This window comes from Callorhinus ursinus, unplaced genomic scaffold, assembly GCF_003265705.2.
Source record: "Callorhinus ursinus isolate GAN/ISIS: 27379988/994484 unplaced genomic scaffold, GSC_fseal_2.0 scaffold36, whole genome shotgun sequence".
Classification (NCBI taxonomy): domain Eukaryota; kingdom Metazoa; phylum Chordata; class Mammalia; order Carnivora; family Otariidae; genus Callorhinus; species Callorhinus ursinus.
In genome coordinates this window covers 2,311,566-2,455,133 of record NW_027397098.1, presented here as the reverse complement: position 1 = coordinate 2,455,133, position 143,568 = coordinate 2,311,566, and the positions used below count along the sequence as shown (strand labels likewise).

Sequence of the window (143,568 nt, the reverse complement as noted above, 5' to 3'; positions counted from 1 at the left end):
AGGCCCGCTTCTCAGCCCTGCAAATTAACAGATACAGAAACACGGCCTTTAAACATATGGTGCATTCTAAAACATTCTGAATCTCCAGCATGGGTAGGACTAGATGGCAGTGACCACACCTCAGTTTAGATGAATCAGACCAATCCTAATTATTCGAATTACCACACACACACACACACACACACACACACTTGCACGCGCGCCCTCAACTTACCCGTGGTAATCCTTTCTTAACTTCAGAGAAAACAAGGCAGTCACCACATCCCCCGCGGCAGACCGTGACCAGACATGTGCCTGCCCCCTCAGAGGGTAAATCTCCTCAGATCACTCCTGATCCAGGCTTGTAGGGCCTACGGGGGCATCCCTGGGCAGGGCTTCCGGTTGGGATTTCCAAAGAATTTGCGCCACGGCAAAAAAAGAGGCTAAATCAGGACCCGGCTCTATGCTCCCAAACTAAATCAGCAGGCAGCACTCTGTGGCTGCTTTAATCAAGACGGCCCAGGACCCCAGCCCCCTCCAAGACTGCCAGCCAAAAAGAACGTGGGTCAGTTTACTTGGTGCTGCGAGGACTGCACCCAGAGTCTCCTTCCCAGGGCCTTTTTCCTTTTGCTGAACCAGATTAGGTCACTGTAAATTGTCCCCTAAAGGGGTCTTCTCCAACCCTGGGCCACTCTCTCAGGCCATGGGTCTCCTCTTGTCCTCCAGGCCTTACTGATGCTTAGCAGAGCCTGCCCTGAGCAGAGCCCGGGATTCCAGATGGTCCATAAACAGGACTGAGTGGGCCATGGAATGAGATGTTCTATCAAAATGTGATGTTAATGCATTTATGTGATTTTTTTCTACCAAAAGAGTCCAGAGATCATGTCAGATATTCTGTATCAGTTGGTTCAGACTGACATAAAATACCACAGACAAGGTGGCTTAAACCACAAAATTTCTTACAGTTCTGGAGGCTAAATTCCAAGATCAAGGTGCCAGGGTTGGTTTCTGGTGAGACTTCTCCTCCTGGCTTGCAGACGGCCCTTCTTCAGTGTGTGTGGAGAGAGAAAAATCTCTATTCCTCTTTTTATAAGGCCATCAATCCTAACGAGTTAGGACCATGCCCTTATAAGCTCATTTAAATTTTGCCTCCTAAAAACCCAATCACCAAATACAGTCAATAGAGGGTTTGAGCTTCGACATATAAATGGGGGGGGGGGGGACAATTCAGTCCACAAGTCCACAGCACATCAAAGAAATACGTTTCTCACAGGTTAAAAACTACCAGTAAGCAGTGTGGGAAATTTCTGAAAGCAGAAGTTGAGTTCTTGCCCTTGATGAGTTTATATTCTGGTTGAGTAAACACTCACATATCATGAGAGAACAGGAACAGTTACTATAAACTGCTCAACAATAGGGAGTCAGTTTCTTGCTTAACTTAACAAACTAACGATCATGATTTCAGATTCCTTTAGACGGAATCCTTCTCCAAACTCACTACTTGTAAACATAAAGGGCAAGCCCCTACGCCACACTTCCAATCATGGCTAGCAAATTTTGAGTTCTGAAACTCCAGTGAGGCTCAAGACAAAAGGTAAAACAGAGGTAGCCTCGCCCAAGAGGAGATTCACAATGAAAAAACATTCTGGAGACTAAGTAGAAAGACCCCCAAAGAGGCTCACAGTGCTATTTAGCAAATCGAGAAAGTCCAGATTTATCCTCATTAATGAGAGGAAATTCGTAGGTCACAGCAAAAAAGCAGAGGCATTTCCCAAAAGCAGGAACTTCGGCGTACCAGATGTTACGCATGGCCAACGGTTGCAAAATGAGTGCTCCTCCAGCTCTGGAGATTGGCTAGAACGTTTTAGAGACCCTCCAGCCTCAGCTGGAGCCTCTAGCCTCCAGGCCTTATCATCAGGGCCTAATCCCTAACTGTGCGCAGCTGCGAAATCTTAGTATTCTGGTTGCCTCACCTTCAACTAAACTTTAACACTGGATGTGGGCAGAACACCTAAGAGGAGGGGGAGCTTGCACTTCACAGAGCTTTCAGACAGGATGTTTGAGTGTGTGTGCATGCGCCTGCTTGATAATAAATGTTGGGGTGGTGGGGTAGGGTGGAATTTCATCTGAAACTTGCCTTCTTTGGAACATGGAAGCGAAGATGTGGAGGAAGAAATAAGTAACAATCCTCGCTGACCTCTGACTATTCGCAGCTAGGCGAGCTACCAAGAGAACCTTAAGTTACGCCTGGTCAAACTGGCCCGGGTGGTTGCGCCAAGTTTCGGTTCCGTCCCGACGTACAGAAGAAATAAAGCTTCAGAGACGCTGAAGAGCCAGGCTGAGACAAGGTGCACCTGCTAGTCTCGGCCCCGGCCTCCCGAAGCCTGCTCGAGCCGCTCGAGCCCCCCGGGCGGCTTCCCCGCGGGGTCAGAACCCGCGCCGCCCGCGTCCCTGGGGCGGGCGGCGCGCCGCGTCCACTCACCCTTGTGGCAGTGGGACAGGAAGTAGGCGCGGGCTTTCAGGTTCTCCCTGTCGAAGCGGTCTATGGAGATGGTCGGGTACTCGGCCATCTGCCCCATGAAGGAACTCATAGCGCCGGCACAGCTCGGCCGACCGGTCCACACGCCGCGGGCGGAAGCTAAGGTCTTCCCTTCGCCCCGCCGCCACTTCCGGGAACCTGTCGCCCCCGCGCCATTGGCCCGCCGGGCGCAGCCATGTCCAATCAGAGGAGCCCTGCGGCTGCGGGGCGGTGCCGAGGAACGTCCGGGGAGAGTCCGCGGCCGGCGAACCTCGCGGTTAATTTGTCCGAACGGCGGGATGCTGGGTTGGGGCAGCCGGCTAGGATCTGGGATGTGGCGCGACGAGGGTGCCTCCTGCCGGCAACCTTGACTCAGCACGGGTGGCGTTCTCGTGCAGAGTGCCCGCGTCTGTGCAGGAACTACCTCGCGAAGGGAAACTGAACACCCGTAGCAGGTGCTCCACCCAAGAATGCAAAGAAGGGAAGGGGGACGCAAAGCTTTGCTTTGAAATCAGACTGCGTTCCACCTCCTGCTTGTCTACTGAGAGCTTGAAAGCCGAGCTCAGTTTCCCTTCTTTCCTTTTCTTCCCAGTTTCTACCTTAGGGAATAACCATGAGGATTGTATGAGAAAAAAAATTGTGTGTGACTCATGGTAGATTCAATAACTGTTAGTTCCCGCTTCCATTTTTCATTCATTTATTTATTTTAAAAGATTTTTTTTTATTTATTTGACAGCGAGCACAAGCAGGGGGAACAGCAGGCAGGGGGGAAAAAGCAGGCTCCCAGCCGGCTGAGCAAGAAGCCCGCTGTGGGACTGGATCCCAGGACCCGGGGATCATGACCTGAGCTGAAGGGAGACCCTTAACAGACTGAGCCACCCAGGTGTCCCTCACTGGAGGGTATTTATTGGACCCCTTCCCAGCAAGTCTCCTTAAACACCACAGTATTAATAATCAGAAACAACTCAAACACTCTTGAGGTGTTGCTTTGCGCATACCATTATAATAAGCCTTGTAGTTATTACATAGATGACTAAGATGTGCCTTCAGGTAGGTTTTCAATCCATTTGGAGACAAACACATCTGCAGAATATGGTAAACAAATGTTTCCACAAAGACACAAAATAATGTGGGGGGGAAAAATCCAAGAACAATGACTTTCAAGTGATGGAATCAAGAATCAGAGTGCCACCCTCACCGAACATCAGCATTTTCCTGCAGCCACGGTACTCAGAATTCTATTCAAATACAGATTTCTCATAAGGTGAAGAAAAAGCAAGGGAGGAAGACGAGGCAGAGTGGGAGCGGTATAGACATCATAATCTTTAGAGCATTCTGCCAGTATACTATTGCCAACAGCTTTGATTTGGTATAAGATGGTTTGTCTTAGAATAAAGGAGGGCTAAGCTGTCTATACCCAACAACAAATTCTGCAGCGAGACTGGGATCTGGAGAATCTGGTGTGTCTACCTCTGACAAGATTTGGAACTCCTGGCAAGGCAGGTCAAGGTAATATTCATATGCTTATCCATCCACTTATTTATCCTCTCTTCTTTCCACAATGGATACAGTATGACAGAGTAAAGAGAAATAGGGTAAGGGATAAAAGATAGGTCAGAAAACAGCGAAGACGGGCAAGCACAGCCCACAGATGTGCACACGCTGTTGAAAGACGTGAGCCAGTTATCTGGCTTTTCTAGAGGAAGCCACAATCCCTTACTAGCCTTACGCATCCAAAAGACACAAATAGACCAGATTTTCAGGAGAAGTCAAATTTTCTGGATACTGAATCCCAAGAGAAATTCCTCCTGTGGCTGCTAATAAAGAAAATGGAAATGTAGTCAACAACATCAGCTACGATCTGCTTCCTCATCGCGCACTTGGGAATCTTTCTGCAATTCTAAGCTCTTCGGACTTGCTAAGTCCCTGATGTGTTCAGTCTCAAAGGCACTGAAAACTGCTACCAAGTGTATGTTAAATACCAAAAAATTCGTTATTGAGGTAGGTATAAGTCTGTTGGGAAATCACTACAGGATATATTTTTCTTCACTTATAAACTGTTGTCAATCTAAATTATGTTATAAATTTACTATATTCTATGCTATTCCTTCAGAATAATGGACATAAAATGTCACATGAGGAAATATACAAGGAGATAACATATGTTTTTTAAAAGTGTATTGTTTGCACCACAGACTGGGTGACTTACACAACAGAAATTTAATTGTCTCAGAGTTCTGGAAGCTGGAAGTCTGAAATTATATTGTATGATTCCACTTATACAAAATTATGGAAAGTGTGGGGCGCCTGGGTGGCTCAGTCGTTAAGAGTCTGCCTTCGGGTCAGGTCATGATCCCAGGGTCCTGGGATCGAGTCCCACATCGGGCTCCCTGCTCAGCGGGGAGTCTGCTTCTCCCTCTCCCACTCCCCCTGCTTGTGTTCCCTCTCTCACTGTGTCTCTCTCTGTCAAAGAAATAAATAAAAATTTTAAAAAAATTATGGAAAGTGGGAACTGATCCAAAGTGACAGAAAGCAAGTCAGTAGTTGGTTGGGGAAACAGGGAACAAGTTCATTAACTTGATTGTGGTGATGATTTCACAGGTATATGCATATGTCAAAACTTATCAAATTATAGGCTGTTGGGGCGGCTGGGTGGCTCAGCCATTAACTTTATGCCGTCAGCTCAGGTTATGATCCCAGGGTCCTGGGATCAAGCCCCACATCGGGCTCCCTGCTGGGCGGGAAGCCCGCTTCTCCCTCTCACACTCTCCCTGCTTGTGTTCCTGCTCTTGCTCTCTCTCTGTCAAATAAATAAATAAATAAAATCTTCAAAAAAAATTATAGGCTGTTAAGTATGTGCTAGTTATTGCATTTCAATTATCGCTCAATGGATTTGTTTTCAAAATGTTTGGAGAGGGTATGGGAGAATGTGGACAAAGTGAACAAGATTGGCAAGGATATCCCTTCTCTAGAGGAGTAAAGAAGACACTGCATGGCTAACTCACATAACAGAAGCTGGCTTTGAAAAATCAAAATGTATGTTTATTTTGCGTTAGTTTCATATACATCTCCATCACCAATATCTCTTCTTCACACCTCCTACCCTCAACCCTCTGATGGATTAAAGTGTTATTATTCAACTAAGAAAAACTAAAGTCTACCCAAAGTCCCAGAAAACGGTAAGTGTTCAATACATATTAGCTTTTATTATTATTTACTGGGCATCCACTAAGTGCCAGACCCTGTGCTTGAACTCAGATATACATAAAGGAATCAGCCTTGGCACAAGACCTACAGTCTGGCAGAAGTAGAAACTCGTGCAAATAAATGCAAGATGTTTTACAGTGCTTTATTGGAAGCCTGCTCAGAATGCAGTGTGGAGACCAAGAAGAAGAGCTCAATTCTGCAAGGAGAAAGAAAAACTTAGCAGAGAAGGTAAACTCAAGTTCAGCTTCTGGGCCCAGGAACAGCTGCCGTCCCAGGAATGAGCTTTTATTCAGTCTGCACACTGCAAATAGTTCCTTTTAACCAAAGCACTGCGATCAAAAGGAATGAAATAATAGGGACTTACCAGGGGAAGTCAAGGCTAAACCAGCTAAGGGACCAGACCACGAGGGCCTTACACACCAAGCCAAATAGTTCAAACGTTAACTTGAGTGACAGCGAGAAGCCTGGGTGGTTTGAAACAAAAGAGTGACAAGTGAGATCAGAATAGTGTTTCTCAATGTGTGGGCCCTGGAAGAGCATCACTAACAGTATTTGGGAACCTGTTAGAAATGCAAAATCTCTCCTGCAGCCCAGACCTACTAAATCAGAACTCTCCAGCAATCTGTTTTAACACACTCTCCAGGGGACTCTGATTGATGCTTAAGTTTGCAAGCCCCTGGATTGAAGTTTGAAAGAGCACTTAGGCAGTTCTGAGGCAGGACGTCTGGATAGGAAGCTGCCACAGTATTCCAAAAAATGTGATGGTGTGGATTCATTTATTCACTCAACAAATAGTCCCTGACCATCCACTATGTGCTGCACATTGTTCTAGACATTAAAGATACATCAGCGAGCAAAGCAGAGAAAAACCTATGTGGCAATGGAGTGTACATTCTAGTGGAAATCATGTCTATCATTTATACAGTTCTAGGTGCTCTCCTATATGGTTTCTATTTGTTATTTCATCCTCACAACTACCCCAACAGATAGGTACACTTTTTGTCTTTATAGTTAAGGAAAGTGAGGTTCAGTAATTTGCACGAAGTCATGTGACAACTAAGTAGTAGAAACCAGATCCAAATGCAAGGTCATGCTTTAGACGCGATGCTATACTGCTTCCTAGTGGCCATGGTGGCGAAAGATATTCATTCGAAATACATTGCTTTGGCACCTACTGTGTGCTAGGTACTGTTCTAGAAATTTGGTCAACAAAACCTGTCTTTATGGAAATTATGTTCTTGCAGAAGAGAAACAATAAAATTAAGAAGGAAGCTATTTAAGTAGTATAATAGGTGATGATAAGGGCTGTGGACAGAAAACACTAGAACGTAGTAAGGGGGATAGAGAGCATGATGCAGTAGCCAGAACGAAGGCCTCAATGTGGAAGCTGGGCCAGGAACAGCCAGGAGATCAGTGTGGCTGGAGCAGAGTGATCCAGGGCACCAGAGCAAGGGAAGAAGAATTGTATGCAACCCTTGTAAGGTTTTGCTGGTTTTTTACTCTGTAAGACGGGGAGCCATTGCAAGACTGTGAGCAGAGAAATGATACAGTCTAAGTTATGTTTTATTTTTTTTAAGATTTATTTATTTGAGAGAGAGAGAATGGAAGATAGCGCGAGAGGGAAGAGGGTCAGAGGGAGAAGCAGACTCCCCGCTGAGCAGGGAGCCCGATGTGGGACTCGATCCTGGGACTCCAGGATCATGACCTGAGCCGAAGGCAGTCGCCCAACCAACTGAGCCACCCACGCGCCCCAGTCTAAGTTATGTTTTAAACGGATTGCACAGATTGTTGTGTTGAGAATAGACGAGGGGGGAACCAGAGAGACCTGTTGGGGATTATTGCAATAACCAGAGTCGGGTAAAATGACGGTGGCTTGACCTCGCTGGGAACAGAAAAGCCAACAGTGACGGATAAGGAGGGCAAGACAAAGAGTGGACGCTAGGAGCCATTTACTGACGGGGGAAGATTGTGAAAGGGGCAGGCTGGGGAGGGGACGTTTGGAAGGGGGTTGTTTGAGACAACTAGGTGGATGTTGAATATAGGTTGCATATACAAGTCTGGAATTCAGAGAGAGATCTGAGCTGAGGAAAGAAATTTGGGAGTTATAAGTAAATCGATAGTATTTTAAATATACGGATAAAGGTAATGATAGAGAAAGGTCATTTAAGTTATGGAGGTTGTTTATTGTAGGTTCACTAATTGTCAGGCACTAAGCTCTAACCTGTGAATTGACCGGTTCATTTAATTTCAACAAAATGAGAAATGGGGTGGGACAGATAGGAGGTACCCTCTCCCAGGAACCAAAATCGCCAACGGAATTCTGTCTGGTACTGAAGAAGCAAATAACACATTCTGCCCGATTCCTCTGCTTAATGGTCAGCCCCTGCGAGCTTCCCATCCCGGCTTCGGCTTTGAAGCTCCAAACTGGGCAGGCCGCCCAGCCCAGCCCTCGCACCTGCGCACAAGGGCCCGCTCGCAGGGGGCGGGGCCGGAGCTGGGCGCTCCGCGGCGCCGTGCGTTGCTAGGAGACGCGAGGGTCGCCGAGGCGCGACACTTGGCCTCTCGCTGCCCAGCCCACGGATTCCTGAGTGGAGAACTCGAGCACCGCCGCGCTCTCCTGCGAGCTCCCGGGCGGGGTGCCTCGGCCTCTCCAGATCGGCCATTGAGGGTAACCACGGAGAGCTGGACCGAAGGGGGGCGGTGGGTGGACACGTCCCGAAGGGCCTTGAACGGTCGGTCCGCCCCCTCCCCTGAGCCAGCCCGGGCCGGCCCCGGAAGCCTCGGCTCCGCCCCTTCCGCTCCGGCATGCCTTTGTGATTTCTGAAATTTGATTTTTTCTTTTTTTTTTTTAAGATTTTATTTATTTGAGAGAGAGAGAATGAGAGATAGCATGAGAGCAGGGAGGGTCAGAGGGAGAAGCAGACTCCCTGCTGAGCAGGGAGCCCGATGTGGGACTCGATCCCGGGACTCCAGGATCATGACCTGAGCCGAAGGCAGTCGCTTAACCAACTGAGCCACCCAGGCGCCCGATTTGATTTTCTTGCTTATTTATTTTCTGGATTAGCTACGGTCTTTATTTGCTACCCCCTGAGTTTCAGAATCTGATTTTCCAGTAGCTTCCAGGCTGAGCCCCGCCCCCTGAGGCTTGATGTATTCTGGGGTCTCCTTTCAGAGTTCTCCTGCGGACCAGTCATTTGACCCCCCGTTTTCAAAATGCTTTGTCCGGCTCAGCCTTATGTGGCAGATTTTACCTCACATACAGAATTGGTGATTTCTGTAAGAAGAAAGGCTTGAGGGACTGGAGAAGGCATGGAGTGGCTTTACGCTGCACAGATGCAGATTAGCACACCCAGACCATGGACTACAAAGGCATATTTGGGAAACCAGTTTTGTTTTTCAGCTGACCCCCCAAAAACTTTGGGAAGGGAAGTGTGCGGACGAAAAAGACCTTAACTGCTCGGGAAACAAGCCCAGGGATGTTAACTGATTGGCTCCTTTGCCATATCCTGATGCGTCTAGGAACAGTAAAATAGGTACAGAAATGGAAGGAATACTAATGCTCTTGGGGTTTTAATACAACTAAAGGTACAAAGCACTTTTCAGAGCGAACAAGGAAGTGAAAAGGACCTTTGCATAGAAGGGAGTTTGAGATGACTGGTACATCAAAGGCTTCTACTGTCAGATTAAAACCTTAGATCGTCAAGGGTTTGATACTGCTGGGTTTAAAATACCTATATAAACCTAATACTGTTTAATAAAATTAGATTTTCACAAAACTAGAAAGTCAGGCCATTGCCATTTCCTGTTTCTGTAGCTATAACTTAGTATTATAAAAATCAGACGTGTTTTATAGTACTTATTTTTTGCCACAACTCTCAGCAAAGTAAACCACTAAATTTCAAAGTGCTGAATGTTACTAGCGGGATTAATATTGCCACTGAATTTCCCAGGATTACTGAAATATTTAATAGAAAAATTGTAAGTTGATCTTTCCCAATTTTAGTCTCATTCTGTTTTTAATAAGTAGAAAGTAAGTTAAAAGAGAGACAAAAAAGTTGGGGGGGTGGGATTTGCAACACTGCTATATAGTGTAGTTACAGTAACCACAGGGCTTCCTATTATGATGAAAATGCATTTATGTTCCCTTTAGCTATTGTGGGAAAACAAAGTTTTGAAATGCGTAATATGTCTAGAGGATACATATTTCTACTGAGTAAAAAAATATTTTTTTTTCTCCAATAGCTTAACTCGTCTGTTGAACAGTTCTTCTGTTGAAAGCATTTTTAATTTTTTTTAAAAGATTTTATTTATTTGAGAGAGAGAGAGAGCACGAGGCAGGGAGGGACAAAGGGAGAGGGAGAAGCAGACTCCCCCCTTAGCGGGGAGCCCGACACAGGACTCAGTCCCAGGACCCATGAGGTCATGACCTGAGCTGAAGGCAGATGCTTAACCAACTGAGCCTCCTAGGCACCCTTGTTGAAAGCATTTTTATATTTATAGTTGACATGATTGTTTTGTTTAAAAGTGGCAAAAGGTTACATAGACGACCTTCAGGAAAGTACTTTTTGAATGAATACGAGTATATAAAAGTATTCTGTTATGTATCAAAAAGCAAAAATGGGTAAAACAAAAAGTATGATTGTGCCACTACTTTTAGAAAATGTGCTTCATCTATAAAAGCAATATAATACAGCCAAAATTCATATAACAAGCATAACTAATTCTGAAAGTCTTTTTATACAGCAAATTTGCACCTTTTTTCCTCTCATGTTTCTTAGTGTCATTTTTCTATGAAAAAATAGGTTATATATAGTTGTATATGTTAATGGATTGTCAGGCTGTACCACATATGTCCAACTCACTGTTGGTCCTATCTAGTGTGCAGCAACAAAGCAGTGAACCTCCCATTGAAATGAATGGAAATGAAATAGAAACCAAAAGAATAGTAGAATAAATCAATAAAACTAGGAGCTCGTTCTTTGAAAGAATTAATAAGATCAATAAACCCCTGGCCAGACTTATCAAAAAGAAGAGAAAGGACCCAAATAAATGAAATCATGAATGAAAGAGGAGAGCTCACAACCAACTCCAAAGAAATACAAACAATTATAAGAACATACTATTAGCAACTATATGCCAACAAATTAGGCAATCTGGAAGAAATGGTTGCATTCCTAGAGATGTATAAACTACCAAAACTGAAACAGGAAGAAATAAAAAACTTGGAACAGACCCATAACCAGCAAGGAAATTGAATTAGTAATCAAAAATCTTCCAACAAACAAGAGTCCAAGGCTGGATGGCTTCCCAGGGGAACTCTACCAAATGTTTAAAGAATTAATACCTCTTCCTCTGAAGCTGTTTCAAAAAATAGAAATGGAAGGAAAACTTCCAAACTCTTTCTATGAGGCCAGCATTACCTTGATCCTAAAACCAGACAAAGACTCCACCAAAAAAGAATTACAGATGAATATCCCTGATGAACATGGATGCCAAAATTCTCACCAAGATACTAGCCAATAGGATCCAACAGTACATTAAAAGGATTATTCACCATGACCAAGTGGGATTTATTCCTGGGCTGTACGAGTGATTCAACATCCACAAATCAAGCAATGTGATACACTACATCAATAAAAGAAAGGACAAGAACCATATGATCCTCTCAACAGATGCAGAAAAAGCATTTGACAAACTACATTATCCTTTCTTGATTAAAACTCTTCACAGTGTAGAGAAACAGGGAACGTACCTCACTATCATAAGAGTCATATTCACAAAGCCCACAGGGAATATCATTCTCAATGGGGAAAAACTGAGAGCTTTTCCCCTGAGGTCAAGAACACAACAGGGATGTCCACTCTCACCACTGTTGTTCAACATAGTACTGCATGCAAGCCCTAGCCTCAGCAATCAGACATCAAAAAGAAAGAAAAGGCAAAGAAGTTGAATTGGCAAAGAAGTCAAACTCTCACTCTTTACAGATATTATACTCTATGTTGAAAACCCAAAAGAATCCACCCCAAATTGCTAGAACTCATACAGGAATTCAGCACCATGGCAGATTATAAAATCAATGCACAGAAATCAGTTGCATTTCTATACACTAAGGAGACAGAAGAAAGAGAAATTAGGGAGTCAATCCTATTTACAATTGCACCCAAAATCATAAGACACCTAAGAATAAACCTAACCAAAGAGGCAAAGGATCTGTTCTCAGAAAACTATAGAACACTCATGAAAGAAATTGAGGACGACATAAAGAAATGGAAAAATGTTCCATGCTCATGGATTGGAAAAAAAAAATGTTGTTAAAACGTCTATGCTACCTAGAGCAATCTACACATTCAAAATATCATCAACTTTTTTCACAGAGCTGGAACAAATAATCCTAAAATTTGTATGGAACCAGAAAAGACCTTGAATAGCCAAAGAAATATAGAAAAAGAAAACCAAAGTTGATGGCATCACAATTCTGGACTTCAAGCTATATTACAAAGCTGTAATCATCAAGACAGTATGGTACTGGCACAAAAACAGACACATAGATCAATGGAACAGAATAGAGAACCCAGAAATGGACCCTCAACTCTATGGTCAACTAATCTTCGACAAAGCAGGAAAGCTATCTAATGGAAAAAAGTCTCTTCAACAAATGATGTTGGGAAAATTGGACAGCCAACATGCAGAAGAATGAAACTGGACCATTTTCTTACACCACACACAAAAATAGACTCAAAATGGTTGAAAGACCTAAATGTGAGACAGGAATCCATCAAAATCCTAGAGAGAACATAGGCAGCAATCTCTTCAACCTAGGCCACAGCAACTTCTTGCTAGACACATCTCGAAAGGCAATGGAAACAAAGGCAAAAATGAACTATTGGGACTTCATCAAGATAAAAAGTTTTGGGGGCGCCTGGGTGGCTCAGTCCTTAAGCGTCTGCCTTTGGCTCGGGTCATGATCCCAGGGTCCTGGGATCGAGCCCCACATCGGGCTCCCCCCTCAGTGGGAAGCCTGCTTCTCCCTCTCCCACTCCCCCTGCTTGTGTTCCCTCTCTCGCTGTGTTTCTCTCTGTCAAATAAATAAATAAATAAGATCTTAAAAAAAAGGCAAAAAGTTTTTGCACAGCAAAGGAAACAGTTGACAAAACCAAAAGACAACCTACAGAATGGGAGAAGATATTTGTAAATGTCTTATCAGATAAAGGGCTAGTATCCAAAATCTATAAAGAATTTATCAAACTCAACACTCAAAGAACAAATAATCCCGTCAAGAAATGGGCAGAAGACATGAATAGACATTTTTCCAAAGAAGACATCCCAATGACCAACAGACACATGAAAAAATGCTCAACATCACTTGGCATCAGGGAAATACAAATTAAAACCACAATGAGATACCACCTCACATGGGTCAGAATGGCTAAAATTAACAAGTCAGGAAATGACAGATGTTGGCAAGGATGTAGAGAAAGGGAAGCCCTCCTACACTGTTGGTGGGAATGCAAGCTGGTGCAGCCACTCTGGAAAACAGTATGGAGGTTCCTCAAAAAGTTGAAAATAGGGGCTCCTGGGTGGCTCAGATGGTTAAGCATCTGCCTTCGGCTCAGGTCATGGTCCCAGGGTCCTGGGATCAAGCCCCACATCAGGCTCCCTGCTCCACGGGACGCCTGCTTCTCCCCCTCCCTCTGCCACTCCCCTTGCTTGTGTTCCCTCTCTCGCTGTGTCTCTGTCAAATAAATAAAATAAAATCTTTTTTAAAAAAAAGTTGAAAATAGAGCTACCCTATGACCCAGCAATTGCACTACTAGGGATTTACCCCAAAGATACAAATGTAGTGACCCAAGGGACACCCACACCCCAATGTTTACAGCAGCAATGTCTACAATAGCCAAACTATGGAAAGAACCCACGTGTTCATCAACAGATGAACAGATAAAGAAAATGTGGTGTGTGTATATACAATGGAATATTACTCAGCCATCTAAAAAAAAAGAAATCTTGCCATTTGCCATGACATGGATGGAACTAGAGGGTATAATGCTAAGTGAAATAAGTCAATCAGAGAAAGACAATTACCATATGATTTCATCATATGTGAAATTTATGAAACAAAACAAAGGATCATAGGGGAAGGGAGGGAAAAATAAAACAAGACGAAATCAGAGAGGGAGACAAACCACAAGAAACTCTTAATCATGGGAAACAAACTGAGGGGTGCTGGGAAGGAGTGTGGGGGAACGGGGTAGCTGGGTGACAGACATTAAGGAGTGTACATGATGTAATGAGCACTGGATGTTATATAAGACTGATGAATCACTGAACTCTACCTCTGAAACTAATTATACACTATATGTTAATTCATTGTATTTAAAACTAAAAAAAAGAAACTATAAATAAATAAATATTTTAAAATAACAAAAAATAAAAATAAATAAAATGAATGGAAATGAAGGGCAAGGGTTTCACTGAAATATGGCTCACTTATTGTTTTGTCGGGTAATCCAAATTTTACATAAATTTGTACAATAACATAACAACATATTGCCTTAAAATACAACATGAGTCTAAACCTAAATTAATAAATAAAGGTCAAAAGTTTTTAAAAAGTCAAATATTAACAATACCTTAATTTTCTTTGGTCTAGTCAATATACATATTGGTATGCACGATGAAAAAAATGCAAACAATAGTAATGATATATCCATTTGGGTAGCTGCTACTTTCATCAGAGTGAACTGTGTAACTCAAATGGCTTCATTTTAATTCCTTTAAATCTGGAGCTAAACCCAAACAACTGTGAGAATTTTGGTTTCAGGACGGAATGTAAATACCACAACCTTTAGAATGTTAAGTAAGAATGTGACAAAAATATACAGGAGGTAGGGGGAAGCACAGAACCAATTCCCTTATTTTTCATAGAAGAGCCGATTGGTACTTGTACAGGACTGATAACATAAAATTCAAACAAATGACTCTTAGCCTCCTAACAGTCTCCATTAATCTATTTTTATTAAGTATGAGGGAAATTTTAGGCCACATTTTTCACATTGAAGAAATATTTATCTGAAATTTAGCAATTCCATCAATTTTATTTCCATTTCCTACCTCCCACCCTGTTAAATCCAGGCTGAGATAAATTTGTTATACTCGTGAAAGCATTTATTGTAAGATTCCTTTTTATAAAACTTTTAGGATGATATTCACCTGATGTTAAGGATTGATACTTCTAATTGGTGTGATGATTATTTTGACTTTTCTTTTTTTGTACTTTAATGTATGACCTTTTCAACACACATTAATTCCCCCTTATCCATGGGGGATACATTCCAAGACCCCCCCACTGGATGCCTCAAACCACGGATAGTACCAAACCCTATATATTCTATGTTTTTTTCCTATATACATGTCTATGATAAAGTTTAAAACAATAATAAAATAGAACAATTATAACAATATATTTTGAAGTTATGTGAATGTGGCCTGTCCAAATATATTTTCCTGCACTATTTTTGTGATAATGTAGGATAAAATGCCTGTATGAGGAGATGAAGTGAGGTGAACGACATAGGCATTGGGATGTAGCGTTAGGCTACCACTGACCTTCTGAGAATAGGTCAGAATGAGGAACATCTGCTTCCAGACTGCAGCAGAGGTAGAAAGTGAAAGTGCAGGTAAGGGGGTGGTACTGTAATGAGTATTTGTCATTGTAATTGAAAAAAATTTAAAAACAAGAAGTCATTTATAAGACCTACTCATGAGCTCTGTATTTAATGTATTTCAGCCAATAGAAACATATTTTAAAAGAAGAATGGATGCAAGGGGGCACCTGGGTGGCTCAGTCGTTAAGCATCTGCCTTCAGCTCAGATCATGATCCCAGGGTCCTGGGATCAAGCCCCGCATCGGGTTCCCTGCTCCGCGGGAAGCCTGCTTCTCCCTCTCCCTCTGCCCCTGCTTGTGTTCCCTCTCTCGCTGTGTTTCTCTCTCTGTCAAATAAATAAATAAAAATCTTAAAAAAAAAAAAAAAGAATGGATTCAAGGAATCATGGTGAAAATTCTGGGCATGTTATTTCAGTTAACTGATATATATTTTGGTAATAAAATGACTCTGAGAAAACAACTGTAAGATATGTCTTTGAAAAACTGACTCTAGAAGTTTGGTGAATAGACAATTACGTGTACTTCAGTTGAATATTTGAACTTCGAAAGCTACTGGTGACTGCTTACATTGTTTTAAAATCAATGATCTCAGTGTCATACAGTCTTACAGCTTTCATGGACTTTGTGTTCGTCTGTCTTTTCACATGGGGCTGTCACAGGAGCAGGGTCCCAGTGACCTCCTGAGTGAATGAACTGCAGTGATTGGATGCCTCCAAGTAGTTAAGATATGGAAAGAGAGGAAACATTGCTCCTCAGCAAGAAGAATAAGAAGACAGTGAGAAGACTGACCTTACATTCCCTTTTTAGGAAAAAAAAAAGTGGGGGATGCAGTTTTGAATATAATCAAATGGAATGGTGGTGAGCTATTTTGACAATCTACTGAGTAGTTAAAAATAAGAGTGTGACTTCAGAAATGTGTATACTATTGCCTAGGACACCAGAATTAGGACATCACTCTCTGAATACAATTTTATTTGATGAAGAAATAAACAGTTCCCTATGTATCTTTCAGGTTTTATTTTATTTTATTTCCAAAGTAGAGCATGAATCCTTCTCAATCTTGAAATTGAATGTTTAAAATTTAATATACATAACAGGATTCTCAACTCTCTAAGTTTTTAAAAATTCCACTTGTGTTCATTTTTAAAGGGACTTTCAAAATTGTCACTCTTATGCTATCTATTAATGTTGTTTTAACATCTTTCAGAAATATTTGGCAATAAGACCTCTGTAGCCATGGCTAGTTCTGAGGTGAAACCAAAATCAATAAGTCGTGCCAAAAAATGGTCAGAAGAGATAGAAAATCTGTACAGATTTCAGCAAGCAGGATATCGGGATGAAATTGAATATAAACAAGTGAAACAAGTTGCTATGGTAAGATGTCTCTACAAACCTGAACTCAAAATATTCAGTGAAAAGTATCAAAATCAAACAAAGAACCAGAGAATAACTAAAAGGAAGCTCTACTCCAATTCTCTTATTTTACTGATGAGGAGACTGAGGCCCAGAGGTGTGGTTTTCAGGTAGACTGGAAGGAGAGGTGGTCCCTCAGCATGGAAAGGTTAAGAACTTTCTAGCTTTTATTGAACAACCATGCTCTGCCAGATAAAGCTTTGATGATAACCACAAAAGCAGAGTCTTTTTCCCTTACCCGGGTAATTCTATTGCCAGATATTCAGTTTATTGTGTAACTATTACTTCTTTCCAGTTTCTTTTTTTTTATCCCGAATTATCAAGGGGTTAGATTCTGTTTATTATGGAGATTATAAGTGACAGAAAACTATTAGAGAGCAACTCCTGACTTTATTTGTGCATTACACTCCCATGCCCAATAATGTGATTGAGATAAAATCAGATTTAAGAAAACACAAAGATCCTCCTTGAAGGGGAAGTCCCACAAAGTGAGAGGAGTGTGTGTGTGTGATGTAGGGAAGAACAAGCCTATTCACTGTATGACTTGGCAATTTTGAAGAGGTCTTGCATTTCACTTCAGTATAACTAACTGGATATAAACTGTTGGGAAGGAGAAAATTTCTCCTGTTCTTTTGGCTGGTCTAATAATGAAATTGACCCACGACAGATTAACAGGAGAAAAGACAAATTTCATCTAATTTCATATATACAGGGGCCCCAAAGATATGAGACCCAAGAAGTGACCAAAGCAGGCCATTTATATACCTTTTAGACAAAGAAATGATAAATGTATGAAGAACTGACAAGACAAAGTAACTTGGGCTTGAGTACTAATTAGTGGGGGGAAATGAAGCAGAATTTATTTACACAGTCCACTTGGCTCTGAATTCTCTGTCTGTGGTTATAAGGATGTCTGTCTACCTCCAGGTGCAGGGAGGGTGCCTTTCACATGGGAGAAAGGAGGGTCAGTGTCCTTCATGTAACGGTTTCTCAAGTAACTCTAACTTGAAACCATCAGTATGCCAAAATGGCGTATTCTGGGGCAGCATGCCCTCAACCCTGTCACTACCATATGCAAATTTCTGTGCCAAGTGCTTCAGGAGATAAAAATATGAGTACCTGACCTCAAGAAATGGATTGGGTCAGTAGGAAGAGAACCATATTTGGAATCTATCCAGGGTCTGCATCCTGGCTCCTCTCTCTCATTTTTTTTTTTAAAGGGATGGTGAGAAGTGACACCCTCACCTTGTTCTTTTTTTTTTTTTTTAAGATTTATTTATTTATTTTAAGGGCGGGGAGGAGAGCGAGCAAGCAGGGGGCGGGACATAGGGAGAGAGGGAGAGAATTTTTTTTTTTAATTAAGATTTTTTATTTTATTTATTTTTTAACAGAGAGAGAGACAGCAAGAGAGGGAACACAGGCAAGGAGCGTGGGAGAGGGAGAAGCAGTCTTCCCGCTGAGTAGGGAGCCTGATGTGGGACTCGATCCCAGGACCCTGGGATCATGACCTGAGCCGGAGGCAGATGCTTAATGACTGAGCCACCCAGGCTGAGCAATCCTGAACAGTGCTCTTAACTTGGCTGAGCTCAACAGTTGAATTGTGATGGCAGTGTCTGCTTTAGAAAATAGTTACAGGAATTAAATGAAATCACGTGTTTGAAGTGCCTGACATTGTAGTGCTTAATGATTTGTTGAGTGAATGAAAGATAAGTGTTTAATCATTGATAGCTTTTATTATTCTTATTATCTTGAAGTAGAAGATTAATAATGACATGAACAGTAAAAACTTATGCAAGTCAAAATATGTGTGCCTTTAAAAAAGATGCAGGAATTTAGAGGAAGACAAAATCGCTTCCTTTGGGGGACAATCCTCCAAAAGGGCTTCATGCCCGCAGAGACATTTGCAGAGGGCCTTGAAGGTTGGCCAGGATGGTAACCAAATGCTTACCTTGATTGGTATGTCTCTACCAGTGTACAGAGGTGGGGAGGGTTTGAGCAAACTTCTCTTTCCTCACCTGAAGCATATGTCCTTTTGGGACACATAAACTATTAGAGCTTACTGACCTCACTAGTTGCTCTTAACAACCATACAACTCCACTCTGTTCTACTCAAAGGTGTGAAGCTTTCTTCCATCGACTGGGAGTCCTCAAGTGAAAGGCCAAGAAGAAAAAATTATAAAATACAAGGGATATTTAAAATGACTAAGGGTTGATGAGCACAGAACAAATACAGCTGCTTGGAGGCTCATCCCATATACAGAGGCTATTTCTTCACTGGATGAGATGCTTTTTAGGACCCTAGTAAACGAAAGAGAGCCTGCTCCTGGCCCCAAGAGGAAGAGAGTTATAATGGTGTCTTGAGAACACCCTCCTTTCTCTGCTGGGGGCAATGGAAGCTATGAAAGGCAAGCTTGACCTAAGTGATAGGAAGCATTGATTTTTTCCCTATACTGTAAATGTCAGAAAGCCTGCCAAGGTTCATCCAATATGTTGCTACCTATTTTCATTAATTCTTAAATAAAGGAGACAACACAAGAAAAAGAAAATGTGCTGTTAGAAAACAAAGGCCATGCATTCCTTTGTATTCATGAGGTATTCCTATCCCAGTGGCAAGTTATGATTTATGGATGGTGCATATGAGAAGTGACAAGGTGCCTGGAGAGATGGTGGTGAAGAGCGTTCGATTATCTAGACCATGACACCTGAGTGATCAGGTTTTGACAATGATAGAGTAAATCTTAAAAAATCCAGAAGAAATATACCAAACAACAAGAGAAATGTATTGACCTGATCATGATCCAGAAAGTAAAACATGAATTTGGAGAGGACGGGGAGAAAAATGTCCAAACTAGGTCAAGCCAAATAATAGAGTAAGCAAACCAATATGACATATGAGAAAGAATAGTGGGGAGAAGGTAAGAAAAGATAGTGGAGGATTAAATTCATGACCTCAAATTTCTATTAAAAATTGGGTTTCAAGGGGCACCTGGCTGGCTCAGTTGGTGGATCATGAGGCTCTTGATCTCAGGGTTATAAGGTCCAGCTCCACACTGGGTGTGGAGATTTTTTTAAAAAAATAAAATAAAATCTTGGGGCGCCTGGGTGGCTGTCGTTAAGCGTCTGCCTTTGGCTCAGGTCATGATCCCAGGGTCCTGGGATCGAGCCCCGCATCGGGCTCCCTGCTCAGCAGGGAGCCTGCTTCTCCCTCTCCCTCTGCCTGATGCTCCCCCTGCTTGTGCTCTCTCTTCCTCTCAAATATAAATAAATAAATAAATAAATAAATAAATAAATAAAATCCTTTAAAAAATTGGTTTTTCAAGCTGAACTTGTGATATGGATTTGAGGAATGCATATGCACCTTCAGGTGTCTTGAGTCTAGCTGGTTCCATTTGTCACTGGTGTGACATCAACGCTCAGCAGCCAAGTGCTTTCAGAGTGGGGCCTGAGCCTAATTTCCTCCTCGGGCATTACTTTTAGAAATTAAGAAGTAATAATGTTTGAAATAATTTGTAAACGTAAGACAAAGTTTTGAGTGTTTTGAATGTTTCCCCTATCTTGGCCACTGAGTAGAAATTTAAATCTAGAAATTGGGATCTAGAGACAAGCACCAAATTAGCTATTTTGCAGTATAAGGATACAACTTAGGGTGTGTTTGAGGTGTGTATAATACTCTCTTGAGAGCTCAAGTATTTTTAGATTTAATTTTATGCTTCAATTTTTGGATGTGAGATATACTGTTAACTATTTGTTAGTAAATTATTATATAAAAATAAAACCAGCATCATAGTATTTGTATTCCGGTTTCTGATGTGCAGGTAGATCGTTGGCCAGAGACGGGGTACGTGAAGAAACTCCAGAGAAGGGACAATACTTTCTATTACTACAACAAACAGAGGGAGTGTGATGACAAGGAAGTCCACAAAGTAAAAATTTATGCTTACTAGCCTTTGTTCTTTGTGTTATTTGTCATTACTTAGAACTTCATTGCTTCATTCTACATCATGTAAATGTCATTTTACAAAATAATTCAAAACGCAGACTTCAGCTGAATGCTATGAAACACAAAAGCCATGAAACCATGAAACCATCCTGTTCTGTTCTAAAATATAATTGCAGAAGCATTAAAGTTGTATCCATCTTGGTCCTGTTCTTCTGATTATTTTAAATGAGGTAGACTAACCATGATGCACAGAAAGAGACAACCCCATCTGAAACCATTCCTGTGGTGAGGCTAGTTATGTATAGGTTAGTGCTCCATACTCCCTACCCCCACCCCCAGACTTTACCACTTTCTAAGACCACCATTCTGAACTGTCAGATCTGCCTCTTGTGGCCTGAGGGCTTTCTCTTGTCTCTGGAGTCCTTGGCCTCTTGCTGGGTAGATTGGAAATGCCAAGGGCTTCTGGCCCTTGGGAGCAGCCCTCAACGAATAACTGATGGGGAGGAGGTGTTCAAAAGCTCCAGCTGCCTGGTACCTCAGAGGAATCCATCAGAGGTGTGTGCTTTACACTGGCACCCAGTTTCCCAGCAGAATGAAGCTTCAGTCCCCTGCAGCGGTGTCTGGCTGGATCACAGAGTCTATTGGCTGTCTCCCTCCATTGCCACTCCCCCCCACTCCCTGCCAGGGATTCCCTTCATCCCGAATCAGCTCCTTGTATGTGGAGCCTTGTCCCAGGATTGGCTTCTGGGTTCCCAATCTAGACAATTCCTGTTCCAGTCCTGCTTGGAGTCACTGCAGAAACAGCCCGAGTGCTAATGAGCTAGGCAATAATTAACCTGTAAGACATAGGAGGTCCCCAAAATTCATGAGTCTTGAGCGCTTTGAGGTTAAATAGATGAAAGACACCCTTTCTATTTTAACTATGTTTTCACTAGATTTTTTTGTCACCATTCGTAAGCCCTGACCTTTAAATAGATTTTTGGATATGGGGATCATAACCATCAATTCATCCAACTTCAGCTCCCGTTTTCCAGAACTATCTGTACCCGTGAAGCTCCATTAGTTTTCCTAAATCAATGTTGTGCTTCTTCAGCATTTTTTCTTTTTGAGCAAAAACATCACAGGAAGGAAAGATTGGCAAACTTTTTTTATGCCTTTCCCAGCGTTGCTTGAGATCATCTCACCACTTTGAAGCCATTTATCTGAACCCCTCTGCTCATGCTTTTTATCATCCTCTTTCAGATTTGGCAAACGCCTCAGTACTGATCATAAGGGATCTTCTGAATCTGATAATGCTTTTTTTTTTTTAACCTACTGTGATAGAAGACATCCCCTGACATCCGCATTGCCTCCAAATACACCCTTATCCCTGAAACCTGTGCTTATGGTACCTTACACAGCAAAAGACAGTTTGCAGATGTGATTAAGTTAAAGATCTTGAGATGGGAAATTATCCTAGAATATCTGGGTGGGCCCAAAGTATCACTCGGGTCCTTAGGGCAGCAGGCTGGTCAGAGTTAGAGAAAGAGGTGTGACAATGGAAGCAGAGGTCTGAAGGGATGCAAGGAAGGAACCAAAGTCCAATGAATGCAGAAAGCCTCTAGAAGCTGGAAAAAGCCAGTAAATGGCTAGTCTCCAGAAGAAACACAATCTTGCCAACACCTTGGTTTTTTTTTTAAGATTTTATTTATTTATTTAAGAGAGAGAGAATGAGAGATAGAGAGCACGAGAGGGAAGAGGGTCAGAGGGAGAAGCAGACTCCCCGCTGAGCAGGGAGCCCGATGCGGGACTCGATCCCGGGACTCCAGGATCATGACCTGAGCCGAAGGCAGTCGCTTAACCAACTGAGCCCCCAGGCGCCCCCCCCAAAAGATCTTAACTTGTGCTTACATTCATATGAAGTCTTGCATATTATGAGTGTCCTCTCAATTATTTTATCATGAAAAACAAAGTCCTTTTTAGAGAATATGTTACCCTAAAAGGCTCTCAATCAGTGATAGTTTGGTTGGTTATAGAGATCTGTTACAAAACTAACACCGAAAAAAAGCAAAAAAAGGGGCAAATAATCATGACTCTAGGGTTGATGACCTCACATTGGCAAAGACTATATGTCTTTGTAAACAACTTCATGATCAATTTGAAAACCTCATAGGAAGAGTTTAAATTGTGGAGAATACAAATCCAAATACAGAAGTTGAACTTTTTAAAAAAGAAATGATCCTCATACTCAGTGGATGGATATTAGAAGTGGAGGAGGGACCGTAAAGTATCTCCCAAACTGAGAAGGCACTTTGAGACCAAAAACCGAGGTAGCCCCCTCCATACAGTTTACACAGAATTGTATGCAAGGTAACTTGCTGACAGGGCATCAGCTGGGTGACAATCCATGGTAGCCGCACAGCTATTCTTTGCAAAATCCAGACCTTAGTCCAGCGATTTTTATAGAATGAGATGTGCAGTAGGGCACTGTCATGAGATCAAAGGGTTCATATGCACCTCCAAGGGCTTGCATGCCCCTAATTGGCAGTAAACCTTTAATTAGCTCTTGGTCATCAACCGTGCATCAGGAAGGAGAAAGACTATGTTACCTCTAACAGATTCCTGGCCAAAAGAAGCCTCCCCTAATCCCAGCCGTGGTGGGCATTTCTAAGGTATGTATCAGTCTCTAAGGGGCCTAGAACACACAGCCCTAAGAGAGGTCACTGAGCAAACATGAACACGATGGAGGGCCAAAGATGGAGTCGGTATTGTCTGCAAGCCTACAATGGATGCTTGGATATTGGGGGAAATTTTCCAATGACAACATTATATGCAAATGAAAAGCTGTATTTAAGACTCGGAGTGAAAACTGTGTGCTCTAGAAAACTTGCAAATGACGTCAACAGTGGCTCCAGTAATCATGAAGACACTGAGACAGAAGCTGCCGTAAACTATTGTTTGAAGATTTTATTTATTTGAGAGAGTGAGAGTGTGTGTGTGTGTGTGTGAGAGAGTGTGTGTGAGTGTGTGTGAGTGTGTGTGTGTGTGTGTGTGTGTGTGTGTGTGTGGAGTTGGGGGGAGGAGCAGAGGGAGAGGGACAAGCCAACTCTGCACTGAGCACAGAGTCCAACATGGGACTTGATCCCATGATTCTGAGATCATAACTAGAGCCGAAATCAAGAGTCAGGTGCTCAACCGACTGAGCCACCCAGGTGCCCCCATAAACTGTTTAGATAAAAATATTCCCTGAATTGTGAAAAAAGGTGATTTCTAAATTACATTTATATCACTTTAAATGTGCCTATGATTTAAATGTACTTACTAAATGTTATAGATTATTTCATTTACATCCCTAAAATTTTATATATTCAAATTGTCAAAATCAAGCCCATGAAAATCTTTTTTGGCCTTTCTTTTTGGAAAAATTGCCACTCACTTTACTTTTTTTTAAAGATTTTTATTTATTTACTTGATCCCAGGACCCTGGGATCATGACCTGAGCCAAAGGCAGATGCTTCACAACTGAGCCACCCAGGCATCCTGCCACTCACTTTATACTTGAACATATTTTCCATATAATTAATGAAGATTTCCATTAAAACATACTTAATTCAGGGGCGCCTGGGTGGCTCAGTTGGTTAAGCGACTGCCTTCAGCTCAGGTCATGACCCTGGAGTCCCGGGATCGAGTCCCGCATCGGGCTCCCTGCTCAGCGGGGAGTCTGCTTCTCCCTCTGACCCTCACCCCTCTCATGCTCTCTGTCATTCTCTCTCTCTCAAAAATAAATAAAATTTTTTTAAAAAGTACTTACTTCAGTTCAGACAGGTTAATTGATTTATGTAATGTTAAATACATTTGAATTTTCTCCCTAGTAATGAAAAAGTTGTGAACTACTTATACCAGAACCCTGATGCAATTTTTATACTGATTTGTTTTCCCTGGGCTGCAGGTAGCTCCCTTTGTTTTACCAAATGGGGCCAAAAGAGTCATGATTTACTGGAAGGTATTCCAATAAAGTGCTTAGGAATTTTCATCACCATCTAAGTGATTTATAAGATCAAATGTCATGGGACACCTGGGTGGCTCAGTTGTGAAGCGTCTGCCTTCGGCTCAGGTCATGATCCCAGGGTCCTGGGATCGAGCCCCGCATCAGGCTCCCTGCTCGGCAGGAGGCCTGCTTCTCCCTCTCCCACTCCCCCTGCTTGTGTTCCTGCTCTCGCTATCTCTCTCTCTGTCAAATAAACAAATAAAATCTTTAAAAAAAAAAAAAAAAGAATTTCCTTACTGATAGATAATTAATAATAGGCATTCAAGATTGCTCTTCAATAAGTGATTTTTATATTTCTAAAGTAAGAAATTCTGTTACCTTTCTTTTGTTATTTTCACTAGAGCTAGAAGGACTTTTCAGAAGTTGACATTCTAACCCCTCCGCCACTTGTTTTTAATGTAATGGTTGATGTCCTTAAATTGAATCTACCATCTTGCAATTGTTTCAGTTTGTCCCATCTGTGATTTGTTCCATTTTGCCTGTTTTCTCCCTTTTGAATTAATAGACTATGTTAAAAAATATCCTGTGTATTGGGTGCCTGGGTGGCTCAGTCGTTAAGCATCTGCCTTTGACTCAGGTCGTGATCCCAGGGTCCTGGGATCAAGTCCCACATCAGTCTCCCTCTTTGGGGGGAAGCCTGCTTCTCCCTCTCCCACTCCCGCTGCTTGTGTTCCCTCTCTCACTGTCTCTGTCTGTCAAATAAATAAAATCTTTAAAAAAAAAAATCCTGTGTATCTCCACTATTGCCTTATTAGCCAAATGTGGGTTTTTTGTTTTGTTTTTAGAGAGGGAGGGGAGGGGCAGAGGGAGAGAGAGAATCTTAAGCAGGCTCCATGCCCAGCACAGAGCCCGATGTGGGGCTTGATCCCACAACCCTGAGATCATGACCTGAGCTGACATCAAGAGTCAGATGCTTAACTGACTGAGCCCCCCAGGCGCCCCCAGCCATATGTCTTTGTTTTATTGTTTTAGTGGATGCTTTAGAATTTACGATATGCATTTTTAACTTATTACAGTCTATCTTCAAATATTATTCTTGGTTAAGTTTATTCCTAAGCAATTTATTGTTTCTGATTCTATTGTAAATGGGTTTTTTTTTTTTTTAGTTTCTTTTTCAGATAGTATGTTGCTAGTATATAGAAACACAACTGATTTTTACATGTTGACTTTGTGTCCTGCAGCTTTTCTGAGTTCATATATTAGTTCCAACAGTTTTTTGGTGGAGTCTTTAGGGTATTCTGTATATAAGATCATGTCATCTGAAAACAGAGACACTTTTACTTCCTCCTTTCCAATTTAAATGTCTTTTATCTCTTTTCCCTGCCTAGCAGCTCTGGCTAGGACCCTAGAACTATGCTGAATAGAGTTACAGGAGTGGGCATTCTTGTCTTGTTCGACCTTAGAGGAAAATCTTTCAGCTTTTCACCGTAAGTATGATGTTAGCTGTGGGCTTGTCATATACAGCCTTTATTTTTTTTTAAGATTTTATTTATTTATTTGAGAGAGAGCATGAGAGTGGGATGAGGCGCAAAGGGAGAGGAAGGAACAGACTTCCCGCTGAGCATGGAGCCCGATACGGGGCTCGATCCCAGGACTCCAGGATCATGACCCAAGCAGAAGACAGACGACCAACCGACTGAGCCACCCAGATGCCCATATATGGATTTTATTATGTTGAGATATGCTCCCTTCTATACCTAATATGTTCAGAGTCTTTATTATGAAAGGTGTCAAATGCTTTTTATGCATCTATTGAAACGATCACTTGATTTGTCCTTCATTCTGTTAATGTGGTATATCACACTGACTGATCTCCATACACTGGACCACCACTGTATCCCAGGGATAAATCCCCCTTGATCATACTATACAATCCTTTTAATGTGCTGTTCAATTCTAGGTAAAATTTAAGAACCTTACAGTAGCATACTTCCATTTCCTCCTTCTGACTTTTGCTACTGTCTCTTGTATACAGCATAGAGTTTCGTTTTGATTTGCACAGCAATCTAAAGATCTTTTTCTTTGAATGGGTGAATTAAGCCCATTTACATTTATTGTTAAGACAATATGTTTGGTCTCTGCTCGGTCATATTTATGACCTATATATAGAAGCAGACTTCTATGTCATATTTATCGTGCGTCTTTCACTATGTGGTAGAATCGCTTTCTCTCTTTAAATTTTTTACACTTTTTGTTATTTAAGAATATTTGTAATTTTGTTTGGTGGTAATATTTGTAATTTTGCAGTTACCTTCATACTTTATATAATTTCCTCGGCCTTCTTATTCCTTCATTAGGCTTCTACTCTTTGCTTTGTCAAGTTTAATATCCTTAGACATACACCTACTATCTGTATGAAATCAATGAACTTAATTCTATTTTCCCTTTTCTTCCTTCTCCCATTTAAAAACAAGTTGTATTATTTCTACTTTATCAGAACATTCATTTAGATATCGATCTTCCACCCTCCCCCCTCCCTTTTTGTAGTCTTAGAACCACAATTAAAAATATTCTAAGCTCCCTACCAGTCTGCCAAATTTTCCCCAATCATCTCTTGATTGGATGAACTTCAGCTTCTAGGACAGGAACTGGAAACCTGTGAAGGGCCAGAAAGCAAATATTTGCAGTTTTGTGGGCCATACATCCTTGTAACAATTCAACTTTGCTGCTCTTGCACACACGCAGCCAGACACCACACATGCAAGCTGAGTATGGCTGTGTTCCAAGAAAACCCGATTTACAAAAACAAGTGGCAGTGGTTTGACCAGTGGGCTACTGTTTGTTGGCTCCTGATTAATAAATTCCTTAGGCAAGGCTCATGATTACCGCATTTTGTCAGTTCTTGCCTCTGAAGGACTGCTTTGATACAGGAGATAAATTTTTGTTATATCTGGGGCGCCTGGGTGGCTCGGTCCTTAAGCGTCTGCCTTCGGCTCAGGTCATGGTCCCAGGGTCCTGGGATCGAGCCCCGCATCGGGCTCCCTGCTCAGCGGGAAGCCTGCTTCTCCTCTCCCTCTCCCCCTGCTTGTGTTCCCTCTCTCATTGTCTCTCTCTGTCAAATAAATAAATAAAATCTCTAAAAAAAAAAGTCTAATATCATGCTGATTTATTTTCCCAATCAGATGACTTGTTAATTTGTCTGCAGGTCCAGAGGGTTTAAAATTTTTTTTAATCTTCAAATTCTAATAGTATGGGTCATATGATAGATTCTTTCGATAGTTTCGTATTTTATTTCAGTGAAATTTGCATAGATAATAATTTCAAGTCATAGTTCTTTTTGAGTGTTTTGTTTAGCTTTCTTGAAGGTCTCCATTTATCCTTGTGTTGGAGCGTTCTCTGCCTTTTACAATGATTATTTTCCTTGGGGGTCTTTTCCCTCTTTGTGTTTCTTTTCTTAGCTCTTGCATTCCTGTTCTTTCTATCCATTTAAATACCTTGTATTTATTATATCAGAGACAACTTTCTTTTAGTCGTTTTTGAAATAATTCTTGTCTTTTGATTCAATTTCTTTCCAGTATTCTGCCAGCTCTTTTTGCAACTGTCTATTTCTGTTCAGAATTTTACATTTGTGAGGTACAGTGTTCTTGCATTTCTAGAATTTGTTGGATTAAACTTAATTCATGTTGGACTGTTATATTAAGTCACCTTCTGCTTTGTGAGTTTAAATAATATTTTCATTAGCTGAAAAGTTTGATTTATAGGGGCGCCTGGGTGGCTCAGTTGTTAAGCATCTGCCTTTGGCTCAGGTCATGATCCCAGGGTCCTGGGATCGAGCCCCGCTTCGGGCTCCCTACTCGGCGGGAAGCCTGCTTCTCCCTCTGCCTGATGCTCCCCCTGCTTGTGCTCTCTCTCTGACGAAGAAATAAAATCTTAAAAAAAAGTTTGATTTATGCTTTCTGTATTTTGTTATGTTTATTCCTGTTTATGATACAGTGTGTTGGCTTTTCCTGACCAGCAATAACAGATGCAGGTCATCCTATCTGAACCAACGTGTTTAGTTGCTTACTCTGTTTCTTGGTTTAAGAGTGCCCTTTTCTGGGCAGTTTTCAAAAAAATGGCACTTTGTTTGAATGGCTGGGGATTCTGTATTCTTCTGCATCTTTGCTATTACCATGTTGCTTATCTTCAGCCCCTTCCTTCTTATTTTTATCATCAGACTTCCAAGAGACCCTTCTCCTTTCCCAGGTGCCTTTCCCTCCCCATGGAAACACTGCCTTCCCAACATTAAAACTCTCTGTTCCCTCACGTCTTCCAAGACCATTTCTTTTACTCACCAGCCATGACTCTGATACCAAAAAACAACAACAAAATCCATTAACTGGAAGAGAGCCCTGTTATTAATGTATATTTTTTAATTATTGAAAGTATTTTCGTATGAGGTTTTTCATCAACAGCTGATGGTTCAGTATAATTAAAAGCTGCTCTTTTAAACACATTCTAAATAGGTAATATACACAAATGAATAAAGAATAATACCACAAACTTAACCATGCCCACTGGCCCCCTTAAAGAGTAAGATATTATAAGTGCAGTCTGCAGGTACTCCCTCTCCAATTGTATCTATTCTCTCCCTGCTTTTGGCCTCTTCAAATACTGACCTAAGCAAGATGCCGTATCATTTCACATATTTCTAACTTTATATATGTGTATCACATTGTAAACATTTCTCTAAAACTGGTTTTTCTCAATTTACTTTTTTGAGATTCATCATGTCGTTATAAGTATCTCTATAAGTATCTCTACTTCATTGATTTTTAACTCTTGTATAGTATTCCATCATGTGACTCTAACACAATTTATGTGTTATAGTTCTTCTTTTTATAGGCATTAAGGTCATTTTCATTGTTTTGCTATTGTTAATAATGTCTCTATGAGCAGTCTTGTATATGTCTTCTCACATATGTGTATAAGAGGGTCTATGTCTAGGAGTGGAACTTCTGGATGGTAGGATGTGAATGTCTTCAACTATATAAAATATTGCCAAATTGTTCTCCAAAGGAATAGTAAGGATTTACACTGCCAAAGCAGTATATGAAAATTCTTACTGCTCTATATCTTTGACAATATTTTCAAATTTTTATGGTTTTTTTGCCAGTCTGTGCATGAAATTATTCTGATTTTATTTTTTTCTAGTTTTACTGAGATGTAATTGACATGTAACATTGTGTAAGTTTCAGGTGAACAACATAATGGTTTATGTATATGTGCAAAATGGTTACACGTTTAGTTAACATCCATCACCTCACATAATTAAAATTTTTTTCTGTGACAATTTTTAAGATCTACTCTCTTAGCAACTTTCAAGTATACATAAAGTATTCTTAACTGTAGTCACCTTGCTTTACCTTACAGCCTCAGAAATTTGTAGTAATCAAAACAGTATGGTATTGTCATAAAAACAGACACATAGGGACACCTGCGTGGCTCAGTCAGTTAAGCACCTGCCTTCAGCTCAGGTCATGATCCCGGGGTCCTGGGATGGAGTCACGCATTGGGTTCCTTGCTTGGTGGGGAGCCTGCTTCTCCCTCTGCCACTCCCCCTGCTTGTGTGCTCTCTCTGTGTCAAATAAATAAAATCTTTTTTTAAAAAAAGACATATAAAACAACAGAACATAATCAAGAGCCAGAAATAAGCCTGTGTATATGTGGTCAACTAATATTTGACAAGGGAGCCAGAACATTCAATGGAGAAAAGACAGTCTCTTAAATAAATGCTGCTGGGAAAATTGGATATCCACATGCAAAAGAATCAAAGTAGATCCCTATCTTACAGCACTCATAAAAATTAACTCAAAATAGATTGAAGAGTTAAATATAGGACCTGCAATCATAAATATCCTACAAGAAAAGAGAGAAAAAGCTTCTTGACATTGGTCTTGGTGATGATTTTTTTTTTATATGACACCTAAAGCAAAGCACAAACAACAGAAGCAAAATAAAACGAACTTTGTTTGACTTCATCAAACAAAAAAGCTTCTGCCCAACAAAGGAAAAAATCAACAAAATGAAAAGGCAACCTACTGAACAGGATAAAATATTTGCAAACCACACATCCAATAGGGGTTAATATCCAAACTATATAAGGAACCCATACAACTAAATAGCAAAAAAGTAAAACAAAGAACATTAAAAAAATCCGATTTCAAAAAATAGGCAAAAGCAAAAACAAACAAATCCACTTTAAACTTGGGTGGAGGACCTAAAATGACATTTTTTCAAAGCAGACATCCAAATGCCCAAAAGACACATGGAAAGATGCTCAACATCACTCATCATCAAAGAAATACAAATCAAAACCACAATAAGATATCACTTTACATCTGTTGGAATGGTTATTCTCAAAAGACAAGAAATAACAAGTGTTGGTGAGGATGTGGAGAAAAGGGGACCCTTTGTATTCAATCTTTTCCCGGTATTCTGTCGGCTCTTTTTACAGCTGTTTATTTCTATTTAGAATTTTAAATTTGTAAGTTACAGCGTTCTTGCATTTCTATAATTTATTTGACTAAATTCATGTTTGAGTGTTATATTAAGTTTTCTTCTGCTTTGTAGTTTGTTTTGCTTTTTTTTTACATTTTATTTTTTCCCCTAAATTTTTTTATTTCCAAGTTTTTATTTAAATTCCAGTTAATACACAGTGTAGTATTCGTTTCAGGTGTAGAATTTAAATACTCAACACCTAGTGTTCATTACAAGTGCCCTCATTAATGCCCATCACCTATTTCACCCATCCCCCCACTGACCACCCCCTGGTAACCTGCAATTTGTTCTCTATAATTAAGAGCCTGTTTCTTGGTTTGCCTCTCTTTCCCCCCACGCCATGTACATTTGTTTTGTTTCTTAAATTCCACATATGAGTGAAATCATATGGTATTTGTCTCTTTCTGACTGACTTATTTCACTTAGCATAATACTCTAGTTCCATCCACGTTGTTGCAAATGGCAAGATTTCATTCTTTTTTATGTCTGAGTAATATTCCATTATATATATATATATACCACAACTTCTTTATCTATTCATCAGTTAATGGACATTTGGGTTCTTTCCATAATTTAGCTATTGTTGATAATGCTGCTATACATATCTCAGTGCTTGTATCCCTTCGAGTTAGTATTTTTATATCTCCTTGGGTAAATACCTTCAGCGTAACTACTGGGTTATAGGGTGGTTCTATTTTTAACTTTCTGAGGAACCTCCATAGTGTTTTCCAGAGTGGCTGCACCAGTTTGTATTCCCACCAACAGTGCAAGAGGATTCCCCTTTCTCCGCATCCTCACCAACAACTGTTGTTTCCTGTCTTGTTAACTTTAGCCATTTTGACTTGTGTGGGGTGGTATCTCATTGCAGTTTTGATTTGTATCTCCATGCTGAGCAACGTTGAGCATCTTGTTATGTGTCTGTTAGCGATCTGTACGTTTCCTTTTGGAAAATGTCTATTCATGTCTTCTGCCCACTTTTTAACTGGATTATTTGTCTTAGGGATGTTGAATTTTCTAAGTTCTTTATATATTTTGGACACTAACCCTTCTTTTATTATTTTTAAGTAGTCTCCATCAATGTGGGACCCGAACTCATGACCCTGAGATCAAGACCTGAGCTGAGATCGAGTTGGATGCTTAACCAACTGAGCCACACCAGCACCCTGGATACTATCCCTTTTCATTGATTTATTTTTTTTTTAAGATTTTATTTATTTGACAGAGAGAGACACAGCCAGAGAGGGAACACAAGCATTGGGAGTGGGAGAGGGAGAAGCAGGCTTCCCGCTGAGCAGGGAGCCCAATGCAGGGCTCGATCCCAGGACCCTGGGATCATGACCTGAGCTGAAGGCAGACGCTTAACGACTGAGCCACCCAGGCGCCCCTATCCCTTTTTCAGATAAGTCATTGAAAATATCTTCTCCCGGGCACCTGGGTGGCTCAGTTGGTTGAGCGACTGCCTTCGGCTCAGGTCATGATCCTGGAGTCCCGGGATAGAGTCCCGCATTGGGCTCCCTGCTCAGCGGGGAGTCTGCCTCTCCCTCTGACCCTCTTCCCTCTCGTGCTCTCTCTCTCTAATAAACAAATAAAATCTTAAAAAAAAAAAAAAAGAAAATATCTTCTCCCATTCTGTAGGTTGCCTTTTAGTTTTGTGGATTGTTTCCTTCACTGTGCAGAGCCTTTTTATTTTGATGTAGTTGCAGTAGCTTATTTTTGCTTTTGGGAAATTTCCCTTGCCTCAGGAGACATATCTAGAAAAATGTAGCTATGGCTGATGTCAAAGAGGTTACTGCTGTGTCCGCCTTTGGAATTTGAATGGTTTCCTGTCTCACATTTAGGTCTTTCACCTATTTTGAATTTATTTCTGTGTATGTGTAAGAAAGTGGTCCAGTTTTTCCCAACACCATTTGTTGCAGAGACTGTCTTTTTTTCTATTGGATATTCTTTCCTGTTTGTCAAAGATTAATTGACCATATAGTTGTGGGTTCATTTCTGGGTTTTCTATTCTTTTCTATTGATCTGTGTCTATTTTGTACCAATAGTATACTGTCCTGATCACTACAGCTTTGTAATATAACTTGAAGTCTGGAATTGTGACACCCCCAAATTTGCTTTTCTTTTTCAAGATTACTTTGGCTAGTTGAGGTCTTTTGTGGTTCTATACAAATTTTAGGATTATTTATTCTAGCTTTGTGAAAAATGCTGGTAGTATTTTGGTAAGGATTGCATTGAATGTGTAGATTGCTTTGGGTAGTATAGACATTTTAACAATATTTGTTCTTCCATTCCGTGAGCATCGAATGTCTTTCCATTTCTTTGTGACATCTTCAATTTCTTTCATCAGTGTTCTATAGTTTTCAGAGTACAGATCTTTTACCTCCTTGGTTAGGTTTATTCCTAGGTATCTTGTGGGTTTTGGTGCAATTGTAAATGGGATCAATTCCTTGATTTCTCTTTCTGCTGCTTCTTTATTGGTGTATAGAAATGCAACAGATTTCTGTATGTTGATTTTGTATCCTGTGACTTTACTGGATTCATGTATCAGTTGTAGCAGTTTAGTGAAGTCTTTGGGTTTTCTATATAGAGTATCATGTCGTCTGCAAATAGTGAACGTTTGATTTCTTCCTCGCTGATTTGGATGCCTTTTATTTCTTTTTGTTGTTTGACTGCTGAGACTAGGACTTCCAGTGCTCTGTTGAACAACAGTGATGAGAATGGACATCCCTGTCTTGTTCCTGACTTTAGGGGAAAGCTCTCAGTTTTTCCCCATTGAGAATGATATTTGCTGTGGGTTTTTTGTATATGGCCTTTATGATGTTGAGGTATATTCCCTCTAACCCAGATAAAGTGTCCACTAAAAGAGAGAACTACAGGCCAGTATCTCTGATGAACATGAATGCAAAAATTCTAAATAAAATACTAGCAAATTGAATCCAACAGTACATTAAAAAAATCATTCACCACAATCAAGTGGGACTTATTCCTGGACTGCAAGGGATTCAATATTCACAAATCGATTAACGTGATACTATACCACATTAATAAAAGAAAAGAACCATATGATCCTTTCAATAGTTGCAGAAAAAGCAATCTGACAAAGTACAACATCCATTCATGCTTTGTTTTTTTTACAAAGCATTTTCATCAGCTCAGAAAGTTAGATTTAGGGGCGCCTGGGTGGCTCAATCATCAAGTGTCTGCCTTCAGCTCAGGTCATGATGCCAGGGTCCTGGGATCGAGCCCCACATGGAGCTCCCTGCTCAGCGGGAAGCCTGCTTCTCCCTCTCCCACTCCCCCTGCTTGTGTTCCCTCTCTTGCTGTCTCTCTCTGTGTCAAATAAATAAATAAAATCTTTTTTAAAAAACTTAAGATTTATACTTCTTGGTGTTCTTTTTAAGATTTTATTTACGTATTTGTCGGAGAGAGAGAGAGAGTGAGTGAGCACAAACAGGGGGAGTGGCAGGCAGAGGGAGAGGGAGAAGCAGACCCCCCACTAAGCAGGGAGCCCGATGCGGGGCTTGATCCCAGGACCCTGGGATCATGACCTGAACCGAAGGCAGATGCTCAACTGACTGAGCCACCCAAGTGTCCTAATTGATACTCTCTGTATCCCATTTCTAATATTTCTGTTTATGATGAGGTGTGTTGGCTTTTCCTGACCAGCAGCAACAGACTCAAGAAACTGTACAAGAGGGACCATAACCATGTTATGGTCTGCCAGGTGGTATGATTAACTGAAATCTTTAAGGAGTGTATCGATCCCGGCCTCCTCTGGGCATTTTCTCTTTAGAAAATAGCTTTAATACTTGTAAAAAGCATTGAGGAACTCAAAGAGCTTTTGTTCACACGTGATTTATCTGTCAATATAGAAATTAAAATGAAGACATTTTAAAGATATTTAACCTCTGGTAACATGAATACACCCATTATATGTCGACATACATAGTATCTTTTTATGTAAAAGACTATATTTCCCCCCCAAAAAAGTAGTGAGAAGAGCGGCATTGTTTTACAGTTTTATAAATCTGTTGCATGTCTGTCTTCATAGGAGACAGCTAGATTCTCATTTCTGCTGTCTTCAGACTGTCACAGTGCCCCAGGTCACGTAGCCTCTGGAAAACTCAACTATGCACACATGGGCGAATGAGAGTTAAAAAGGCAAATGATATTTTAGTATTTAGTATTTAGTATATATAAATGGCTTTAACCACCTGAAAAGGTCTCAGGAATTCCCGGGGATTCCCCAGATCATACTTTGAGAACTGCTTTTCCTGCTGTCCCCATACTGCCCAGAGATCCATCCGGAACTGGGAGTGCCATTTTGGTGGCAGGATGACACTGGAATTACTAGTCAACTTTCTTCTCCCCACTTTTACAAAGAGATATGTCTCCCTGAAACTTGTAGAGGAAGAAATCCACTGCCAAGCCTTGATCTAAAGACTTTTCCCTGCAGGTGCAGTTTTCAGTTTCTGAACTCGTGTGTCAGAGGAAGTATCAGGCCTACACTGTTCATGTTTCAAGTCAAAGGCCCAGCCTTAGATTCCTCAGATAAAGAATTGTTGGAAGAACAAACAGGCTGTCTCCTTGTGGATTTTGGAGGCTCTCCCAAGGATTTTGCTGACAACAAATTTTGCAAGAATGTATTCCCAAACCGATGGCAGGTATACCCACTGTTAGTAATTACATGTGAGACAAGTGGGTTTTTTAAAAATATATATAATTATGTATAGAAAACTGTAGGTTGGCAGTTCTCAAGGCTGCTGATACAGGAAGACGACATTCTAAGAGTTTGATTTCATCTCCTTTGGGGCCACCTGCGATCTTTTTATTGGCTTGCAGTGGAGCCTGGGCCCAGAAATTGTATCTATAAAATATTTTTTAAATAAAAATAGGCTCTATTCAAGCTTTTATAGATACAATTTCTGTGCCCAGGAGCCACTGTAAGCCAGTAAAATATACAAATAGTTCAACATGCATGTTTCATCACTTCACAATTACGTGTTGAATAAATTAATGCTGGATCATTCTCATCTTCCTTAGACAGGTCAGCAGAAGCAGGTCCCTGCTTATGAAGTGTGGAGGTGTTCCAGGAGACAGAAGTAGTTTGCCTTCTTGTGAATTTTGTTCCAGAGCTCATTCAGCTCCAAGGCCCAGGTCCATGCCTTTGTCTCTGGAGACGTGTATACAGACGCTTGATTCTTCCAAGAGGATTGAGTGTGAACATTCTGCAAAACCTTCCCCAATAATCCAAGCCTACAAATGGCCTTCCTGTTCTAACTTTCCAGGGCAGTGACTGAGGGGCCAGCATCTGGCCCATTGTTACCATTGTACTCTGTCATGCTTTTCTCCTATCTCGCCTGGGTTTCCTTCCTTCAGTGAAGTTTCTAGAAGGCAGATGCTTGACAGATGCTTCTTTTATTTTCTCCACAAAGCCTGGAGCTGGGTGTAGGATCACTGTGGCCAGTGCTGGGGACTAGAAGTTTAAGCAAGTAGCTACAGGAAGTGGCCCAGACTTGCCGCACCTTGAGAATAGGGACAATTCTGCCCATTCTCATGTCCCCGCATTCATTGCCCACCTCCGATCGGCGGGAAAGACCACCACCCGCCTTCTTGGGGGCTCCCTGGGTGGACCCATCTCTCTCCATTTCCGCCCACCGCCTCCTCCCAAGTGGGATCCTCCCAGGGGCAGGGGTTTGTGTGGCTCGCTTAGCACAGAGTCAGAATCAAACAACCCCCAGTCTGACACCACCCCCTAGAAATGGAAAAGTAATCCAAATCACTGTGCACACTCAATGCAATAATGTATGCAGAGCTGGGCTTTAATACTCAAGCCCTGCACAAATGTCGACGGCGTCATCGGCAGACCCCACTTAGCAGGATGGAAACCCTCTGCCTAGGGCCTTTGGACTGTGAGACTCAAGCTGGGGCTCACCTGTCAGGGGAAGGGAGCAGAGTAACCCCAGGTGTTGTGGGGAGAATTAAACGAGGCCATGCTTAGCTGACAGTTCGGCACAAAACCACAAGCAAGTTTTAAAAACAAAACACACACACACAGAATTCACTACCAAAGGCTCTTGTGAGTTTTGTTAAATTAACATTTCTCAAGGAGAGCCCCAGCTGTGGTGTAGTGAGCTGGGGTTCCACAACAGACACCAGAGAAATTGGAACGGAGAAGTTTACTACTTGAGGGTCCTGGAGGAGGTCCACAGCATGCCTGGGGTTGCCACGCGGGGGTCAAGGCCAGGTGCAGAGCGAGCCGCAGGACCGATAGCACAGGCCTCCGTTAGGGCGAGCAGGTGGAGGGAGTTGGCCGTCCCAGGCTAAGGCCTGATTGGTCAATTCAAACAACGAAAAAGTGGGGTTTGGGTGAGGTTCACGGGGGTCTCAGCTAAGGGGCGCACAAGGGGAAGCCTCCGGGAGGCTGGTGGGGGCTCGTATGGAACTTACCCTCACCTGTGACGTCCAGGGCACGAGCTCATGCTCACGGGGAGGCTGGTGTCTGTTCAAGGGCTGCAGGCTGCTGACCCCACAGTGTGGCTGCCGAGGCACTATTATAGAGGGGCTTAGCTAAATCCTCCACAGCTCTCAGAAAGAAACCTCCCCAAAGCCAAAAACAAAAGATAATCCACTCTCTGGGATATTCCACCCATAGAGTACAAAAAACCTCCCTAACATCCTCACCCTCCCTCCAGTGAATCCAATCACCATAGCTATGCACCTGTCTGCAAATCACTAACACGCCCCAGACGCTGCTGCCCGGATTCTGCTCCTCCCTCCACTCCTTCTCCGTCCCCAGCAGGCTCTCAGCTTTTTCCAAAGCCGCCATCAGGCTGATAAAGCCCCTCCCTGGCCTCCTCCTCCCCACCACCTACCGGCGAGGCCTGAGCCTGGTGGCCAAATGGAAATGTGTCACGGCTGGGAAAGCCAGCCGCCTGGACAAGTGTGCTGTTCCCACCTCTTTACACACATCAGGCCGTGTGACAGTGTCCCCTGGCTCTCGGATGTTCTGTCTTTTTATTATTATTATTATTATTCTTTTTTTCCCTTTGTGTTTCAGTTGGGATCATTTCTATTGTAAGCACCTTCAGGTTCCCGGAATATGTTCTCAGCCGTGCCGGGTCTCCTGATGTTGAGGGGATTTCTCATTGTCAGTGCCCCTTGTGCCTAGAATTTTCATTTGACCCTTCGGCTCTCATCTGAGTCTGATGCTGTTTATTGCTTTGCTCTCGACAATGGAGTTATTTCCTGCTTTCCCGTGGGTCTGACAATTTTTTATTTTGAAAGCCAGGTATCACGCATAAAAAAACAGAGATGGAAGTAAATAATTTTACCCCTGGGTTTGTGCGCATCTCTTCTGCTGGGCCCTGGGCGGGGCTGAGCCCATCTAGACTGGACAGGGCGGTCACTGAGAGTGCTCCAGGGCCACACCAGCAACCAAGTCCCTGGTGTCACGGTGCGCCCAGCAGGGAGTCCAGGCTGCTAGAGCATTTTCTCAATTTTCCAGTCTTTCTAGTGTCTCACGGAACAGGCCCCACTGCCAGGCCGCTATTGCTGGTCACCGATGTCCGTGTTAGCCTCTGGGGTACCATGGGGAGTTCTTGGATGTCCCAGACAGGGGTGAGCTTTGATCCTGGGCACGCCCTTCGCGCCTGGGCCTTCTCATTTCTGGGGTTGGTCTCGGGCGGAAGTTCCCTGCCCCTTCCCAGAAGTAGTGTTGGTATCCTTGGGGGTCCAAGCCCTCTCTCCACTCCTTCCTCGAGGGTAGAAGGTTAATGCTTCGCCCCTCTGCAGCCGTGTGTCTTTGCCTGCACCTAGGGAGAAAGGACTGGGTGCCTCTCCTCCAGCAAGTTGTGGCTTTTGCCTGTGGGAGGGAAGGGCCTGGGCAGGGGCGGGGTCAGCACCCATCTCAAGGTCACAGCCCATTTCCTGCTGCCGGCCTTCACAGACCACACGGAGCTCCTTCTGGCCCCCTGCCTCGCTCCCAGTCTTTCTCGTGAACTCCTCCTGGAGGCTGCAAGTTGCTGTGAGTCCATGTGACACACTGCCCCTCACTTGATCTCCAGCGCTTGAACATTTTAGCTGATTTCTTCTGGAATGTATAGCACACGGCCCTTCCTCCCGTGCTTTGCCTCCATGAGCCAGCATACACATTCCACTTCTCCCTTTAGGGGCCTGCCCCTCCTTGGCATTTGGTTTCTAGTTTGCCTTGCAAACTCAGCTAAGTTCAAGGAAAGTTAGGATTTTGTGGTTTGTCGGGCTTTTTTCTCCTCATTGGTAGGGACGGAGTAGCATTCCTCCATCCCAGGCAGAGGCAGGAATCCCCTCTTAGATGCTCTGTCCCCCTCCACTCCAACCCCCACACTACCCAGAGGGATAAAAGTCAAGTCTGGTCATGACACTTCTCGCCTTCAATCCTTTTGGTGGCTTCCTGTCCCTCTTAGGACGGCCAAAATCCCTTAGGAGGCCTACACGTGACCCCTGCCTACCCCCTCCACTTGAATTTGTCCCAATTCCCTCTTCGCTCTCTGAACAGAAGCTGTTAGCCTGTGCTCGTTCTTTTCCCCCTTCCCCTGCTGCCTCTCTCCCTTTGCCAGCCTTGTCCCTATTCATTTGGATCTCAGAGCCCACTCCATTTCCCCAGGGAGACCTTGCTTGCCCCCCGACCCCCGCCATCATGCTCACAGATCACCCTGACCCTGGCAGCACTTGGCGTCTCTAGTCGCCTCCCAGCCAAATGCCTAAGTTACAGAAGTAATGAGATTATTTATCCGCATGTCCCCAGTGTTGAACCCAACACCCAGCACCCAGTTCAGTGAATGCTAATTTCTGTTGCTGTGACCACTGAGAACCGGGCGGAACCAACCCAGGGCCCTGCTTGCGAGAACCTGCTTTTGCTCTGCCCCTGACAACCGTCTGCTGACTGTGGAGAGCTGGGAAATAGGTCGTTTCTGGGGAATGACAGTGCAAGGTACCGGCCTCACCCTGAGTTGCAATTGGGTACCCAGCCGCCATTGTGCTGCCACCTGCATTGTTCTAGAAGTCAGATGACCTCAGAAAATGACCTGGCCCACAGCGAGTCTCAGACAGGTACTGACAGGTGCAGGTACCACTAGTAAAAAAAAAAAAAAAAAAGGTCTGTATTGCTGGAAATAGCAAAAGGGAAAGCAGTGGGGATGCACCACATTTCCTTTAAGTGAAGTTATTAACCGGGAGAGGCTCCGAGATGTTGCATATGGAAAGTTACTCACCGGCTCTTTTCAGTTTACTGCTTTGATATGCCATCTGAGGCTGTTCCTTCTTGCGATTCAACATGTTTTGTTGGATCTAAAAATGTAGCAATGGTGAAATTGTTTTGATGGTTTGGGGTATTTTGAGAGATTTGTTTGATGATTTTCAGCTAATATCGACTAGCCGTTACTGTAACAAGTGGAAATTTGGCCCAGGTTTTAGTGTAAATGGAGAGAGGTCAGTCGTGTGGGAAGTGAGAGAATGCACCTAAGACCGTTGTGTCCTGATGGATCTTGGAGAAATTAAAAATACAGGACGTACAGAACATGAGACCTTAGAAGTAATTCTACCACCAGTGTCAGCTTTAGAAAAGCAGTATCTGGAAGTAAATCTTTTTGTTGGCGGTGGTAAGCATCATTTGTTCTTAAATGTAATTTTATTTTTAGCCTGGAAAGATGTAACTGGTGGAAGTTTTGATGTTCATGCACTCCCAGAAAATCACTTTTATCTTATGGAAATTTCTGATGAGACCTTCATCAAGAACTACCTAACCATGTGTCTAGAACTACTGATACTTGCCTATTTTTAGAGATTTTTCCTTTCAGTTTGAGGAGGGTCCAAAGTGATTATATCATACTCTTTTTAATTTTTTAGTAGTTCATTAGGTTTTTTTTTTTTTTTAGAGGTTGGGAAATTATTCATTTGCTACTACCAGGCTGATGTGTGACACATAAATGTATTTCTTCACAGAGCGCTTATGGATCCAGAGACAGAAGATGACAAAGGGGTAAAGAATACTTCCGGCAGGGTCCTTTATCTTCTATCAGAATCTCATTTGAGTCTTATCTGTGGGAAGTTTGTCAACAAAACTTCTGCTTAGTAAATTACCCATTTTTTCCCTTATTTTAACCGAAATGAGAGACAGGGAAAATGCTAGAAAACAAATTGCTCCATCAGCACACGGTGGTTCAAAGCTTGATCCAATCTTTTGAAATTAGGGTCATCCCATTTAATGAGAAAATATAACCTACTGCTTTATTAAAATAAGATAGTCCTGAGCCATCATTGGTGCCTTGACTGAGTGGGCAAGTCCTCACAATGCCCGTAAGCCCGGGCCCCCTCCTCACGGGCTTCTCCAACACTGAGGGCCCGCTGGCTCTGTGGGTGCTGTTCCTGTCCCCCGACCCTGGCAGTGACTGACTAGGGCCAACGAGAGTCCTCCCATGGACAGCCAGTCTGGTGTCTGGCCCCTGGTGTGTGGAGCGGCCCAGCACAAATGCCATGCCCGACAGGATGCCTCAGCCTTGCTCTGTGACAGTTTGGGTTTGACATAAGGAGAAAGCGAACAGTTGGAAAAAACAGGAGCTAAAAGGGGAAAAAGCAGAAGTTGGGAAAATTCGCTGAGTCCAAATAAGGCAGAACACTACAAATGGGATTCACAGTCGCGGGTTGATAGGAATGAAGGGGCACCGCCCCCTTGGAGCTGCATGGCTCCTGCAATCTCTGGTGAGTCCCAAATTGTGTTTGTCTCTTGGAATCCTGGCGCTGATTTCCTATGTCCCGTGGGATCTTCACAATAAACTCCACTACTTGGTGTCACTGATGTATCTTCCTTAAGGCTTAAAGTACTTAACACAGCAATATATATTAAGGTTAAATTTTAAAGCATCTATTTGTTTATGATCACATAAGATAGGTTCATGTTTGTGTTAAGATTTTAAAATCCTATACATAGAATCTTAATAAATAAGATTGAGCAAAATGCATACAGGACACATTTTACAGAATTTATCATTCATTTCTAACAAAGGGCAAATCATATGAAAAATTCATTGTGGGAGGAGTTAGAATTCATGCAATCAACTTGGGCTAAAAATAGGCTGAAGCAAATTATGATACATGTTTAGTACCTGCTGTGCTTTACCCTTTGGTGTGACACCATTTCCAGGGCTTCCTTATGAAAGCATTGGCACAAAAGTAATTTGACTTGTGATTATTCATTTGAAAAGTTTTTAGTTAATATGGTCCACAATGGGAATCACATGGTATAGCCAATGCCAGACTTTTGGGGTGGGCCTTCTCACCTGCCTCTCCACCTGGTAGAGGTGAAGTCCACGTGGAAAGAGCTCTGAGAGCTTCCAAGCTCTCCATTGGAAGGAGCAGCCCTGTCGTTGCTGACGTCTCCCTTTTCTTGCATTTGGCTGTTGACTTCGTCATGGCAGACTCCCGACAATCTTCAGGTAAGACTTAGTAGAGATGAGAACCATCTTTACGTTCTAAAATTTTCCAGAATAGGAATCAAGCTAGATTCGTTTTTCATGAAACTTTTTATTTGGAGATAACTGTAGATTCACATAATACAGAACTACCCAGTTCCCCCAAATGGTAACATGTGCAAAACTCCAGTGTAATGTTACAGCTAGCCATTCACAGTGATACAGCCAAGGGACAGAACATTCCATCCACACAGGATCCCTCCTGCTGCTCTTTCAAGCCACACCTACCTCCCTCTTCTGTGCTCTGTGGCAGTCACTGTTCTGTTCTCTATGTCTGTAACTTTCCCATTTCAAGAAAGTTACGTAAATGGAATCATACCCTGTGTAACGTTTTGGGACTGGCTTTTTTTCACTCAGAATAATTCCTTGGAAATTCATCTAGTCTATCTAGATTTTTTTTTTTAAAGTCACATGAAATCAATCTATCCCTCCTTGGTCATAGTATACCAAACCCAAACCCTTATCCAGGGAATAGAAGTACACTGTTTTTTCAATCTCAAACAGATTTTAGAAGTGCTAAAACAAGACTATCTTCTTTCAGGGAACCTGTGTGCGGCAAGAAAGACTGAGGATTAGGCCACTATTATATTCCAGACTCTGCATTTTCACTCTGATAAAAATGAATGTAAGAGGCACAGTAGTTGTACATTTTATTATCACTAGATACTACATTTAATTTTTTTGTCTTAAATGTAAAAATTTAAAGAAAAATAATTGAAAGATGGCTTTTTTCTTTCTTTGAATAGTCATGGACTCGTAAGTTTATTTTTAAAAACTTTATTTGTTAGGCTTTATATAATGTGTGCTTTAAATTGAAGGTAGGATAATTAGAGTTACCTCAATTATCAATTCTCAATTATCTGAAGAATCATTCAATTCTTACAACCCTGTGAGACTGATTTTCCCCCTCTACTCTATAGTTGAGGCTTAGCAAGGTTAAGTAATTTGTCTCAGGTCACCTAGTAAAAAATTACAGAGTATGGACTGGAACCAGGTATGTTTATGATTTCCAAGATCCCAAGCCAGTGAGAATCCCAAAGTTACATAGTGTAATAAAGGCAGAACCTTGTTATTGGTTCTTAATAAACTGTTTTGATCATATACCAATAATACTAACTCACTGTAGAAAAACAGATAAGCCAAAAAAAAAAATTGTTAATGTTTTGTGACATACTACCAGAGCAATACTTTTTTTAAAAATCCCCTGGTTTTAGCAAGTAAAATGTCATTAAATAGTTTCAGCATACCTCTAATTAAGGATTACAATTCATGTTAACAGCAAACATACTCGTGACATGAAAAGAGTTAACAGTGCATTTCTTCCTTAGATGTTAAGAAATGATACCATTATGAAGGCTTCAAAAGAAAAACTTTCTCATAGATGAACTTTAAATTCCATATTTTTCTATCAGCTCTTTTGCTTTAGAAATATAGGCACTCATGGCATCTTCCTTCAACCGCCCTAGAAAGACAGAATCAGAGTATCTCACTGACTGATGTATTGGAAAATTAAGAAAGTTTATTTTACTTATTTAAGAATTAACAACCTTTTTGGAGGTTCCATGCTTCCCATTTAGCCTTGCCTTTTAAATCTAACATTCCTGGACACTCTGCCAAAAGAAGGATAGTTATATTTTCAAGTTTACTTTTTACTCAATGCTTTTATAAACATTGTTCAGATGAAATGTATTTTAAAAAATATATGATTTTAAAAATATTAACATATTAATAATATGTATTACATTTTAATATATATACACATACGCGCGTGTGCGCGCGCACACACACACACACACACACACACACAATACCAATATTAATGTCTCCAACTACAGATTGTTTGTAGAGCCCATAGAGTTCTTTCAGTTCTTCATCATCTGGTCTTGTTTTCAGCTTCCTCACATCTTCTGCAATCCTATCAAAATCAGCCTAGAACAAAAGGAAGAAAAGGCAAATGGTGCATTCACTAACTTTCAACAGGCCCATCTAATTTGGGGGTATTTACCACCAAACAGTGGGAACGCAAAAAGAAAGGGGAAGGTTTCAAACAGAACTATTACTGGACTGATTCTACCAGAGTTATCCTAATTTCTTTTAATTTATGGATACCTCTCCTGGTACTTACCTGATATTCAGACAAGATGTGGAGAACTACATAAAACTGTTATAAGTGAAAATTCCTTTTTTTTTTTTAGTAGGCTCCACACCCAGCATGGAGCCCAATGTAGGGCTTAAACCCACGACCCTGAGATCAAGACCTGGGCTGAGATCAAGAGACGGATGCTTAACTGACTGAGCCACCCAGGCACCCCAATACTGAAATTTCTCAATACTGAAAATTTTAAAACTTTTAAAATTTTTGAAAATTTTAAAAACTGAAAAAGACATAAATAAATGGAAGATATTCTATGCTCATTAATTGGAAGAAATATTATTGTTTAAATGTCCATACTACCTAAAGCTATCTACAGATTCATTGCAATCAATTCTTATCAATGTTCTAATGGCATATTTTACATAAGTAGAAAAAACAACCTTAAAGTTTGTATAGAACCACAAAAGACCCTGAACAGCCAAAACAATCTTGAGAAAGAATAACAAAGCTGGAGTCATGCTGTGTCCCGATTTCCAACTATATCACAAAGTTATACTAATCAAAACGGTATGTTATTGGCCTAAAAACAAACAGATCAATGAAACAGAATAGAGAGCCCAGAAATAAAAGCATGCATATATGGTCGATTAATTAATGACAAAGGAGCCAAGAACGTAGAATGGGGAAAGGTGAGTCATTAAACAAATGGTGCTGGGACAACCTGACAGCTACAGACAAAAGACTGAAACTGGACCACAAGGTGACACTATGCACAAAAACCAGCTCAAAGGATTTAATGTAAGGTCAAGTAAGACCTTTTGTTTAGATCTTGAATGTAAGACCTAAGACCACAAAACTCCTCGATAGAAAACAGAGGGGATAAGCTCCTGGACACTGGTCTCAGCTCTGACTGTTTGGATCTGACACCAAGTTCAAAGGTAACACAAACAAAAATAAAGAAGTGAGACTCCATTGAACTAGAAAGCTTCTGCACAGTAAAGAAAACCATCAACAAAATGAAAAGGAAACCTATGGAATGGGAGAAAATATTTGTAAATCATATATCTTTAAAGTGGTTAATATCCAAAATATATAAAGAACTTATACCACTCAAGAGCAAAAAGAAAAAAAAATCAATTAAAAAATGGACAATGGAACTAAATAGACATTTTCCCAAAGACATACAAATGGAGGCGGTTTGATGCTGCCTGGGCCATGGTGCAGCTCCAGCCTCGTACCTCCCACACCCCTGCATCAGTGATGGTGGAGGAGGGCCAGCAGGCCTGGGGGAGGGGAGAAGGAGGAACTTGGGGAGGGGTAGGCAGAGCACCACCGGGAGGGGGAAGAGTGCCACCTGGGGGGAGGAGGAGGGGGAATGTCTTGCCTAGGTGGGGTTGAGGGGGTGGGGAGGAGAAGGCAGAGCACTGCCTATTGGTCCGGCAGCCCAGCAATGCCTGTCAGGGAGGAGCTGACTGGCCAGCACCCAGGACGAAGCACAAAGGGGAGCAGCTGGTTGGGGATAAAGCACTCTTGAAGAAGACGAGCTGTCCATCCAACAAAGAAAACTCCTTCCAGATTACATTCCGGAGAAGTTAACTGCAGTTGGACAGACTAATGTAATGACATCATCAAAAAAGTTGAAAGAAGAAAGCAGAAGAAAAATGAAGAATGTGAAAAAGGAAGTGATTCCAAGAAAGCTGAAATAGGTACAAAAAGTAGAGTCTATGGACCAGAATAAAAGCCACTTGGCTCTCAGGCTAGAAGATCAAGATCTCAGAGATTCAAGGCACTAAGCACTGAAAGCCTTTAGAGAGAATTCTTTATATGGTTCCAGAATCAATAGAACTACTGTAAATAAGTTCCTATGTCTTGAAAATAAGAGGTTACCAGGGAAAAGGGCAGCCACCCAGTTTCTGAATAATGCTTGGGGAGCTCAGAAAAAAAATGCCAAGAGGTTTAAAAGACAGTGGCTGGTCAGAAACATGAAAACTTCTAAGAAGTAAATCAAAGCTAAATGAAAAATGAGAACTTGTATGTATAGAGCTTATTCAGTTTAAAGAATTAGTTTTTTCTGAAAAAATCCAATAAATCATTTATAAATTAAAATAAATAAAGAGGGCGCCTGGGTGGCTCAGTTGGTTAAGCGACTGCCTTCGGCTCAGGTCATGACCCTGGAGTCCCAGGATCGAGTCCCGCATCGGGCTCCCTGCTCAGCAGGGAGTCTGCTTCTCCCTCTGACCCTCCCTGCTCTCATGCTCTCTCTCTCATTCTCTCTCTCAAATAAATAAATAAAATCTTTAAAAATAAATAAATAAATAAAGACATACAAATGCCATGTGATTCAGCAATCCCACCTGTGGGTATATATCCAAAGGAAGCAAAGTCCCTACCTCACAGTGATGCTGGCACCCCCATATTCACTGCATCATTCTTTACAACAGTTAAGACATGGAAATTACAACCTAAGTGCCCGATGATGGAAGGATAAAGAAAATATGGTATATATAGACATGCACACACATAATGGAATATTGTTCAGCCATAAAAAGGAAGGAGATCCTGCCATTTGCAGCAACATGGATGGAACTTGAGAGCATTATGTGAGGTGAAGTAAGTCACACAGAGACAAATACTGTAGGACCTCACTTACATGTGGAATCTAAAAATAACTAAACTTAGAAAGGACAGACTGGCAGTTGCCAGAGGGGGGTGAAGGGTGGGGGAAATGGGTGAATGTGGTCAAAAGGTGGGGGGAAAATTTATCAAGAGAAATTTTAATACATATTTCTTTTTTTTTTAAAGATTTATTGATTTATTTGAGGCGGGGCAGAGGGGAAGAGAGAGAGGGAGAGAATCCCAAGCAGACTCCCGGCTGAGCGTGGAGCCCGACGAGGGGCTGGAACCCACAACCTGGAGATCACAACCTGAGCAGAAACCAACAGTCAGATGCTCAACTGACTGAGTCATCCAGGTGCCCCTACACATTTCTTTTTATAAGTTAAAAGCATATAAATTCCACAAATTGGAATATTCCACACAAAGGAATGTCTATGTGCTCCCAGTACTTTTTTTTAAGATTTTATTTATTTATTTGAGTTATCTCTACCCCCAATGTGGGGTTCAATCGCAGAATCCTGAGATCAAGAGTTGTATGCTCCACTAAGCCAGCCCCCTGTGTGCTCCTAGCTTTATCCCTTCTCTTTTAACCTCTTTGTTTACCTAAAAAGGGCTTTGGTGACTACTTCCTTAATATAATTTTTCTATTCTTTTTTTAAAAAATACACTGTATTTTACCTTGTGTTATTTAAATCAGGGATAAGCAGGAAATGTCACCAGCCTGGGTATCAAACAAGAGAAGCTCAGGGAGGCATTCTACCCCCACCCTCCATTTTCTTTCTCCAGTGCATAGCTCCCTTTGATCCAAAGATCCAAAGTGTTAGTAGAGAAAGTGGATAGCCTTGCTGTCATGTCAGAACCCCAGAGACTGGGTTCTCCAACCTAAATAACCTTGAAAAAGGCCCAGGGGTCTAAGAAGCATGGGTGCATGTGATAAGGGTCACACACCATGCCTCACCTTTCTGAGTGTGTTTCTAGGAAGTTGTCAACTGCTTCAAACAATGTCAGGGTTAAGAACACAGGTTCTAGGGGCGCCTGGGTGGCTCAGTCAGTTGAGCGTCTGCCTTCGGCTCAGGTCATGATCCCAGGGTCCTGGGATCGAGCCCCGCATTGGGCTCCCTGCTCTGTGGGAAGCCTGCTTCTCCCTCTCCCACTCCCCCTGCTTGTGTTCCCTCTCTCGCTGTCTCTCTGTCAAATAAATAAATAAAATCTTAAAAAAAAAAAAAAGAACACAGGTTCTAGGGGCGCCTGGGTGGCTCAATCAGTTGAGCATCCCACTTGATTTTGCCTCAGGTCATGATCTCAGGGGGGTGAGATGGAGCCCCACATCAGACTCAGGGCGGAGTCTGCTTGAGATTCTCTCTCTCTCTCTCTCTCTCTGCCTTTCCCTCTGCTCGTGTGTGTGCGCGCTCTCTCTCTAAATTAAAAAAAAGAGAAAAAAAAGAAAAAAAGAACACAGGCTCTACAGCCAGACTGCCTTGGGGCGCCTGGGTGGCTCAGTTGGTTGGGCGACTGCCTTCGGCTCAGGGAATGATCCTGGAGTCCCGGGATCGAGTCCCACATCGGGCTCCCTGCTCAGTGGGGAGTCTGCTTCTCCCTCTGACCCTCCCCCCCTCATGTGCTTGCTCTCTCTCTCAAATAAATAAATAAAATCTTAAAAAAAAAATAAAATAGAGCCAGACTGCCTTGATTATAATCTCAGCTTCATCACTTAAGAGCTGCGTATCCTTGGGCAAGTTATTTAACTTGTGTCTGTTTTCTCGGCCAGAATATAGGACAATAATACCACCTATCCGCCAGGTTGTAAAGAAGATTTAAATAGGTTAACACACGTCAAATATTTAAAATAGTGCCTGGGACATGGTGAATGTTTAATAAAGGTTACCATTACTATTTTAAGTCTTTTTGGAAAAAAAAACTAATTCTAGAAAAAACTGGAAGAAAGTACTCATAATGACACAAAAAACACTTTAACTTAACAAATACAAAATTGTTTTTATACACAGTTTTGTAAGTTACATAGAAAAAATAAAGACTAGCAAGAAATATACTAAAATATGAAAACAATAGTTGCCTCTGATTATTGGTAACTTCTCTGGGTTTTTCACGCTTTCTGTACTCTCCAACTGTTCTATAGTGTGCCTGTGATAAGGATAAAATGAAAATGCTCTATACGTGCCCAGGGCTTCCTAAGGGCAGGGCTCTTCAGAGAGGTGTAGGGATCGTCCCCTTGAGATTTACCAGCGTCTCAGGTCGTCCGCTTGCTGTGAGGTCTTGCACCCTTCTCCAGTGACAGTAACTCAATTCCTCTTGGCAAGCCATGCCTCGAGGAGAATTCTAAGGCTTCTCAATAACCATACTAGGTCCCTGCCTTCCAGAAGGAATTTCTGGGAAATTGTTCTTCATATACGGGGTGGGGGTGGAGAGTGGGGCATGGAACCCTGTGACAACCTAATGAAAGTCTTGGACCCTCTCCACAAGAGGTCAGGCCCTGACAGGGTTTCACACACAACTTCAGGGATCCCTGTTCTTTCTCCCTTCCAGGGTACAGAAGCCTGTTCCAGAGCAGGGGCCAAGATCATTCTTTCCATCCAGCATGCCCTTTTGTAGTGCCACAACTTGATACATTCCTGCTCCATGCTGTGCTTCCAGTGTACCCTCCTCTATGGGGCCTTTCCCAGTTCAACCACGATGAGCTCTAGGGGAAAGAACACTGGCCTCACATCAGGATCTTGGGTTTGAATTCTAGCTTTGAGACACAATACCATGGGATTTTATGCAAGCAACAAAACTCCTTTGAGATTCAGCCTCAGGCAAAAAAATGATACTATCAACTTCCGTGAAAAGGTGTTAAGATTAAATCCCACTAAGAACAGATATATTCTTGATTTCGTTCTGTTGACTCTGCCCACCCAGAGCTCATCACTTGACTCACACTACTTAACAGATGTATTGAACACCTGTGGTGCACCAGGCCTTTGCTAGGCAGACAGGGATGAACAGGGCAGCCAGCGCTCAAGGAGCTCAGGCTCTGGGGGGAGATGAGCAGGTCAACAATGATCATGTGATACTAGCTCCAGTGGAGGAGCTGTGGGCCCTCTGGGGATGCAGAGGCAGGAGTGTCAGCAGGTGGGGAAGAAGCTTTCCCAGCAGAGATGGCACTTAGCTAAGCCCGAGGGGACAGCACCTGTTGGATGGACAGGAGCATGGAAGGGTGTTCCAGGTGGCATGGACAGCATGTATGAGGGCTCAACAGGAAAGCTGAGTGGGACTGGATTTTTTTCCCCCATATATGCATAACAGAGGGCAGGCGTAAGTATTCATGCCTTACAGAGAGCACTGGTAGGCAGTACCAGCCCCTCTGAGTCCTTGGTGAATAAATCAATGAGTGAGTGGATATTAGGTGGGTCTGAAAACTATCAGAGTTGAGAAACAGCTTGAAATGTACAGTTGTTTACACTTAATTCCAAAGCATTCTGGGTCAAAGGGGGAGTTCAGTAATGTCCCTGTGCCACTGTGGAGCTGGGCTCATTGCTTTTGGTGAGGAATTTCAGCCTTTGCTGAGCTCATTCTTCTAGTGCTGGGGCCTCGGTGTCCCGCTTGAATGCATGTGTACATCATTTCCCTCAGAAGGCCTCTCCCCAGACTCTCTCCTGTTCATGTTTTCATAAGGCCCTCTGACCACACCTGGTGTAGTAGTGACCCCAGTGTCCCCACCAGCACTCACAGGGGGTGCATCCTGCTTTCCCGGAGCTGGAACCCTCTACCCTCTTACCACCTAGGAGTATTGACCACCCTGGCCTCTGGGTAAGTTTCCTTTCCAATTTCATCACAGCTGAAAATAGCCTCTGAAGGTGACTCTCACCTAATCTAGTTCTACCTTCTGCAGCCAAAGAACATGGTCATCCCACAATACGAGGTTGACAAAACCTTTTTTTTTTTTTAAGATTTATTTATTTATTTTAGAGAGAGAGAGTGTGTGAGTGGGGTGAGGGGTTGAAGGAGAGAGGGAGAGAGAACCTCAAGCCGACGCTGCGGTGAGTGCAGAGCCCAATGTGAGGCTTGATCTCACAATCCTGAGATCATGACCGGAGCTGAAACCAAGAGTCGGATGCTCAACCAACTGAGCCACCCAGGCACGCTGACAACCTTTTTGAGCAATCATTTCCCATTGAGGAGCTGAATTAGGAAGATCATAAATTCTCACACTGCATGGTTCTTAAGTCATACAAACATGCATGGAGGGAAAGGGGTTAATGATTTGCCCATTGTAAAATCATGAACCCCCAAGACTCAAAAAGATGTAGCTTCTTGAAGAAGCAGTCCGCCTTTGAGCATCAACTTCTAAAAAAGAAATACATCCAGTTTACCTGGCTCTCAGCTTTGCTAAAAGTTTTGCTACTGAAGTAAACCTACTGTAAGTTTAAAATAAAGTTTGGAGATTATAGCTGAATTAGAAATCCCATTTGTTTGCCAAACAAAACAAAATACTAAGCTAAAAAGGAATACAGTTTTGATATTGAAAGGTTTGATTATTTTGAGGAAAGCTCAATATGAATTATTTGTCCTACATAAGTGAAAACTATCTAAGTGTTCAAGGACACACTTTCCTTATTGGGTACTTACCACACGGCAGGCACTGTTTTACTTGCTCTATACATGTAGCTCATTTAATCTTGACAGTCTCTCTCCTCCATTTTTGGATGAGGAAATCGGCACAGAGAGGTTAAGCAACTACATCACGGACTAAGAAGGGGTGAGGTTTGGATTTGAACCTGGCCGACTCTGGAGTATGTGCCTTTAGTCACCATAACATACTGCTTAAAGAATCCTTAAGGGGGGGCATCTGGGTGGCTCAGTGGGTTAAGACGCCCAACTCGTGATTTTGGCTCAGGTAGTGATCTCAGGGTCCTGGTATCGAGCCCCCACGTGGGGCTCTGCACTGGGCGTAGAGCCTGCTTGAGGATTCTCTCTCTGCCCCTCCCTCCCTCCCCCCAAAATTAAAAAAAATCTAAAAAAAAAAAAGGAATCTTTAAAGAAGTGAGCCATGCTCATTCTGTGAAATTGTATGCAGGTATTTTTTCAAATTTTATTTTAGAAGAATATTTAATGATGAAAAATGCTCCTAATATAGTGATAGGTACAGGAACAAAACTGTATATACTTAAGAGTCTAATCGAATCAGTGTGTGTATATACACACATGCACATGCATGTACATATGCATGCACATGCATGTGCAAGCACACACAGGCACAAATATACACACACATTTTTCACACATACAAGAATGTAATCCCTCATGTTAGCAGTGGTTATCACCTGGGTGAAGGAATTCCTAATGGTTTTTACTTACTTTATATTTGTTCTCTTTCCCCCGAAGTTCCCACCCTGAACATAAATTTTTTCGCATACCAGCAAAACTATTTTGTAGTTTTACAGATCTCTGCTGTTCAGAAAAACACTTGCCTTACCAAGGAGCGAGGGGGCGCGGGTGGCACCCCAGCCGCCGTCGCCTCCCTCTCCCGGATGGAAAGAGCGGGCGGAGCAGGGCCGCCCGGTGTCCGCCCTCCCCGGGGCCAGCGCTTACTTTGCGAGTAACCAATCCCCGGGGCTCACAAGTGTTGCCATAGGGAGCCCCGGCTCGCCGTCAACAGATGGCACCGGTGCGGTCCCCACTGCAATAAGCGGGCGCTCGCGATGGGGGTGGGAGGGTCCGCGGGGTCACTCCGGACAATTCCGGGTGGGGGGGAAACCCAGGGAGCGAAGACTGCAGGACTCGAGTTCCGAGTCGCCCGCCACCCGGGGGCGTCACGCCTGCCCCACGCCTCACTCGAGCGCTTCCCTCTGAGGAGGAAGCCCTCTTGGGCTGCCTCCGCACCCTTCGACTCACCTGCAAAGAAGACATGGTGACAGCACTCAGCTACCGCCGCACTCCTGAGGCGCCGGTCCCTGGAGCCCGTGCGGCGGGCCTCCTTAAATGGAGGCGCGCCTCCGCCCGCCGGCTCCCATTGGCTGTGCTATGGACCCAGCCGGTTCCCATTGGCGCCCAGTACTAGGGGGCGGGGCTGAACAGTGAGTAGCATCTGCCCTGACCTCGGCGCCCGCCCGCGTCCCAAGCGGCGCGCCAGTGTTCTGAGCAGCCAGCGCGACGGCAACTGGAAAGGCGAGGAGCAGGGAATTTAAATGAGTTTCTCTCCGCTCTTGGCTTGCTCCCCAATTCTTTCTCAAGAGGTTGTTTGCCGGAAATCCAGAGAAATCCCCACGGACCTCAGTGGGGATTCCTTTTGGTATATGTCTCCCTCTGTCCTCTCGTAATTCCTAGAAACCTGGATGGCAGTTTTTTGAGATCTCTCAAGCCTCCTCTCGTATCTCTAGGAACAATTCATCAGGAATGAAAAAGGCGTCTTTAAAAAGCAAAAACACATTCTGAACACGGGCTGCAACCACCCTAACTAGCTCTCGGTTATTGTAAAGGCACAGAAGCACGCATCTATTCAGTTTGACCCCATTCTCCAGGGCAACAAAACCAATGTCACTGCAAGTCTGCAGACACACAGAATGGGGTTGTGATTCACATTTGATTAAGTTTTCAAAGAACTGGAACAGCATTTCCTGGTCATAGGAGGAGTTCATTTCCGACTCTTTTAAGAAGAAACCTTCTGGAGCGAAGTGACTGGAAGAACTGACAAATTCAGGGGTCAGAGAGTTATCGATCTGAAACGTCTAACATAACAATGCAAGCGGTGGAGACGAAAGGCCCCAAAACATTTTAGCTTGTTTTTGCATAAAACTACATTTAAAAAATATTGCTTGGGGCGCCTGGGTCGCTCAGTGGGCTAAGGTCGGCTCAGGTCATGATCCCAGGGTCCTGGGATGGAGCCCCACGTAGGGGAGGGGTGGGGAGGAAATCCCTGCTCAGCAGGGAGTCTGTTTCTCCCTCTCCCTCTCTCCCCCTGCTTGTGTTCTCTCTGTCTCTCTCTCTCTCTCTCAAGTAAATAAATAAAATCTTTTAAAAAATTTGCTTTACCTTTTCATGTAAATCCCTTGGTTTTTAAATCTCCTCAAAAATACTTTCACGGTATAATCAATGAATTTTTAAGTAAAAGATAAAAAGCAAATGTTAGCAAAATCTACCGCCAGGATTTTTTAGTTTTCAAATTTGCAGGTGATGGGAGATACACTGTGGGGTACAAAGGCAAATAGCAACTTCAGAACAGTGAGTGCTTTCTCTGCTGAGGAAGCCCTAACAGTGTTTCAGTAGGCCAGATACAGATAGTTTCAGTTGCCAGATACTGGCAAACGCCAGTATCGAGGTGTATTTAGAAGCTGAGACATTTGGGCATTACAGTCATTATAAGAAATCAGGAAAGGGGGGAGGGGAAGGTACACTGTGCTCTGTTTTATTCTCTAAGTCTAGAATGTTCTTCTAAGAACTCTTTTCAAAGCATGTTCTTCTCTTGAGTTGCCCTCCCATAAACAGAGGCTAGAGCCATGGTGTCTCGTTCTGCAGAACGAGAGAGAAAAGACAATGGAAATATTGATGTCTTCTGCCCAGTGATAATAATATACTAGGTACAGTAAAAACTCAGCTTTCCTTCGGGAGTGAGTCAATTTGGACAATCAAGTTCCTTTTTTTTTTTTTTACTATTTATTAAATATTGATTACAAACCAATATACATATATCGATATATATGTAAAATTCTAAAAATAAAGGGCACATTCATGAACCTACCACCAGTTTAAGAAATAGAACATTACCTTTACCTTTGTGACTCTCCTGATTCCATTCCATCCTGTCTTCCTTATTCATTCTTTCATTCATTCAAATAGTTATTGAGTGCCTAATATGAGCAAGGCACTGCTCTAGGTTCTTGAAAAACATTAGTCAACAGAACAAACAAGATCCTTATCCTTGCATTACATTCTGGTAGGGGGTTACAGACAATCACACATATAATAAGCAGATTATATAGTCTATCAAAAGATAGGAGGTAATAAGTGTTATTATTTTTTTAAAGATTGTATTTATTTATTTGACAGAGAGAGACACAGCGAGAGAGGGAACACAAGCAGGGGGAGTGGGAGAGGGAGAAGCAGGCTTCCCACTGAGCAGGGAAGCCCCATGCGGGGCTCCATCCCAGGACCCCGGGACCATGACCTGAGCCAAAGGTAGACGCTCAACGACTGAGCCACCCAGGCGCCCCATGTGGATTTATTTCTAAGTAACTTTATAATTTTTTATTATGTTAGATTAAATGTTTTTAAAAATTTCATTGTTAGTTCTTTTGTAACTGCTACAGAGAAAGGGAATTGATTTTTGTATGCTGACTCTTTATCCAGCAGTCTTGATAAATCTTTTAATTATTTTTCAGTAAATTATTTTGGGTTTCCTATTTAGCAAACAATAGTCTATGAATAATGACAGTTTCATTTTGTCATTTCCAATCCTCAGATCTTTCTTTTCTTTGCTTTTCTGCAGTAGCCAGGAACTGAGTATAATAATGAATAGGACAAGTAGTATATAATTCCTTAAAGGTAATGCTTCCAGAGTTTCACCATCAAATGTGGTATGTTCACTGCAGCTGGCTTATTTCAGTGGATATATATGTTTAGTATGTTTCTTCCTATTTGTAGTTTGGCAAAATTTGTTTTCACGAATGGATGTAGGATTTCATCAAAAACTTTTTTTAAACATCTATTGGGATGATCATATGTGTCTTTAATCTTGTATTTTAATTTTTTTAGATTTTATTTATTTGAGAGAGAGAGAGCACGAGCAAGCAAGAGAAAGCATGAGCAGGGGGGAGGGATAGAGGTAGAGGGAGAAGCAGACTTCTCTGCTTCTCTGCTTCCCTGCTGAGCAGGGAGCCTGACACGGGGTTCGATCCCAGGATCCTAGGACTACAACCTGAGCTGAAGGCAGACACCCAACTGATGAGCCACCCAGGTACCCCTTGAATTGTTTTTTTTTTAAGATTGATTTATTTATTTTGGAGAGGGAGAGCAAGCACACAAGCAGGAGGGGCAGAGGGAGAGAGAGAATCTTAAGCAGATTCTGTGCTGAGCACAGAGGCTGATGCAGGGCTTGATCTCGCAACCCCGAGATAATGACCCTGAGATCACGACTTAAGCCAAAACTGAGAGTTGGATGCTTAACTGACTGCCACCCAGGTGCCCCACTTTGAGTTAATTTTTGTATGGGATACAAGTAAGGGTTCAACTTCATTCATATGCATGTGGATATCCAGTTTTCCCAGCACCATTTGTTGGGAAAAAAACCTCCTTCCCCATTAAATTGTCTTGGTCCCCTTGTCAAAAATTAATTGACCATATATGTGAGAGTTTATTTCTGGGCTCTCTACTCCACTGTCTTTATGCCAATACCACACTGTTTTGATTATTATAGATTTGTAGTAAGTTTTTAATATCAGAAAGTGTGAGTCCTCCAATTTTGTTCTTCATTTCCAAGATTGTTTTGGCTATTCAGGGGGTTCCTTGAGATACAGTATGAATTTTAGGGTGGGTCTTTCTAATTCAACAAAAACACCCATTGGGATTTTAATAGGGATTGCATTGAATCTTTTTTCCCACAGTGCTTTTCATCACCTAATATACTATATATTTTACTTTCTTTGTTTTATTGTCTGTCTCCTCCATTAGAACTTTGGTTCACTGCTTTATCCCTAACTTAGAATTCAATAAATACTGTTAATCTGTTGACAAAAGGAAGGAAGGAAACATTCTTAGGTATATAGCATCTGGCACATTGCTTGACATAAAAGATGCTCAATAAAAACCGGTGAATAAAGTAAAATGCTATTTATACTTTTCACCTAATACATACTTATAGACATATATACATATTTCTACATTAAAAGTGCTTCTCAATCATTTGTTCTCATATTGCTTCAGAAAGAATTCTGTGATAATTTAATTAATATAAATTTCTATACTTTAATTCTAAAATTATAGGTTTATGTTTATGTATACGTATGGCATATTTTGAATAGTTACTTGCAGCTAACTTTATATCATATAGACACTTTATTTCCAAAATTACTGTTGCTGGCTCTTCAGGACCTATGGAAAATCTAAAGGCTAGCATCATACCACATTAGGCTTTTGCCTGTAAAAATAAAACAAAACTCTAATAAATAGTCTACTTTAAAAAAAAGGAGGGGGGACGCCTGGGTGGCTCAGATGGTTAAGCATCTGCCTTCAGCTCAGGTCATGATCTCAGGGTCCTGGGATCGAGTCCCACATCGGGCTCCCTGCTCAGTGGGGAGTCTGCTTCTCCCTCTGCCTCTGCCTCTTGCCCTGCTTGTGCTCTCTGTCTCAAATGAATAAATAAAATCTTAAAAAAAAAAAAATCCCAGCTTTGTGACCATTTGATGTAAGGTCTTTCAAATCTCTCCTTTATAATAGAAGGCTCTCTGCCAAGGCCCCTGACAACCTTGCATGTAGCCATGTAGGCAAGGCCTGACTGCAGTCTGAGTCTTGGCAGAATGCCTGGGATTCTTCCTGGAGCAAGGTGGCAATCTTTTTTGTTTGTTTTAGAGAGAGAGAGAGAGGGAGTGGTGCCCGGGCGGGGGGGGGGGGCGGGGAGGGAGAGAGAGAATCTCATGACCCTGAGATCATGACCTGAGCCAAAATCAAGAGCTGGATGCTTAACCGACGGAGCCACCCAAGCGCCCCTAGGTCCCTATCTTGTGGGAAACTCCCACAAGGATGTTTCTCTTCCATTTCTCTAGTTTTAGTGGAGACTAATGCTTTTCATGTTGCCCTCCCCTTCCCCCCATCACCTTGCCACCTTAGGGTACAGCTGTGGGCTTCTGTGTAAGTCTATGAAACTGCTCAGCTGAAGTGTAAAGTTGATTTGTTAATGCAGAGTGACGCATCACTCATGACACCTATGGTTATTGATCTCTGGGACTAGGGATATTGTCCCATGGGCGTTAAGATCCTGCTGATCTTGCTTTTGCTGTCTTCTAAGTATAATAAATGGTCTAAATCCAATTAGAATCTTTTTCTCCTTACTGACTTTATCTACAGATGTGTGGCACTGCCACCAGCTGTTACTTAGAGATCCCTTAACTGCTTGAAACACCTCACATTTACATTGCCTCTAATGACATGATTTATCACCAGGTCCCTTAAGCCACTCTTACATCATGACAAGCATATAAATCTAACAATAGTCCAATTCTAGAGTTAATATAAAAAGAAAACTTTATTACTCAAAAACAAAATTGAGGTTTTACAGGGTAAAATAATTGAAACATCTGTCATTAAATGTTATATATATGTATATATACACATACAACACATATATGAATTAAAGTGATAACTTGAAGACTGGGAAACATCCAAAAGTGTTATATGGGAAGAAAATCAGAACACAAATTTTAATCTTGTGTTATTATTTCACAATTTAATTGCATGTATAAGTGTGAAACAAATTACAAGGGAACACAGAAAGGAAATATGTTTCGAGGCAATTGGGTCATGGGAGGATTGTTTACTTTTTCTCTTGCAAAGTTTGTACGATCCAAATGAGAGAAGTTACCTTTAAAATGTAGTCATGTTAGCAAAATTCTTGGGGAAACTACATTGGTGGTCTCAAAATAAAACACAAGCACTCAAGTCATAGAGGCCACTGTTAATTTTTATTAACTCCTCATTCAGGTTGTCACTAGATTCATCACAGAATTATCAAGCACTTTCTGCATGCCAGGGACTGTGCTAATCATCTTACATAGATTATTTCTTCTAATAAGCACAACAGGTACTATTTTTATCACCTCAAGGGTTAATTAGCTTGCTTTAGGGGTCACATGCCTCGCCAGAGATGAAGTTAGGATTTCCGGTAGGCAAACTGGCTCCGGAGCTGTGGGATGTAAGGGTAGGTAATCTTCATAGAGCGAATGTAAATTTAGATGGATGCTATTAAATCTAACTCTACACTCTGGAACCTTAGGGGGACAAACACTTGTGCACAATTCCTTCCCATTATTCTAGCATTTCAAGTAGATATGTGTGTCAGCGTTTCTCTTACAGCTTGAAAGCTAGATCTAAGACTACTTAAGCTAGATCTAAGAATGGATGTTTGCAGTTTATCATAATGACTCAGTAAGATTCATTTTACGAAACAAAAGCTTCAAACTCGTTGTAACTTCATTCTTTTTGTGATTTAAAAAAAAAATCACATTGTACTTTAACCCTGTGTAACCTGCAGAAATCTTTGACCAAAAGGAACACGGTTTTTTGTTTTGTTTTCTGTTATGGCCATTTAGATACTACGTAGGTGATAAGAACTGAAAATGGAGAAAACAGATTAAAAAATGTAAAACCAAACGAGTAGTGAAGAGATTGAGAAGGGAAAAGTTCTGAGAAATATGGAGAGAGGAAAAGTAAGGGGCGCTAAGTTAGGCTAGAAAAGAGAAAGGACTGGGGTGGTGAGGGAGGAGGCTCTTTAGGTCAGAAGCAACCTACTTTCTTTTAAGTTCCCGCCACGGGTAAAACAAGATCCAGATGCTCGACCTTGCAAATGTCCTTCAGCTGATTTATTGCAGTTGTCCATAACTTCCCAGCGACTCCATTCGTACCTTTAGTTCCCACCGGTCGGAGTAGCTACAGCAGACATTTGGAGTTTTCAGAGCTGCTGTCGCAGAACGCAAAGAAGCCTTTACTCTCCTCTTTCAGGGGGCTCAAGAGGGCCTACACTGTTGCCCGTAGACACGTTTTTTTTAATCTCAAACCACCCCTGATCCCCCCGTTTATCTTCCTGGTGCCGGAGAGTCGCCGGAGATGGGGACACTGGACGGGAACTAGGGTTTTGCGTCCCCTTAGGCAAGCCAAATACAGAAAAGAGAGACGAGAGAGCCAAGACTATCAGGCGCCGAAAGGGAGAAACTAGAAGGGAGAGAGCGACACAGGAGACAACCAGCCTTCCCGCGGCTGCCGGCGTTCGAACAGCCCCCAGACCACGCTGTGCAGCCTGTGAGCCGCGGGTTACCACGGCAACCGTGAGGTCTCGCGAGACCGGCGTTGCGCCTGCGCATTGCCGCTGTAGGGCTGCGCCCTGAGCCTCCCAGCCACATTCCCAAACTCACGGCTTTTATAGCTGGGGCCTCGCGAAGCTGTGGGCCGGCTCTCTCCTTTGTGAGTGACGAGGTGAGATGATGGGGTGCGAAGCTCTCTGAGCATTTGGAAGGCGGGGCCAGGGAGGGCGAGGGCTCTGCGCACGCGCGTCGCACGTGGAGGTGGTGCGGTTGCCATCGTGAGTGGGAACGGGGTGCGGAGGACGTAAGGGGACCGGAGGGTCGCGCCCCGGCTGGGATCCGGCCTGGGAGGCGGCATAGTGCGGAGGGCGGCGGGCACGCGAGGTCCCGAGGTCTTCCCCGAGACCCGTCTCTCGGGCCGCCCCCGCGTGAACGGGCGTCCTTTCCTAGGCCTTGGTTTACTCTCCTCTTTCTGGAGTTGAGCATCTGTAGGGTACGGGAAATAGTAAGATAAAGCCCACCCTGGTCCTTCAGTGCTCCACAGACGAGAACCGGGGACGGACCACAAAATAACTAGAGTTTGCGAATCTAAATAGTGAAGAATGAGGCACTAGACACAGGGCAGCATGCACAGGGAGAGGGACTCAGACAGGAATGTAGCCAGCGGGGACTGGGGCTGTCCTCCCCTCCGCTACCGGGTCTAGAGACCGGAGTCCTCCCTCTGCTTTACTCCCGGGTGATAGCACCAAGCCTGGTAGATTCTCCCTCTTAACTATTTCAACTTTGTGTGTTTCTGTCCCATCCCCTCTGCGGCGACTCTAGAGCAGGCCACCGTCCTGCCTACTCTGGGAACCTCTTTGCTCCTTCCACTCTTGGCAAAGGACGCTTCCAGGCCCGGAACCCGCAAAGATCTTTTTGCAGTGCCTTTCAAATCACGGCACTCTTGTTTTAAACGTTACAGTTGCTCCCCATTTATAAGGTTTGCAAGGACCTTCACCCTCTCGTCCTTCCTTCCTTTCCCTAATTACCTCACCCTCTTTAGCATCTCTGCCCCAGCGATGTTGAACTTAATTCGTGTCCTTAATGTTGTTCCCTGGGATACTCTGTTTCATACTCCCTTTCATACTCCCTTTGGCAGGCATTCTTCAGATGTAGGTTAAAAGGTCACTTTCTCCAGGACCTCTTTTCCGACTCCTTAAGCTAAGTTAGCTTCTGCTGTTTCCTTAGTATTCTGTAGTTCCCGGACTTGAACGTGCACATCTTATTATGTTATTACCTGCTGATAGGTCTTCTTCAGGGATTCTAAGCACGGTGAGGCTAGTAACTTTTTACTTTAATACTTTATGGCTTGGTGCATTGTGGATAATCCAGAAATACTTGCTGAAGAAAGGTGGTTGTGGGAGCTGAAGGTGGAAGGGAAGAATGTGTATGAGGATGTGGAGGTCAGAAACTGGTGGCCTCCTTCAACAGTAAGTGGTTCAGTGGCGGGGTGTAATTGTGCATGGTGGAAGAGGCTGGTGGAAGATGAGGGCCAGAGTGTGGAGGGCCTTGTAGGTCACCTTAAAGGGTTTGCGCTTGATCCTGTATGTAGTGAATGCCTCCAAGACCTAGCTCAAAAGGCACCTCAGCAAAGCCTTCCTGTTTTTCTCCTCCAAAACCATTACTTCTTCTCATCAATCAGTACTTTGTCTTTGGATTATATGGTGTAAGAGTCTGCATATCTGAACTACTTGGCCCTTGTCTCCCCTCGCTAGATTCTGAAGATGGGAGTTTGTGCCTAGCTGACTCTCCCTCCAGAGCATACAGCTCTTTGCAGTATTTACTTAAGGATTTCCGCATTCTGTGCTGTTTGAATGCTGAGGCCCATGAGCTGACTTGCAGTTTGGCAAGAGCTCTGTTACATCGTATTTGTCTTGTCTTCCTGACCACCTTCAACCTGATGCCAGTCCTCTACCAAGGATTTGGCTGAGCTACTTCCTGACTCCCTGAGCTGGAGGGGAACATGAAGAAAATGGGGGACGAGGAGGGCTGTGCAGAGGGGCAGGTATGGAGGAAGCGGCTTGTGCAGCAGGTACCAAGGCTCTGGCAGCACTGGTATGACCGAAGTCTGACCCTGCCCGGAGGAGCTGAATTTTAGATTTCTGTTAGAAGGTGACTTAGGAGGTGCACTGGAGACCAGTGGAGGTCAGGAAGCCATTTCTCACGGCTGTTCAGGGTCAAGAGGCAGCCTGTCCTGCTCCAGCTGTTCTAACTCTGTTCTGGATCGGACTCACCTGGACAGTTTTTTTTTTTTTTTTTTTTTTTTTTTTTTTTACAAATACAGGTGTCCTGGGTCCTATCCCCAGGGGCTCCAATTCAGTACATCCAGGGTAAGGACCAACCATGTGTATGTTTTAGAAGGCAACAGGTTATTTTTGAGGTGCAGCCAGGATTGAAAAAGCATAAAGTTTGGGTTTGGAAAACCAGTTGTGACTTTGGGCAAGGCATTTAACCCGTTTCTTCACCCACACGTTGGGCAATTCTATAGGAATTTTGTGAGCATCAAGTAATACATGGAGAAAATGCCTTCTAAGTTCTGACACACTCCACAAAGACACCTGCTCTTTACCATCAGTAGCCAGCCCGGTGAGTGGAAGTTCAGTTGGAGAGGACTTAATTCTTAATTGTGCATGGGGCATTTCGGGGAAGGCAAGCCTCAGTGGGATAAATGGCTACCTGGAATGAGGGACTGTCTGGAGGGAGAAAATCTGGTCATCTGAAAATAGGGACAGTTCCAGATGTCAGACTTCTCGTGGGCTGGCTCATGTAACTTCCTTCAGTTTTGCCATGTAGGTCACTATGGTTCTTAGCTGAGCACCAGGAAGAAGCGAGGGAAGACAAATGCACTTGCTCTGGGAAGGAGAGCCAAGATATGCTCCCTACATCAGTGGTTTATAACATTTTCCCAGGAAGGATCCTTCTTATTTTTCTTTAACGGATTAGTATTTTTAAGTTTCATCACAAAATTTCCCTAGTTTTCATCAAGTTGCCAGCTGCAGAAGCAGTCAGCTTGGAATAACTGTCCAGAAGGGGGAATGTATACCTGTGTATGTGGGAGATGTTTAAGGAAGGATATACAAGAAGCCTAGAGTTCAGGGAGGGAGGGAGGGAGACTTACAAAAGGGCATAGAATGAAAGTATTATTTGAATTTGTAAGCGTGTACATAGATTACTCTCCTGGTTCTTAAAAACCGACACCTGGTTGATTATGAACAGCAGAGGCTTCTGGGCCCACACAGCTTGGGGGCTCCATGCAGGTGGACTTGTTCGCTGCCTGCACACGGGGGGTGCTCAGGGAGTCTTTGTGGGATGGAGGCCTAACTGGAGAGCAACTCAGAAAATGGTAACAGATTTGTAAGATTAATACCACACGGTCATTAAAAAAGATAATCATGAACAGGTAAGAAACATGGAACATTTTTAATAAACGAAATAGGATATCACTGTGATTGCAGTAATGCAAAACATTTATATATTACCTGTATAAGAATAAAGACAAAGTCATGAAAAAATGGGGAACATAAAATTCCTTAATCTTAAAAGAGGTTTAGTGTATGGTCATGTCATTGGTTCTGTGTAGTCAGGCTTGCTGTAGCCTGTCAGGAATCAGAAAGAGTGCAAACAAGATATTCTTCTGACATGCACGGCTCGTAACACTAATTTACTTTGTCGTCTGCTTCTTAGGAAAGATTTTCAGAATGGCTGCAGCCCCTCAAGCACCAGGGAGGGGCTCTGTTCGGAAGACAAGACCTTTAACGGTAAAGACAGCGCTGAACAACCCATACGCTATCTGCTGGAGTGCACTAGAGAGAGAAGACATGCACTTTATATTACACACCCTTGAAGACAGATTTAAATCGCTTGGGCTTCAGAAGACTGAGGATAAGAAGAAAAAGAAAAAACAGTTTTTAAAAAAACAAAGCCCAGACAAATGTAGCACAGAAGTTGATACGAGTGAGGGTCATAAGGAGACACCACCAGGAGATAATGGGCAAGGGTCAGGGTGGTCTCCTGCCCACATCAGGAAGCAGCTGACCATTGGCGTTAATGAGGTTACCAGAGCTCTGGAAAGGAACGGGCTAGTGCTGGTCCTGGTGTGTAAGTCAGCCAAGCCCGCGCTCATCACCTCACACCTGATTCAGTTAAGTTTGAGCAGATCCGTTCCGGCTTGTCAGGTTCCCCGTCTCAGTGAGACACTCGCACCTGTCGTTGGCTTAAAATGTGTCCTGGCCTTGGGGTTCAGAAAGGACAGCACTGCCTTTGTTGATGAAGTCAAGGCCATAATTCCCAGAGTACCGCGTTTACACGTGCCATGGCTTCAAGGCAGGCCGGAAGACTCCAGGGAAAAATTAGACACTGAATCTTTGGAAAGCCAAGACAAAGAGATTTTGGAAACTTCCTTTGAAGACCTCTCTAAACATAAAAGGAAGCTTGTTGAAGGTCAGCCGGCTGTTGTGTTACAGCCCCTTAAAATAAAAAAAGTGATTCCAAACCCCAATAAGATAAGGAAGCCACCCAAAGGTAAAAAAACGACTTCAAAGTAATCTTCTATAAACTTGTCATTTCGCACAGCTGTAAAACACTTCGTAAAGAAGCCTTGAAACTAATAAAATGTGTTATTTTTACATATATTCTTGGGATGCTTTTAGTAACATTCCTTTCATAGGTGTAAGACTTTGTATAAATAGGCTGACACTTAAAAACACTTAAGTGCAGAAAATATTCAAAAGTATGAATATCAAAACAAAAGTTTATTGAAACTAATGTCCATGCTTGTATAAATTCATTTTTTAAAAGGCTGGTACAATGCTTGTAAGCAAGAAATTCTGTATCCTACAACACTTGACATCTTTCTAATCAAACTTGGAAAATGTGCCACAGTAAACAGGTTCTCGTTAGTAATGCAGATGAAACTGGATTGGAGATCAATCAGTTTTAAAAGAAAGATACTAAACACCAAGCAATACATTGTCTTCAGAAACCTATCAGGAGAAAAAAAATTTTTTTTACCTCCTGTTGATTTGACTTTCTTTGTAGTAGGCATATGCATGAGCTAATAGGAAAAAGCCAGATGCGGTATTTTGAATGGTTGAAATTCACCTCTTTACATGGTTAACTTATTTCCTTGGAAAATTAACATGGGTAAAAAGTATGCTGGTAATTAGGTCAAATGAGGCAGGAAGAGAAATGAAGTGAGGAGCTTGAGGTCTCAGAGATGGGTTTGCGCAATTACTGGGGTTCTTCATGTTGGAAAATGGAGCATAATCAGTCCTCCATGTCTGTGTTCAAGTGTCTGCCATTTGCAATGTGTGTTTGGAAAAGGTCCTTTTGTAATTTAGGGGGAAGGTACTGGATTGCTAAAGTATATTTTCAGCCTAAATTCTGGTTGACTCTTGGATTATGCCACCGCTGTTCTTTTAAATTTTACTAAATGCCATCTTGGCAAAAAAAAAGGGGGGGGATGGGGAGGGAAAGACACCTCATGGCATAGAGCATTTCCATTGTTGTCAAAGATGAAGGACAAGGTTTTTTTGAATCTTTAAGACACTGTATAATGCAGTGAAATTTAATTCTAGTAACTATTTTATAAACACAAGTAGTTTTATCAATTTTCAATTTTGAAATGTTCATTGGTAATCTAAATTATAAAGAGGAAAATATGCTATTAATTACTGTATTAAAAGCATCTGAATTCTATAACAACTGGAATTATGTAAACAAATAAAGGAAAAGTGCCAGTTTTATCACGACGTGAGCTTGTGATAGAATTACTGACTGGCAATTCTGCAATCTGAAAACCTGTATCATATAAGGCTGTGCCTTAAAAATGAATGGAACACAGTTCCCAACTAGAGACTTGACTCCAGATTAAAACCCCATTTACTTAATTCTTGGTGTTTTGGTGGACTGGTTCAGTTTTGCTTCCGAAGCCACCCTCCTGTTAAGAAAGAATGGTAATGCAGTGGAGTCGGAATCGTCCTATATGCTAAGTCTTCTCTAAGCCTTCAAAATGGTAAACCCCGCCGGCCCGACTGCACTACTGTGCGGTCCCCGAGCGCCCTCTAGTGGTAGTCACAGCTGCGGGTTTGTCTTTAGGACGATGGTAGGAAGGTGTAGAGTGGCTTTCAGCTCTAGTGTGAGTCGGGGACGACAATTTTTTTTTTTCTCCCGTTAAGGGCCAGAGAGTAAATATTTTAGGACTTTTGGGCCATACAGTTCTGTTAGAATAACTCAACTCTGCCTTTGTAGCGTGAAGCAGCCACAGGCGATACATAAGCAAATGAGTGTGGCTGTGTTCCAGTAAAACTTTATGGATGCCGAGATTTGAGTGTCCTATTATTTTCACATGTCACAAAATGTTATTCCTTTGATTCTCCCCTCCCCGTATTCCCCCCCCCCCCCCGCCCGCCGCCCCATCCCAGCAACCATTCAAAAATGTGAAAACCATTCTTAGCTCATAGGCTCTACAAAAACAAGGGACAGGCTGGATCTAGCTCATGGGCCAGAGTTTGCTGGCTCCTACCTGATCTAAGAGATGACTGCTTTCATTTGACCACTTAGAACATAAAGGAAAGGCTGTCATGTTGTCTAAAATTAAATTTTTCTGGACTGAAGAGCCTAGGCACTGGCCCAGTAAAGGCAGGAAGAAGGATCTACTCTGTCTGAGTCAAAGCCCGTGCTTTGTGGCCTCGTTCGGCATATTCCTCCCCCGCCTTGGACTACTGGCGATGTATACATGTATATGTACACTGCAAAAACTGGGTTTTCAAATTCTAGATAAAAACACCATCAGTAACAAAATTATGAATACTTATTTACATAATAAGATATTTTCCATTAGCATGACAGCTTTCATGATAAATTAAAGTCAGCGTAAAGGAATATGTGCAATTTTGCATAAGTAATAAAAAACATTCAAACTATCTATGTCCTGATAGCACTAATAAATTCCACTGAGCATTTCTTGTGACTTCAGAGCTTTTATTTTCTTTGCCTGACATCTCTTGCTGCTGCTGAGAAGACACGAGTTTGTGCGGCAGCAGCGAAGTCTAGTCACTCATGGATGTAGACTCTCAGCACGTGTTTGCACAAAACTTTGCTTTTGAACCAATCCACTGACTGCTGGAGATCAAAGTACACATCTGTGTGTTTATTTGGCAACTCTGCTTCTGGAGAAATAAATGTACTTCCCAGTCCCCAGTACATTTTTATCTCCCTCTATACTTGAACACCCACCTACTCCGTAACCGAGTTACAGAAGGTGCTGATTCCCTAAATGCTCCCAGCGATACTGTGTAAGGTGACGGGAGCACACATTTTCCACATGGATCCTTCGTTCTGTTACACGGACAGACAGACCAACACTTAATAAAGAGAAATGCAGCAGTTTTATCTCCACACAATAGCAAAGATTTTCTTACACAGTTCTGTGATTCCCTTCAGTCCATAGAAAAACAGTCCCTTTTCTACAGAGTGGAAAAATACCTTCTCTTCATCAAGAGACAGCCCAAAGTCTGAAGATTAGAGGAATGTGCTCTCTGTACCCTTTCATCCCTCCTACAAATGGGTAAACAGTGAGAAAAAAGAATGTTAACATTCTAGCTAGAAATATGTACTATTGGTCACATATGGGTGTTTTTTTTTTTCCATCTTTTCTGATTGTTACTACATCGATTTCAGTTAAGTTGTGCTTTTATTCTTCTTTGGAATGGCAGTTCCAGGAATCATTAAATAGAATATTAACAAATGATGATGTCAGAGCTCTAGAAATAGAAATATCCATCTATTGTAATACTAGTCCAACCTAAAGGGAGGGAAGAAACAGAATGGTAAGAACAGGTAAGCGAGAAAAAATAAATTATAGTACAATAGCTCTGTATTTTTTAAAAGCTACTAAAAAAACGCCTTAATCCTAAGGGCAGCGAGTATGGGATTTCCTAAGGACATTTATTAGGTTTATAAAGGGTGTAGCTACTGCACTTACCTTTTCAGAATCTGTTCCTGGACATCTCCAGTTATACAAGTAATACTGCAAATTGCCATCTCCTATGCCAAATTTGAGTTTTTCCAAGAAGGTCTTATTTTCCATCAAATCTAGTGCATTGAATACATCAAATCCTTTCTGCCAATGTAAAAAGGATTTCAGATTTTAAACATCAAAGGACTAGAGTGTTTTCTATTATGTACTGCAGTGTACATAATAAAGTAATAAAGTCTAATAGCTCGAATATGCATTTATAACAAGGTTTAATGTCTACGTTCTATGTATAGGTTAAGAACTCAGTTCAAAACTGTCTTAGGATATTTTTAGAAGGAACATTTGCCCAGGGGGCTCCATCTCCAGAGCTGTTAGTTATGGGCCTTTTGAAGTTCTGACTGCGCGAAAGCTTTAAAGACTTTAAATGTGTACTTGGTCTTGGGCTGATGCTGGGAAATAAATTTAGTAAAATTTTAGTAGTAAAAATTGTATTTCTTGAAAATGTTAGGTAAAAATATGCAAAATGTGGTATAGATTTCTATTTCTCAGGGGTTTTACCTTAATTTATTATTGGCCTTTTTTGGGGGGAAGTAGTTGCAAAAAAGCAATAGGATCAGAGAATCATAGGGTAATGCTGATTTGGAGATGCAGGAGTACTATGTTAAAAAAATGTTTTCAGTTTATCAAAGAAGACACTTTATCAAAGAAGACACTTTTGACATGTTCTCAGTTTTTCATGAATAATATTTTCTCATGTCCAGTAATTACACTGAAATAACCGTCAGCTAATTTTAACTTTTTAAAAAAAATGTTTATTTGTAGCAAGAATTTAACAATTATCCTAACTACCACACTAAGGAAATAGAAAAATATTGCAAATATAGTAGAGCACATTTTGAATTTAATTCCTTTCATTTTAAATGCCTTTCTTTTCAATACTAAACTCCTTAATTTTAAAAATAAAGTTCCTTTAATTTTAAAATTCAGACTATTTAGTTGAGTTCAGAAAAGTTTCCTGTTGCTAATTAAGCACTGCAACACGAACATGTATATTCCTTTTATCAAGATACCATGTATTTTTCCCATATTCCTTGTATTATGGGTTTTATGCGTTCTTCTGTAAGGGTTAAGAGTTTCTAATTTGCACAAAATACCTTTTAGGCTAAGCTGCAATAGAATCAACGATACAAACAGCCTCTGAAGTTTTAAAAGAAAACTCTTACCAAAATTCTCCCTTTGACGGATGGTCAACAGTAACAAGTATCTCAAATGAATGGCACCCGTGCAAAAGGAACTCTAGTAAGAGGTTTTACATACTTTGGCACACATAATTGGAGAAACACACAGGACAAAAAGGGAGGGAGCTGCTTACCAATTTGGCTATAATGAGCGCATCACTCATGAGGTCCAGCAGGGGCGTCTCCGTGTGAATGTTGTAGAAGGAGTAGGCGGCCTTGAGGCTCTTGTGCGCAGGGTGGTGCATGACTGTGGAGGGGAGTGTGTAGAAGCTCAGGAAGTCAGTTAGTTTACCACTGGAGTTCTAAAGGACAAAGGTAACGTCAGGTAAATACCTCCTTGAACATGCTGCATCCACACATTTAAGCTCACTTTTTGATTTTTGACGTGTGCCGTAACTTTCTGCTAGAACAAAAAGCAACAACTCCTACTACCTCTCTCTCAGCCGTCTGTTTGGGGGCCCCAAGGGTGGGCTGGGTAGAGCCTGAGAAGAACACGGTGTTGCACCTTTCTTAGCCTACTGGTAGCTGGCTGCCTGCATAATGTTCTTAAGAAGCAGAATGTTCTTTTATTTATTTTTTAAAAGATTTTATTTATTTATGTGACAGAGAGAGACAGAGAGAGAGAACACAAGCAGGGCGTGCAGGAGAGGGAGAAGCAGGCTTCCCGCGGAGCAAGGAGCCCGATGTGGGGCTCGATCCTAGGACCCTGGGATCATGACCTGAGCCGAAGGCAGACACAACGACTGAGCCACCCAGGCGCCCCAGAAGGAGAATGTTCTAAAAGGAAAGTTTCCTCTAGCTCAACTCCTGAGTCTCCCTAGACCTAGGGAACAGGGATGAAAGTAGATTCACTGTTTTTGTAGAAACAAAAGCTCCAGGGATTGGAAGGCTGCCTTTTCCAACTCAAAGATACCGTATCATACTAACATCTTCTTGGCGCAAAGCAAGAATTGTATCAGCATAAAGTGAAGGTGGAGAGAGTCTGGAAGCTGTTTTGAGAAACTTGTGAAAGGCATTAGTACCACACCCGAACATGCACCCGTGAATCTGAAGCCACCAAAAATCAAAAGGGATGCAAACAATGGTCTTGGTTTCATCATCACTGGGATACCTGTTAATATAAGAAATGAGCCAGTACTGTTCACGTTGCTTTAATTAGCTGTGGTGCCCTAGACAGTTAACATTCAACTCAAACTATGCTATGCCTGAATTACACAGCTGAACAGGCTACACCACATGTATGCTCTTGCCAGTATTTCTTTCACCTGGAAAGAAAATTCTATATGGATGCATTATCTGGCTTTTGAACGCTTCTGATTTATGAAACCATTTTTCAGACACTAAGAAATTAAAGACATCTCGCTAAAGTGATTCTCTACTGCTCTGTATTAGCAGCTCAGTATTCGTGATGAATTGAAGACCTAAACTTTCAGCTTCAATAAGGATTTTCAGCTCAAAACATTGAAACTGAAAACCAAAATTTACTGGATGGGCTCGGTAGTGGAGTAGAGATGGCAGAGGACACAACTTGAAGAATTCAGTAGAATTTACCCAGTCTGAACAAGAGAGAGAAAATAGACTGAAAAAAAAAAATGAATTAAGTCTCGGGCATCTCTGGGACAGTAACAAAAGATCCGACATTCCTATCACTGGAGTCCCAGAAGAGAAAGAAAAATGTGGGGGCTGTGGAAAAAAATGGGTGAAAGCTTCCCAGATTTGGCAAAACACACACAACAGAATCAAGAAGCTGAGTGAAGCTTAACAGGAAAGACCCAAAGAAATCTACTCCAGGATGCATCCTAATTAAATTTCTGAAAACTAAAGACAAAAGCCTTGAAAGTAGTCACAGAGAAAAGGCATTACCTACAAGAGAATACCACTTTATATGACAGCAGATTTCTCATCTGAAACCACAGAGGCCAGAAGGAAGTGGAACATTTTTTGTTTGTTTTTTTAAGTAGGCTGCATGCCCAGTGTGGAGCCCTGTGCTGGGCTTGAACTCAGGATCCTGAGATCAAGACCCCAGCTGAGATCGAATTGGACACTTAAACTGACTGAGCCACCCAGGCACCCCAGTGGCACATTTTAAAAAAATTTATTTGAGAGAGAGCGTGTGCAAGCACACACGAGTCGGTGGAGGAAGAGAGGGAGAGAGAGAATCTTGAGCACACTCTGCGCTGAGTGTGGAGCCCCATGTGCGGCTCAATCTCACGACCCTGAGATCATGACCTGAACTGAACCTTGACTGACTATGCCCCCTAGGGACCCCCCAGTGGCACAACATTTTTAAGGGCTGAAAGAAAAGAATGATCAGCCATGAATTCTGCATCTGGTGAAACTATTCTTCAGGAATGAAGGAGAAATAAGGACATTCTCAGACAAATGAAAACTAAAAGACTTTGTTGCTAGCAGACATACTTTTAAGACTGGCCAAAGGACATTCTCCAAACAGAAATGCAATAATAACAGAAGAAATCTTAGAGTGTCAGGAAGAAGGAACAACAGAGCAGAACTCATTACATGCTGTAAACTATGCTTCTCCTCATGAGTTTTCTAAATCTACTTGACGACTGAAACACAAGTTGTAACACCATCTGATACTCAAGACAATAAAAAGTCAAGAAGATAAAGGGATCTGGTGGAAGTAAGGTCACTTGACATGATAAAATGTTGACACCTGTCCACTGTGATAAGTCACATGTTCCTATATATAGGAATACTCAGAGTAACCATCATACAAACCACACGAATACACTCAAACGCACCATAAAGACATCAAGACAGAATCCTAAAAAAATATTCAAGTGACCCCCAGGAAGGCAAGGAAAAAGAAACAAGAGGAAAAAGAACCAGAGGAAACAAATAGAAAACAAATAATAAAATGGCAGACTTAAGCTCTAGCCTATCAGTAATTATCAAATATAAAGGGCCTAAATACAACAATCAAAAGAAAGACTGGCAGAGTGGATAAAGAAATACGGTTCAACTACAAGCTGTTTATAAGAAACTTTCAGTTTAAAGACGTAGATAAGCTGAAAGTAAAAGGGCTGTAAGAGATATACCGTGCACTACTTTAATCTTAAAGTAGTAGGAATGATGGGGGCGCCTGGGTGGTGCAGCTGGTTAAGCATCTCCAACTCTTGATTTTGGCTCAGGTTGTGACCTCAGGGTTGTGAGACAGCCCCATGTTGGGCACCACGCTCAGGGCCGAGTCTGCTTAAGTTTCATTCTCCCTCTCCCTCTGCCCCTCCCCACCGTGCATGCTCTCTCTCTCAAATAAATCTTTAAAACAGTAGGAGTGACTATATTTATATCCAACAAAGTAGAGTTCACAGCAAAGAAAATTACTAGAGACAAAGAGGGGTATTACATGCTGATAAAAAAACTGATCCCCTGAGAAGACATAAAGGTCCTATATGTATTAAGTACTAAATAGGACCCTCAAAATACATCAAAAAAAAAAAAACCTGATAGACGTGGAAGGAGAAATAGACAAGTCCAAAGTTATAGCTGGGGACTTGCACACCCTCTCACCAACTGACAGAGCTGCTAGAAAGAAAATCATCGAGGTAGAAAATCTGAATAATATAATAGGATCTAAATGACATACATAGAACACTCCACCTAAAAAGAGCAGAATACACACTTCACACACATTCACCAAGATAGACCATTTGGGCCTAAAATAAGCCTCAAGAACCTTAACAGAGCCGAAATCATACAGAGTGTCTTCTCCAACATAATGGAATGAAACTAGAAATCAAGAGGAAATCTCTCAGAAGTCAAAGTTGAACAACAGAATTCTAAATAATCCAAGGCTCAAAGAGGAAGTTTCAAAATAAATTAAAAAAAATACAGGGCCACCTGGGTGGCCCGTTTGGTTAAGCATCTGCTTTCGGCTCAGGTCATGATCTCAGCGTCCTGGGATGGAGCCCTGCATCGGGCTCCCTGCTCCGCGGGAAGCCTGCTTCTCCCTCTCTCTCTGCCCCTCCCCCCCGCTCGTGTGCACTCTCTGTCTCTCAAATAAATAAAATCTTTAAAAATAAACAAATACATTTATACATAGAACCAAATGAAAATGAAAATATGACATACCAAAATATGTAGGATGAAGCTAGAGCAGTGCAGGGAGGGACATTTATAGAACTACATGCTTACACTACAACAGGGAAAGGTCTCAATGATCTAAATCCCTCCCTCAAGGGACAAGAAAAGGAAGAGCAAAAGAAGCCCAAGGCAAGCAGAAGGAAGGAAATAATAAACATAAGATCAGAAATCAATGACACTGAAAACAGGAAAACAGAGAAAATCAATAAAACAAAAGCCTCGTTCTTTGGGGGGGGAATCAATTAAAATTGATTGGATACAACACTAACAAGACTGACAAACATAAAAAGAGAAAAAATACAAATCATCAATATCAGGAATGAAATAAACATTATCACCATAAATCCTTTGGCCAAACAGACACATGAAGAAGTGCTCAACATCGCTCGGCATCAGGGAGATCCAAATCAGAACCTCAATGAGATACCACCTCACACCAGTCAGAATGGCTAAAATTAACAAGTCAGGAAACGACAGATGTTGGCGGGGATGCGGAGAAAGGGGAACCCTCCTACACTGTTGGTGGGAATGCAAGCTGGTGCAACCACTCTGGAAAACAGTATGGAGGTTCCTCAAAAAGTTGAAGATAGAACTACCCTACAACCCAGCTATTGCACTACTGCGTATTTACCCCAAAGATACAAATGTAGTAATCCAAAGGGGCACCTGCACTCCAATGTTTATAGCAGCAATGTCCAGAATAGCCAAACTATGGAAAGAGCCCAGATATCCATCAACAGATGAGTGGATAAAGAAGATGTGGTATATATTTACAATGGAATATTATGCAGCCATCAAAAAAAAAATGAAATCTTGCCATTTGCAACAATGTGGAACTAGAGGGTATTATGCTAAGTGAAATAAGTCAACCAGAGAAAGATAAGTATCATATGATCTCACTGATATGAGGATTTTGAGAAACAAGATAGAGGATCATAGGTGAAGGGAGGGAAAAATGAAACAAGACCAAACCAGAGAGGGAGACAAACCATAAGAGACTCTTCATCTCAAGAAACAAACTGAGGGTTGCTGGAGTGGGGGTGGGGGTGGGAGGGATGGGGTGGCTGGGTGAGGGACATTGGGGAGGGTATGTGCTATGGTGAGCGCTGTGAATTGTGTAAGACTGTTGATTCACAGACCTGTACCCCTGAAACAAATAATACATTACATGTTAATAAAAAAATTTAAAAAAATCCTTTGGCCAGTAAAAGGACAAAAGAATAATTAAGCAACTTTACTCTTATAAATTTGACAATCTAGAAGAAATGGACCAATTCCCCAAGAACCACAGTCTATTAAAATGCAATCAAGATGAAACAGATCACTTGAATAGTCCTATCCCATTAAAGAACTGGAACTTACTTTAACAAAAAAGAATTCTCTAAGGTCAGACGGTGTCAAGTGGAGAATTCTAGCAAATATTTAAAGTATTATCACCAATTCTATACAATCTCTTCTAGAAGAAAGGGGAGGGGACACTTCCTAACTCATTTTATGAGGCCGGAATTATCCTGATACCAAAACCAGACAAAAGCAGTATAAAAAAAAAAGGAGAAACTGCAGACCAGTATCTGTGTTGAACTCAACAAATACTCAAAATAGCAATCCAAATCCAACAATGTATAAAAAAATTTATACACCATAACCAAATGGGTTTTTTCTAGGAATGCCAAGAGTAGTCAAACATTTGAAAATCAACCAATGTAGTATATACCGTATCAACAGACTAAAGAAGAAAAATCACACAATCATATCAATTGAAGCAGAAATAGCAATGGACAAAATCCAACACCTATTCATGATAAGAACTCAGCAAGTTAGGAATCGGGGAAATTCTCTCAAATTGATAAGAAGCATCTACAAAAATCCTCCAGCTAGTATCATGCCTCATGGCAGAAGACTGAATGCTTTTCCACTAATACCAGTAACAAGGATGTCGACCTTTACCACTCTTATTCAACAAAGTCCTGGAAGATCTAGCCCCTGCAATAAGGCAAGAAGAAGAAATAAAAGGAATGCAGATGGGAAGGGAAGAAATGTAATTGTCCCTATCTGCAGGTGACAGGACTGTCTATGTAGAAATCCCAAGAAATCTACACATAAACTCCTGGACTGTTAAGTGATTTCAGCAAGGATGCAGGACACAAGATCAACACAGAAAAAGCAACTGTACTTCTAAGCACTCACAATGAACATGCAGAAACCAAAATTAAAGACATAATACTATTTATAACTGCTCTAAGGAAAATCACATATGTAAGGTATACACTTAAGAAAACATGTACAGGATCTGGATGCTGAAAATTATTAAATGCTGATAAAACTCAAAAGTTCTAAATAAACAGAGACATATCGTGTTCATGGACTGGAAGACTCATGGATTCTCCCCAAATTAATCTATAGATTTAATGTCATTCTTATCAAAATCCCAGCAAGGTACTTCATAGACAAAAACAAGCTTATTTTGAAATTTATACGGAAGGGTGAAAGAAATAGATTAAAACAATCTTAACAGAAAGAATGAAGTGGGATGAATCACTCTACCTATCAAGACTTATATAGAACTATAGTAATCCAGACAGTGTGGTGTTGGTGGGGGGACAGACACCAGAGATCAGTGGAACAGAAGAGAGAACCCAGAAACAGAGCCCAATACAAATATTAGCATTCAACATATTGAAAAACCTTTAGAAACCAAGAAGATTACATGTAAAAAGAGACAAAGTATATGACCGGCATAAAAATGGCTAGCACATTTATGAGATGATGTTCAAATTCATTAGTAATAAGAACATGCAAATTAAAAACAAGATATCCCTTGATACCCGTCAGACTGGCCTAAATTTAAAGTCTGGTAATAACCAAATGTGCGTGAGGATCTGTGTAAACAAGACCTCTCCAACACGGCCAGGAGATACTCTGCTGAGCTGTATGACAATATAGCTCGGCCTCTGAGTATATACCCGAGGGCAGCAGTTCTCAAAATGTGGTCTGTGAACCCCTGTGGGTACCCGAGACCCTTCCAGAAGTCCGAGGAATCAAAACGATTTTCCTAACAGCACTACGGAGTTATCTGCCTCGTTCACTGTGTGGACATCTGCACCAAAAATGCAGGAGTGATGGGTGCCACCACCATCCGGGCCTCGGCACCAAACCGTGCCGGTGGTCTTTTTACTCTTCACCACCACACCCTCACGGTTAAAAAAAAAAAAAAAAAAAGGTTTCACTGAAGCATGTCCTCGAATAAGAATTCTTAACTGTATTAACTCCCGATGCTTAACAACTCATCCTTTCCCATCCTGTGTGATGGCACGGGACGAAGCACACAAGGCAGTTCTGTTGCCTACTGAAAGGGCAGTCTTTTTATTTTTCTAGGAAAACTCTCATTTTCCATGAGTTTACTGTCTCAAAGAGAAGCCCGTAGGCGACGGAGCTGTGAGCTGATCTAGCCACTTTTTTCATGGAACACCACTCAAAAAGAGGACTAACAAAATCAATGATGCGATCCTATCACTTCAAGGAAAATATTGGTGGGATTTGTTGCCAGTGATAAAATTTGAGCTTTCAGGGTACAACTTTATGTCTGGAAAAACCTGTATCCTCCACCATGAACTATATTATGTACTTTTCTGATGACAATGGTGGGGATATCAATGAATGAGGCTTTTTGATATTATATAATGAACTGTTAGTATCTAGAAGATCTTTTTAACTCAGTGAATCGGTATTTTCCAAATGATCAATATATGACGTTACAAACTCATACACTGGTAAAGGACAACAGACAAGGCAGACCAATGGATTTTAATCAGAGTATGCAAAGTTCATTAATATGCTTTCAGGTAGAGAATATTCAAAACGATCGGAATAGGCTACTAAAATATTCATTCTTTTCCATATCGTCAATACTTCATGTGAAGGATTTTTTTTCACACACGTCAGCGAAAATAATTTATCACAATAGATAGAATGCAGAAGTAGATATGAGAGCCCAGCTGTCTTCTAGTAAATCAGACATTAAAGAGATATGCAAAAATATAAAACATACCATTCTTAATTTTGTCGCTTTGGGAAACAGTTATTTTTCATAAAAAATATGTTATTTAGGTAACATGTTTATTATTGTTATTAAATGAAATAATATATATTTTTTCAATTATTTCTTCTTTTATTTTTAAAGATTTTATTTATTTATTTGACAGAGAGAGACACAGCGAGAGAGGGAACACAAGCAGGGGGAGTGGGAGAGGGAGAAGCGGGCTTCCCGCTGAGCAGGGAGCCCGATGCAGGGCTCGATGCGGGGCTCATCATGACCTGAGCCGAAGGCAGCCGCTTAACGACTGAGCCACCCAGGCGCCCCTAAAACCTCAATGAGATACCCCCTCACACCAGTCAGAATGGCTAAAATGAACAAGTCAGGAAACCACAGATGTTGGTTAGGATGCAGAGAAAGGGGAGCCCTCCTACACTGTTGGTGGGAATGCAAGCTGGTGCAGCCACTCTGGAAAACAGTATGGAGGTTCCTCAAAAAGTTGAAAATAGAGCTACCCTATGACCCAGCAATTGCACTACTGGGTATTTACCCCAAAGATACAAATGTAGTGATCCAAAGGGGCACCTGCACCCCAATGTTTATAGCAGCAATGTCCACAATAGCCAAACCGTGGAAGGAGCCCAGATGTCCATCGACAGATGAATGGATAAAGAAGGCGTGGTTCATATATACAAGGGAATATTACTCAACCATCAAAAAATTGAAATGTTGCCATTTGCAATGACATGGATGGAACTAGAGGGTATTATGCTAAGTGAAATAAGTCAGTCAGAGAAAGACAAGCACCATATGATCTCACTCATATGTGGAATTTAAGAAACAAAACAGGATCACAGGGTGAAGGGAGGGAAAAATAAAACAAGATGAAATCAGAGAGGGAGACAAACCATAAGAGACTCTGAATCATAAGAAACAAACTGAGGGTTGCTGGAGGGGAGGTGGGTAGGGGGGATGGGGTAACTGGGTGAGGGGCATTAAAATGGAGGGCACATGATGTACTGAACAATGGGTGTTATATGCAACTGATGAATCACTGAACTCTACCTCTGAAACTGATAATACGCTCTATGTTAATTAACTGAATTTAAATTAAAAGAGATTTGTGCTTAAAAATGTGCACTCTAGCATTGTTCTAGAAATAAGAGCTTAAAAACAAAAGACTGCTCGGTTGTTCTCCAGGATTGTCCTTTGAATTCACCCTGTTTCTACCATTTCTGCTCTCTCTCGGCTGTCATCCTACATCCAGATGGATGCCTGACAATGTTGAAAAGACAACCCCAGCTCAGTGCTCACACCTGAATGGTGAATGGGCTATTGTCGGAACTTCTACCTGGCCTCCTTAGTCTTTCCCTCCTCCAGGTACTTACCAGCTTAAATCTCAACTTTTGAACCCAATCCCACTTCAAGCGAAAGAGCTTCTATGCAAAACATCATCTGAACAACAAATTCCAAGCTTTTTTTTTTCTTTTTTCTAAAAAAAGGTTTAAAAAGCACTATGTTAAATTCATCCAATCAATAATCAGAAAATCTAGATTGTTACTTTTCCTTCCTTCCCTTGAACAAGAGTTAAGTGGCTGAGTTATGCCATCTCAACTGAAAGCAGTTCAGGTCAAACCAGGTTCGCAAAACCCAAAGACACTAAACTTTGGAAAATACCTCAGATAAGGCCATCCAAGTTGACTTGATTTCAAGACTGAATTAAGCAATTAATCACACAGGTATCAAAAGAAACGTATCCTGACTTCCCATTAATCACTAGCAAAAATGTGCTCTTCTCTAGGAACGGAAACTGTAAGAATAAATTCTGGTTCTATCGGGGGGAGAAGAAATCTGGTTTGGAAGCAGTGAGTCCCGGAGAAAGAGGAGAGAGAGGGGCACTCTTCGATCCCTCCGGAAAACAGACTCCGCTGTGTGGTGTTTTCATACTTGTCTGTAGTGTCTTAACCCCCTTATGTTTACCTCCACTACAAACGTATCAATAATGTGCTCCTGGGGGAGGAACCAGTGAGCTACTTCCTCTTCATCCATCACCGGGGCGAGATGAAACTGCTTCAGGTAAGTGTTGGTCAAGTCTCGAACGGCCCGGATATCTCTCGGTTCCATCGGTCTCAGGCCTGACGTCTTGGTAGCCTTGTTGCAGTGAACACAAAACAAAGTGGGAAGTTGAACTGTAAGAGGAACGGAAGGCCGGGTACGTCAGCGTCACCTGGGAGCCTGTCAGAGCTGCCGAATCGTGGCTCCCCCTCAGCCCTACAGAATCTGCCATTTACCGAGACTCCCCAGTGATCAGTCTACACACAAAAGCCTGAAAAGCACCGAGTTAGGCTATACGTTAGACAATGTGCTGTACCTTCTATCTGTGGGCCCGGTCTGCCAGTGCTGCCCCAACGAAGCCAGAGGGGACACCAATCTATGTGCCAAAGCCAAGCATGTTAACGGCCTCCACCCCAGGGCAGAGCAATCTGAGCATGTGTTCTGGAAGGATGTGCTTTAGAGACTGCCCTGTCTGACATGTTGAGGTGAAGACAGCTCAGAAACTGATTTTATTGAATGGCCCACGAAGAAGCTGTAGCTCTTTTGTTCTTGTGAGCAACAAAAATGAAATAAAAGTAGATCATATTGGTCAGAAGGGGAAGGGCAAGCATTTGAACAGCCAAGTATTTTCTAAAGGTGCATGGCTAGCTGCCAAGTACCAGGCCTGGCTTCCCCTGCGCTCTTTTGATTAAAAAAGGTGATTAGAACAGGCATTTGGATTCATCATTCCAGAGCATCACGATTTATACGGTATTCTACTAGGAACAGAATTAACCTAACGGTCAGGACAGGTCCCCATTTGGATTTTGTTCCACTGTAACCTCAGAAGAGCTCCAGACATCACTTAGCTCCCTGGGAACTGCCCAAACACCAGAACACTTGAGCCAAGAAGTGAGAAAACCTACCACAAGTGCTTGTTTGTACAAAATACTAAAAACTTAGCAAGACAATTTCAGTTTGTGAACTGAACAAGTTCAGTTCTAACTTTCCAGTTAGCTTGATTTTTTTCCTTTTTCCTAGAAACAGTGGATACGTTTTGAGCAATAAGTAACCTGTATATAAATACTTCTATTCTACCTTTCTAAGTTATTTTTAAATGCTTTAAAATTAAATACTGCCTTTAAAAATAGATCATGACAACTCCCGCGTGCCCCCAGACTCGAAGCATAGCAGAGAAGCCTAAGGTCGAAAATAGGTCTCATGCTGAGTGCTGGCTCTGATTCATCTTAGCGGCTGTGCCGAGGTCTCTTGGGGTCCGCGACAATGCTGACTGACCGCTGACCGGTGGGGGCTAGCAGGGGGGCTGAGAGATCTGTTCTTTGTATTTACAGACCCAAATGTCCTTTCTGTTATGACTTATGTAATCTGTAAAGATGTAGTAATGCAGCTAAAATACAGTTTACTAGTCCACATCGAGAGAAGATAAGCCCTGAACATTTAATAGAGAACTCGTACTTCTAGCCTTTCTGTGGATCACAAAGCCAAAGCACGAGAAATCTCCAGGCCCTGGCTTCCATCCAAGGCCTAACCCTTCAAGCAAGCAAGAAGGGTAATAACAGCCCGAATATGTGCCGAATGAATGAAATGAATGAATGAAATGAATGAATGAATGAATGAATGAATGCCTATGTTTCGAACCACATTTACACAGTAAGGTACGGTGAAGGCTGCAGACAGGGAAAAGAGTCACTGTCAGTTCTTCAAAGATGACACTTCTTGGGCCTGGCACGTTTATGTAAGCCAGGCAAAAATTCTTTTTTTCCTTTCCCCCGAGCCAAGTTTAGTGTTTGGTAGCATTTCTATACTGCAAATTCATGGCAAGATGGAACCTAGGTGATTTCCAAATACTGGAAAAGGTAACAAACATACATTTCTAAATGCTAACAGGAAAAACCAAACTACATATACAGAAAGAATGTATTTAAAAAGTCATTTACAAAGATGGTTTTCTGCTACGCAGATGACCTCGATAAAGTCTTAAGTAGCCTTGCTCAATAGTAAACCGTTTTTTCTTTTGTTACTAGTTCAGGAACAATGATATCGAGCAATTAGATTCATTAGTGCAAGCAACAGGATACTGCATATGTTAGACGGACATTCAGAAAGGAAGAACAAGCCTGCCAACTTCTTTCTAGACCAAAACACTCCTCTGCAGCAATATTCTCCCTCAGTGAGTATTTATCCTGCAAAATCACTAAAATCAACATCTTTTGCCCAGCAGACACCCTTAAGGCAGCAGTTCCGGAATATTTTTGTCTAAGACACCTTTCCCCTCTTAAATACGGAGTATTCCCAGCGAGTTCTGCGAAGGTGGGTTATATCCACCCGCACGTATCGTATTAGAAATTAAAACCAAGAAAATCTTAAAACAAAAAAAATGCACGAGCACACATTCCAGAAGGCCTCTCGTAGACGTCACAGTTCATCTGTAAGGTAATTAAAGCGAAAAATGCATTTTATGTCTCACTGTTATAAAAATAGTGTTGATGTCACAGACCCTGCTCCCCTGGAATGGACTTGACTCCAGGACTTCTCAGGGGTCCCAGGACCAACTTTGAGAACTGCTGTGTCAGGTCTCCGAAAGTCAGAATAAAGGGTAGTCGAAGTGGGAGACAGAAAACTCCGTGAAACAGTACGTTTGGGTGAACAGGCAGAAAGTATATGCACTGGGCAATTTATAAGCCCTAGAAGTGCTTTTTTACAGAAGCTTTTTTTTTTTTTTTTAAAAGAGAACATAAGACTGTATCAGCTATAAAAAAAATGCAAGATCCCAGAAAACAGGAGAAGAATGTTTACTTTTGCTGACTCACAATGTGTCTCAGGGCCTAAATGTGCTTCTTTCTAATATCATGAAGTCTCATACTCTCAAAAACAAAAAAAAATTAACAGAAGCACAAGATACATTTTAAAATATAAAATACACCCTCCAATTACAACTGTGGTCTTCAGAAAGAGGTGGAGAAATGTTAAGCCTAGATTTAAAAAATGGTAAGTTTTGGCATAACCCAAAAAAGAAAGGTGGCTTCCAGAGAATTCCAAAAACACAAGAAGACATTTCCAGTGACTGAGACAGCCTTACATTTCATATGCAAACTCTTATTATCTCAGCCAGACTCACTTTCCCAGGGTCCAGCTAGCAGGCGTGACTCGTTGGGACTCTCTGTACATTGAAATATGTGTAAAATCTGCTTATCAGTGCAGATGGGGAAAAGGCTCAGAGGTCTATTAAAAAACAGAAGCCGTTTTGTTCTGTCAAACTATGTGGTGTAAACTGTCTTAGAGCGAAGATTCCAGAGTAGAGACGTAAGCAATGATTATGGGGATTTGATTTAAAAAGCAGCCGTAGGAAGCTAATCACTAAAAAAAGCATCTACTGCAACTAAATGTTGCACGTCTTGACAAGCACGTCCTTCCTGCAACACCATGGAAGGACCCCAGGAGATGAACCTGACTCTGTTTTTTGCTGACTTTAAATTCCTTCACCTTTAAGAGCACTGACAAAAAAAAAAAATTCCAACTTTGAAAATGCTCAAAAGTGGGGCGCCTGGGTGGCTCAGGCGGTTAAGGGTCTGCCTTCGGCTCAGGTCATGATCTCAAGGTCCTGGGATCCATGGGGGCCCCGCGTGGGGCTCTCTGCTCAGCGGGGAGTGTGCTTCTCCCTCTGCCTCTGCCCTCCCCTCCCTGTTCATTCTCTCTCTCTCTCTCTCTCTCTCTCTCTCTCGAATAAAATCTTAAAAAGAAAAAAAACAAGAAGAAAATGCTCAACAGCAAGCTAAAACAAACCAATGTTTACAAGGTAGGGGAGGGCACGACTCTCGGGGAGACCTGAGCATTGCAGAGAGCAGAGGCAGGGGGTGTGGGCCCTGGGTGGTTCTCTCCTAACAAGAAGATGACGATTCTGGGCAGAGCAATTTCACTGCTCTCCTCCATAAAATGGGGAGAATGCCCTGCCCTCCTAGGACTGTTCTGAATAATAGCTGAGATTATGGATGTTCAGTGTCTAGCACAATGCTGTTCATAATAATGTTAACGCTTTAGATTCAGAAGTCCACAAACAAGACCTAAAGCAGGCACAGTATGCAGAAACACTAATGATGGATCAGATGAGACTGATCCAGAGAGCAAAAGTTGTACGCAGTAAGATTCTTTACGCTTAAGGGTACAAAATGTTCTTAAATCACATGACTGGGCCCCTCTACAGGCAGGCCATTGTTGAGTACATGCTACGTCGTCCAGCTTTTTTTTTTAAGATTTTATTTTTAAGTAATCTCTACACCCACCACGAGGCTCGAACTCACAACCCGGAGATCAAGGGTCGCACGAAGAGTTGCACACTCTACTGACTGAGCCGGCCAGGCGCCCCTGCGCCGTCCAGCTTCTAACTCAAACGGCACACTCCCAGGTGGCTCGGTGGGTGCCTTCTGGATTTTCTAATACCTGTACTCTCATCTCTTCTACCCTCTCTTTTCCTCATTGTTTTACTCTTCATTTTGCTCTCCTTCCCCAGGACTTAAAGGCAGGGAGGCAGACTGGAACACGCCAACGAGCGCTATTTGGCCCCTGATGATCATGCTTTCCTGTGTTCACCTCCACTCTAGTGACCGTGTGGCGAGACATCTGGTGGGACCGGGCCACGCTGCCCCCCGGGGCTGTGCGAGAGGTGACAGCAGGAGCAAAGGGATCTAACAGGCGGAACGTGGATGTTCGGGGCGTGCATCCCGAGTCCCCCACTTATTAGTGACAGGCCCGTGTCTAAGTGTCAAACTGCGTAAGCCCCGATCTCTTCATCTGCAAAATGCAGACAGGCCACACCAGCTTCGAAAGGTTGTCGTGAGAGCAACATGAATATATATACACATGTGAGAGCACTTTGTAAACTTCACTTTATTGGGGGGAAAAAACTCCCAATGCCGGACCAGTGATTTATTACCAACTTGTTAACATTGTTACCTGAGTTGATCGATTTTTGTGTAAAAACATAAAGGATGAGGGACAAAAGTCAAAAATACTCTTAGCTCAAAATCTGATCACCCTGAATAAACCCATGACAGATACTAAAACTCCTCCTTCATCCCATTTTAGGAAACCTACGTGGAAGTGGGCGCCTTCCTTACACACAAGCTGGATGGTTTCAGGCTCAAGAAACTGAAATTCGGGGAGACCACAGAAGAGCGTTAGCCCCTAGTGAAAAAAGCGGGCACGCCTGAAGTTTTTTAATTTCCGCTCCTGGACGGCCAAGTCTCCAACCGCAAGGAGGCCGCTGAGAACGGACAGGCCTGCAGGGGGCACGTTTCGCCGTAGCCGTGTCCTGTGCCTCTGTGTGCCTGTCCCTCTCGGGTCACTCTGGGTCTTGGCCCCTAGCGTCACAAAAGCCCTGGCCAGTCAGTATTCAGTGTCACATTGCTAGTGTGACTTCTCTGAACGTCTTCTGTGCACACATCTCCACACGCCTACCTTCCCTTCTGCGCTCCAGCATGAGGGGCCGGCACCCCCTCCCCAGGTCCTGTGGACCCTCCTCTGTCATGCTGTCTGCGGTGTTTATTTTCTTCTCTCCTGGTCTACATTTCCCCTCCCTCCTTGGCCTCAGAGGCGGTGGGTTCATTAGTCTGAGCCCCACTGTCTGCAACAAGGGAAGATGAGGCCTTCCGATCCTTCTGCCAGGTGACAAAGCTCCAGAATGATGGTCCTGATCTCTCCCACATCTGGTTTCCCTCGCCTCCACTTTTCTCCTCATGAAATTCTGCCTAAGGTCAGAAATCAGTTGATTCCTGTCTGCCACTGGAAAGAAATACATCCGTTCAGGTAGCTACTCACATGTACTTGGTAAACACACAACTGGCCGAAAGACGAAAGGAGGTAGTGGAGTCCACCGCGCCGAGAAAGGCCACTGCAGGTGAAGCCCTCCCCGTGTTCGAGAGGAACATGGTGACATTCCACGGGAATCCCTCAGTCAAGTTAAAATAGTCATGAAACTACTTTTTAACAACCCAAGAGAAAGAATAGCTCTGGCGAAATCAAAACTTCAAATGAAAGATCTCATCTGAGGCAGACGGATTCTAAGATGGCCCCCGGTAATGCCACCTCCTGGTGCTCACAGCCTTGCGCTCCTCCTGAGTGTGGAACCTGGGACTTGCTTCTAACCAGTGACATACACAGCAATGGTGACTGGATGTCACTTGCAAGCACTGATTACATAAGGTTCTTAACTTCCACCTTGCTAGCCGGCTCTCTCTGTAGACTCACTCCCTCACTGGCTTTGATGAAGCAAGCCTCCATGTTGTCATGTCACAGCAATTAGCTGCTGCCCTATGGGGAATCTCACCTGGCGAAGACCTGAGGTAGGCCTCAGGCCGACGGCCAGCAAGGAATTAAAACTCTCGGTCCAACTGCCAGCAAAAACTCCGGCCTGCTAACAGCCATGTGAGTTGGAGGTGGACCCACCCCCAGTCAAGTGTTCAGATGAGACCCAGCCCCAGTGGATACCTTGATGGCAACTTCATGAGAGACCCTGGGGCAGAGGCCCCAGGCAAACTGGGCTTTGACTCCTGACCCACAGAACCTGGGAGAAAACAAATGTGTGTTTTAAACTGCTAAATTTGTGGGAATCTATCCCAACAGCAAGAGATAACTAACACACCATCCAAGCCTCAAATAAAGGCAACACTGGTAAGCACATGTAATTTTTCCTCTATTAAGAGACAACTTGTCATGTTGGGAATTTGTTAGCTTAAAAAGATATTTTTTTGAGGGGGCGCCTGGGTAGCTCAGTCAGTTAAGTGTCTGCCTTCAGCTCTGGTCATGATCTCAGGGTCCTGGGATGGAGCCCTGCGTTGGGGGCGGCGGGTCCCTGCTCAGCAGGGAGGCTGCTTTGCACTCTCTCTCTGCCCCTCCCCTCTGCTCATGCTTTCTCTCCCAATCTCTCTAATAAATAAATAAAATCTTTCAAAAATATATATATTTTTAAGATTTATTTATTTATTTAAGAGAGGGGGTGGGGAGGCTTAGGGAGAATCTTTCAAGCAGACTCCCCACTGAGCACAGAGCCCAACGCAGGGCTTGATCCCACAACGCTGCGATCATGACCTGAGCTGAAACCAAGAGTCAGATGCTTAACCAACTGAGCCACCCAGGTGACCCTAAAAAGATGGTAATTTAATGAAACATTATTTCCTCTCCTCAGTCTCTCCTCTAAGCCTTATTCCTTAGGTCCTTTGTGTTAAAATATCATCAGAAGCCCCAAGTTTTCTTCCTTCTTATGTAACAAACGGTAAATACTCGAAATTTCAAAACTTACATATCTTGAGTTCAATCCCATCCAACCATAAACTAAAGACTTAAAAAGTCTTAAAAAACAAAAAACAAAAAAAACTGCTGTTTCCAAATGAGCTCCCCTATTTTTCCTAGCCTAGAGTTCCAAAAAGCTACACATTCACATTCTCAAACACATGAGCTGGTTTTTTAAGACTCCTGCAAATAACTCTTTTCTACACTAAAAGCTTTAGTTAAGGTCACAGCTTTGAAAAACTGCAGAAAATTCTTACTTACATCCGGAAGTCTGTAGAGCTTCATTGTTCTCTGCAAAGTCATATTTCTACTCAAGTGAGAAAATTTCACTTCTACCAGTTTTCTGGGGTTTAGTGATCGATGCCAGTATCTGGAATACAATAAAGGTTTTAAAACCTGATTGGTTTCTAACCCTACCAGTTTTTACTCTTTGTCCCAGCTCAGATGTTCTAGAAGCATTTAATGAACACTAGTGATGCCCCCGGTGCAATGCTGGATGCTAGCCCTCTTCTTGCATAATTATTTTATCAGCTGGTTTTTACATCTAAAATACATCCTTGCTTTCCTTGTTATGTTCCTTTGTAGTCTGTAACCTTTCATCTCTTTCAGTAAAGAGCAATCATAAAATTGTAAATAAAGTTAAAAAATGCCCAGTCTGCAAGTATTCAATGACCACTGCTGATTCTACAGAAAGCAGACCAAAAAGTTTAAAAACATGAAAACATCCCCCCCTAAATTAGTAGGTGCCGCTTTTATATAACACCCACCAAAGAAAACAACTTTTTGAGAAACTACCTTGAATTTCTTCAGTGATTCCAGTTTAGGTACTAGGATGATTTGTATTAAAACATACCTGCGAAGTCTTATTTGTTCAGGTTATTTACGAATAATTTAATAGGAGAGAGTCGTTTTACAGTTTACCTTTCATACTACATTTAGCGAAAGTTTCGTCTTATTTGAGGCAAAAATAGTCAAGAGAGATAAACCCTGAGGCTTTACAACAGATTAGTCCAGGTACAAATCTGCCCTGGATTAACCTTTGAAAGCTTGGTAAGAACAGATGAAGTCATAAAAAACAGAGCTTAAGCCTTTTCTTACTCTAAGCAAACAGGTTTGTTTGGGCTTCTCAATTGGTGTTTATCAGGCATTTGGGACAGTTCCCTGACAGCCAGGGCAGAGCCTGGTATAAACCTGAGTGGTTGGAAGGAAAGAAAATGCTAGCAGGCTGGATGTTTCAAGATCTCAATGCCCCGAGTGCCCCAAGGGAGAGGCAGTGCTGGTCTCTCCAAAGGAAGGCACACAGGAATACAGAACCAGCATCATTAGCAGGAAAATGTTAAAAAGTAGAGTCCCCCCAACCCCCTGGCTTTTTTTTTTTTTTTTTTTTTTTTTTTTACTCTCGAAGTGGTTCTATGGCAAAACGGAAAGAACAATGGACACAGTGGTTCTTGGGTCTGGTCTCCCCCCCTCTGCCACCAAACTATGTAATAACAGGTAAGCCCAAATCCCTGAGTTACACGTGAGAATAACTGGGAGCAACAGAGCAAGGGGGCAAGAGGTGAGCGTGTGGTGTTGTTACCTGCAAGTGGCTACCGGCTTAGGAAGAACCACTCCAGCGGTGTAGACGGCCTGAAAAATCCCTTCCAGGTTCACTCTTCTGGTTATTTCTCGAATTAACACTGGAGCTACCCGTTTTGATCTCAATTTCTTATGAACACAAAGAAAGTTGATTTCTACCATCTTTTTCACACTAAGAAAGAGAAAGATGTCAAAAATCGGAGGGAACGTAAGACGAAAACATTTAGAAGAATAAGACAACACCCATGACGTTTCAAAGAATAGGAAACCGAAAGATTCCCCCTCCTTCAACACAATATTTAAGTATTCAGATGGGATCGAGCCCCGCGTCGGGCTCCCTGCTCAGCGGGGAGTCTGCCTCTCCCTCTCCTCCCCACTCATGCTCTCTCTCAATATCTCTGTCTGTCTGTCTCTCTCTCTCTCAAATAAAATAGATAAAATCCTTAAAAAAAATAAAAGAAATAAAAATGGGTAAGATGTGCCTCAAAGTTTCTACAACTGTTTTTTTCTGTCATGTATGCAATTAGGACAATAACCGGGTCACGCAGCTGCACAATCTGGTAAGATGTTGCTTTGGAGTATAATGCAATCCCTAGGATCCTGAAAGGTGCCTTGACCAGACGAGAGCTGGTGTTTTTCTGAGCCACAGTAAACCTTCCAGAGCTTCAAAGTTTGTTCCCCACTCTGGTTCTATATATGCTGCCATTCCATGTGGCACAGACTCCTTGACATCAAATGCCTTTTAGTAGCAAAGGAACTAACCAATACACTGAAAAGTACCCGGTCCTACTCCGCACAAGACCTCTCTGACTTCCTGGGCTAGAGACCCGGAGCAAAAATGCAACATAGTTATCCTATGGATAAAAAGATTTTTTAAAAATCTCTCTCTCCTAAAATCTTTTACGGTAATTTTTTTCTCCAGAAATAAATCTGAAATACCCATTTACAGTTTTTTTATTCCGATGCATACAGATAATACAAGAATACGTCCGCATTTGTGTGTGCACTGACGAAACTGAGAGAGCTGTCCTTTTTTTGCTGTTTGCAGGCCAATTTTTTTTTTTTTTTTATTAAATCAACTTTAGTTTTCCACCGGTCCGTGTTTCTGAATCAACTTTATTTTTAAGAGTTTTAGATTTAGCAAAACTGAGCAGAGAGTAGAGTTCCTTCCCGTAGACCCCTGCCCCTGCCCACCCACAACCTCCCCTAAGATCAACGACCCGCATAAGCGATTTTTCAAAGCCCACTGTAACTGCAGTTCTTGGAAAAATAACACATCAAAGCCAGCATGGACAAGCTTTAATAGGTACCTGTCATAAATCCGAATGTTTGCTGGGATGGCACTTATGAACCCTACTAGCTTTTTGTTCGAAGACACTCGGACCCCACAGTGCCACTGAAGGAGCCAGCCCGGGGGACGCAGCGCCCTGAAGTGGATGTAGGCAAGGAAAACAGGCGCCGGTTAGTGTCCCGGAACCCAGGGAGAGACCGAGGCACGCCGGCCCGGCTGCCCACGCCTGGGGCGCCCCCCAGCGGCCGGCCAGACTCACCACAGCAGGAACTCGGGCGAGTAGTCGAAACGGAACACGCTCTCCTCATCTTCCACGTAATTCTCATTTAACAGCGTGTACAGCTCCTTGAGCTACAAGACCAAGCAAGTGTCCTGTCTGGGGTGCTCGCAACCGGCCCCCCCCCCCGGCCCACGCAACGTGTGCGAAGGCAGGTGTTGAACCCAGGAGTGTTACTCACCACATCGGCGTTACCCAAGTCCAGGGTGTCCCACATAAAACCCTGCGGCAGGGAATAGGGCTCCTGACGCACGTTGTCTTTATCCGCTTCAATGGCCCCGTGAGAGGTTATGACTTCATCTGGGGAGGGGCAGAGGAGAAAGAAGACAGAATATTCAAGGACAAAGCATTCTGAGGATCCAAAATGGTCTGTCACAGAAAACGAAATCACTGCTAGGGGCCTTGGCTTTCATATCATCTCTGAAAATATGCTATGTCTCAGCTACTTCTGGAGCGAGACAAGGTAGTCAGGTGGTGGAGAAGAGCCGCTTTCTCACCAATTAAATAGAAGGAGCAATCCTTTCTCATGCAATGACAAGGTGTGTATTAGGACGTGACAGTGACTTCTCAGCCTCAACCCCTACGTGACAGATCCATTGCACTAGACCACAGTGGACAGCTTAGGTCCGATGATGGCCTGGAGAAGACGTCTCTTCTTATTCTGCATTTCAAACACCTGGGCTGGTGGCGGGGGGGGAGGGCTAGGGTGACCTCTGACCCCTCCCAGCAACACCCACAAGTCATTTCCAGACTGCTGACAATGCAGCTGAAGTCATCCATGTCTCCAGGGATCTCCACAAAGGTGCCCTTTTCCCGTTCCTTCTCCACAGCTTCCCAGTGCGACTGGGATAGAACCCAGTCTCCCGCGTGTGGCTCATGCCCACCCGGCCGCCCACCTGGCCTTTCTCTCCAGCTTCATCCACACTGACCCCCCTCAGGCCGGCCCCAGCTCACGGCGTCTGGGGTTTCCCTCTGCTCTCACAGCCCTTCCCCTGCTCTCCGTAGGCGAGCCGCTTGAGTGTTTGCGGATATGAGCTTACACATCACTTTCCCACAGCATCTTTCCCTGACTAAAGCTGTTTCCTCCCTGGAGGATGCCCTCCCTCCATCCCCACCTGGCCACCATTTTTATCCTACTTTCCCTTCACGGTTTCCCCACCATGTTCCCCAGCGCCTGGCACTGAACAATACACACTCACCATTGATCTGCTATTACTCAGCCATAAAAAAGAATGAAATCTTGCCATTGGTGACCTTGAAGGCATTATGTGAAGTGAGTTATGTCAGAGAGAGAAAGACAAATACTGTATGATTTCACTTATATGTGGCATCTAAAAAAAACCAAAAATTCTGAATTCCTAGACACAGAGAACTGTCTGGCGGTTGGCAGGGATGGGAGTGTGAAATGGGTGAAGAGGGTCAAAAGGCACAAACTTCCAGTTATAAAGCAAGTAAGTTCGGGGGACAAAATACACCACATGGTGATTACAGTTAATAATACTGCATTGCATATTTGCAAGTTGCTAAGACAGCAGATCTTAAAAGTCCTTATTACAAGAAAAAAATTCTGGGGACGCCTGGGTGGCTCAGTCGGTTAAGTGTCTGCCTTTGGCTCAGGTCATGATCTCCAGGTCCTGGGATCGAGTCCCGCATCGGGCTCCCTGCTCAGTGGTGAGTCTGCGTCTCCCTTTCCCTCTGCCTCTCCTCTCCACTTGTGCTCTCTCTCTCTCTCAAATGAATAATGAATAAATAAAATCTTTAAAAAAGAAAAAATTCTGTAAGTCGGTGAGGTGAGGGATGGTATCTAGACCTACTGTGGGGGTCATCTCACAAGGTACACAAACATCCTATCGTTATGTTCGACACCTGAAACTAATATAGTGCTGTATGTCAGTTACACCTCAAAGAAGAAATAAATAAATAAACAGAAGCAGAAGGAAAACAAGCAGAAGGAAAAAAAAGAAACAGGTATCTGCTGAATAAATGACCATCAGGTACAGGTTCTGGCCTCACCTTTTTACAGGTGGAAGCCACAGGGTCTCGACCAGCTCCAAGGGGTCTTGTTTCTCGTTCTTTCTAGCTCCTGACTTTGTCGGTTGCTACTGCTGCACCAGCCCACCCCCCTATAATACCTTAGGCTTCGTCAAGTCAGCCTGGGTGGCCAGATTCTCAGCTGCTCCCTGAGAGTCCCTTCGGGACGACTGCCTAGAGCTTGGCTACCCACCCAACACTGGGACAGCCTCAGGCCGCCTCTGCCACCCACAACTAACCTTGCTGCTGCCTTAACTCAGGTGCAAACTGGGTGTTCAAGGAGCTGGGGGAATCCTGCAGGGATTTAGGGGAGGGGCCCAAATGTGGCGCACCCCGGCTATCTTCCCAAAGACGTGTGCTGGCGTTAGGAGGCGGCCCAAGGCGGCTTGCTTGTCCCCGGGGCTGTGAGCTGAAAGCTACCAACAGCCTGCCAAGCAGCATTCAGCTAAACCCACTATATCCGGACCAACAGACTCACATCCCTTTCTCTAATGGCCACTCAATTCAACGGCATTTAAAATCCTGTAAGTTCATTCTAGAGAGTCTTCCTCCACATGACCAAACACATGTATTTCTAGAGCCTGAACGGAAAAAGAAGTGAGGAGAATCGCTTTCCTCGATCTTTCACATTCCCAAGCCCGTGCTTCTTCCAGGTACATGGGGTGGATATGGCGGGGAGAGGAGTGGGAACTTCAAAAAGGTTGAAAACCATTATTTGAGGGCACAGATAAGGGCTGTTCCCAGATTTTTATGCGATAAAGCAGATAATTTGTACATAACTGGACTATTAAGAGATCTGGATGACAATCCTTTATCTTACACAGATTCTGGAACTCGAACGATCAAGAAAGAAGAACAGAGAAAGTAATTATAATCTATCTGCATAGGAGGATAAGAGAAAGCAGCAGGCTTAGCTTTTAATGCAGTCATAATCATTTTTAGTGCATTTATATATCATCACCTTTTCTACTGTGGAAAGGGGAAGAGTTGAATGATGTTTATGGAAACTTATGAGGCGAAAGTCTGAGTGGAATGTGAGGGAGCAGGCCCAGCGCTGAGGGGAGAGGCCTGCTGCCGGGATGCGCATGCACCCCAGGTGTCCTCGTAGCGCTCCCAAGGCGCCCGAGTCCCTTACTGCGCCGCTAGTACCTCACGCGGGCGCTGAGTGTGCAGGATCCTATTGCTAAGCGGCACAAAACCTTCCATTTCAAGAAGATCTAGTAGGGCAAATATCCTGTGTCTTTTGGAGTAAGTGAGATGGGAGACTGCTAAAAATTTACGTAGAGGAAAAACAATTCCATGAAGCTCAGGACCAAAAAAGTGCCTGAGACTGTCTTTTACATCTATTTTTAATACACTAAGGTTTCAAGTGGGAGAAGTTGGGATTTTTTTTTTATCGGAAGAGGAATTAGACTCTAAAACTGTGTCTATTGAAAAGCCAGTGTCACTACCCAATATTTCTATTTTAAGAAGAAAAACAGGACTTTTGTGTACATTGCTAATCTGTGATAAAAAAAAAAAAACAAATTACGGAAATTATGGAAGTTTCTTTTGTTTGTTGTTAACCCAGCTGTTTTTGTGAGTGGGGGCGGGGGGAGAAAGAAAGGCAGAAAAGCTTACTTAATTTGGGCACCGGCTGTGTGTCCCAAAACTGGTATCTGTGTTTGGCAGCCTCATCGATGCTCCTGGCGGGGCCCTGACACACGGACAACAGCTCCATTGCTCTCTGGATATCCTGCAACTTCTGCATTGGAATGGTGGGATTCTAGAACAGCAAAGACACAGACACAAAAATGAGGAAGCTGCCACCGCTCCCAAACCTGGGGCAGACACACAGGCCATCTGCCTTGGAGCCTACACCACCAAAAACTGACCATCTTCCTCTAAGCCTGGTCAGGGATCGGGCTCAAGGATGCTAAGGTATTAAAATAGAAGCAAACACATTATGTTAAAGGTAACGATGGCTCGGTAGTTTTAACGGCGCTTCGATAGTTTTGGGAAATCTGAAGTAAAGCCGACCACCCCCGGCTTCAGGGTCCCCCCTATCTGCAGAGGGTCATCACCCGCACTCATCCGGGCAGAGCGGCAGAAAGGAGGGGCACGCACGAATGCGTTACTACGATGAGACAGCCGGTCAGGCATACCCCTCGGTTTCACTGTTGGAGTTCGCGCCCTGCAGCAGCAAAGTGTGGGGCCAAAGGAAGTAACTGCTAGAATGGAAACCAGGCAGATGAGGGAAAATTTTAGTTCATTAAAAAAAAAAGAAGAAGAAGAAAGAGAAAGGAATAGGAAAGGGAAAGGGGAAAGGGAAAGAAAAGAAAAACGAAAAGGAAAAGGAAAGAGAATTGAGTGCTGAGCTGGGAAGGAAGTTAATCAAGAAAGGGAATCTCTAAGTGTGCCTTCCACCGGGACCACACCCTGCCCTCTCCTGGCTCCGATGCTCCTCCAGAGACAAACCTTCCAACGAGAACAGTTTCTTCTGCGAGTTTAGGTCTTTGGCAACCACAGCCTGTTTTCCCCAACCCAAGTGTTGGAAACTAACCTTTTTAAGTAAAACATATTCTCAGTCTGGAAAATTGACACTACCTTTCCAATCTCAAGTTCCTTCCTCGAAGCCAATATTCTCTTATCTCTGAAGATTCCCCAGCTCTTTTTTTGGAAAGTCCCTCAGATAATGTAATCCCACATGGAAAGCGAGCCTATATTTTCCACTTAGGGCTGAACAGGAAAATCACGGGGTTTTTTTCAGTACGTAAAATTATTAATTTTAGAATTCTGATGCCACACAAAGAATGCTCTTCGCTGTAGTTCAGAAGTGGTTAACAAGACGTTCGGAGCCCTTTGGTCTTCCTGTGTGCCAACAAACCGGGGGCACCAAGGAGAGCTACCATCGACCCTGGCTGGTTTATTAATAGTAGCTCTGGACTTCTGGTCAACCTTGAATCTAACATCTGTGGTCTGGAGCCAATCCTTTAACCTGGGAAGCTTTACCCATGTGACACACTACAGAACAGAGTTTATTTAATATAGGCCTCCCTGTGTTTGCTTAAGACTCTTGCTCTGAACCTCCAACACAGAGTAACTGATTTCCAGCAAAATGAAATTTACATCCATTTGAACCCCTCAACAAGGCAATCTACTAGAAGACCTACAACTTAAACAGAAGTCGGAGCACAGCATATTTCAACTAATAATGCTTGAACACGGACCCATTTATCCTTAAAAAGGCAAATTTGAACCTACAAAGCCTGCACTGAATTTGTCATGGGAATTTTTCTTCCCTAATTCTGGAGTGAAATTCTTGATCACAAATATACCAAACTCTACCTAGTTTGCAGCAAACATGAATCAGCATCTTTGTTCCAAAGGAGCCAAGGATATCCCAACTCTGTGAAGACAGACCTCAGAGTGGTTTCAACCCTACCTAACTAGCCTCATCAGGTTGACTAGCAATCTTTACATAAAACGACCATTCATGAAATATTTATATCTGAATGATCACTATTTTAAGTGCTTTCTTAAAGTGGAGAGAAGCAAGCACTATTTTCAAATCCATGGTGACAAAGCAGCAAGGAAAATTCAGCTATGAGACATTCTTAAACCTATCCATTTACTTTCCACAGCAGCACCGCCCGGGGAGAAACAAATTCATGTTAGGGAAGGTGAGAACATGGATCAACCCCACGTTAGCTTCCCACTACCATACCCCTAAGTCAGGCACACCTCTTTTCCTCCGTGGACTACTAAGCTCCAACTGTACGTAACTTCACCCTTTACTTTCTAAATTTAGTATCTTGGAAAGATGTCCAAGTCCTCCACAATTAAGAAGTCTAAAGAATCCAGACAAAGGTCCTCTTATTCTGGTTCTTGAGGGCAGAAGAGAGTATTTTCTACACACAATCCACTGTAATTTACAGTGTTATTTAGAGCTAGCATCTTGTGTAAGGGAAAGAAGCTCCAGTTTAAAAAAATGCAATGGACAAAGGCCCACATTAACACAATTCTTATTTATTCTCAATTAAAAAAGAAAACAACTTCTCTACGCAAATGCTAGCTGTTCCGCCTGCCTTGGCTAGCTCTAGTTTCTCGTAAGTGACCGGAAGTAAGGGAAGGGCTCAACGTCACTGGGGGTGCGGCGAGGGGTACAAGCTGATGGTGGTGGTAGAAGCAATACGGAGGGGCAGAGCTGCATATAAGTGGCACCACATTTATCCAATGAAGCGACATTGAGAAATGGGAAAAATGTCTTGCAAGTAGATGGTGTACCTTATATGAGTGACCTCAGGAAGTAGGTACAGTGGTTAGAGTATTTATTACCTGAGAAATGAGCTGAAAAGCAAGGGGGGAACATCCCATTTTCTTCTCACCCCACACAGGCAGTCAGGGAAAATTGGGCAAAGTAAGTATCCTCTCAGTGACCCCTGGTCTTACGTATAAAACAGTAACAACAACAAAATCTGCCTGCAAGACCCACTTCCCACAATACAGTGTCAACTGTGTGCAAGAAAAAGAATTTCAACCCCGTGAAACTTGCCATATATAACAGTGCTTCAGACTATAAAGACCACTTAACAGACAGGATCTAACACTGTAGCCTCCTAACAGTCCTGTGAGCTGGGGCAGAAGGCATCACCCCCACCTCACAGATGGGCAAACAGGCTCGTGGAGCGCGGCACCCACACAGCTCATGAGCTACGGGGCCAGGACCGAGCCCCTCGGCCACACCACGACCCACCGGGACAACTGACGTGGAGCTGCAACCATCAGGATCATCTGGGCTTCGTCATACTTCTAACGCCCCCCCCCCTTTGCCCTGTGAGTTTCCTGTGTGGAGAGGGCCCTGTGGTCCCCCGTGGCCCGCACACAAGGCCTGTGTTCCCAGCCAGGGTGACCGGGGTCGGCCCCCAGGAAGGCGGGGGGGGGGGCCTGCCGTCAGCACCACCAGAACCCCGCGCGGCCGGCCATCCGCCCACCACAACTGCTGGCTGGGTCTCGGAGGGGTGTTTCTCCAGCGGGAACATCAGGAGCTATGGCCCACCCTTGGCAATGGGATGTTAAGAATGGCCGAGAAGCCAACTGGTCGGATTCAAAGTCATAAGACTTACCCGTGGCTGCTCCCGTGGGAATCTCCTGCCAGATCGTGTGGTGCTATTCAGGTAATTCGACAGATACCCAGAAAAATTAAAATGTGAATATCTTCTGAACTAAAAGTAATGAAATATTAAGCGTAACTTCAAAACAACAACAACAACAACACACACCTAACAAGCTCACGCAGAGACTGACTTCTATCACTACAATCTACATACTAATGCGCTCTTTGAGAAAAAGGAAAAATGCAGGTCGTATCCATGTACACACAAAAACGCAGTCTGTACCTCTTGGTTATTTAGGTATGAACATCAGCATCAGGAAGGCTGTAATGCCCGCCGGGGACGAGCGCTTTCCAGCACATGGTCCTGGCAAAACCCTAAGTACACCTCCGCTCCCTCGGGGACGCTGAGCCCTACGATCCGACTCTCACATGCAGGAGGAACCACAGAGGCTAAAGTAAAACAGGAGTCTCACTTTGGAAGGCTGCTGGATTTTAATCTCCTGCGAATCAGAGGCCGAGTCTGACTTGGTGCCTCCGGAGTTCGGTTTCTCCTTTTTTCTCTTCTGTTTCTTCTTTTTCTTTTTGGCACCCAAATCCCCTCCAGGACTTCTGTTAGGAAATTCACAGAGGGTAAAACAAGAACAAAAAAAATCATTATATAAAATTAATCACTGAGAAGAACGCAAATTATACCCAGGAAGAAAAAAAAAAGCGCTAGGTTAGGATGCCTGATACTGTGATTTGTAAGAAACGTATATATTTGATCATTCAGATGACCTAATATATAGCTCTCATACATATTTCCTAAGTGACAAGAGCTTAAAAATGTCTGTTGTGTTAATGAGGTTGACTTCTGGAAAGTGCCTAAGGACGGGGGTTGGTTGCCAGTGGTGCCAACCCTGTGATCAGGGGGTTAGAACTTATATTCCCAGCCCCCAACTTCCAGGGGGGAGGGGAGGGCAGCAAGGTGGCCAGTGATTTGATCAGTCGTGCCTATGTAATGAAGACTCTACAAAACCCTCGAAAAACAGGATTTTCCTTGTAGAGATTCGGGGAGAGTGGAGCATGGATGCTCCGCGCCCTTTCCCAGCACCTGGCCCTGGGCATCTCTTCCACCTGGCCGTTCCCCATTCCTAGCCTTTTATGATAAACCAGTCATACAGTGAAGAAAATGTTTCTAGTACTTCTGTGAGCTGCTCCAGCAAATCAATCGAATCTGAGCAAAGGGTCTTGGGAACCTCTGATACACACCTGGCTGGTCAGTAGTACAAGGGACAGCTTGGGTTTGCAACTGGCGTCTGAAGTGGTGGGCAGTGTGGGGTGGGGAGCAGTCCTGTAGGACTGAACCCCTGCCCTGGGCAGTCTGATGCTACCTCCGGGAGGACCGTAGCAGAATGGAGTTAAATGAGAATTCTGCTGGTGTCGCGTGGGAAGCCCGCCCTCCACACACACATGATGAGATTAGATCCAGAAACTCAAAATGGCATGTAAAGCGGGGAAGGAAGTTGAGATGAGAAGTTAACAGGACAAGGAACTCGGAAGACTTATTAGTCTACACGAAGTCACACTGTAGGTGCTTAGATAGCATTCGAGCAGGAAAACTGGAGCTAGAAACCATATTTTATAATGGAAGTCAAGTAGCTTTCACACTTAACCACGGCTCCGCTAACCTACTTTTTAGGCAGCCTTTTAAAGGAGAGATACGTGTTGTAAAAAATTCCATTATAAACATCTCTTGGGTACAACAAACCACAAATCTCAACACAACAGAACCAAAGAAACCGCTTCTCTGCAGAAGGGGAAATTTTCCTTCGTAAATCATTTAACAAGAAGAATTAACAATAAAAAATTCTATGGGAAAAAAAATGTTCACTGGTAAAACATTTGTCTGGAACTCTTGTCATCTTATGGCTGTCATGCCCTGTGAAAGAGCGAAAGAGACACCAGGAGATTTGCAATTTCCAGTTACTTGGGTCTACGCTACCACAGTATTCCCAGAAGGGAAGTTAAAATTCAGAGATTGTTACTGCATTACTGCCTGGATATAGGGAAAAGTGATGGGAACAATCAGTTCCATCCTGTTGCCCTCAATGAACTGTATCTGCTGCTACCTACTTTCTCTCTTGACTAGTTATCAGATATGTATGCATCATACGAAAAATGTCACTGATATATAACATATATATATATTAACAGCCTCATAACATTGTCCCTCAGAGGGGGTTTTTCTGGTACGTATTCTTCCAAAATTCTCTTTCTTCTCTAAGCATGCCTTCATTTTCACTGTGGGTAAGTTTTAAACAAAAACTGAATCTTAAACATACCATTTACCAACTTGCTTTTTTTCTCCTTCCACTTACTTAATGTGTCTTAGACTTCTTCCCATGTCAGGATATACTGAGCTACCTCATTTCTTTTTAGCAGCTACAGAGCATTCCACTGTGTAAATATATCATATTTAACCATCCCTATATTAAAAAATGCTACTGCAGGGGCACCTGGGTGCCTTCCGGTTAAGCATCTGCCTTCGGCTCAGGTGATGATCCCGGGGTGCTGGGATCGAGTCTCATGTCCAGCTCCCTGCTCACTGGGGAGTCTACTTCTCTCCCATCCCACCCCCCACTCATACTCTCTCTCTCAAATAAATCTTTTTTTAAAAAATGCTTACATCTTTATGCATTCATGCCAGTATGTCCAAAGGTTGAAATGCTAGATCAAAGGGCACAAACGTTTTTACTTTTAGTAGATAATTAAGATTGCTGCACTAAATACTGTACCAATATCCATTCCACCAACAATAAATCAGTTTCCGGTCAACAATTCCTCTCAGATTCATGGGAAAGGCAAGGAAGGACCCAGGACAAACTAAGACTGGCCCCAAGACTGGCCAGACAGGTGAATACAGGGCGTTGCAGCTTCCTGGAGAAAAGCCTCAGGAATGCAAACCTCCACAGCAGCGGTGCTCAGGTAAGAAAACCAGAGTCGTGACTGCCCAATGCTGGGGCCTGTGTGTGGACCAGGGGGATCCAGTCCCAGGGGAATCCCACACTTTTGTGAGTTTTACCTCCAGGAGCAGTCAGGTTCCCAGAACAAACAGCAGACAAAAATCCCCCCATGCTTCCAGCAGTGGGAGGGGAAGAGGGACCCTTCTGAAATGAGCCAGAGCATTCTGTTCTCAACAAGGCCTGCCCCCAGAAGAAATTAGTTGACCAGAGCCTAACTGACATGGGGAAACAGCCAAACGCAGCCCACAGTAGCATCCTGTCCCACATGACGGGGGAAAAGAAAACGGAGGAAACAGGAGCAAGTTCAGAGCCCAGAGGCACAGGCTCACCAAGGGCTGGGAGGGGCCCAAGTGCAGGACGGCAGAACCCCCACGCCCTCACCTCTCACCACCACGCTGCTGAAGGCTGGCCTATAGCAGTCCCTCTTACCTGGTACCTCACGTCTGGCTATCCAGAAAAAGTTGTAAGGTGTACTGAGAGGCCAAAAACACAGCTGGAAAAAAGACCAAGCACCAGAATTGGACAGGGCAGGGATGCTGGAATTATCAGACCAAGAATTCAAAACAGCTAAGATTAATATGCTAAGGTCTCAAAGGAACCAAGTAGACAGCATGAAAAGGCAGACAACATTAACAGAGAGACAGAAAACCTAAGAAAGAACCAGAAAGAAATGCTAGAAATAAAAGACACTGTAAGAGAAATGAAGAGTACCTTAGATGGGCTTATTAGAGGACTGGACAGAGCTGAGGAAAGAATCTCTGAGCTTGAAGATGTTGCAACAAAAACCTTAACAGAAACCTCCAGAAGTGGGGCGCCTGGGCAGCTCAGTCAGTTAAGCGTCTGTCTCTTGATTTCAGGTTCAGGTCATGATCTCAGAGTTGTGGGATCAAGCTCCACGCTGGGCTCCCCCCAACCCCACTCTCGTATGCAAGCACACACTCTCTCAAAAACAAAAACAAAAATACAACAACAAAAGAAATCTCCGAAAGTGAAAAGGTAAGAGAACAATGACCGACGAACAGAACAGAATACCCAAAGGCCGTGGGACACCTACAAAAGGTGTAACACATACGTAATGGGAATACCAGAAGGCAAAGGAGGAACCTAACGAATATTTGAAATGATCACGACCGAGAATTTCCCCCAGTGAATGTCAGACACCAAACCACAGATCCAGGAAGCTCAGAGAACACCAAGCAGGATACATCCCAAGAAACACTACGCCTCAGCACTGGCATATCCTTTTCAAACTACAGAAAATCAAAGATTAAAAAAAAGAAAATCCTGAAAGAAGCCAGAAGCAAAATATGCTTCTCCTATAAAGGAACAAAGAACAGTAAGTCAATGAGAATGTCAATTTCCCAACTTCTCTGCCAATGCTGAAATATTAACATTCTTTTTCATCTTGGACAGTCTTTTTTTAAATTTTTTTATTATTTTTTTAAAGATTTTATTTATTTATTTGACAGAGACACAGCGAGAGAGGGAACACAAGCAGGGGGAGTGGGAGAGGGAGAAGCAGGTTTCCTGTGGAGCAGGGAGCCCGATGTGGGGCTCGATCCCAGGACCCTGGGATCATGACCTAAGCCGACGGCAGATACTTAACAACTGAGCCACCCAGGCGCACCCCCCCTTTTTAAAAGATTTTATCTATTTATTTGAGCGAGAGAGCGACAGAGAGAGCGCATGCACAATCATGGGGCAGGGCGGGGGAGAGGCAGAAGCAGATTCCCTGCTGAGCAGGGAGCCCAATGCAGGGCTTGACCCCAGGACCCTGAGATCATGACCTGAGACGAAGGCAGACGCTTAACCGACTGAGCTGGGCCCCCAGGTTCCCGTCATCTTTGACACACTTATAGGTAGAAAAGTCTTATTGGAAATTTAATTATTCTTTATTTAATCAGGAGCAAGCTTATATATCTTTCCATATGTTTACTGACCATTTATATTTTTCTATGAATTGCTCATTCATATCTTTTTCTGTTACCAATCTCTTAAAAAAATTGATTTGTTGGTGGCCTTTATACAAGCATGGATGGAACCTACCAGTTGTTAAGTATTTTCACTTTGGGTACTTGCATTTCATTCAATCCTGGCAACAGCTCTATGACATACTACTCTATGGCTGTAGTACCTTGCCTAGGCTGTTGTGTATTACTTAGATTGCAAATACTTTACCTGGTTTATTTTTTTATGCTATCTTTTCCTATACAGACATTTAAAATCTTGGTGGAGTCTAATATTTAAGAAACTTCCCTTGTGGCTTCTGGGCTTTTAAATCTTGCTTAGAAAGACCTTCCCTACCGTAAAACTACATTAACATCCTTCTATGTTTCTCCTCTACTGTGTGACTTTTGGAAAATAATATTTCGCTTTCTAATTCACTTGGAATAAAAGATGTACAATGTGAAGTGCCCATGCCTCTACTCTTCAAAAATACATACTAAATACAAGAAGTAACATCACTTGTTATTACTGGGGTCACACTGTAGCGCTCAAAGACTGATAAGCAAATTTTATAAGAGAGGCAGATCTGCCTACTAATTGGATGCAATCACATAGTGAGGTTCTCTTGCTGCCGGATACTGTTCCAGGTGCAAGCAGTATCAAAACACATCTGAAAAGTCTCTCTTTTTTAAAAAGATTTTATTTATTTATTTGACACAGAGAGAGAGAGCACAAGCAAGGGGAACTACAGGCAGAGGGGGAAGCAGGCTCACCCTGAGCAGGGAGCCCGATGTGGGACTCTATCCCAGGATCCTGGGATTATGACCTGAGCTGAAGGCAGATGCTTAATGACTGAGCCACCCAGGCGCCCCTGAAACTCCTTTGATACTTCTCTCAACAAGAGGTGAGGTCTATTCCCCTCCGCGTGAATCTGGGCAGGCTTGTCACCTGCTCTTTGTGCAGAAGTGACCCCATGTGATTCGGGAGGCTCGGACACAAAAGGCCATGTAGTTTCCAACCTGGCTTCCTCAGGGCGCTCATTCTGGGGGCAGCCCGGAGCCACGGATGAGGCCTGAGTGCCCTGAGACCTCCGGGCCAGCAGACGGCACACCTAACTCCACAGCAGCACCAGGCAGGGCCGTGGGAGGGTGCCCAGGTGGACGACCAGCCCCGTGGAGCCTGCACCTGCACAAGAGGCCCTAAGGGAGTACCTGCCTTTCCAACTTCCTACCCACACAATCTGCAAGCATTAACAAAGTGACCACTGTTTTAGGTCACCAGCTCTGTGATGACTTGTTACAGAGCAATAAAAACTGGATCAGAAATTGGGTGCCTGAAAATGGAGGGCCAACTCTAATAAAACCCTAAAACACAAGCAACCACTCCAAGTCCAGGCGAAAAGGCCGGTAGGGGTGGTGGGGGCTCCAAGAAAAACAGACACAATGTTTCACATAATGATTATTTCGCTGAGTGCTTCATTTTCAACTAGGAACCTGAATGAGGAAGGGAGACCCGTGCTACATACTAGAGGAAGAACGTTTATAAAGAGCTGTTGCCAGCAATGATGAGGAAGCCAGAAAATGTACCTAATGAGCTGATGATGCTCTAACTAAAAAGATCGCTGGGCAGAGGGTTGCAGGTGCTGGCTTCACGCCGCTGTCTATAATGAGACGAGAGAGAGATCAACTCAAGAAAAAGCTAGTTAGTTTCTGAGTAGAAATTAGAGAATATAATACACTCAGCCAATATTTTGCAGGTTAAAAAAATAAGTGTTTCTCATCCCAGCATCTCTAGAAGGCAAAGGGTTTACATATTGAGAAATGGCCTCAGGGGCACCTTCAGCTCGGGCTCAGGTCGTGATCTCACGGGTCGTGGGATCGAGCCTGCATCAGGCTCCTAGCTCAGGGGGGGAGTCTGCTTGAGATTCTCTCTCTTTCTCTCTCTCTCCCTCTGTCGCCCTCCTCTCTCTTTCTCTCAAATAGTAAATAAAATAAATCTTAAAAGAAAAAAGAAAAAAGAAATGGCCTAAGAACAGAAAGTCAAAGCAAGGGTGGAGCAATAAGACCCTTTGTTAGGATGCTGTGAAGATCTAAGGTGCTGCCTCTGGACCATTCCAAACAGACAAAAGGCCTTCTAAGTTGCTGAAGGATGGGCTTCATCTGTCCTCTGTGAACAACAGAGTTTCTAAGAATCTTTGTCCCACCACATTCTCACCAGGCGCCTGGCAGAGAGAAAAGTTTACTTGACAGAAGAGATTTCAGGGTAGATTTTGTCGAACAGAGTGGATTATAAATGGACACGTAGGAAAGCATCACACCAGCTTGAAGAGGAGCAGAACAAAGTGAACAGAGGCCTTTGGACCCTCAGCCTTTTATAGGCAGGAAACAGACAAAGAAGGTTACTCACTGAGGTGCAAAGTCAGTTTTCTTTTAGAAGGACGACTGGAGGGCCAGAACCAAGAGCCCCAGGTACAGCGCCCAGAGCCGCAGAGGACAGCTCCCAAGGAGAAGGACTGAATGCAAAGCCAGGAGCTGGCAACATGTTTCTGGTTGGATTTCAGAACTGCTATGGACCACTGACTGTGGTTTGCGCTCTACTTCCCCCCTTTGGGGCTCCCCTACACCTGCCCACCATCCCATGAGGGGTATGGGGGAAGCAGACAAGGTACCTGCTCAGTTCACGGTATTCATTCAGTTGACCCCGAGAGCCCTCAGTCACACCTAAACTTAGTTTACATGAGATCCCAGACTTCAAGCCTGAGCCTAATATCTAAGCCAAAACACGACATGATTTTGAAGAGTCTTAGGGAGGGTAAATGTATTCTCCACATGGGAGAATGTAAATAGTTTTTGGCCAGAAGATAGACTATGGTAGTTTTCAACATATCCTCAACACTTTTTTTTTAAGATTTTATTTATTTATTTGACAGAGAGAGACACAGCGAGAGAGGGAACACAAGCAGGGGCAGAGGGAGAGGGAGAAGCAGGCCTCCCGCCGAGCAGGGAGCCCGATGTGGGGCTCGATCCCAGAACTCTGGGATCGTGACCTGAGCCGAAGGCAGACGTTTAACGACTGAGCCACCCAGGCGCCCCTATCCTCAACATTTTTAAGAAAGATGAAAGATGGTGTGATAGACAGTTCACACGTGGTTACCACTTACAGTTTTCAATGGAGACTAAGGTTTCTAAAAGTAAAAATTCTGATAAATGTAATTGATGTTTCTAAGAAATGACAAAGAAAGCAACTCTGTATGCAGGGAAAGTAAGATGTGTTTTGTTTGCGAGAGAGAGAGAGCTTGTGTCAGTGGTGGGCAGCAGAGGGAGAGGGAGACAGAATCTTAGGCAGGCTCCAGGAGCTGCCTCTATCCATGTAGAATTACAAGCAGAGGCTTTAGCTAAGCCCACAGCGGCTGTCTTTAATTAAACCCAGCACCCACTCACCCTCCTAATTGATGAAACCACATACATTTGAAAAGTATTCCTTCAACACTGGATGGCCCTTGAAGATATTTTGACTGCAGCCCAAAGAGGAACCTATGCTCTCAGTTAAACAGAATGTTGTGTCTATATTCCGAATTACTCAAAAAAATGTAGCTGAAGCCACGGAAGATTTAAACAAACACATCACTGCTATAAATGCTCTAGCTCTAGATCCTTTTAGCATGATCTAAATTTGATTCCTTCTAAATAGAAATATGCCCTGCTCAGCACTGCTATATTACTTGTTCTTTTTGGTTGTTGTTTGGTTTTTTTTGTATTTGTCAAACGTGAGCCTGTGCTAATTCGCACATGCTCGGAGATGCCTTTACTGTATATTTCAGGAGGGACTAGAGAAACGAAGTTCTCCCTGTCAAAGTCTCCCATTCCCAAATCCCTCCATCATTCCTGGTCAGCAGGAAGTAGCTACAGAAGAAATGGCCACCGTCCCTTCTCCTTGCATAGAAATGGAACGGTGTTTTGACAGCGGGGATTTGTAAGAGGGCTCCAACTACCTCCATCTGGACCTCAGTCTGTACTTTCTAACTGATTAAGTTCTTTCCAGCTTATCTCTTAACTCAGGCAAAAGACCCTCCAGCCAAAGCATCCCATGACAGGAACCAAAACTACCTCCTCAAGCAATAGGGACCACCTAGACACCAGCAAGACACCCAAGGCAAGGATCGACCTGACCTTTACTGCCCCCTTCCTGTACCCACTGACCTTTGTCCACATTTTCCTTGTATAAACCTGAGAGTATTTTCAGCACTTTGGAAAGAGTTTTTTGAGACACTAGTCCACTGAATTCCTGGTGTTGGCCTCACGGAAGTAAAGTCCTTTTGGTTCCACCACCATTCATCTCTCTACCTTTGGATTTTGTCAGCGATGAGCGGCTGACCCTGGGCTGTTTGGGACCCCCGAAGCCAGGTGCTCTTGCGCCCCTGGACCCTGGTTACAGTTCCCTCCCCCTGGATGTATGCCCTTATAGTCTTGTGACTCATTACAGCCAACATTCACAACAAATGTGTCCATATGTGACGGCCAAGTCTAGTGAGAAAAGCAAGCAGCCCCCACCCACTTCTTGCGGAACTCTCTCTCCACTGGACAATGCTGAGGCCTGTCCTTCTGGTGAGGCCATGGGTAGGCCACCCGAGGGAGAAGCAAGCTGAGCTCCCACTAATGGCCAGCCACATGAGTGAGCCACCTGGGGGTCCAGTCAAGCGGAGCCTTCGGCTTACAGCTGTCCCAGCTGAAATGTGACCGCCCGAGAGAGCCCCAGTGAGAAGCTCCTCCAGCTGGGCCCTTTCCAAATTCCTAACCCATAGGATCTAATGAAATGGTTGCTGTTTATTACAGAGTAACAGTTACTAGAATATAAAGATATAACAACAAACAAAGTAAAGTCTTGTTTTATGAGGCATATATTTGTAATGTAATGGATAATATACAAATGGGAGACCCACGGGAAATGAAATGAGACGGGGTCTGTAAGTGTGTAGCCTAGTGGCTTGCACAAAGAAAGCCGGTCAATAAATAGTAGGTACTGTTATTAGTATATACTTAAGCATGTTGTTTCCCTTGCTGGGACACCCTTCCCTCCTTCACCGCCCAGCAAATTGCTTGTCACTCAAGATTCAGGCCAAGAATCACCTCCTCTGAGAAAGCTTCTTGCTCTCCCCCCCCGCCCAATCTGAATCAGGTGCCCCTAACTCAAAGACTCCCCTGCCATCTGAGCACTGTTCTATTCAGCACACTTTAACTCGGTGTTCTTATCTACTTTTCTCACTACAGTGTAAGCTCCTTAGGAACAGGATGTCTCTCATTTCTCTATAAAATGTATGAAACAGTAGAAAAATATATATCAGTCTCTAATCATCAGGAAGACCAAGCCATGATTAGAAGTTTGGAATTTTGGGCCCCAACCCCCCATTTTTGAGAGAGGGGAGAGGGGCTGGAAATGGAGTTAATGATCGATCATGATCGATCATGCCTACTCATGAAGCCTTCATAAAAATCCCAAACGTCCAGGATTCAGAGAGCTTCCAGGCTGATGAGTGCTCAGGGGTGCTGGGAGAGTGACGCACCTGGAGAGGGGGGGCATGGGAGCTCTGTGCCTCTTTCCACATACCTTGCTCTATGCATCTCTGCCATCTGAATGTGCATCTGTATCCTTTATCGCATTTTTAAATAATAAACTGGTAAACAGCAAGTCACCTGTTTTCCTGAGTTTGGGGAATTCAAATTAACTGAACCTAAGGAGGTGGTCATGGTAACCTCCCAATGTATAGGTAGTCAGTCAGAAGCAGGGGTGATTACGTGCGCTCAGGACTGGCATCTGAGGCGGCGGGGGGCAGGGAGGAGGCAGTCACATGCGACTACCTCCAGGAAGACAGTATGGGAACCAAGTTAATGTGCAGGGCACCCAGCTGGTGTCCCAATGCTGTGATGGGGCAGCAGCATGAAGGAAAAGGAGAAACACAGTGGGAGAGCTGGGTTTTTCCTACTCCGATGTGTGGTAAACATTATCCATGCTCACCAATATTTCTGAATCTCCTCTCCTGTGGGCGCTAGAAAGTAGGATGCATATACATCCCCCGCCCCCCTGAAGTGAGGCGCAGGCAGGCAGTTTGCTTAGCCAGTGGGAGACCAGGACACATAACATGTGTCACTCCCAGGTGGAAACTGGAGAGCCGTATTATATCTTCCTCTTCGCTGCCCTCTCCTTCCAGACAAGCCCTGCAGCCCTGAGTCAAGATGAAGCCAAGCCATCAAGAGGGGATGGAGCCCCCTGCTTAGCGAGGTCCCCAGGCCCAGGTACCTCTAAGGAGTGGAGGCTCTTGCCTGCACGCACACAATGTGCATGGGAGACAGATCTTTGGTGACTTACACAACAGAATTGTGAGGCTGTTTGTTTGTTTTCAGTGCAGGGTCACTTAAAGCCTATTAGCTGATACAAAGCATTAGCCTCTCACCGAACAGCAAGGTCATAAAGGGACTCCTCTTTCTGTTGGTTAGTATGTACTAAATCATAAACTTTTCAATTTTAAAATGGATAATTCACTCCTCTGTAAAGTCAAAATATGAAAGGTGTCTTCCATAGTGAGAAAAACTGTTGAAGAACAGCACTTGAGATAGAGATTCATAGTTCCCTATTTCTGGTCCTAAAATAGAAAATAATGTATATTTTTGGAGACACATGAAGACCCTGCCAAATGGTACCCTAGTGGTCTAAAAACAGTAATGCATTCCCACCCCAAAATGACTGGTTTATTTTCATCAGATTTTAGTAGAATCAAATTTGTACTATTGTGATGTTTACATTTAAAATCATCTGGTAGCTAAAGACAACCATAAATATCTGACTAGCAACGGGGCTTAAACAAACACATCAGAGCCACGCAGCAGAGCTGGAAATACGCCGTGGATAAGTATGGTTTTGTAAATTCCCTGATTTGGGAGTCCGAGGATTTCAGGCTTTCCTCCCTCAATGCTCCCATGGCTGGGAGCTCACTGTAAAATAGTGAGCTTGCTGAACTGTGGTGGCGGCAGACAAAAGCTATTCACATTTGTATCCCCAAGGTCTGCAATGCTTTATTGACTGACACTAGTAAATTTTTTATGACAAATGCTTGTTGAATGAATGAGTGAGTAATTCTGGCTCTTGAGATGACTCCAATCACCTATTGCCAGGTGGCAAAATACCTCTGAAAGCTACAATTCTCCCTACCTGCAGGGAAAACTTACTACAGCCTATTATCACGTCTTTATTGTGCATCTACCAAGTGCTCAATAGTGTGCTGGGCGCGGGGGGGGGGGGGGGGGGGGTTGGGGGAGGGGAGTGGTGGTAACTAAAGTCATCAAGGACATGCCCTTGGCTTCATAACCCAGGGAATTACCCCTGTCCTGCCTCAATTCTTTTCCTGCTGCTGGTTATGGCTTCTCTAGAAACCACTGGGAGCCCAGGACCTTACAGCTCTTCCGTCCAATTCACCTAGTTTAAAATATCTCCAAATTTCCAAGATGCTTTCATCTAGAGGGATACAAACTGAGAAGTTAAGACTGGCATGGATGCCTACCCAAACGGACAGAAATGAAGAATCAGGACCAACGAAGAATCCAGATATTTTGGTCCTGTGTCTGTCAATCAATTTTTTTCTAAAAAAGATAAATTAAATTCATGGAAACTGGAGTTGATACAGAGACAAAAAATAAATAAAAATACCAGATTATTTCACCAAAATGTCCTTAAATATGATTACGTCACTGATTCTGTAACTTCTAGGACATTTGTACAATGAAGTTTTCCATTAAGTTGTATTTTGGGGTCTGGTATTACACACCCCAACTCCCCCACCTCCCAACACTGTCTTGTTAAAATTATACCATCTTATTTTGTTATGATGGAGAAACTGGAATCATTTTTGTTAACTCTAGTGCTCAAGCTTTTTTTGTTTTTGTTTTTTCCCTCTTTTTTTCTCATGGGCACTAAATTAACCATCCCCTCCTCCAAACTCCCAGACATATCTGATAGTATCTCCACAGTGAAAAGAAGCAGAAACCCCTCACCCCTGAGTGAGGACAAACTATGTTTCCATTTTCCAGAAGCCTCCAAAGGAGAACAATTTGGAAGTGAGAATTGGCAGGCATACCACTTCACACTTGGAGGGATAACCGTAATCACAAAAGGCAATAACAAGGGTTGGCAAGCATGTAGAGAAATCAGACCCCTCGGATACTGCTGGCAGAAATGCAAAACGGTGCAGGTCCTTTGGAAAACAGTCAGGCAGCTCCTCGAAATGCTAACCATGGAGTTACCACATCACTCAGCAATTCCACTCCGAGCTATGTACCCAAAAGAAGTGAACACATACATCAACCCAGAAGCCTGCACACATAGTTTCCCAGAGGCATCATTTATAATAGCCAAAAAGCAGAGAAGCCACCCAAATGCCCACCAACGGATACACAAATAAAGAAGATGTGTTATATCCATACCACGGCATATGACTCAGCAACAAAAGACGAAGTCCTGACCCACACTACAACATGGATGAACCCTGAAACCATCAGGCTAAATAAAAGAACCCAATCACTAAAGAGCACGTATTACAGGATTCCATTTACACAAAATATCCAGAGCAGGCAAATCTATGGAGACAGAAAATAGACTAGTGGTTGTTAGGCGCTGGGAGGATGAAGAGCACTGAGGGGGGGGTGACAGCTAAGGGACCCAGGGTTTCTTTTTGGGGTGATGAAAATGTCCAAAATTGATTGTGGGGATGTTTGTACAACTCCATGAAAATACTATATGCCACAGAATTGTACACTTTAAATGGGTGAATTGTCGGGTGTGTGAACTGCAGGTCAACCAAGCTGTTAAAACACTGGCAGGTGCAACTCCTGTCCCTGGACGTGGTAGGATGATGTCAAGGCCTTTGTAGACCAAGAGCTGGGGATGGCGGCCTACCTACAGCTGGCCTCCTGCAGACCAGGAGGAGCGTGCGACACACAGAGATGTCACGGCCCCCCGGGTAGGAGAGATGCTGCTGGGGCCTCAAGATAATAAAGAAGAAGCCCTGCTCATGAAGACTCTTCTTGGAAATCCGGTGAGGAAAAACTGACTCAGACTCTCGGGGCTCAAAACTAAATCCTGAACCACAGTTTAGCCATGGAAATCACGCAGCCCTTTTATAAAGATCTCTTGGTTCTTTAAGAACAGAAGTTGCACTTCCTACTTCCCCAAGAATTCATATGAAAGATTCATAGTGGAAAGCCTCTCAGTTTTCCTACCCCAGGAAGGACAGGTACTTCTGTCTGTGCCTACAGAGACTCTTTGGCATATTCAAACCCCATTTATCCTTCAAAGGTTAACCAATAAACTTCTCAGCCATGGAGATGGCAAATATTTAATATGTACATCCGGCAAATCTCTTCAAAGAAATATTCAAGGATTCTATAGACAGGACTTAATGGAATGAACAAAGGAATACAGCCATGCAAACATTTTGCAGATGCTCCAGGATAAACAAGTGGGGCAGAGATTGCTGGCTGACTACAAAATCCATCTTCCCTTTCTTTCCGGCCTCACAACGAGACCACGTTTTCCAGCTCGCTCCCCGTCAGGTATGGCCATGTGACCAGGTTCTAGCCAGTGGGATGGGAGTAGGAGTGAGGTCTGCCCCTTCCTGCTGGCCCAGAGACCCTCTTGGGCGTTCTCCCCACTCCTTCCCATGTGCTGATGGGATGCAGGCATAGGATGAGACAAAAGAGAATGGGAGAGCCACACATTGGGAGAACACTAGGCTCTGATTGACAGAATGAAGGAAAAGTCTTCTTGCCACCCATCTGAACGCCTTCCCGCAGGTGTCATATGAAGGAAATTTTCATTGAGTTAAGCAAATTACACATGAGAGTCTACTTGATACAGCAGCTTAGCCTATCATAACTTATACATTAATCTTAAGGGTGACATCAAAAGAATTCAATTTAGGGCATGTGAATCCCCAAAATAACAATTTTAGATTTCACAGGATTCCACCAGAGATCATTTAGTTCCTCCCTGCAAAAACCATTAACAGTTTGATGCTTTGTTTTATAAATTTTTCCCCTTGATTTACTATTTCTGCAAAGAAAACAATGGGATTATAGATAAGCTTTGTTATATTTTCATGCATTTTTGTAAAGTGTCTATAATAATTACGATGCCTAAAATGGTCAAGAACAAAGACTCTGGAAGAGGTTTCAAGATGGCAGCATAAAAAGATACTGAGCTCACCTCCTTCCACAGACACAACACATCTACATCTGTATACAGAAAGGGGCCTAGAAACTGGATGAACACAGCCACCACAACAGGGACGGCACCAGAGTGTACAGAAGAGGGAGAGATATGGTCTCACTGAGGAGGAAAAACCCACCACACCCCAGCCATAGGGTTCCAGCCAGGAGGGGCCCTAGCTATAAGAAAATTTTCCCTAAGGAGCAAGAGATTTGAGCTCCAAACCAGGCATGCCAACTTAGATCCTACATGGGAGAGACAAGCCCCTAAAATACCTGGATTTGAAAACCAAAAGGGAGTACATTCAGGAAAACTACAGACCTGTAGGGAAAGAAAAACCCACTCTTAAAGGGCTTGCACACAGACTCACTAAACCAGAAAATGAGTGCAAAAGCTCCAGATAGAAAAGTACATAGATTATAGGTAAAGGAGACCCATTTACTAATCTGGAGTGCCTCTCAGACAGGCAGGAGGCAGCTGGGCCTCTCCCCAAGGACCGAGACACTGGTGTCAGTCATTTTTGCTGTCTCATTCAGCCATGCTGATCCTGGCACCAGTGGGCACCATTTTGGAATTGTTCCTCTAGACTGCTAAAGCCAGGAGGCATGTTCTGCTAAGAGCCCGGGACAACCCTGTTCCTCCTTGAACCCCACAGCAGACAGGCTGATAACCCTGCCCACCAGCACACCCACAGCAGTCTGGGCAGGGCCTCACAACCACCAGGCTGGGCGCCAGCCCTGCCCAGCAGTAAGCCCCCACCAGTGGAAGCCCAGCCACAGCACAGGGGCGATGCCCAATGAACTTGAGAGAACAATGGGTGAACACAGTAAGAACTTCAACAAAGAGCTATAAAACAAGATAAAAAAACAACAGTCAGAGCTGAAGAATACAGTTAACTGAAACGAAAAGCACACTAGAGGGAATCAACGGCAGATGAGAGGATGCAGAACAGATCTGCAAACTGGGTAGTGGAAGCACCCAAACTGAACAGCAAAAAGAAAAAAGAATTTCAAAAAAGGAAGACAGTTTAAGGGACCTCTAGGACAACATCAGGCATACTAACGTTCACATTACAGAGGTGCCAGAAGAAGGCAGAGGGAAGGGGGCAAAATACTTATTTGAAAAGTAACAGCTGAAAACTTCCCTAGCCTGGCAACGGAAACAGACATCCAGGTCCAGGAAGCACACAGAGTTCCAAAAAAAGATAATCCCAAGGAGATCTACAATAAGACACATTATATTTAACATGTCAAAAATTAAAGAGAGAATCTTAAAAGCAGAAGGAGCAAGTCAACAGTTACATAGAAGGGAGCCCCCATTAAGACCATAAGCTGATTTTTTGACATAAACTTTGCAGGCTAGAGGGAGTGGCACAATATATTCAAAGGGCTGAAAGGAAAAAATTTACAACCAAGAATACTCTACCCAGCAAGATTATCATTCAGAATTAAAGGGAAGATAAAGGGTTTCCCAGGGAAGGAAAAGCTAAAGGAGTTCATCACCACTAAACAGCTTTATAAGAAATATTAAAGGGACTTCTTAAAGTAAAAAAGAAAAAGCCAAAACTAGAAATAGAAAAAATATATCAAAAAAAAAAAATCTCACTAGTAAAGACATCCATATAGTGGTATATAGAACCCAAAAGGTAGTGGATCAATCACTTACAAAGCTAGTCTGAAGATTAAAAGACAAAAGCAGTAAAATTAAACATATCTACAATGATTAGTTAAGAAATTCACAAAATTAAAAGACGTAAAATATGGCATCAAAAACATAAAATGTGGGTGGCGTGGGAGTTAAAAGGTAGAATGCATCTAAACTTAAACACCAACTTAAGACAGACTGCTATGTATATAGGCAGTTATATATGAACCTCACAGTAACCACAAACCAAAAACCTACCTAATAAAAGTGCAAAAAATAAAGAGAAAGGAATCCAACCACAACACTAAAGAACAATCACAAAGAAGAGAGCAAGAGAAGAAACAAACAAGAACTACAAAAACAACAAAAAAACAGTAAACCAAACAGCAATAAATTCGTACCTATTGATAATTACTTGAGATGTAAATGGACTAAATGCTCCAGGAAAAAAGACACAGGGTGACTGAGTGGATAAAAAATAGATTCATCTGTATGCTGCCTATGAGAGACTCACTTCAGACCTAAAGGCACACACAGACTGAAAGTGAAGGGATGGGAAAAGATAGTCCATGCAAACAGAAATGAAAATAAAGCTAGCAACACTGGTATCAGACAAAATATACTTTAAATCAAAGTCTGTAACACCAGACAAAGAAGGGCATTACATGATGATCAAAGGATCAAGCCAACAAAAAGATGTAACACTTGTAAATACCTATGCACCCAATATCGGAGCACCTGAATACACAAAGGAAGTATTAACAGACACAAAGGGAGAAACTGCCAGTAATACAGTAATAGTAGGGAACTTTAACATTCTACTTAGATCATCCAGACAGAAAACTAATAAGCACAGTGGCCTTAAACCACACGTTAGACCAGATGGACTTAATGGATATATACAGAACATTCCATCCAAAAACAGCAGAATACACATTCTTCCAGGGGTTTGAAATCTCCAACTTTGTTTTTGCTCAAGATTGCTTTGAATATCTGGGGTCTTTTGTGGTCCATACAAATTTTAGGATTATTTGTTCTAGTTCTGTGAAAAATGCCCCTGGAGGGTAAAAATGCCATTGGTATTTTGATAGGGATTGCGTTTAGATTGCTTTGGGCAGTTATGGACATTTTAACAATATTAAGTCTTCCAATCCATGGGCCCGGTATATCTTTTTATTTATTTGTGTCCTCTCCCATCTTTTTCATTAATGTCTTACAGTTTTCAGAGTACAGATCTTTCACCTTCTTGGTTAAATTTATTCTTGGGTATCTTAAGCTTTCTCAATGGAATATTACTCAGCCATTAAAAAGAATGAAATCTTGCCATTTGTGACAACCTAGATAGCCCTGGAGGGTGTATGTTAAGTGAAATTAATCAGACAGAGAAAGACAAATACTGTAAGCTTTATATGTGGAACCTAAAAAAAACAAAACAAAACAAACAAATAAAACAAAACTGAAACAGACTTATAGATATAGAGAATAAACTGAGGGTTACCAGAGAGGAGGTGGGTGGGTGGGGGGGATGGACAATCTTCCAGTTATAAATAAGGCACGGGGTTATAATGTCTGGCACAGGGAACACAGTCAATAATGTCATAACAATTTTGTACAGCGATAGATGGTAACTAGATTTATCGCAGTGACCATTTTGGGTTTTTTGTTTGGTTGTTGTTGTTTTTAAAAGGTTTTATTTATTTATTTGTGAGAGAGAGAGAGAGAGAGCAAGCAAGAGAGCACGAGCACAAGCAGGGGGAACGGCAGGGGGACAGAGAAATAGGCACCCTCCTAAGCAGGGAGCCCGATGCGGGGCTCGATCCCAGGACCCTGGGATCAGGACCTGAGCTGAAGGCAGACGCTTAACCGACTGAGCCACCCAGGCGTCCTGCAGTGACCATCTTGTAATATATTTAAATACTGAATCATTATGTTGCATGTGAACTGTTCTTCAATGAAAAGAAAAAAAAGGAATAAATAGGGGTGATCTCAAAAGCACAAACCACAAATAAAAGGCAATAACCTGACTACCTCAAAGTTAAATATTTTGTGGCAAACCGATTAAAAAATTTTAAGCCACAGAATGAGGCAAGATATTCATAAAACACCTGATAAAATGATAAAATACTATTAATAGCCAGAATACACAAAAAGCTCTTTTCCCCTTTACATTGTGTCTCCAGCACAGCATAGAGAGATAACCTACCATCCTGGCCAGGAATGCAGGCATTAGCCAGGGTCTGGTTTTGAATTCTGGCTCCACTACTTCCTAGCTGTGTGACCTGGAATGTATTACCTTCACCTGTCTGTGCGTCAGTGTCCACAGCTGTGAAAGGACAGAGTTTCCAATAGACACTATTAGAAAAACTGCGAGGACAAAACCAGTTACTACGTGTAAGAACTTGGGACATAGCTGGCACACAGAAATCACTCAACCCATGTTAGCTATTAATATGACTGCCCTGCATTACCTTTTCTCGTGACCCACTGGTAGCTAAGTTATATATTCATTTCTCTTCCTCTAGCCAGGGCCTCAGGTCCACGCAACAGCATTTTCCTCTGTGTTCTTAGCATTTCAAACAGTGTCTGCCATACCAAAGGTCCTCAATAAATATTTGCTGGGTGAATGCGAAATCAATAAAAAAAAAATCAATGAGAAAAAGACAAAAGACTGACAGAAGAATGGGCCACGAATGAGCGCGGCTTGAAGCGGAATCTCTAACAGCCAAAAGAGTCGTGACAAGCAAGATGTGCCGCCTCACTGGCAGTAAGGGATATGAAAAGAAAACCACCTCAGAGTCTACCCTTTGTCGGCTGGTTTGTCCAACATCTGTAAGTCTGATGACAGCAGAAGAATGTGAGGGAAAGGAACCCTCACATGGATAACAATCTGGCAGGAGCTGCCATCACGGCCCATGAGGCAGTGGCCTGACCCCGCCAGGCGCTGCGCTGAGCCCCTCACAGACGTCAGCCTTGTACGCAGTCACAGCTTGTAAGGCAGGTGCTATCGTGACTGTTCTTGTCGATTTACGGACGAGGAAACGGAAATACAGAGCAGTTCCGTCCCTTGCTGAGAGTCACGGGGCAAGGAGTGGCCGAGCCAGGAGCCGAGTGCGGCCGGACTGGCTCCAGAGCACGAGCAGTTGCTACACCAGCCTGCCTCCCGTCTGCGCCTCGCCACGGGCTGGGCGTCTTTTGAGACAGATGTTGGCAACATTTAGCTCTTCTTTGGTCAACTGCCCATTCATGATCTCTGGGCACTTTTTAGCAGCCTATTTGAGTCATAACAGATGTTTAGCGCTGCGTGTGTTACGGCTGGGACACCACATCCCTTTACGAGATGGAAAGGCACTACAAGGGACAAAGTCTGCGCCCAGGTTTTGATACAGTTTATGAACAACAGTAAAGGTGATGCAAAGGTGCTTCACAGTGCCCTGCGGACAGGCAGCTGTAGGAAGTCGGCCACGGCAGAGGCAAGTGCTCCCGGGGCGTGGGCCACACACTCTCCTTGTGCTGGATCCGGGCACCCATCGCTCATAAGCTGATCACGTGGCCACCCAGTTCAATAATGGACTTGACCTACAGTTCAGGTTCGCAAGGCAGCCTGTTGCCAGTGGCTCATCGGTACAATTCCAGTAATGACTTCTTCGCCCTTTTTCTCCCCAGGTGGAACCCACAGTCCAGAGCAGGAAGCCACCCTTCCCAGGTGTCACCATCTGGCTTTGTGATGGCCTGACCTAAAGTAAGATTTCTGCCACCTCTTCGGTTCGGTGGCTTCATCCCTTCCCCAGCACATCCCTCTCCTCATGGGGCTGACGCAGGAAATCTAGGTCAGGGGTTCTCCAAAGCCACATGTTCTCTGACCAAAGCTGTTAAGTCATGGACAAGCCTTTGAAAGGCTTGAAGCTCAAAGATGCCCCCAAGTTTATCGCCAGTGAAGGTCAGAGATTATTATAAAGGCCAGCCAAGGAGGCTGGTGGCTACAGTGACTAAGACCATAATGTTCGGTAGAGGTCATGGTGGGACCAGCCAACAATTTCAATATTTACACAGGTGTCAGAAGCAGAGGGTGGCTAGCTCTGGGCAGTGGCTTCCACAAGCCCTAGGTTCAACCCAGGCCTAGCTGAGCAGAAGAACCTGGATGACTCCCTTTGCTAGCTTCTGATCAACAGTTTGCTAACCAATCCCCCTTTTTTGGATACTTGGTTGCTTGTAAGTTTTCAGTTGTTTCAACTCTTACCGTAAAGTCAATGTGGGAAAACGTGTCTTACCTCTTTAGTCTTCTCTTTCCACAATCACTTCAGTATTATCAAACAATTTTGGTGCCTACTTGCCATTAAACCCACTTCTAATAAGAGTTGATGTTAATTATAATAAGATTTTATCAATATGCATTGGATAGAAACTAGCCTAGTGTGAATTAGTTTGTGAAGTTAAGACTTGTCTTGGCAGATAGTCCAAGATCAGAATAAAGGAGAAAATATTTAAAATGTAAATGAAAATTTTTAATGCATCTTTAAGTTCATTATATACAATTAAAAGACTAAGTGCAAACTGTTCAGCTATATAACAAACAAATTTCTTAGAGGCTTACTTCTTTGCTTCTTAGGCAAAAGTGTTCCTAAGGATGAAATGATGAACACAACAAGTGGGAAAAACATTTTTTAAAGGCTTAAGGGAGCTGGCAGAGTATACCTTTCAAGACAGTCCAAATTAGTGAAAAATCACCTATTTCCTATAGTCTTCTCTCACCCATTCCCATGATGTTTTTCTGACAGAACTGATATACACTAGCTCCTACTTACACGATTTTTTTCATTTCTGACCTTTCAGAGGCAAATAGTTAACAAATCAAAAATAAGTATTTTCCCTGGCTGAGATTCATTTCAATAATGGATTAGCATTATTATATTTAATATTAATGCATCCGCAAAGCATCGACATGCTTTTCGAATGATATTCCTATTTCTAAATGCACTTACATATCAAAGTTTCATTTTCTACTTCCTCTTTTCTATATCCCAATGCTGATCACGGACCGAGTCAACCCTCTCATTACAGGAACATTCCATAAGTACAGGAAATCCTTGTGGTTACAGAGTGTGGCAAAATAGTATGCTTTTCCCCCTGAGAAAAATCCCGTGAAGAAGTGAGGGGCAACATCTGTATGGTGTGGGAGGAATGACGCCAGTATAGGAGGAGTGACGGGGCCGCCATAGCAACAGGTTATCAGTCATCACCTGGAATCCAAAAAGTGAACTTGGAAGTTCTCAAACACAGAAGGATATGACCTCCCCAGCCCAGAAGGCAGCTAAACACAGTCCACTTTGGGATGGTAGAGGAAAGAAATAAGGAAATTTTTTAAAAAGCACAGAGACACCCCAGAGCTCAGAGAAATTAAACTGAGGGTTAGTGACAGAAGTTTCTCGATCCCTGGTTTAATACTAATTTCAATACACCGCATGGCGTCCCTAAAACTTTAGCAGAAAAAGATTCTAAAATATTTGTTAAGAAATATTTTGGAGAAGTGATATACATACAAGGATACTAATTTCAGCGCTGTTTACTAGCACAAAGACAGGACACCACCTGAGGATCTATTCACAGGGGACAAGTGAAAGAAATACTGGTACACCCAGTCAATGACATAACGCACAGTCTTTTATTTTTTTTATTATGTTATGTTAATCACCATACATGACATCATTAGTTTTTGATGTAGGGTTCCATGATTCATTGTTTGTGTATAACACCCAGGGCTCCATGCAGAATGACGCACAGCCTTTTAAAAAATGAAGTTGGTCTGGGACGCCGGGGTGGCTCAGTCGGTGAAGCGTCTGCCTTCGGCTCAGGTCATGATCCCAGGGTCCTGGAATCGAGTCCCGCATCGGGCTCCCTGCTCCACAGGGAACCTGCTTCTCCCTCTGCCTGCCTTTCATGCTCTTTCACTCTCTCTCTCTCTCTCAAATAAAAAAATCTTTAAAAAAAAATGAGGTTGGTCTGTGTGGTCTGATATGCATACTGATTTCAGTACCAGCGCAAGGACACACAAGCGTGTGCGCAAACGCACGCACACCATGTCCTTCACCACGGGAAGGACGGGCCACGACCCGTCAACAGCGGCTGCTCCTGAAGAGGGATACTCTGTGCTGGGGGAATAAGAGTCACTTCTCACTGGATACCCCCTGGTGCCTTGTGAATTTTGTAACCATATGCTCATTCTACGTATTCAAAATATTTTTTATTTTTTAAAGATTTTATTTATCTTTTGACAGAGAGAGACACAGCGAGAGAGGAAACACAAGCAGGGGGAGAGGGAGAAGCAGGCTTCCCACCAAGCAGGGAGCCCGATGTGGGGCTTGATCCCAGGACCCTGGGATCATGACCTGAGCTGAAGGCAGACGCTTAACGACTGAGCCACCCAGGCGCCCCTATTCAAAATATTTTTTAATCTAAAAAACTAAGGCGGATAAAAAAGCCAAAGCTAATATACAGATGTTATATTAGTTAGCATATAGGTCGGGCTGCTGGGGGGTAACGTCCCAAGTAACAGAGCATCTGACACAAGAGCTCCCTTCATGCTCATGAATCTCGGCTTGCCCCATAGGTAAGTTCTAGAAGACGGGCCAGGCTTCCTCTACTTTGTTCGCTGCCATCCCCAGGACGTCTGCTGGGTTCAGCTGGTCCAAGGCAACTTCGTACCATGTGCACATCCCGGCCGCTGGGAGGGGAGGGAAACACCCCAGGTGGCCAGAAAAGAGGCATTGCTTTGGAAGAAGGGGCCCACCTGCAGCCTCGGCACGAGAGCCCAACAGCAGACTGAGTAGACGAGGAGGCTCCACAGAGCCGTAGGATGGACTCGGAGCGGGCCAGGATGTGCACGGCACATCAAACGACAGGAATTTCCAGGACAATGGGAAGAGTATATTTGCATTTTTGTAAATATACATGCATAGGAAAATGTACACATGTACATATGAATTATATATATGAAATACGTATATATATATGAAAATGTATATATAAATACACCAAGGCATTGCTTGTTGCTACATTCTGACATCCTACATTAAAAATGATGTGCTTTTGCAAAAAAGAATTTTTTTAAAAAAAACTTCATTTGGAAAAACAAAAAAGAACGCTGCTTTCATTGGTTCTTTCTTCAGTTTCTATAAAATGTTAATAAACACCCAAAAGACAGTAAAGAACAAGTATCCCTACATCCCCCACCCCACCCCCCAATAAACAACAAACAAATGAAGAGACTATGGAAAATTATATTAAGTGAATCACCATCTTTCTCGGGAACGTACTACATGAACTTGAACACTGAATGAACTCAGCCCATGGGAATAAAGGAGCCCATATTTCGTGTGTGTGTGTGTGCGCGCGTGTGTGTGCGTGTGTGTTGAAGCCAGTAACAGAAAAGAGAAACTGTAAAGTTTAAATCCCAGCTCCGCTTGGGACCCCCACCGGGTGATCTGTGCCCTGGATTTTCTCCTGCGGCTTGGGGAGCGAGTTACAGGAACTCAAAACACCCACAAAAGCACGACCCGCTCAAGGGCCAAACAGGCCGGGCGGTGGAGCTGGGGAACCAGTGGGCTCACGTGGACTCCTCCCGCAGGGCTGTCCTCCCGAAATGCTCAACACCCGATTCCCGAGCCCGTTTTGCTTCCTATAGGAAAGTCGCTGTGGAGACTTGACCGAAGGCAGTGCTGGGAGGTGGATGGCACCAGGGGAAGGAGGCCACAGTGGGGCTGCTCCAGAGCTTGGTCTAGAACGGAGACGAGACTACCATGAAACAGGCATGGAAGAAAAAAGATGTCACTGCAAAATACTGATGCTCTCATTAAAATTAGTCCTTGAACAGACCTGAAGAGAAATTCAAGAGTGCTCTCTCTAATCAAGTTGCAGTATTTTTTTAAACAAGGAAATGTATTCATTTATTTTCAAATCAATTGACGTTTCCTGTACTCATTACACTGGTGAATTCTGACTCTAGAGGTGCTCGAGTTGGCCATTAAAGGGCGAGGAGCTTGAAACACTATCAAATTACTCTTGACTGATTTACGGTTCATGCAGTTTAGTGCGGGGGTGAGAGTTTACGGTCAGGTGGCAAGAGGCCCAGGACCTAAGTGTGAATCTGAGATGCGGCCTGAACAGGTTCTTTAAACTTGGAAAAAAAACCCGTCTCCTCCTTTGTGGCTGCAAAGGTTCAACAGGAAAAATGTATACACAAAGCAGGAAGAGCCTACCAGAAGTTCAGAAAATTAGCCATTATTTTACCACGTTGGGGTCTAGACAGCATAGAAACCAAGTGTGAATCTACGGCCCATGTCCTTTCAGTTAGAATTAGGAAAAAAAAAATGCTTCACGTATTCCTCATGCACATAGGGGGAAACTTTCTAAATCAGAAATTAATTTGTCAGTGGAGATTCAGAGCCACTGGCATCCATTCAACAAACCTTTGTTAAGCCACTGCCGTGTTCCACGCACCAGATATGGCAAAGGTCAGAGCCTGCAAGCAGACGGGGGACACACGGTGGTGCCCTGCTGACATGTTTTGAGGTACCAGTCTTGGGGGTACAGGACCACAGCTCCCCCTGTGGTGGCCAGGGCTATAGGGCCTTTCACAGGGGTGATCACCTTGGGTGGAAGTCTTCATGAAAAAACGGACGCTGGGGCCCGACCTTGAATTTGGAGGAGGGGTTGGGGGTGGGAAGATTAGAGAACACCCTGGGAGGGAGAGTGGACTCCCAAGAACATGCGGGAAGCCGTGGCCTATGAAGGGGCACGGACACGAACTAAATCCCTTCGGTGAGCAGTGATGTCTGACGTTGAGTTGGAAGTCGCAATAATCAAGCCTCTCCCCTCACCATCCACAAAACCCTCTGTCAGTGGTGTGCACGGGAGCCTGACATTAGTGACTCTCGGGGGCCAGGGGATGACAGACAACTAACCGACTCAGTGTCTAAGGTCTGAGGAGAAAGGAGAAAGGAGTTGAAAGCGTTCGGAGCTAGTGATGGGGAAGATGGAGGGAACACGGGCAGCGGGGGGACCGTGAAAGCCTCAGTCCCAAAAAAATCTCCATCCCTCTGTCTCAGCTTGAGCCACTCTGGTTAGATAGTAAAGAAAAGTGTGATTGTAGAATGTAAAAGGATGCAGAAGCCCTCGGGTTATAGAGAGACAGAGAGAAACTTCTAGACTAAAAACAAGTCAAAACACAGAAAAGAGTGAGGTTTCCTATATAACAAAGAAGCAGACTGGCAGAGCATCTGTGCCACTAAATGCTAGATGATAATAAATCGTTTGCGGAGTTTGGAGAAAAATGATTATTATAGAATTACCCGCATGCCCAGACTATGGTTTACGCATGAGGACAAAAGAAAGGCATCTTCAGACATACAAGAATTCAGAAAACAGATCACCTGCATATGCTAATAAAAAAAAAATTAATCAAGGGGCACCTGGGTGGCTCAGTCGTTAAGCGTCTGCCTTCGGCTCAGGTCATGATCCCAGGCTCCTGGGATCAAGCCCCACATCGGGCTCCCTGCTCGGCGGGAAGCCTGCTTCTCCCTCTCCCACTCCCCCTGCTTGTGTTCCCTCTCTCGCTGTGTCTCCCTCTGTCAAATAAATCAATAAAATCTTAAAAAAAAATTTAAGCAAGAAAGTACTCAAAAAAGAAGGCATGGTTTACAAGGAACAGTGATAAGCAACAAAAACAGGGGAGTCTAAGAAGTTTTTGACAATATGGCTGTGAATATAATGTAACAGTTAAGAAGAAAGTTTTAATGGGATACAAGGGCAAAAATAAAAGAAGCCACATGGAATTAAAATTCCAGACTATTCCAACAAAACCCAGGACACGTAAAGGAAGAAGTTAAAATATCCTACATGTTTTGTTTTGTTCAATGGTAGAATATTTTGAATAACGGTTAATTTTTAACATTGATAGAAGTACAGATAAAAACATGCTTGTTCGAAATTTAAAGATGATTCCCGGGGGGGTGGGGGGGTGGAAATAGGGTATAGAACTTCTAAACCGCTAGAGGGAAGAAATGAAAAATATTTTGCGAAGACAAGAGAAGAACAAAGAAGTATTTGGAGTACCACAAAAACTTCTAAAAGTCAAAAGCAGGATATGATCTGAGCTGTCCAATCTGATACACACTACCCAGAAAGGGCTTGTTACATTTAAATTAATTAAAATGAAATAAGACTTAAAATTCAGTTCCTTAGTGACACTAACCACCTTTCATGTAGCTAGTGACCTCTGTAATGGACATTTCCATCACTGCAGAAAGTTCTAGCAGACAACACTAATAGTGAAAAATACAAGATAACAAATAAGTCCATGTAAAGTTTGATCTTATTAATATTAAATATGCAATTTTTAATATATATTAAAATATTAGTTGATTAAACTGTCAGTAGTGGTTTCTCTAGCAAATAATAGGACCAGGGGCCTTCCACTCCTTACACACTTTATTGTTTGAATTTTTAATAAAGCATATTTTACTCTTAAAACGCGTAAAAGTCAGAAACATATTTTCAAATACAGTAACAAAAAAACCCAACTGACCAACCTTTTTCTTGAACTTACTCGGTACAGAATTTGGTTCTAATCCCTGAGTTAACTGAGCAACTGACTTTAACTCATATATATTTACTGTGGGCACTTGTGTTAATAAACAATTTCAACACAACATAGAGTGTGTCCCACACCTAGAAATTTTCCAGAGTTTAGCTAAGTTTCTGGAAAAAGTCTGTTTTGGGGCCTGGCCCAAGGGTGATACCACATTTCAGATGCAAGTCTGAGCAGACATTTGATGATTTCAAACTGTATTTCTTGAATTGAGGGAGTTCCTTGGGCATAAGCTGTTAACACACCTTTCCATTTAGATTTACACAGTTGATAAACATCAAATTTCAGAAAGGGCAGCTCTGAATGATCCTCTGGAAAAATTCCCACAGTCGGTCTCAACAATACACAGATAAAGCCAGAAAGAACAAGACACTATATGGAGAGTAACTTCAATCCGCGCCCCACCCCCCATACTGGGTGTGGGAGAAGAGAGGTTATGTTCTTTGTTAAAAGAATTCCAAAATTTTAATCCTTACCAAATACCAGATCTTTAATTTTTCTAAGAAAAAAAAATGTTTTTTTAATGTCTCACAATAACCCTTAAATACTAAAACTATTTCATATCTACCCCAGGGAATAATTTGGTCATTTATCTGCCAACAACAGCATATTCATATATGCTTATTTTACCCCCTGTGTAAATATTCTTGGTAGCTGCCTTCTATATTCCACCACAGTGAATACTGAGGAAAAAGCTCTTAGTAGGAAAGAGATGAAAAACAACAATCTGCCTAGGATATTTTTTTCTTTCTTTCTTTCTTTTTTTTTTTTGCATTCTGAAAGTCAGTGTTGGTAAAGCCAGGAAAGAGATTTGGTTTTGTGCCAACCTGAACACTAATTTTATTTGGGGCCAAAAGTGTGACCCTGCTTCCAACACTGGACGGTAAGTATGCTTCATGTGGGTGGTAGGCCGAATACGAGGTAATTACCACTATCCAATGTATTTTACAAATGGAGAAAAGATGTCAGCTTAGCATATCCTTCAACAATCTGCCCCATCCTCCCTGTTTCCCCAAATCCCTTTCGAAGAAAGAAACCCACCGTCAAACTGAGGTAAGTATTAAAGATCCTTGTGTATTTCCCTAACCTCAAACCCACCTGGGAAAATTCCAGGGAAAGTCACCCTATAGGTAACCTCTTTAGTACCAGAGCCACCCCCAACGGAACAGAAATCTTCAGCAATCTGGACTATTTCTAATAATTCACACAGAAAGCTGGATTGAGGTTCATTTTTATCCACGTAGAAAGTCTTGCTAAGAAACTAATAGTATAAACGTGATTACCTTAAAACTTTGAATTTGCTTGAAAGTTTTCAAGTTCCCTCCAAACTCTTTACAAGGACCGAGTTACTTGCCCTAATTGTAAATCCTGTGTTTAAGGGAGTTGTTTAAACAACCTTTCTAGGTAATTGTCTATTAGTCTTTTCACTGAGCATAAAACATATTTCATTCATGGGCTTGAAGCATTATCCACAAAAATGAATTAGTCCATAAGGAAAATTCTATGAAAATGAAAGAAAAGCATACTATGCAATAATCTTTACATATTGGTGGCAAAATGATCTAATTTGGTAACTTCCTCTTATCCAAGTTTCTAGTTGCAACTTAGTATGTCTAAAATGAGTGGTAAATACATGACAGTTAACCCTTGAACAGCGTGGGTGTTAGGGGCTCGGACGGCCCACGGAGTCAGAAATCTTTGTATAACTTTTGATTTCCCCAAAGCTTAACTACTAATAGCATAGTGTTGACCAGAAGCCTTACCAATAACATAGAGTCGATTAACAAATATTGTGTATGTTATACATATTATATACTGTATTCTTATGATAAAGTAACATAGAGAAAGGAAAATATTAAGAAAATCATAAGGAAAATACATTTATAGTACTGTGCTGTATTATTTATGGGGGAAAAAATCACATATAATTGGACCCATGCAGTTCAAGCCAGTGTTGCTCAAGGGTCATCTGCATACTCAATCGTGGGGTAAATTAATTCCTTCAGGCCACAAGGGTACTACTTAGTAAATTATTGCTTTGTGCACTGACCCATACCTAGCAGCCTCAAAGCAGTAATTCATCATTAAAAGGTAAAGTGTTTACCTACTCACTCCTCCAAAGGCTCTTTATTCGTCACTTAATTTAAACCAGTAGAGAATGAAAAGGCCGTGCATAGAAAAGAGGAGTCTTTCAAATTTTAACATCTACAAACCGGAGCCACGCAAGAAAAAAAATCTAGGTTTCTACTGGGCCACATCATCAGTACACAAGCCAAAACAAAACACAATTACCCACAAACTTGGCACATGCCATCTAAATTCAAATCCAAAAAAGCAGTAACTCGAAGTTTTACTGATCTCCTCCTAACAGACTACAAAGAAATCCATTCTATCACTCTCTTCCCACTAGAAGTTGTTATATTATCTGCTCTTGGTTAAAACACTTCAGTCCACTGGGCACCTCTAAATGGTGAGTAACCGTGCTCACATACAATATGTGGATGTCTAACACTGAAAATCTCTGCAGAGGACACAGAGATGCCTCTGGGTGCTGATCTGGAAACTTCAAGCAGCCTATGTGTGGCAAGGCTTCCTGGGCCAGCCCCCAGATCAGTGCAAACACAAATGAGTACTTCTCTGTAGCATGAATGTTCTGGACTGTGTAAGCAAGGAGGTACAAACCAAGCCTTCAAAAGAATGAATAATAAACAGAGATTACAGTGGAGGAGACAGAAGTCCAGGGTCTCGCCATAAAGATCATGGACAGTTATCTGGGAAGTTATTTGGGTAATCCATCACATTTCATGTGGGCCCTGGGCCCATTCTAGCAAAAATGTGATTGTCTCGAAAGCATATTTATATGTAGCTGGCTATGACAGGCAAATTTCTATCCCTGCATAGACAGAACTCAGGCTCAGATTTCTGTCGAATTTCCTTTCCTCTTAAAAAAAAATATTCTAGACTTGAATTGTAACATTCGGTACTTGCAGCTGCCACCAAAGTATTATTCACTGCAAAAATATAAAAAGCAACTTGCAAATGGGAGAAACATTTAGTCAGCTTTTCCTTTTCTTGATCTCTTTTAATATTTTATAACACATGAAAGCTCAGTAAAAGTTCCTTTCTTAAACAAATCTTCAAGCAGACGTTAAATAGAATGTAAATGCTTTACACTTTAAATCATCAATCATTTAAAGAATCCTCTCCATGAACTGAATAAATAAGCCATCTGTGACGAAGGCCTCCCTATCATGTTTTCAAGCTGACCCACTTCTTCATCAGTCACCATGGTTTGCAAAAATCTCACATCTAAGGGGCAGCAATAAGTGCTCTGGACCAGCGAAATAGTTTGAATCCAACGGGGTAAAAGGGGAGTGCAAACACCACCTTTAAGGACACCAGTCTTATTTTAAATGACCGGCCCCCTCCCAGACTCTAAAAACAGAACTTCAATACCCTTAACCGGAAGCAATCTTTTCTCCAAAGGGAGAGCAAATCAAGTCTCCGGGGGAGAAAAGGGAGCCAGTGAAAAGGAGTAAGAAGAAACCTGATCAGGTGCTAAAACGCTCGGTGCAGCTGGCTTTGGAGATCAAACACCCGTTTTGCAAGCAAGATCTGTTCAGATCTCCAAAGCCTGAGCCCAAATCAGCAGACCCGTCCTGCTTCAGAGAGCCCTGCAGGCACGCGGGGCAGTGGCAAATTCGCGCGTCCCCAGGAGCGGCGCGGTCCGGGACCCCCGGCGCCCCCAGCCCCGCTCCGCGCGGGGCGGGCCGGGGGCCGCGGCCGGCAAGCACAACTTTCCGCAGTTCCCCGCCACCCGCGCGCAAACGACCCCGCGCAAATCTAAAACCACTCCCCCCACCAGCTCCCTTTTTTTTTTTTTTTTTTCTGGAGGCGGGGGCGGCTGGGGGAGGGGTGGGAGGGGTGGGAGGGTCTGGAAGGACTTAAGGAGAGGATGACAAGGAGCCGAGGAGGACGACTTCCCACAAACGCGGCCGCCACAAAGGGACGGGGGCTGCGCCTCCCCTCGGTCCCGCCGAGTCGCACGCGGGCCAGGACGGCGCGTCGCACCCTCGGGCCGGGGCCGGGCGCAGGCGGAGGCGGAGGCGGAGGCGGAGGCGGGGACGAGCAGGGGCCGGCCGGCCGCGCGGCAGGTGACAGCGGCGTCGCCGGTCCCCGCACCGGGGCCCCGCGCCTCCCCGCCCACCCGGGGCCTCGCCTCCGCCGCGCCGCGCAGGAGCCGCGGGAGCCGGACCTCCGCAGGTCTGGGGACCGCCCGCCCCCTCCGAGCGGCCCCGGCCCCGCCCGCGCCCCCGGCCCCGGCGTCCGAGCGCAACCCGCGCCGCGCGCTGTCCCCGCGCCCCGTGCCGCCCGCGCGCCTACCCTTTGGCGTGCTCCGTCTCCTCCTCATTGTCCCCGTCTATCCCGCACGTGTCCTGGTCGTCCAGCTCCAGGCTCTGCTGGCTGGCCGCAGACTCGCTGTCCTCCGCCATCGCGGCGGCGCGGGCTGGGGAGGCGGCGCTCGGGGCCGCGGGCGTGGGGGACCAGCGCGGCGGCGGCGCGAGCAGCTCCCCCTAGTGCCGCCCGCCGTCTCCTCCGAGCCAGGAGCGCGGGCGCGGTGCCCGCCAGCCCCGCCCGGCCTGGGCCCTCCCACCGCGGCTGGGGCGGGGAAGGGTCGGCGCGCCTCGCGGCGCCTGCGAGCTGGGAGGAGGGGCCGTGCCAGGCAGGGGAGCGGAGCGGCGGGGAGCGGAGGGGAGGGCGAGGGACGGGGCGGGGTGGTCGCGAGCCGGTGGGGCGGGCGGTGGGGCCGGGCCCTGCCACCCGAGCCTGCACCGAGCCTCGGCCCGTGCTGGTCTCTGAATGCGGCCACAGTCTCCAAATCCTCGAGTCTTCATTTTGGAACACAGGCCAGGCGATTTTACACCTCTACAGGTTACGAAGCGCTTTTAACCATTGCAGGGATCTTTTACTCAAGAGGAGGCGTGCCAAGGCCCATGATTTCTAGAAGCCTCCCACACATACACATACACTCCTTTAAAAATTCCATTTCTTGTATCTGTCTATAAAATCAAAGGCAAAGTCAAAACAGAGGGCTTCCCACCTCCCCACCTCCCCACCTCCCCATTCCAAATAGACTGGCAGCCCGAAAACTTAACAGAAAAATTTTGAGCTGTCCTGTTTTCCGTGGACATCACAGGCAGGCGGCTCAGAGCAGAACCATCTTAGGGGAATTGGGGGAATGTTGTCCATGACGCTGGGGGATCGGACAGTGTCAAGTACGACACTTTGGCTTTGCTCCGTCAAAGTCATAGCCTACACCTCCAAGCAGAACTATAGGGTCTTCTGGCCGAAACCCTCTGTGTCGCCCCGAGGAGGGAAAGGACCCGCTGCATGGATTGCCAAATAAAAGGCAGGTCAGGTTCAGGCTCTTATTTGCTGTTGCATTCTGTACACAGCAGCCCTGCCTTTGCTTTCCTGTTAACTGTTGGTGTTCAAAAGTCCTGCCCGACCACGGGAAGGTTTACAAAGTCAGTGGAAAGATAGTTACAAGGAACTGCTTAACGAGCAAAATGAGACTTTAAAAAGCCACCTGAAATGTTTGGTATGGGTTCGTTTTTTGCAGAAGTATTGGGAGCATTTTGTGCCTTCCCCCCCCCCCCCATAAGGGAAGACTATGCCCTTAAAATGCAATGAGGTAGAGTATATAAAGACAAAAATTGCAGAGCCATTTCAAAGCTCATCAGCCTTTTATGACTGAGAGTGTTGAGCCTGCTAAGGCTCTGTAAGAAGTGCAAAATGGGGCCAAAACATGAAGGAAATACAATACTATCTTTCACAATTGCAACTATTTCTGAGGCAGAAAGTCACTTGTGGCCTCTGGCTTCAAACTTTAGAATAAAGGCAAATATAGATCACAGAGCTTCCTGCAGCTCTTGTCCGTGAACATGAACAGTCGATGACTGTAACCTAGTTGGGTAACCAGCAGGATCATGACCAGGAGCAAGTTTATCTGCTCAGTCACTCACCGATCAGAAGCGTTCTTGAAAAGATTTTAAAAATACAAAGCAAAGGAAACTTATTTATTTGAATTTGCAAGAAGCTTTGACTAAAAACCTCTCAAAAAAGAATAAGAAAATAAATAATCCTGGAGAAATAAAATGAGGGCATCAAAAATCAGTTTAACACCGGAAAACAATGACAAACAGGGAACATCTGTTCCCCAGAATGGAAAGAAGTTGGCCCAGACGTCTGTTCAGTACAGGATTGAGGTTTTATTTATATAATACAGGGTTTGTCATTGTTAATCATTTGAAGGAGGGCAAAGTTTGCAGATGACCCTGGAGATTCCTAAACCATATCGTCATGTACAGAAACTCACTATCTCTAAAAATGTTTGCTTCTTTCCCTGATGTAATCCTAGAGTCTGGGGAATTGGAATCAAGTGGCATCTTCTAGGATCTCAGATCCAAGACTGATGTGGAGAAAGAGAGTACTATAGAGTATCTACCAGTGGGTTAAAGAGGCCCTGGAGAATTTTCTATCCTGCTAACTCATCTCCTATTATAGGTATAAGACCATAATTGTATAATTGGTTTTATTTTATTTGAACTATTATAACTTTTGGTTTTTAAAAATTGTGGTAAAATACACATAATAAAAAATAGACCATTTTTGCCATTTCTAAGTTTATAGTTCCATAGTGCTAAGTATAATCATATTGTTGTGCAACCAATCTCCAGAGCTCTCTCAACCTACAGAACTGAAACTGTACCCATTAAAAAACTCCCCATTTCTGGGGCACCAGGGTGGCTCAGTGGGTGAAGCACCCGACTCTTGATTCGGCTCCAGTCATGATCTCAGGGTCCTGAGATGGAGCCTGAGGTGAACTCTGTGCTCAGTGGGGGGGGTCTGCTTTAAGATTTATTTATTTGTTTGACAGAAAAATGAGAGACAGTGAGAGAGGGAACACAGCAGGGGCAGAGGGAGAGGGCCAGCAGGCCTCCTGCTGAGCAGGGAGCCTGATGCAGGGCTCGATCCCAGGGCCCTGGGACCATGACCTGAGCCGAAGGCAAATGCTTAACGACTGAACAACCCAGGCGCCCATGTCTCTATGAATTTGACTACTCCAAGTACCTCATACAAATGGAATCGTGCAGTATTTGTCTTTTCAAGAGTGGCTTCACTTAGCATAATGTCCTCAGGGTTCATCTATGTTGTAGCATGGGTCAGAATTTCCTTCTTTTTAAGGCTGAATTATATCCCGTTATACGGATATAAACATTTTGTTTATCCATTTATCCTTCCATAGACACTAAGGTTGGTTCCACTTCTTGCTGTTGTGAATAACGCTGCTATGAATGTGGATGAAAAACGTCATTTTGAATCCCTGCTTTCAATTCTTTTGGATAATATACCCAAATGTAGAATTACCGAATCATACGGTAATTCCATTTTTAATTTTTCTTGAGGAACTGTCATAGCATATTCCATGGCGGTTGTGCCATTTTACGTTCCTACCAACAGCACACAAGGGGTGGGATTCCTCTATGTCCTCACCAACGCTTGCTATTTTCTGGTTTTTGATGTGAGCCATCCTATGGGTGTGAGGTGCTATAACTTTTGGATATAACCAGAGACTTATATATAATCCTTGTTTCTGCTAACAAACTACATTTCTTAAGTACAAAACAATGATAAAAAATTTTAAACCACATCTAATACAAGGAGAGACGACGTGTAGTTATTGTTGTCCATTACATACCATGAGGTGACAACCGCAGAGATGCCTTAATTACGATGAGCCGATTGTTGGAAGAGTACTACACATTAGCTGTGAAGTAATACGACATCGTACTTAACCGCAAGATCGATTTGAATATGGTCTCTTACTTTCATCTCTAAACACTGTCATGTGAAGAAGTGGGGATGGGGGTGATAAGAATACAGAAAGAGGCAACTAAGGGAATTTGACAATAGGGTTTTAAAAGAAAAGTTCAAGAAGCTCGTGTTATTTATACTCAAAATCTAGGGGCGCCCGGGGGGTTCAGTTGGTTAAAGCATCCGACTCTTGATTTCAGGTCAAGTCATGATCTCGGGGTTGTGAGATCCAGCTCCGATTTGGGCTCTCCTGCACTTCGCATGGAGTCTGCGTGAGATTCTCTCTCTCTGCCCCAGAAATGGGAAGTTTTTTAATGGGTACAGTTTCAGTTCCGCAGGTTGAAAGAGCTCTGCCCTTTTACCCCTTCCCCTGCTCGCTCGCTCGCTTGCTCTCTAAAATAAAAAAATAAATTTTTATACTTGAAATCGAAAGGTTCATTTTGGAAGGACAGTACATGGAGGACCCACCCTCCTGTTCTCCATTTCTTCAGAGGATGGTAAATTATTAATACAGCTGAAAAGAGGTTTAATGAATGGGAATATAGACCTGAGAAATAACCCAAAAAGCAGTTCAGAGAAATAAAAAGACGAAAAATTTAGAGAAGTTAAGAAACATGGGTGATAGAACAAAAAGGTTTAGCATTCATCTGACAAAACAAAGTTCCAGGAGGAAAGGATGAGCTCCAGAGGGAGAAAACGGGGAACATAATATTTGAAGAGGTAATGGAAGTGTATTTTCCATGATCAAAGAAAAACATGAGCCTTTGGATTTATGTATACCCAGTTACTGGCAAGATTTTTTTTTTTAATGTGGGCACATTGTGTTAGATTGGTTAAGAAAATGGACCCAAGGGGTGCCTGGATGGCACAGTCGGTTAAGTGTCCGAATCTTGGTTTTGACTCAGGGCATGATCTCAGGGTCATGCGATTAAGCCCTGTGTCTGGTTCCATGCTCGGCAGGGAGTCGGCTTGGGTTTCTCTCTCCCTCTCCCTCTGCCCTTCCCCCTGTGCGCTCTCTCTCTCTCTGTCTCAAATAAATAAATAAATTAAAAAAAAAAAAAGAAAGAAAGTGGACCCAATTCTTAACCTCTCCCTGTATTCATATTCTTCGCAACTGATTTTGCATCTCTTTCCAGCAAGAGCCCTTGAATTTAGGTTGGCTTGACCTGCTTTGGCCATTTGAATGTGATGGAAGAGATGGTGTGTCAGATCCAAGACCAGCCTCAAAAGTCTTTGTGTGATTCCCCTCTCTCTCTCTCTCTCAGTCTTTCCCCCAGAATCCTGCCACTGCAACAAAGACAAGCCTAGATAGCCTCCTAGAAGGATAAGAGACTCTACTGATTAGGGGTCTTCCAGACAAGGTCATCCTAGAACCAGCCAACCTCCAGCTCACCTGCCCTCTGACTGTAGATACACTCATGGTCCCAGCAAAGATCAGCTGAGCTCAGCCTAGATGAGCAGAATCACCCAGCAGACCTGTAGATTTGTGAGAAATAATAAGTGATGTTGTTTCCAGATGCTAAATTTTGTGGTGTTCTGTTATGCGACAATTGGTAACTGGTTCAGAAATTGGAATGTAAAGACAGGATGTTGCCACAATCTATATGTGCTACTGGCTTTACAATTAGGCAGCAGGCAGAGATTGGCAAAGTGCTAATGAAACCATAAAAGGCTAGAAAAATATGGTGTCCCATGTTACGTAGTATCCAAACATTTGTGATCTAATATACCTTAGACTTAAGAAAGATCATTTCAAGGCAGAATATTCAAACTGTTGGTTACTCCTAACTGCATGTGATGGGGTTCAGCAAGAAAGAGATGAGCTAAGGAAAGAAGTGGCCCATTTGCAAGCAGAATTGGAAGGAATATACAGGGACGAGGACTTGCGATCTTTTCTTTTTTTAAAGATTTTATTTATTTGAGACAGAGACAGAGACAGAGAGAGAGCGCGCACAAGTAGGGGGAGGGGAAGAGAGAGAGGGAGAAGCAGACACCCCGCTGAGCAGGGAGCCCAACATGGGGCTCAATCCCAGGACCCCGGGATCATGACCTGAGCCGAAGGCAGATGCTTAATTGACTGAGCCACCCAGGAGCCCCCAGGACTTGCAGTCTTAAAGACTGACTCAGTCCTTCTAATCAGTTGTGGTTACCGTCTGTATATCAGGTTATGTTTGAAAAAGACTCTTGCCAGATCTGTAGTTTAACACTTTCCACTCTATGCGCCCCAAGCCCTGCCCATTACATCTGCATTGTACTCTATGTTCCTGATAGCTGGTCTGCTTCAGGCTCCTGTTGGGCTTCATCTTTTTTTTTTTTTTTTCAGTGACTCCGTTACTAATCGTGTAGGAACCTATGAATGTGCTGTACCTCTGGAAACTGCATTTGAGAAGCACTTCTGATGGGCATTCTGAGTGTGAACATTACACACTCGAGCGGCTTAGTGTTCTGCTGCAAAGAACTTCATCCTTGCTCAAGCCAGCGGGGCGGAACCACAGAGAATCTGGCAGACCGGCTGCCTTTTGGAATGTCATGGCTGGTGAGTCTGTCTTGCCCCTGGAGAACGAGGTGGGACTTGAGGGCAACTACAGTGCCAGAGGCTGCCGAGATGGTGCCAGAGCCCGAGCTGCAGGGTGCCTGAACTCTCTTGAAACCATGCTGCTTGTCAAATTCCTTGAATATATCCAAGCTTTTGTCCACCGGGGCATCACTGGATCGTGTACGGCCAAAGTTCAGTTTTCTCTTATTAATAAAGATGATACATTTTTGTGTTCATATTTTAGAAATCGTATGTCAAAATAGACAATGCCTTTCTCAGGAAATGTATATAAGGTAATGACGGAGAGCACGAGTCTGCGGTCGATTCTGGCCCAGACCTGTCGCTCTCTACCATGCTGCCTCTGCACTCGGTCTATGTGGTGATTATCGCACTTTATTATTGACACACGTCTGCGTCTTCCCTGGATAATGGGCTCCTTGAGAATGAGATCCGTTATCAGTCTTCTAGGGGGCCTGGCAGACAGCAGGCACGTAATGAAATTTTGTTGAGTTGAATTTAACTTTAGCTTCCTTCCACCACTGTGGTCTTCCCCTGGAATCATGGGCACAATTTTCTGAGAGCTGTGTGCAAGGACTAGGGAGCAGAATGTTCCAGAGCTGGAGCATGGGCTCTGTGGCTCAGCACACTTGGTTTTGTGTCCACTTCATAACAGTGACGTGCAACAGTATGTGTCTAGAACTTGTGAGCAGTCTGCGATATTCCCTGGCTTGCAAGCTAACAAGTGTGCTTGTTACAGTTCTATTGCTACTAGAAGACACTCAGAGACAAAGGATTTTGTCTCAAGGTCTGCGATATTCCCTGGCTTGCAAGCTAACAAGTGTGCTTGTTACAGTTTTATTGCTACTAGAAGACATGAGCGCTTCCTCGTTCAGAGACAAAGGATTTTGTCTCAAGGCCAGGTAAGCAGGAGAGGAGTGTATTTGTGTCAGTCCCCCTGCCCCCGGACCCTGAGTCCCACAGGGCTGATGCAAGCGAATGGCTACACGCTCGGGAGTATACTTCTCAGGCGACGAAGCTCGACCTTAGGGAACCAGTTGTCTTTCTACTTTTTTTTATTAAAAAATTGTAACTGCGGTAACATGTTCATGGGATAAAATTTGCCCCGAACCTGTGACTGTACCCTTATTGGGAAAAAGGGTCTTTGCAGATGTAATTAATTTACGGATCTCAAGGTGAGATCACCCCGGATTACCCAGGTGGGCCCTGAGTCTAGTGGCAGGTCCTTCTGAGGGCGAAGCAGGGGGAGCTTCGACACGAGGACACGGGCACACCGGAGGGGAGACTGGGGCAGAGACTGGGATTACACCGTCCCACGCTGATGAATGCCATGGCCTGGAAACACCAGAAGCTGTAAGAGGCTAGGAAGGATTCTCCCCTCGAGCCTTCAGAAGGAGTCTTGCTCTGATGACACCTTGATTTGGGATTGCTGCCTTCTAGCACCGTGAGAGAATAAACTTGTGTTGTTCTAAGCCACCAAGGATGTTTGTAGTCATTTGTTACGGCATCACACTTAGCAGGTGCGAGTGTCCCGGAGGAGATGGGCTTGAAGGTGATGTTTTGGGGTGGGGGGGAGACAGAGGGAGAGAGAGAGCAAGCAGAGTCCCCACTGAGTGTGGACCCCGACTCAGGGCTCAATCTCCCACCCTTGAGACTGTGACCTGAGCCGGAATCAAGAGTCAGATGCTTCACCGACTGCACCACCCAGGTGCCCCGAGATGAATTTTGAATAAAAGGAAGAATGTTTGAATCTTGGGTAGACAGCAGGAGTCTCTGATGACATGTTGAAAGGGAAAGAAGGAAACCACATGCATAATTGGCAGGGAAAGGATCTGGGAAGTGATATAATTAGGATAATTTGATAAAGAGTCTTGAAATCAAATGTGAATAAATTGAATCCCCTGCAGAAGCATCCACCGATTATGTTGTCAAAGGTACAGGTGGGAGAAATGGATTTAACCACAGTGTCTTAAACCTCTTATAAGGAGCAGCATCTGGAGGCAAAACTGCCAGTTACTCTGATTTATTTCAGATGAGAGACAACCCCAGTCTGTCCCGTAGACTCTACAGTAGAAAGAAAGAAAGAAAGAAAGAAAAAACGCACACTAAACATACACAAAACTTTAAAACAACAACAACAACAAAAATCCCCCAACGCCTCAGCTTTGAGCCAACTGCAGGGAGGAATGGAAGATTATTCAGAGGTTCTGTGCCCGCGGGAGAGTGACAATGGATAATCAGATGATCTAGGGGAAATGTGTTAGATGCTTGAATGGAGTTACTGAGCTTTCTGGTAAATACAATGAGGCATGATTGCATTTTAAATTAATTCCTAGCATGCCAGTCTTTGCATCTTTTGATGTTTACTTTTACTTTGCATGTCAAATTGATTTTTTTTTTTTTTTTTTACAACAAATAGCGAACAAAATTCAAGAGGATAATGTTCCAGGTAAGTGGTGCTGTATCTGGTTAACAAGTATTTATGGAATATTTCCTCTGTCGGTGACGGGGGAAGATGAAGCAAATGTGGATTTGCTGCATGCCAGGGAGAGAGGCAGGGACGCTCTTACACATGACAATAATGTGACTTATTTCCCATTAATCTCTACAACAGCTCTGTGCTGTAGATATTATTCTCGTTTTCCGTTTAGGAATCCGAGCCTCAGAGAGGTTATGTAACTTATCCAAAATAGTGTCTTAGCAAATCCTTCTTGCACTTACAGCCCTGTCGCAGTTGCCTGTTTGCTTGTGAGAGCAGACACTTGCCTACGCAATGTGCCACCCTCTATGTGTCATCGGCATCCACTGGCCCCTGCGGACGACACGGTAAATGACAGATGCTCACTCTTGCTGCCTGTCTCAAAGCTAGAGGTGGCGCAAGATGCCCCCTGGGGGCCCCTGGGGCATCTTAACGTCTCCTGTATTCATTGAACTGATTCAACTACTGTCCAGTCACCTGGCAGAGGGGAAAGGTGGGAAGAGCCTGGTCGTCCATGGGGTCAACGAGCCTCTGAGCTCTAGGACCACTACCCGCAGGCTTCTTGTTAGGGGAGAAAAATAATCTCTTAGCATTTAGGTTCCTTGTATTTGGATATTCTGTGACTCGTAGCTGAGAGCATCCCAACCCATATAGGCAGGGCAGGCTCACCCCCGTATGCCTGGATGCTCACCACCCGCTTCATGGGAGAGGGCCCCACCCACAGGTCACGGCCAGGGAGACGAGACAGTAGGCAGGACCATCAAGACACCCTGTATTAAAGCATCCTTCAAAAGGGGGTTTGAAAATCAAGTTAGATTCTCTCTTTTGGGAATTTGAACTGGAGATTTAGGAAGATGGTTTTTCATTTAGCAGAGGGTGGAAAATTAAAAAAAAAAAAGAAAGAAAAGAAAAGTAGAGAAAAGAGAAGAAAAAAACCCTGGAGGCTAAGAGAAAAGCTGAGTCCCATCAAGGCGCGGCAGTGTAGTTTTGTGAATCCCGGTCCATAAATTCCCGGTGCCTAGTGGAGGGTAGGGTAGCCGGAGGTGAGAGGTCACGGCGGGCCAGCTGTCCTTGTTGGCTCCATGCTCCATGGAATCAGCTTGAGGTCTCAGGCCTGCCTCAGCTGAACGCCACTGCTTAATCACCCTCTGTTCTCCATTTCGGTTTTAGTTTCTGGGGAGAATTGGTTGAGTGGGGAGGAGGCTATGGGAGCCTATGCTAAGAGTACTGTTTACATAGGTTAGCTCTGCTATTTGCTCCCTAGGCGTTGAAGAGTTTAGGAAAGCCGACCTTGGATTCTAGGAAAACCCCTGAGATCCACTTGATGCTGAGTTCCATACCACCCCAGGCCAGGGATTCAGGGAACTCAGAGCAGCCTTGGCCTTCCCCTCCAGTAACAGGACCATGCCCTTTCCTCACCCCACCCTGAAGACCTCATTTAACCTTGATTACTTCCTTAGAGCCCCTACCTCCATATATTGCCCTATGGGACATAAGGCCTTCAGTATACGAATTTGGTGGTGGGGGCTCGGGGAGGACACATCTCAGTCCTGAGGGCCTTGAAAGTGGTAGCCATGCCTGATTCAGCTCTTTGTCCCCCAGCAGAATACAGTGCTGACATAGCACAGGGTCAGTAATTGCTAGCTCAGGGGAGCCATGAATGAGATGACAGGGATGGGATTTCAACTCGGGCCTTCTCAGCACCAAACCAAACGCTGGGCTTCATAGCTGGACATCCATGGGGCGTTAAAGGAAAAAATAAGACTTGGCTGGCCCTCTGGGAGCTTGATCTTTTCATGGTGGCAAGCCATACAACTGAAATAAATGATATGGTAGAGCACCATGGCATGGTGGGTGGGCTCGTTGGGAAGGGAAGGGGCTCCGGAAGGGGAGGAACAGGAGTTGTCCTAAGAGGCTGGTCTGCTTTGGGACTTTGGGGAATAGAGGGCAGGGAAAGGAAGGGCTCTCCAGCCAGAAAATCTTGGCCTCTGAGACCCGAGATCGAGGTCTGAGAGTCAGCCCGAGGGTCCAGGATGCAGTGAGGAGACCAGTTGGGTTTGAATAGAAGTGCAGGAGAGACCAGACAACAGGACGATGGAAGATTCTGAACGAGAGGATAACATCTCAAAGTCTAAAGTAACCTCTCCACTTAGAACATTAGTTCTGACATTTTACCCAAGCATTTGAAAGTTACTAGAAAGGGGTCCCTGGCTGGCTCAGGTAATAGAGCCCATGACTCTTGATCTCAGGGTTGTGAGTTTGAGCCCCACATTAGGTGTAGAGATTACCTAAAAAGAAAATCTTTAAAAAAATAAAAGTTACTGGAAAATGTAACCCTTTCCTCAGTAAAAGGAATTATTTTATGGCTATGATAATTAACAGTGAATAGTTCAGCAAATATATTTTTCCATATGGATTATTGACATGGTTGTGCAGAAGGTACCGTTTTAAAGTTAGAAGTGCATCCAATATTCATGATGAAATTTTAAGTGAATTCTTTATACAACTAAGTATATCTTTTCATATTTTTTTTAACTAGTATATCAGATTGTATAACACCTGCAAGTCATGCTTCATACTTTAACTCGTCCTTCGTTTTTCTAAAATTATTTATTGTCTGGTACAAGTGAACTCACGGAAATGTTTTGAAGATCAAGCCCAACTCCAGAATTTTCATATATTTATTTTTCAGAGTTTTCGGAAGAAAACTCTAAATAGTCTCTATTTTTCAAAACAGAACAACATGCCAGGTTGCATGTTCAACCGCACGCAACTCCACGGCAGTTCAACTGCATGCAACTCCACACCAACTCTTGGGAAAATACTCAGATAGTGTTATAAAATGAACTGTTCTCTAAATGATAAGACATTCAAAGCTTGAAGGCCACAACATTCCCATCCACCACTATCTATAATATGTCATCATATCTGTCCCCAGACACCCCTCTGTGGGTCGGTCTATGTGGACAGTGATGTTTGAAAATGATCACGGAGACATTTAGAGTCTTTAATACAAATTTAAGGAAGCCGGAAGCTTTTGGGAAGGGTGGTCATTTGAGAAAGCTCCTTCCTATACAGGTATGTGTATGTCTGTGACTCTTTCCAGTGGTATTAAGAGAAGTCAGCTTTTTAATTTTACGTTGTTTTAAGATCATCCCTTTGGACGATGTCACACAACTTCCATATTTCGTGAATTGGTTGGTACCTTCGTTCTTCTATTTATTCTTTCAACATTTGAATGCACACATCACCCCAACTTTGTGTGAGCCTATTTGGGGCTTAGGAGAATAACTATTGAGACCATAAGAGTCAAGCTACCTCCCCCTCAATGTTAAGTTTAACAGTCAATTTTGGATCGAATGTTCTACAGTCCACTATTTCACATCAAGCCCTTTCTGGCTTTCGCTCTTCTGCAAATCAGCATCTGGTTGCCCTGCCACCTTCCGCCCTTAGCCTCCTCCTTGGGCAACGTTAAAAAGAAAAGATGACAGGCGTCATTCTGCTTGTTGGAGATTTTTCAGGAACCAGACCTCCCTGGAGGGCAAAGATGGTACAAGAGAAAGTAAAGGTCAAGTTGACCGTGGTGAAGCTCAGTCTTTTGTTTGGCTCTCCTGTGGGTTCTCCAGCCGTGGCCTGGAGCCTGGGGTAGCTCCGACTTGTAGCCGAGGAGGAACAGGCTGGTACTTCCAAGTCCTTCTGCTTCTTTCAGCACAGACTAGCCCAGTGGAAGGGACGAAGCAGAGCCTGTGTGGGTTTCAGGAGAGTGGAATTTCTAGTTCCCTTTCAAACTTCCGGTTACCCCATCCTTCATTCTTGGGTAAGTAAGTGTAAGGACCCTGAGCAGGGGAGGGCAGATGAAAGTAGTGGCTCCTGTGGGACCCCTTTCTCCCGAGTCCTGCCTGAGCCCTAGTGCTTCCTCCCCCAGGCCTGCCTCCGACTCGACGACACCTTGCATCCGGACTGGTAAGTCAAGTGCATTTAATTCCTGGCTCTGAACGGCTGGCTTCTTGGTGTATCCTTGCCTGGCGTCTTGCATCTGGCTCTGATCCTGGATTTCAGAACCTGACCCTGCTTCCTTGCTCCTGCTCTTCTTGACTGGATATAGCCCCCCATGCTGTTCTGCATTGTCCATGCTGGTTTCTGACAGGATGGGGCTGGGGAACATGGCGGGGTTCTCAGCTTGCTGTGGAACCAGCTATGGGACATGTCCAAGCAAATGCAGATCGGCTCTTAGATGCCAGTCTCCTTGTGTCCTCTGGGTTAGTTACCCCATGAGTGGCTGTGCTTGGTCACAGACTGTATGTACGAGGTCTCAAATGGGCCCTCGGGATCTCAAATGGGATTTATTTAATTTTTATTATGTTACATTATATTTAATTAATTAACTTATTTAGCTAGTTATTACATTTTAAAGATTTTAAGTAATCTCTACACTCAATGTGGGGCTCGAACTTACAACACCGAGATCAGGAGATGCATGCTCCACCGACTAAGCCAGCCAGGCACCCCACCTTGGTGGGGATTTAAAGGCCCATCATTATCTGCAGAAGCCTGGGCAGAGGGCAAGTGTCAAGGAGGTGGTAGGATGCCCACAGCTTGCCTGGTGGCATCAGCTGTGAAGGCCGTCTTTCCGCTTTCAGGTTGGCATCAAGCGTTGTAAACGATGGTTCTCCTTGCTTGTGCCCCCTGGTCTTACGTTTATGTGAAGACGGGACCCCCTTGAGCCTGCCTTGGCCCCTTCCCACCCTTGGCATCCTAGATTTCCATCTTTGGGGTCCATTAGAGACAGTATACCAACCCCCCCACCCCGCCAAATCTCAAGAGTCCCAGAAGCTGTTTATTTCAGCTCAGATTTACAAAATAATGCCCTCCCGCTGCCTGGGGTCCCCGCGGTCCATCTCCACCCCCACGTGACATGAAAAGCAGGACGAGGTTTAACCTGTCCTGCCCTCCAGGCCCTTCTATGATTCACTGGAGCTGGGAATGTCAGGGCCTGACTTGCCTGCCCCACCCCATCATGCCTCAGGGCTATTCAAAGATGGAGCTGGAGAATGTTCCAACCCCTCCCGGAAGTTGGTTACTTGAGAACGTGCTTCTCTGCTCTCCCTCCTGCCGAGGACAGGAAGGGTCTACACCTGGGATTCCCTCAGTCATCCACTCCCCTAGGAGGTCAGCCTGCCCCCCCACAAGAGGTTCCGCCTCTTCACGGACAGATCCACTCCTGCCTTGATGTCCCCTCTCCTGACTCAAAGCAGTGTCCTCCTCACTGGTCTGGTTTCTTTCAATCTCCACGGTGATTTTATTTCAGCGATCTCCTAGACCTTTATTGCTATGTGTTTCTTTTCCCCCATAGCTAACAGAGCCCTCTGCCGGTTTCCCTAACTTTAAATACTGCGGAGAAGGGATGTGAGTCTTCACTCCCAAACAGCCTTAGCACCTTAAGTACATGGGACCATTCCCCAGGGAGACAATGTCGCCAAGCCAAAGATGTAAGGTCCTACTAGACCTTTCTCCCAAGTCAGTGGACGCTGCTTGCCTCACACTGATGCAACTTAAATGATTCTTCTAAGAATTAAAAACATCTAGCTGGGGGCGCCTGGGTGACTTAGCCAGTTGAGCGTCTGCCTTCGGCTCATGTCATGGTCCCAGGGTCCTGGGATCGAGCCCTGCGTCGGGCTCCCTGCTCAGCGGGGAGCCTGCTTCTCCCTCTGC

General features: G+C 43.5%; 5 protein-coding genes and 1 pseudogene across 16 annotated transcripts in view; 3 read left to right on the top strand and 3 right to left on the bottom strand.

The window, feature by feature from the left end:
• The window catches only part of DCLRE1C (DNA cross-link repair 1C), a 31,464-nt gene extending 28,834 nt beyond the window's left edge, over window positions 1-2,630 (bottom strand). The window contains 1 exon segment of the mRNA XM_025853455.2: window positions 2,462-2,630. Coding sequence (XP_025709240.1) covers window positions 2,462-2,570 — 109 coding nt within the window. The 5' untranslated portion in view covers window positions 2,571-2,630.
• Window positions 2,631-8,217: 5,587 nt separating this feature from the next.
• Window positions 8,218-20,913, top strand: MEIG1 (meiosis/spermiogenesis associated 1). 3 transcript variants are annotated; one of them, XM_025853601.2, is made up of 4 exons: window positions 8,218-8,372; window positions 16,028-16,226; window positions 16,576-16,742; window positions 20,597-20,913. In XM_025853601.2, the coding sequence occupies exons 3-4, from the start codon at window positions 16,605-16,607 to the stop codon at window positions 20,723-20,725; spliced, it is 267 nt and encodes an 88-aa protein (XP_025709386.1). In that variant the 5' UTR covers window positions 8,218-8,372; window positions 16,028-16,226; window positions 16,576-16,604; the 3' UTR covers window positions 20,726-20,913. The 3 variants fall into 3 exon arrangements, with proteins under 3 accessions (XP_025709386.1, XP_025709385.1, XP_073735954.1); XM_073879853.1 differs by lacking the exon at window positions 8,218-8,372 and adding an exon at window positions 15,324-15,381; XM_025853600.2 differs by lacking the exon at window positions 16,028-16,226 and having other exon boundaries at window positions 8,224-8,372.
• Window positions 20,914-42,697: 21,784 nt separating this feature from the next.
• Window positions 42,698-53,445, bottom strand: ACBD7 (acyl-CoA binding domain containing 7). The gene is made up of 4 exons (XM_025853569.2): window positions 53,336-53,445; window positions 44,544-44,661; window positions 44,280-44,342; window positions 42,698-44,194 (listed from the first exon to the last, which is right to left on the bottom strand). The coding sequence occupies exons 1-4, from the start codon at window positions 53,348-53,350 to the stop codon at window positions 44,121-44,123; spliced, it is 270 nt and encodes an 89-aa protein (XP_025709354.1). The 5' UTR covers window positions 53,351-53,445; the 3' UTR covers window positions 42,698-44,120.
• Window positions 45,507-46,830, top strand: LOC141370480 (U3 small nucleolar RNA-associated protein NOL7 pseudogene; annotated as a pseudogene).
• Window positions 53,446-60,507: 7,062 nt separating the features above from the next.
• Window positions 60,508-65,115, top strand: RPP38 (ribonuclease P/MRP subunit p38). Of its 7 annotated transcripts, none has more exons than XR_012374563.1 (3): window positions 60,514-60,619; window positions 62,975-63,072; window positions 63,703-64,163. XR_012374563.1 is itself a non-coding variant. In XM_025853607.2 (3 exons), the coding sequence occupies exon 3, from the start codon at window positions 64,185-64,187 to the stop codon at window positions 65,028-65,030; it is 846 nt and encodes a 281-aa protein (XP_025709392.1). In that variant the 5' UTR covers window positions 60,514-60,619; window positions 62,975-63,072; window positions 64,171-64,184; the 3' UTR covers window positions 65,031-65,115. The 7 variants fall into 7 exon arrangements, 6 of the variants coding, with proteins under 6 accessions (XP_025709391.1, XP_025709392.1, XP_025709396.1 ...); XM_025853607.2 differs by lacking the exon at window positions 63,703-64,163 and adding an exon at window positions 64,171-65,115; XM_073879881.1 differs by lacking the exons at window positions 60,514-60,619; window positions 63,703-64,163 and adding exons at window positions 60,734-60,751; window positions 64,171-65,115.
• A 2,716-nt stretch (window positions 65,116-67,831) lies between these two features.
• NMT2 (N-myristoyltransferase 2) lies at window positions 67,832-129,540 on the bottom strand. Of its 4 annotated transcripts, none has more exons than XM_073879877.1 (12): window positions 129,329-129,540; window positions 97,927-98,059; window positions 93,979-94,123; window positions 90,509-90,627; window positions 90,310-90,401; window positions 90,070-90,186; window positions 88,761-88,931; window positions 87,443-87,551; window positions 79,823-79,993; window positions 69,837-70,004; window positions 68,471-68,608; window positions 67,832-68,290 (listed from the first exon to the last, which is right to left on the bottom strand). In XM_073879877.1, exons 1-12 carry the CDS (start codon window positions 129,436-129,438, stop codon window positions 68,270-68,272), a joined length of 1,494 nt encoding a protein of 497 aa, XP_073735978.1. In that variant the 5' UTR covers window positions 129,439-129,540; the 3' UTR covers window positions 67,832-68,269. The 4 variants fall into 4 exon arrangements, with proteins under 4 accessions (XP_073735978.1, XP_025709338.1, XP_073735979.1 ...); XM_025853553.2 differs by having other exon boundaries at window positions 97,927-98,062; window positions 129,329-129,539; XM_073879878.1 differs by lacking the exon at window positions 79,823-79,993 and having other exon boundaries at window positions 97,927-98,062.
• Window positions 129,541-143,568: the final 14,028 nt, after the last annotated feature.

Bases quoted from the DNA above. Each gene is read 5' to 3' on its own strand.
- NMT2 (XM_025853553.2), bottom strand. From the start codon at position 129,438: ATGGCGGAGGACAGCGAGTCTGCGGCCAGCCAGCAGAGCCTGGAGCTG. The intron at 87,552-88,760 runs GTAACAACACCA...ATTGTATTCCAG, and splicing joins AAGCCGGTAGCCACTTGCAG to ATACTGGCATCGATCACTAA. The intron at 79,994-87,442 runs GTAAGTAAGAAT...CACTGCAACAAG, and splicing joins AGCTCTACAGACTTCCGGAT to GCTACCAAGACGTCAGGCCT.
- ACBD7 (XM_025853569.2), bottom strand. The intron at 44,343-44,543 runs GTATTGTGTGTG...TTCTTTTGGCAG, and splicing joins AGTTGGAGACATTAATATTG to AGTGTCCAGGAATGTTAGAT. The intron at 44,195-44,279 runs GTTGTTAATTCT...CTGTCTTTCTAG, and splicing joins AGCATGGAACCTCCAAAAAG to GGCGGTTGAAGGAAGATGCC.
- MEIG1 (XM_025853601.2), top strand. From the start codon at position 16,605: ATGGCTAGTTCTGAGGTGAAACCAAAATCAATAAGTCGTGCCAAAAAA. The intron at 16,743-20,596 runs GTAAGATGTCTC...TCTGATGTGCAG, and splicing joins AAGTGAAACAAGTTGCTATG to GTAGATCGTTGGCCAGAGAC.
- RPP38 (XM_025853606.2), top strand. From the start codon at position 64,185: ATGGCTGCAGCCCCTCAAGCACCAGGGAGGGGCTCTGTTCGGAAGACA.